Source organism: Nicotiana tabacum, chromosome 9 (assembly GCF_000715075.1).
Source record: "Nicotiana tabacum cultivar K326 chromosome 9, ASM71507v2, whole genome shotgun sequence".
Taxonomy (NCBI): domain Eukaryota; kingdom Viridiplantae; phylum Streptophyta; class Magnoliopsida; order Solanales; family Solanaceae; genus Nicotiana; species Nicotiana tabacum.
The window spans coordinates 6095942-6240120 of NC_134088.1; the positions used below are offsets into that span (position 1 = coordinate 6095942).

The 144179-nt window shown below is 39.0% G+C and overlaps 6 protein-coding genes and 1 pseudogene across 9 annotated transcripts; 5 read left to right on the forward strand and 2 right to left on the reverse strand.

Annotated features, from left to right (window-relative positions):
• The first annotated feature begins 31054 nt into the window (after nucleotides 1-31054).
• LOC107766730 (uncharacterized) lies at nucleotides 31055-51815 on the forward strand. Of its 3 annotated transcripts, XM_016585570.2 has the most exons (18): nucleotides 31081-31268; nucleotides 31534-31591; nucleotides 31774-31872; nucleotides 32524-32624; nucleotides 32858-32945; nucleotides 33055-33405; nucleotides 33514-33756; nucleotides 33844-34062; nucleotides 35514-35614; nucleotides 35868-35955; nucleotides 36050-36400; nucleotides 36509-36751; nucleotides 36840-37017; nucleotides 49928-50009; nucleotides 50240-50327; nucleotides 50437-50787; nucleotides 50896-51138; nucleotides 51226-51815. In XM_016585570.2, the coding sequence occupies exons 4-18, from the start codon at nucleotides 32620-32622 to the stop codon at nucleotides 51616-51618; spliced, it is 3024 nt and encodes a 1007-aa protein (XP_016441056.2). In that variant the 5' UTR covers nucleotides 31081-31268; nucleotides 31534-31591; nucleotides 31774-31872; nucleotides 32524-32619; the 3' UTR covers nucleotides 51619-51815. The 3 variants fall into 3 exon arrangements, with proteins under 3 accessions (XP_016441055.2, XP_016441056.2, XP_016441057.2); XM_016585569.2 differs by lacking the exon at nucleotides 31774-31872 and having other exon boundaries at nucleotides 31055-31268; XM_016585571.2 differs by lacking the exons at nucleotides 31774-31872; nucleotides 32524-32624 and having other exon boundaries at nucleotides 31148-31268.
• A 1972-nt stretch (nucleotides 51816-53787) lies between these two features.
• Nucleotides 53788-65842, forward strand: LOC107766728 (protein MULTIPOLAR SPINDLE 1-like). 2 transcript variants are annotated; one of them, XR_012694698.1, is made up of 12 exons: nucleotides 53788-54026; nucleotides 54142-54199; nucleotides 54711-54857; nucleotides 54966-55025; nucleotides 55317-55402; nucleotides 55510-55564; nucleotides 56150-56263; nucleotides 57643-57835; nucleotides 63100-63170; nucleotides 63430-63644; nucleotides 65285-65337; nucleotides 65501-65842. XR_012694698.1 is itself a non-coding variant. In XM_016585568.2 (11 exons), the coding sequence occupies exons 1-10, from the start codon at nucleotides 53820-53822 to the stop codon at nucleotides 63612-63614; spliced, it is 1176 nt and encodes a 391-aa protein (XP_016441054.1). In that variant the 5' UTR covers nucleotides 53788-53819; the 3' UTR covers nucleotides 63615-63644; nucleotides 65285-65474. The 2 variants fall into 2 exon arrangements, 1 of the variants encoding a protein (XP_016441054.1); XM_016585568.2 differs by lacking the exon at nucleotides 65501-65842 and having other exon boundaries at nucleotides 65285-65474.
• Nucleotides 65843-68483: 2641 nt separating this feature from the next.
• On the reverse strand, nucleotides 68484-69203 carry LOC142163775 (uncharacterized). The gene has a single exon (XM_075220914.1). It carries the CDS (start codon nucleotides 69201-69203, stop codon nucleotides 68484-68486), a length of 720 nt encoding a protein of 239 aa, XP_075077015.1.
• A 5473-nt stretch (nucleotides 69204-74676) lies between these two features.
• LOC107766732 (large ribosomal subunit protein P2-like) lies at nucleotides 74677-75234 on the forward strand. Its single transcript, XM_016585572.2, has one exon. The coding sequence runs from the start codon at nucleotides 74741-74743 to the stop codon at nucleotides 75074-75076; it is 336 nt and encodes a 111-aa protein (XP_016441058.1). The 5' UTR covers nucleotides 74677-74740; the 3' UTR covers nucleotides 75077-75234.
• Nucleotides 75235-79585: 4351 nt separating this feature from the next.
• On the forward strand, nucleotides 79586-87505 carry LOC107766731 (eukaryotic translation initiation factor-like; annotated as a pseudogene).
• On the forward strand, nucleotides 87308-88385 carry LOC142163776 (eukaryotic translation initiation factor-like). Its single transcript, XM_075220915.1, has 4 exons — nucleotides 87308-87348; nucleotides 87427-87514; nucleotides 87624-87941; nucleotides 88245-88385. The coding sequence occupies exons 1-4, from the start codon at nucleotides 87308-87310 to the stop codon at nucleotides 88383-88385; spliced, it is 588 nt and encodes a 195-aa protein (XP_075077016.1).
• Nucleotides 88386-136868: 48483 nt separating this feature from the next.
• LOC107824434 (calmodulin-2-like) lies at nucleotides 136869-137413 on the reverse strand. Its single transcript, XM_016651195.2, has one exon. The coding sequence runs from the start codon at nucleotides 137316-137318 to the stop codon at nucleotides 136869-136871; it is 450 nt and encodes a 149-aa protein (XP_016506681.2). The 5' UTR covers nucleotides 137319-137413.
• Nucleotides 137414-144179: the final 6766 nt, after the last annotated feature.

Here is a 144179-nt window from a genome sequence, read left to right on the forward strand (position 1 = left end):
GTTGTTTCAGGCTCACGATAACCAATATTACCCCCTTGAACCTACCCTCAAAGCACCCGAGCCATATACTTATAATCCTCACTTTGAAATCCCGGTGGAGACTGAAAAGCCGGCTAAGGGCCCGGAGTAGGACGAAGTGCTTCGAAAATTTAAAAGCCTGGAGCAGTCCTTCAGGAATATACATGGGTTAGGCAATCAGGTCAGTGTAGCTTACAAAGATCTATGTCCTTTCCCTGATGTTCAATTACCGACAGGGTTCAAGATGCCAAAGTTTGATCTATACGAGGGGCACAGTGATCCAATGGCACATCTGCGAGGGTTTTGCAGCAAGATGAGAGGAGCAGGTGGTAAAGATGAGCTGCTAATAGCTTACTTTGGTCAAATTCTAAGTGGGTCTGCACTGGAATGGTACACAAGACAAGATCCGAGCAGGTGGTACACCTGAGACGATCTAGCACAAGCATTCGCAGGTCACTTCCAGTACAACCTTGAGATCGTCCCTAACCGTCTCACATTGCTGAAACTTGAGAAGAAGCCGAGAGAGAGCTTTAGAGAATTTGGGTTCCGGTGAATAGAACAGGCAGCAAGAGTTGATCCTCCGATGAGAGAGGGGGAAATGGTGGACTACTTTCTGCAGACTCTAGAGCCAACTTACTTTAGTCACTTGGTGACGTCAGTTGGCAAATCTTTCAACGAGGTGTTGAAAATGGGCGGTATGATTGAAGAGGGACTTAAGTCCAACAAAATCCTGAGCTATTCGGCAATCAAAACAACAACTCAGGCCATTCAGAGCGACACGGGAGGTGCGCTCGGGAAGAAGAAAAGAGAAGAGGTCGCAACAATAGACGCAGGTAATTGGTCCAGATCGAGAGGTCCTTTCCCCCGCTACCAAGCCAGACCCCAACACCCAAATTACCCACACACTCCAAATTACCCCCACAGCCCTACTACCCACCACAAGAAACCACATTTCTCCGTCCATCAAGCCCAGACATATACCCAGCCTCCGGCTCACCCACTGTGGCGCGCGCCGGCTCCCCAAAATACCTATCCACCTCCACAAAACATATATCCACCACCAAGGGCCTACAGGAATCCCGCAGGGCCAGGTTTCCGGGGGAATCAAGCTTTCAGAAATGAAAGGGTGCAGAGACAAAGAACATTCACTGAGTTGGGAGAAACCTATACTGCTTTGTTCCACAAATTAAGGCCGTTAGGTTTGTTGAGTCCTGTTGAGCCCAGATTGCCGAATCCCCTTCCCCAAAATATGGACCACTCGGTAAGCTGTGAGTATTGTTCGGGGGCTCCCGGACATGATACCGAGAAGTGCTGGAAGTTGAAACGTGCAGTGCAAGATCTTATTGACACCAACAAGATCGAGGTTCAGACACCAGAGGCACCCAACATCAATCAGAACCCGTTGCTAGCACACCACGAAACCCACATGATCGAGCTTGTGCACGAAGGAGGGGAGCTAAAGAAACCCTCACAGACGGTGATGATGATCCGTGCCAGTCTAAAAGAAAAGTCGACAGGTGGAGAAGAGGTGGTACAGTTGGAAAAGGTAGACGTCAAGCTAGTAGTGGTGATGGGGAAGAGTTCGCCTATTGTTGCAAAGAATCTAGAGCCGGTCAAAGTAACGGTGCGAGGGGTACTAAGCAAGCCAGCATGCATAGGGTCAGTTGTCATCAGGCCAGTAATGCAGATGCCGATAACCAGCGAGAAAGTCGTGCCATGGAGCTACAGTAAAGCGATGGTAATGTACAAAGGGAAGGAGGTTGTGGAAGAAGTATGTGAGGCCCAGGGCTTAACTCGTTCGGGAAGGTGTTTTGCTCCCGTAGAGTTAAGAAGGTCCAACCCAGCGGTGGTAAAGAAACCAATGACGGAGGAAGAGGCTGAGGAGTTTTTAAAGAAAATGAAGGCACCAGACTACTCCATTGTGGAGCAGTTAAGAAAGACCCCAGTGCAGATTTCGTTACTATCACTGCTGATCCATTCCAGCGATCATTGCCAGGCACTGATGAAAATCCTGAACGAGGCCCATGTTCCGGATAAAATCTCTGTAAATCACTTGGAGAGGATAGTGCACAAAATCTTCGAGGTAAACCGAGTGACGTTTTTTGATGATGAATTGCCAGCAGAGGGTACAGAACATAACAAAGCCCTATACTTGACCGTGAAAGCGAAGACTCGGTAGTCACTCGAGTACTGATTGATAATGGGTCAAGTGCCAATATCTGTCCTTTGGCCATATTGAACAAACTGAAGGTCGATGGTGACAGGATTCACAAGAACAACATCTATGTTCGAGGGTTTGATGGTGGTGGTACAGACACAGTGGGTGACATCATACTTGAATTAACAATTGGTCCAGTCGAGTTCACCATGGAGTTTCAAGTGTTAGACGCGCCAGTGTCATATAATCTTCTGTTGGGGCGACCCTGGATCCACGCCGCCAAAGCAGTGCCTTCTACATTACATCAGATGGTCAAATTCGAATGGGATAGGCAAGAGATCATAGTACATGGGGAAGACAATGCAAGCGCCGTAAGTGATGCCATCGTACCCTTCATAGAGACTGATGATGATAAGGGACCGTGGATTTACCAGGTTTTTGATACGGTTTTAGTGGACAAAGTTCCCGAAGGTGAAAGCATCCCACTTCCCAAAATAGCAGCTGCAACTATCATGGTAGCCTCGGAGATGTTGAAGAATGGGTTTGTGCCAGGCAAAGGATTAAGGGCTGATCTTCAGGGTATTGTTCAGCCAGTTTCTTTGCCCAAAAATCTGGAGACCTTTGGGTTGGGGTTCAAGCCTACAGCGGCGGATGTGAGACGGGCCCGCATGTTGAAGAAAAGAGTTTGGGTCCTTCCCAAGCCAATCCCGCGCCTATCCAGATCATTTTTTAGAGCAGGTATCAGAAAGTTGTCGGTCCCGAAAATTCTTGGACCACTGATTGGGCCATATGGAGATTTGAATGAGGGCTTTGAAAGGCTGTTCGCCGATGTCAACATGATAGAAGCTGGAGAAGGGTCCAGTAGGTTAGATGTACAGTTTGTGGGGCATAGGGAAAATATCAACAATTGGATGGCTACTCCCCTTCCTACCCGGAGGGAGTCTTGGTAGTGGGCTCAGATTTTTCTTTCTTGTCCTTTTTGGATTATTCCAGGGTTGTAATCCAGTTTTGTTTTGTATTCAACAAAAGCGTGAGACTTTGTTATCCCGCATTTTAATAAAGTGAAAGTTTTCTCTCTTTATTTTGTTTTAATTCTGTTTTCTTCTTTTCTCTTTCTGAATAGTTCTCTTTATACTGGTTCTAATGACATGACATGCACAGCGGATCTTCAACCTAGTCTAAAAAATCAATCTGATTCCGAACTAATTGTACAAGAGGTCGATTATGATGATGAATCGGAATACGATGATGATGAAGCCTTTGAAGAGATAAACAGAAAATTAACCCAGTTCGAAGAGAAACCCAAGCCCAATTTGAATGACACTGAAACTGTCGATTTAGGGGATGCAGACGATGTCAGGGAAACCAAAATAAGCATCCACATTGAGCTGAACATCAGGAAGGAACTAATCAAAGCACTCATTGAATTCAAAGATATTTTTGCATGGTCGTACGATGACATGCCAGGCTTAAGCATCGATCTAGTGGTTCACAAATTGCCCACTGACCCGGCGTGCCCTCCCGTCAAGAAGAAATTGAAGAAGTTCAAGACAGATATGAGTGTGAAGATTAAAGAAGAAGTAACCAAGCAGCTGCAGGCAAAGGTTATTCGGGTCACTCGATATCCTGATTGGTTGGCTAATGTGGTGTCAGTGCTGAAGAAAAATGGAAAGATCAGAGTGTGTGTCGATAACCGCAATTTGAATAGGGCAAGCCCCAAGGAAAACTTTCCATTACCCAACATCCATATCTTGATCGATAATTGTGCCGGACGTGAGATCGGGTCTTTTGTAGATTGCTATGCTGGGTATCATCAGATTCTGATGGATGAAGAAGATGCGGAAAAGATGACATTCATTACGCCGTGGGGGATTTATTGCTACCGGGTAATGCCTTTTGGCTTGAAGAACGCTGGGGCAAAGTACATGAGAGCAATGACTATGGTGTTTCATGACATGATACACAAAGAGATTGAGGTGTATGTAGATGATGTGATCATAAAATCTAAGCGTCAGGAAGACCACGTGGCAGACCTAAGGAAGTTTTTCCAAAGACTTCGAAGGTACGACATTAAGCTCAACCCGACCAAATGTGCATTTGGTGTTCCATCTGGAAAGTTGTTGGATTCATCGTCAGTCGGCGAGGCATTGAGTTGGACCCGTCAAAAATCTAACTTGGGTGGCACAGAAGTTTAAACATTATCTGTCATCATATACTACTTATCTCATTTCACGCTTGGATCCACTGAAGTATATTTTCCAGAAGCCTATGCCCACAGGGAGGTTAGCGAAATGGAAAATATTACTCACGGAGTTCGACATCGTCTATGTGACGAGGACGGCCATGAAAGCCCAAGCATTGGCCGATCATTTGGCTGAGAATCCTGTTGATGAAGAATACGAGTCATTGAGGACGTATTTTCCTGATGAAGAAGTGATGCATATAGATGAGTTGGAATTATCTGAGGAACCAGGTTGGAAGCTCTTCTTTGATGGAGCCGCAAATGCGAAAGGAGTTTGAATAGGAGCGGTACTTATTTCTGAAACAGGACATCATTATCCTGTTACGGCACAACTACGTTTCTATTGTACCAATAACATGGCTGAATATGAGGCATGCATTTTGGGCTTACGGTTAGCTGCAGACATGGATGTCCAGGACGTCTTGGTCTTGGGAGACTCAGACCTCCTGGTGCATCAAATCCAGGGTGAATGGGAAACACGGGATTTGAAGCTTATACCATATCGACAATGTTTGCATGATCTGAGCAAGCAATTTCGATCAGTGGAGTTCAAACACATCCCAAGAGTTCACAATGAGGTTGCCGATGCTTTGGCCACTTTAGCATCGATGTTGCACCACCCAGACAAAATTCATGTTGACCCGTTGCATATCTAGGTTCGTGATCAGCATGCTTATTGCAACATGATAGAGGAAGAAATGGATTGCGATCCATGGTTTTATGATGTCAAGGAATACCTCAGGATGGGGATATACCCAGAGCAGGCCACCGGAGATCAAAAGAGAGTCATTCGGAGATTGACAAATGGATTTTTCCTCAGTGGAGGAGTGTTATACAAAAGAACACCAGATTTGGGATTGTTGAGATGTATAGATGCTGGTCAAGCCACGACAGTGATGACAGAGGTACATGCGGGAGTTTGTGGGCCACATATGAGCGGATATGTATTGGCAAAGAAGATTCTTCGAGCAGGGTATTATTGGCTCACTATGGAGCGTGATTTGTATCAATTTCGTGCGAAAATGCCATCAGTGTCAGATACACGGAGATTTGATTCATTCTCCGCCAACAGAATTGCATACAATGTCAGCACCATGAACATTTGTTGCATGGGGCATGGATGTCATTGGACCGATTGAGCCGACAGCTTCCAACAGTCATAGGTCCATTCTGGTCACCATCGATTATTTCACCAAGTGGGTTGAGGCTAAAACTTTCAAGTCGGTAACCAAGAAGGCAGTGGTGGATTTCGTTCATTCCCATATCATCTGTAGATTTGGGATCCCCAAAGTGATCATCACGGACAATGATGTTAATCTTAACAATAGTTTGATGAAAGAAGTATGTCAATAGTTCAAGATTACACACCGTAATTCCACCCCGTATCATCCCAAGGCGAATGACGCGGTTGAGGCAGCCAACAAGAACATAAAGAAGATATTGAGGAAGATGGTAGAAGGGTCCATGCAATGGCATAAAAAGTTGCCATTTGCATTGTTGGGATATCACACTATTGTCCGCACTTCAGTAGGTACAACTCCTTATTTGTTGGTATACGGAACTGAAGCAGTGATACCGGCAGAAGTAGAAATTCCGTCCCTCCGGATTATCGCTGAGGCTGGGATTGATGATGATGAATGGGTCAAAGCCCGATTGGAGCAGTTGAGCTTGATTGATGAAAAGAGATTGGCAGCAGTATGTCATGACCAGTTTTATCAAAAGAGGATGGCAAGAGCATATAATAAGAAGGTGCGTCCCAGGAAATTTGAAGTAGGACAGCAGGTGCTGAAACGAATCTTGCCACATCAGGCCGAAGCAAAGGGCAAGTTCGCCCCGAATTGGCAAGGGTCGTTTATTGTGACCAGAGTGTTATCCAACGGCGCCTTATGTCTGACAGATGTCGAGGGAAGATGCATCGACATGGCTATCAATTCTGACGCAGTCAAGAGATATTATGTGTAATTCCTTTGATTGCAATTGATGTTTGTCTGTTTGTACTTGGCATTTATCGGAGAATGAAATGACGGAGGCAATTCTTTCTTCTATCCAAACACTTTAACCTTTGCTTCCCCCTTTGAGCCTTATTTATTCTTTCATACCCCTCTCTTGGAATTACTCAAGAAAATGAAAAAAATAGAAAGAAAAGGAAGAAAAAATAATAACAAAACAAAAAGAAAAGCCACAAGAAAAAGAAATACAAAGGAATCGAATGAACTACGTTCGACCTGATTTCTCAAAGAGGATACGTAGGCGCCTCACGGCTCGGTCATAGTATAACAAAAATCAAAAAATCCCCCAAACTAGAAAACTGGGGCAGAAGTTACGTTTTAAATTGTGGAAAAAGGTTTGATTCCGAGAGTTGTAATGTTTTACCCATTAAAGTCATTTTGAATCTTTTGATATCCTTTTCCTTTTAACCCCACACAAAAACCCATATTTGATGTCCAAAAAGACCTCCCGATCAGTATCCGAGAGATGCCGAGCAGGCAAATGAAAGCCGAGAATAACACACTGATCCCCGATTGAAAGAGGATTATGAGCCGACGGAATTGATAGCCAAAGGAATCCCCAGTAGAGAGAATCTTATCGGCAACACTCCAATCCCCAGCTGAGAAAGAGAAAATAAAATGAGAGAGTCTTATGGTGAAAACCTTCACATGCACCGTAAGGCGACGAAAGCTGAGAGAAACAAAATGAGAGTCTTATAGTGAAAACCTTCATAGGCACCAGAAGGTGACGGGAGTTGAGAGAAATTATAGAGTTTTATTAGTGAAAACCCCTCGAAGGGCACTATGAGGCGACAAGATAAGATTGGCGGAAAGGATCCGTCGAGGCATCAAGCAATGCAAAAGTGTTGATTTGGCAAAAAGAGTTCGATGCCTGCATATCCCCCAGCGAAATGAGGCCACTAGAAAGATTGATTTATAGAAATAGACTGGGTTGATTAATCCGGAATGCACGACATGATCGTTGGGATCGGTTATATCATTCAGATAAGTCCTTTTCCTTTTCTTCTCCCCAGCATTCGCTCGGAAAGACTTCTTCTTTTTCCATATTTTGAAATCATCATTTTTCATTTCTTTTGTTTTAAGAATTTTTCCTCCAGCAGTTTGTTTTGAGAAAAAAATTTCAGAGCTTACTACCAGTTGCCAAAACGGTGCAAAGCAAAATGCGAATAGGACAGGCCAAAGATAAGGCGACAAAGCGAAAAGAAGTTTGTCGCAAGACCAAATGATGAATGGGTCTAGATTCCAAGAGGACCAAATTTCCAGGGGAAGTTGGAGAAAAACAGAAAAAACAACAGTTGAAAAGTTATGGATCAAATTCCAAGAGGATCCTCAGCAGATTTGTGAGATGTAGGAACAACTCCAATATATTATCGACCAAGTTCCGTGATGGTCGGACAACACAGAGCGGGGAAGGAAGAGAAAAGAAAAACCATCCCCAGCAGGAATATCATCCCCAGCAAATAATATCATCCCCAGCAAGTTTTGTAATAAAACGCAAAGTAGGGAAAGGAAAAAGGGAAAAACCATCCCCAGCAGGAGTGACACGACCACTCATCACGTTTTAAACTAACAAATTTTTCTTTGATTTGAAGCAGAGAAAGGAAATGTTATTGACAGCGGGAAGACATGGCCACAAAGAAGATTATCAAACTGGGGCAGAAAATTTTCTCTCATTGCAAAAATTTTCTTGAAATCAGATACCCACTTGAGGAAGATGGAAGATAACACAAGTTTTGAAGGAAGTGGAATCCCCAGCAGTTTACGGGAGAAGGCAATACACGTTTTAAAGAAAGCAATCTTGGAAGAAGCAAGATAACCCAAGTTTTAAGGGTAGTGGTCTTTGAATCAGTATCATCCCCACCATTGTTAAAAGGAGAAAAGTAACTAGTCTTAAAGAAGGAAGATAATTCCCCAACAGTGTTATCCCCGGCAGGTTTCAGAGAAGTGAAAACACCAATTTGAGGGAAGTAATTGCTAATGAAGTCAGGAGCCCGCCTGTAGAATGGAGGTTGTTAAATTTTAAGTTGGAGTCAGGAGCCCGCCTGTAGAATGGAGGTTGTTAAATTTTAAGTTGATGAAGTCAGGAGCCCGCCTGTAGAACGGAGGTTGTTATAATTTTAAGTCGAAGAAGTCAGGAGCCCGCCTGTAGAATGGAGGTTGTTAAATTTTAAGTTGATGAAGTCAGGAGCCCGCCTGTAGAATGGAGGTTGTTAAATTTTAAGTTGATGAAGTCAGGAGCCCGCCTGTAGAACGGAGGTTGTTATAATTCAAGTGTTGAAGTCAGGAGCCCGCCTGGAGAACAGAGGCATACATTTTAAGTTTCAGAAGTCAGGAGCCCGCCTATAGAACGGAGGTTGTTATAATTTTAAGTCAAAGAAGTCAGGAGCCCGCCTGTAGAATGGAGGTTGTTAAATTTTAAGTTGATGAAGTCAGGAGCCCGCCTGTAGAATGGAGGTTGTTAAATTTTAAGTTGATGAAGTCAGGAGCCTGCCTGTAGAACGGAGGTTGTTATAATTCAAGTGTTGAAGTCAAGAGCCCGCCTGGAGAACAGAGACATACATTTTAAGTTTCAGAAGTCAGGAGCCCGCCTAAAGAACAGAGGTATTAAAATTCAAGTTTTAATTTTCAAATTCTTATCAATATCTGGTAGTATGATGCTCAGCCACCAAACGGGGGCAAGGGATTTTCTTTGTTGTATCTATTTTGCTGAAGTCAGGAGCCTTCCTGGAGAACAGAGGAATACATTTCAAGTTTTGAAGTCAGGAGCCCGCCTGGAGAACAGAGGAGTACAATTCAAGTGTTGAAGTCAAGAGCCCGCCTGGAGAACAGAGGTATCATGATTCAAATTGTAGTTTTCAACTTCTTATTAATATCCGATAATGTGATGCCCAGCCACTATGAGGGCAAGAAAATTTCTTCGTGGTGTTTGTTTTCTTAGAAGTTAGGAGCCTGCCTGGAGAACAGAGGAATACATTTCAAATGTTGAAGTCAGGAGTTTGCCTGGATAACAGAGAGATACATTTCACGTTTTGAAGTGAGGAGCCCGCCTGAAAAATAGAGAAGTCAGGAGCCCGCCTAGAGAACAGAGGAATACCTTTTTAAGTCAAGTAGTCAGTAACCCGCCGGGAGAGCGGAGGAATACAACAAAAATCAAGAGGAATACAACAAAAATCAAGAGAAATACATTCAAGATCAAGAAGTCAGGAGCTCGCCTAGAGAGCAGAGGAAAACGACAATGATCAAGATGGAGACATTTAAAGGATAAGCAATCAGGTACTAGCATAGCGAGAGGGAGATCATTTCAAGAAGTCGGTGCAAAACGGCAACAATGGATTTCACCGGGAGAATACAAGTCAACATGGCAACAAGAGTTGCAAGATCGAGTTTGAAGATGTAGATAGAAATCTTGTAACTCATAGTTGATAGACTTAGTTTTTTTTCTTTTCATTTTGATGTAATAATAGGACCGCGGATCAGAACCTCGACGGAACGGCACCTCGACTGGCTCTCCACCTCGGCATACTCGATCATCTCACTCACTTCTGAACTACACGTGACCTGATTCCTTTATAGTCAAGGATATGTAGGTAGCCCAAATACCAGGGCTCGGTCACATTTCCCTTTTCTCTTAAGTTTTGGTCTCTTTAAATAAGGGTCGGGTCAAAAAACATGTCTTGTCATTCTTTGTCTGAAAACTCTTCACGTTTCCAGTCAAAGAGGGGCAACTGTAGACATGTGATTTTTGACCTTCCCCAAAAATTTTATATTTTTAGCACGTAAATATTTAATTTAGGCCTAATATAGTTATTTCAACTCATTTTAACTCTTTTATTTTATTTTCTTACAAGAAAAATAAAAATTACAAACAAGTATTTTAGTTTATGTACTTTTCATAAAAAATAATTTTAAAAAAATAGTACCTTATTTTTATCTTTGTATAATTACGAAAACACAAAAATAGTTTATATTTAGTTTAATTAATTAGGATTAGCTTTGGTATTGTGCAATATTTCTATCTTATTTTAAAATGGATTATGTAGTATTTCAGATTATGAAAAAAATACAAAAAAAATATATATTGCATCTGCATTTTGGATTTTATTTTACATTTTTAGATTAATTAAGTAAGTTGTTGTTGAAAAAATAGAAAAAAGATCATAAAAAATAGTCATGTTACATTTTACTCTTTAATTTTCAAATTTTGGCAATTTTCTTTTAATTTGGTTTTTAATTAGTTGTAATAATTATTAGGGTTAATTAATTTAATTTTCTAAGATAATTTGGGGATAGAAATTAATTTAGGTTTTATTTAAAAAAATAAAAAAAGAGTCTTACCTAACTAATTAGGAAACTTCTATATTGGTAGGGTAAAACTAACACTAATGAAAATTAAATAATAACACTAACTAGTGGATAATTAAAGAAGTTAAAAGTATAATTTGTAATGGAAGATGCACTAATTTGATGCCTATTTAGAGATTAGAGAGTTGGAAAAAGAGCAGAGGGGAAGTTAAAAGATAGAGAGGAAAAAAAGATGGCTTCTTCTTAACGGAGACAGAGGGTATACACTCGATATACAGTCAGTATGCATTCTATATACACTAGAGATACTCTCGATATACACTGGATATACACGGACAACCAACGAAAAGAGGATCTTCTTACTCCTAAAAATTCTACATCTAGAGCTTAACATCCACCATGAAAGAGACATGAGAGATCATCTTCTCCACCTGAAAAACACCCCATAAAACGCCCCAAATAGTCCACTTCCAAAACTGTTCCGGCGAGTTTCGAGGTCGTCGAAGAACGTAGTTCTGAGGTTTCCGGTTCGAGGTCTCGATTTTGCTTGCGGTTCCTGTTTGACTTTGTCGCTGTTGTTTTGTTTGAATTTGGAATATAAGGTCAGCTCCTATTTTCTAGCACTTTGATAATACTACTGTATCAGTGTTGATCTTCTCAGCTAGTTTGGTTATTGTCGATTTTGCATCCCTGTATTTGTTTGACGTAAAATATTTTATTATCTTTGGTTAGTTGGAAACGTGAGTTTAAGTTGAAGGCCTTTTGATTTATTTGAAGGTTGCTGAAGAAGTACATGATTTCCCTTTGAATTTAAAACTCATTATTTAGAAAGTAAACAACAAAAGCTATGGAAAATGTTAGCTAAAGTTGAAAAGTATTGCTATTTATATCATTGTGTCCTTTAGATGTGTTTTAACAATGTGTTGTATGTAGTTGTCAAATTAGTGCCTTTATTTATTATATTAGCGGTTAACTTTAAAGATGCCTGAATGATGTGCCGTATCGTATATCTACTTGTGAAATGGCCATGTTTCATATTATTAAATCCTATGAATATTCTCACGATATTTTGTCAATAAAGAATTTAATATCTTTTGATCTCTTCTATTTTAGTTTCACCTGAACCTATGTCAAACAATTTTGATATGCTTGTTTTCTGCACATATTGGAGCAAATGTTTACTTTAGCAGTAATGTACCGCAGATGTATCCACAATAGTTCTCCTATTGAAGATGGTTTTCCACAATATATTTTGTTCATAATCCATAGCCCGCATATAATTAATTTTAATCCTTTAGAAATCGAGGCGTGCCATTAGTTGAATTTTCCATGGCCCTCGCAAATTTGAAAGTGCGTAGTTGCTTTAGGCGCGTTATTTTAATAATTTATCTTCCTAAACTCGGGTGCGCATTTAGGTGACCCAAATCTAAATCTCAACAATGTTGGATAAAATACGTCACGGACCGCGGGTGCATTAATGTGACGGGGTTCAAGACGTATTTTAGATGACGTTGAATTTTTCTTAAAAAATTAAATAAAGAAAAGCGGTTTAAGTTAAAATTTGCACATAGGTTTAAACATGTACTAAAATCAGATAATAGGACAATTATAACAGTTGAGCGACCGTGCTAGAATCACGGAACTCGGGAATGCCTAACACCTTCTCCCGGGTTAACAGAATTCCTTACCCGGATTTCTGTGTTCACAGACTGTAATACAGAGTCAATCTTTTCCTCGATTCGGGATTTGAACCGGTGACTTGGGACACCATTAATTATCCCAAGTGGCGACTCTGAATTTTAATTAAAATAATCCCGTTTCGATTGTCACTTAAATTGAAAAAAACTCCCTTTATTATACCCTCCCCGGGGTGTAGGTGAAAAAGGAGGTGTGACAGCTCTGGCGACTCTGCTGGGGAGATTAACCCAGAACCACTGGTTCAGGGTTAGAAATTTGAGCTTGGAATAATTGTTGCGTCTCTTCCTATATGGATTCATTGTACATGTCAAATAGAGAAACGCCTATCAGTGAGTGTGTGAAATGTGTGACCATGGATGGTTACTCAGACTTCACCACAACATTGGGACAATTAACCCTTATAACTCCATTGGGACAATTTTCCAAACACTTTGTGGGCAAGACTATTTCTTCATACACATAGCCCATATGGATACATCAACGCTTCCCCAAAATCACAAATTCGACTACACCCTTACACCCCACAAAAATTAGTGCAATCACCCACAAACCTCCACCTTACCACCACATTATACACACAGCCCCTTCACCAATAAGTCTAAAAATGAATTTCAAAAGCAAACAAGAAGAAAACTAACAAAAATCTACTAAATATTACTACACAATGACTAAAAATCATACAACTATACAAAATACAAAAAGAAAAAATAGGGGTAGGTGAGTTGCATACTTTGATGGAGGAAGGGGCGAGAGGAATGGAGATGGGGGAGTAGTGTGAGTGAAGAAGAAGAATGAGAAGAGAGGGATTTTTTTGGGGGATTTAGGGTTTAGAGAGAATGAGAAATAGGGGTGTGGGGCAGGTGTTTGTGTTGTTTTATTAGGGGGGGTTTAAAAAAAACATACCTGGTGTCCACCGCGGTCGACATCGGTCCTACCGCGGCCGCGGTGGGTGAAATAAAGCGAGGCAGAACGTTAACGTCTCACTGCGGTCCCACCGCGGTCGCGGTGGGTTGGACGATGCGAGGCAGAGTGTTTGCCTCTCATCGCGGTCCTGCCGCAGTTCTACCACGGTCGCGGAGCTACCCATTTTTTTTTAAGGAAGTTACATAATAAAACACTAACAATAACGTTCTTGGGTTGCCTCCCACGCAACGCCTGATTTAATGTTGCGCCACGACGCAGACAAGCGCATTTAAGGCTCGCTCGCCCTCTGAGGTTCCGTCAGGTGGATCTCTGACACTTCCTTTGATTCTTTCGTGCCTATGTATGGCTTCAATCTCTGTCCATTGACTCTAAATGTGTGAGAGTCTTTCTCTGAGGCAATTCAGTGATTCTCGTTGTGCCCGCAGCCTCAATGTCTAGGTTCAGCTGTTTCAGTACCCACCAAGCTTTATGTTCAAGTTCCACTGGCAAGTGGCAAGCCTTCCCGAACACCAACATATATGGTGACATACCAATTGGTGTTTTAAAAGCAGTTCTGTAAGCCCAGAGTGCATCATCTAGCTTTTTTGCCCAATCAGTTCTTATGGCGTTTACAGTCTTGGTCAATACACTCTTTTTTCTCTATTAGACACTTCCACCTGTCCACTAGTCTGCGAGTGATAAGGGGTATCCACCTTGTGGCGTATATCATACTTTGCTAGCAACTTCTCGAAGGCTCGATTACAGAAGTGGGTGCCTCCGTCACTGATAATTGCTCTCGGGGCCCCAAAACAGGTGAATATGTTCTTCTTCAAAAATCCCACCACAACTCTTGCATAATTAGTGGGCAATGCTGCAGTTTCTACCTATTTGGACATGTAATCCACAGCAACAAGTATGTACTTATTGCCAAAGGAGCTGACGAAGGGTCCCATGAAGTCAATCCCCCAGACATCAAACACTTCCACCTCTTGAATCGGGTTCATGGGCATCTCATGGCGACGGGAAATGCTCCCGGTTCGCTGACATTCATTGCAGCCCTTCACCCATTGGTGCGCATATTTAAACACTGTTGGCCAAAAGAACTCGGCCTCTAGCACTTTCGCAGCTGTCCTGACTCCTCCAAAATGCCCTCCATACGATGATGCATGACATGCCTGCAAAACAGAAGATTGTTCTATCTCGGGGATGCACCTCCGGATCATATTGTCAACACATATTCGAAACAGGTAAGGTTCATCCCAATAATACATGCGGCAGTCACGATAAAACTTTTTCTTTTGTACAGAGGAAAGGTCATAGGGAACTATACCGCTTGAAGGTAATTTGCAAAGTCTGCATACCATGGCACTTCCTCAAGGATTGTAGCGAGCAACTGCTCATCTGGAAAGATTTCTAGAATATCCTCAACCTCAACTGAGTTTTCAGCTCCCTCAAGTCGTGATAGATGATCATCGACTTGGTTTTTTGTGCCCTTACAGTCATGGATTTCTAGGTCGAACTCTTGTAGTAATAGTACTCAATGAATCAGGTGCGATTTAGACTCCTTCTTCTCAATCAAGTACCTGAGAGTTGTATGATCAATATATACAATGACCTTAGAGCCAATCAAGTATGATCTGAATTTATCGAAAGTAAACACCACAACCAACATCTCCTTCTCAGTCATAGTGTAATTTAACTGGGCTCCACTCAGCGTTCGATTGTCATAGTAGATTAGATGCATTAGCTTGTCTTTCCGCTGTCCCAACACTGCTTGCATTGCGTAGTCACTGTCATCACACATGAGTTCGAATGGTTGCTCCCAGTCGGGGGCAACAATGATGGGTGTTGTGACTAGCCTCTTTTTCAACTCCTCGAATGCTACCCAGTAATCATCAGAAAACAAGAAAGGGTGATCTTTTTCTAACAACTTACAGAGAGGGTTGGCAATTTTTGAGAAGTCTCTTATGAATCTCCGGTAGAAACCGGCATGCCCGAGAAAGCTCCTGATTGCCTTGACTGAAATTGGAGGTGGCAGCTTTGCTATCACATCAACTTTAGTGCGATCCACCTCAATTCCTTTACTTGACACCCCGTGCCCCAAGACTATGCCCTTTTGTATCATGAAATGACACTTTTTCCAATTAAGAACCATGTTAGTCTCGATACACCGTTTCAGCACACGAGTTAGATTTATAAGGCACTCATCGAATGAGTTCCCCACCACAGAAAAATCATCCATGAATACCTCCATTATGTCCTCTACCATGTCAGAGAATATGGCCATCATAATCGTTTGGAATGTGGCAGGTGCATTGCATAGGCCAAAGGGCATCCTCTGAAAAGCATAAATGCCATATAGGTAAGTGAAAAAAGTCTTCTCTCTGTCCTCTGGTGCAGTGGAGATTTGATTGTACCCTGAGTACCCATCCAGAAAACAGAAGTGTGACCTCTCTGCCAATCTTTCTAACATTTAATCAATGAAGGAAAGTGGGAAGTGGTCTTTCCGGGTGGATAGATTTAACTTTCTGTAGTCCATGCAGATTCTCCAGCCCGTGATGGTTCTTGTTGAAATCAGTTCATTGTTATCATTTTTGATCACCATTATGCCACCCTGCTTAGGCATACATTGCACTAGGTTAACCCAGCTGATGTCAGATATTGGGAAAATGATTCCCGCATCTAACCATTTTATCACTTCTTACTTCTCCACTTCTTTCATGTTTTGGTTCAGCCTTTTTTAATGTTCCCTGGAAGGTTTGTGTCCCTCTTCCAGCAGAATTTTATGCATACAGCAGGCGGGGCTGATCCCCTTAATATCTGTCATGGTCCACCCAATGACAGTCTTACACTCCTTGAGTACCTGCAAGAGTTGTTGTGCTTGCACATCTAACAAACTAGATGAGATAATAACAGGTAATGTGGAGTTAGGTCCAAGGAACTCATACCTGAGATGGGCGGGCAGTGGCTTCAATTCCAGCTTTGGTGGTTCTTCTATGGACGACTTGGATGTAGGAGTTTCTCTATTTTCTAAGTACGAGGGCTCAAATTCAAGAGTTCTATCCCAGAACCCTCTGCCCTCTAACACCAATATCCATTCTGCCAGTTCTTCTCCATTCACCTCATCTAAATTCATCAAACATGCAGCAATAGGATCCTCAATAGTCAACATCTCATCATCAGTTTCTATGATTACATCCACGACATCAATAAGAGAGAAATTGGTGAATTCACTTCGTCACCTCATAGATTTCTGCACATTGAATGTTCTCTCTTCGTCGTTCATTCTCATCTTGAGCTCCCCAGTCTCACAATCAATGAGAGCTCTCCCAGTGGCCAGGAACGACCTTCCCAAAATTATGAAAATTTCTTCATCCACCTTGCAGTCTAAGATCACAAAATCTGCAGGGAACACAAATTTCCCCACCTGAATCGACACATCATCCAAGATACCTGAGGGTCTTTTTACAGTCCTGTCAGCCAGCTGCAACAACATAAAGGTGGGTCTAGCTCTTCCAATCTCCAGCCTCTTATAAATCGCCATGGCATAGGATTTATTCTAGCCCCTAGATCACAAAGTGCCTTAGCAAAAGCAAAATTACCAATGGTGCAGGGAATTGTGAAATTCCCCAGATCAGACAGTTTCTCAGCAATTGGTCTAGCCACCACCGCACTGTAGGTCTGAGTAAGAGTCACTGTGGCCAAGTCTTAGAAATCAAATTTATGGGACATCAAGTCCTTCATCATTTTTGCATACCTAGGCATCTCTTTCAAAGCATCTATCAATGGAATATTTACCTGGATTTGTTTCAGCATCTCCAAATATTTCTTGTATTGCTCCTCTTTTTGGTACTTGTCCAGCCTCTGAGGGAATGGTGCGGGAGGTCTCTTCTTCCAAATGATTTGGGATTGCTTTTTATCAGCTGCCACCTCAACTCCTTGTTCTTGGGATGTCTCAGCTTCTTTCTCAGTCTCAATCTGAATGTTATGTTCTTCTGGACAGGCTAGACTGTCACCTCTGTCAGTTTCGTTGGCTCATCTAGCTCAATGGGCACTGGTATGCATGTCTCATCTTGTCTGCTTTCTTGAGCCCTCTTTTTCTCCACGTCTAAATCTCTGCCATTTCGTAGACTCACTACCATCAACTGCTTCGGGACTTGATCTTTTGGGTTTATTTGAGTGTCTGCAGGTAATGTCCCATGAGGACGATTGTTTAGAGACATCGAAATTTGGCCCATCTGCACTTCAATATTCTTGATAGCTGAATCATGTGCATCTACTCTTTCACCAATTTTTGCATTAGACCCAATAATCTGCTGCATCATTGCCTCAAGTCTAGCAAACCCATCTTCCTGTCGTCCACCATGCTGCTGCTGAGGAGGGTGATACCCCTACTACTGATTTTGATTGTTATATCCTTGTGGCCTTGGGTAGGGTGCGATATTGTTAGGAGGTATCATACCTCCCATGTTCCCATTGTTGAACTGTGGCTGGACTGGCGTGTACGACTGATTTTGCAGGCGCCAATTCTGACCACCCTGTCTTTGGCCTCCATAATTAGACACATAGTTTATGTCTTCAGGGTAGTGATTGTGATCATGTTCCATATTCCACTGATTACCAATTGACTGACTAATGCAAGATGTGCACAAGACCCGATTGGTAGTATCTACAATGTGTACCTGCTGCTTTTGCCCTGACTCTTCCACCTTTTTGGTGAGTATACTCATCTGTGTCAATAAGGTGGCCATATTTTTAGCCATAGAGTTGGATCGATCTAAGGGCACAGAGTGAACCACTGGAGTGATAGGTGCATTCCTGGTTGTCCATCCTGAATTTTTTGCCATCTTGTCAAGCAGACACCGACCTTCTCTCCATGTTTTGCTCAAAAATGCTCCACCAGCTGAAGCATCAACAATGTTCTTCACGCTATCTGACAATCCTATGTAAAATCGTTGCCCCAACATCAGATCTTGAATACCATGGTGCAGACATATAACCAACATCCCTTTAAATCGTTCCCATGTTTCATGCAATGTCTCCATTGGTCTCTGTTTAAAACTCAAGAATTTATCAATTTGTTGAGCAGTCTTGTTGGGTGGGTGGAACTTGTTCAGGAATTACTTCACTAACTCCTCCCAAGTTGTTATGGAATTTATGGGGAGTAAGTTTATCCAGGTCTGGGCAGCTCCTGTCACTGAGAATGGAAACCATAACAGCTTGATTACTTCCGGAGTTACGTTGGATTGCCTTTGGGTTTTGTAGATTGATAGGAAATTCTTCAAGTGCTGTTGAGGATCTTCGACTTGTGAACCCAAAAATAGTCCCTTGTTTTGCAACAAGTGCAGCATGTTATTCGTCATTTGGAATGATTATGGGTTGTGCCCAGTCATAGAGAGCAGCCTCTGGCACAAGAGGTGCCACTGGCGCTATTGGTATAACTGGGTCTTCTTTGTGATCTCCCATGTCTATTTCAAATTGTTCAGTTGTTTGTTGTTGTTTGTTTTTCCGGTTGGCCCGATTCAAAGCCTTGAAAACTCTCTCGGGATCTGATAATGCTTCAAATACTTCACCAGTTCTTGATGAGTTTCTAGGCATGCACCTGTACAACTGAGTCAACAAACATTAAACTTTCAATGTAAAGATTGGGTATAGAGAAAACTGACTACACTAAGAATTTTTGTACTTCTTTCAATTGTAATTGATAAAACCTTTAACTCCCCAACAATGACGCAAGGATTTGATCACGCCCAACTATGCCTTACAAAAAGGACACGCGAACGTTGCAAATATAATCTGATTATTTAGCCTAGAGTCGAACCCACAAGGAATTAACCTATCAATTACTCTCGTTAGACTTACTAAATTCCACGGAATCAACTTCCTAAATGTTTGAATAATAATGGAGGATATTTCTACTAACTACAAATGAATGTAAATAAGCAACTGAAAACTAACTATGATTGAGTTGTAAACAATAAAAATAAGGTTCTAAGGTTATGATTTCCCCTATTGATGGAATCCCTTCCGGTTATGTTTCACATAGATTCACCTAATAATCATCTCTATCAATCATGAGCACTCTTATTACCATAAATCTCTCCCGAGTAATCACGATAATTTACTAAACGCACTCTCCCGAGTTACGCTAGCTGGCTTTATTTATTACAACTCACTTTAGATTACACCCAAGACTTCGTTATCCTAATCCTGTCTTTAAACCCTCACTTATTGATCCCTCATATACTTTGAGAGTGGTGTTGTTCAACAATTACCTAAATATACACTCTCTCTCGAGTTCTGCACACTAAATATGCAGTGCTAATTGAGGATCCTGTCAATTAACTACAACATGCACGAAGTTGAACAAATAGAGATTTAAGCTGGGTAAATTATATTAACATAACAAGAATTTCATCCTTCAATAGGTTCCATCAAACCCTTAGGCTAGGAAATTAGCTACACATGACAAAACAAGATAAAACTACTAAATTATTCATAATGGGTAATTGCAAGAAAATAAAAGGAGATAGAAAAACTCTGATGTTTGGTTGATCTTTTCATACTTGTTCTTGCCTTCAACGTAGTCTAAAAACAAGATTAAACCTGTCTTGGGCGATCTTCTAAAGTTTATAAGGGTTTGGAACAAATTTTCCCCGATTTACACTTTGGTCCCCAAACTTTCTGGCACGTGAACAGTTCACCGCGGTCGCGGCAAGATCGCGGCTCAACCGCGGTGAACGTTGAACATTCTGCCTCGAACACTTGGTCTGCCGCGGATCTACCGCGATCGCGGCGGAATTCACTCAGTCCTTTTTTTTGCCTCTTTGTGCTCAGGTACTTCTTTTTGGTCGTTTTCTTCACATTATTTCCTCCAAAACACTCCGTAATGCTTCCTCACTTAGAATATTCCCTGCGAAGCAAAAGAACATCATTTAGATCATTTTGTTGTCAATTTACATATAAAACAATAATAAAGCATGGTAATATTAAGGTGTAAATATCATCTATATAGCCTAATATCAACACCCCACACTTAAATGATTGCTAGTCCTCTAGCAATCTACCACACTCTATCAAAGTTCCTTCCCTAAGCTCTTCTCTCAATGACTCATACCTTGAACAATTTACCAAAGTTGCACCTAGTAGTGAACAAACTTTGCCTCAAAAGTTGAATCTCTCGTACCATGCAACATTTGCACTTACTCAAACTACTCTATACAAGAGTCAAGACTTACCTTTCCTTTGTGAATCACATGCTCTCACGTCACACAAGAGAGTAGTTCCACATATAATGATATTTAGACCAATTAGGTACTTAGATAGACAAAATTCGTTCACTCTCAAAAAGAACATTCACATGCCACAAAGATGCACCATAGGCTTGCCCATAGTGTAATACTCTACTCATCGAGCCTATCCAGTCTAAGATCAATTAGGACTTCATTTGGTTGTAATGTAGGCTAAGAGATGGGTATGATATATTTGGATATAGTGACTAGCCTCCCTAAGCACTTTTAATACACAACACCATAACATTCCATATCATTCTTATATCAACCATACATTCCCCACAATTCATTTATAACAACCCATTCCTTTAGGTGCAATTGTAACAAACCACCACTTATCGATTACTACATTTACTCTTTTTTTCCTGTGGTTCTTATTCTTTTAATCTTCAAAACTCTGCATCTTTTCTCTACTTCAATGGTTCCACTCAAAAACCACACCACCACCCTACACTTTTGCTTTTGCATAATTTCAATACCATTCAAGTGCTTATGGGAGGTAAAATGGTTCAAACAGAAGGCTATTCAAACAACTGGGTAAGGTTCACAATGTGGTTGCCAAAGAAACAGGTTTATAGGCTCAACGTGGTTAACTAAGATGTAGTACATTCAAGTGGGTTTACATTATCTATATCTAGCTTAACAAAGAAATGCCTATATAACTTCTAAGACTGAATGAAGCTACTATTTCGCTTTGCAAACACACATGGTAAGTCTAGGCATCAAATGTAAAGCATAGAATACAGTATAGCTCACACACACATGGCACATGACTCACTCTAGATTGATTTATCAAGACATTCTCTTTTGAGTGTTCAAGTTAGCTACAAACATACAACTTTTAAGGCATTTTAGCAAGAATCAACCGTTGAAACTAGGCATTACACTCTAGTGTCGATTGTGTTCATGTGTACCAACGCCAAGGGATTCTTTTACTATTTCCGCTCTTAGCCCACCGATGCTAACTAAAACAAAAAAAAACAAAATAAACAAAAACTACCTACACCTGGTTCAAGCTAAACCCTTGGAAAAGAACCGTGACCCAAAGAAAACCAAGGGGGAGTCGGGAACCCCATTGAAAGAGATCTGACGTCGGGACCAGTCACTTACCTATTTTAACTTACCTAATGAGACTATTACTCAAAACACCAAAAATAATTAAAGCAAAATACGAAAAGAAATCAAACAACCAAATTGTTACAAATATATACATACATTGAAGTATCCCCCACCTCACACTTAAAATGTAGACATGTCCTCATGGCATAAAAAATTAAAGAACACTGAGGTAAAGGAACTTCCCTGAAAGATCACTCCTGATCGGAGACGGTGTCTGAGTTCACATTGCAAGCACGACCTAGATCTCCCAGCCAGCCTAAGAATTTCTTCTCCGACTTCACCTGCCGGTCAGACACCGTGTCTACGCGGGCACCCAAATCAGTGACTGAGGTATGCAACCCAGCCATCTCCTGCACCAAAGCTATCATGCGAGTACTTCGGCGGGGCTGTGATGGGCCTGCCTCGTCAACTTTCGGAGGTGGCGGGACCTCAACATCATCATCATCAGATTCATCAATATTCACCACCGGCTCTATCCCAATTCTGATTTTTCTTGCAAGGAACGGGGTTTTCAGTGGCAATTTCCTATCCACCCTAAGGTCTTCAGGGACTCTAGCAAGACGGCACAACCTGGTGACTAGAGAAGGGAAGTAGAAGCCTTTGAGTAACTCAGGTGATCTAATGAGCATCTCGTCATGGAGGAGCCGGGCCACATCAAAATCCCTATGGGCCATGAAACAGTAGATCGTTTCCGCCCGTGGTAGATTAACATCGGTCGTATTGCTGGAGGGCTACAACCGACTATTGATAATTGTTAGCCAACACTTATCCTCCCAATTGAGAGATTGGGAGTTAAGTGTGATCCTATGCTTTATCCATATGTAGTCTCTGTCTGACACACAGATAGTTTCAAGAAGAGTTGCCCATAAGGCACTTGATCGGCTAAAGGTATGATAAGCATTAGCTTCTCCCCTGAACACTGGCAGCCGATACACCCTGCGGATGGCCTCGATGGATGCATTTACCCGGGTATTACGCACAGTAACAACCCCATTCTCATGCTCCGGGCAGTTAGCATAGAACTCCCTGAACATATGAACATTGGCCTCCTCCGGTACCTCGAAGAAGATGTCCAGCTAACACCTCCTCAACTCATTGAAGATATTCGGGCATTCCACCTCCAAGGCTTGTCGGTCAATATGCACCTCATGTAGCAATTTCTTAGCTACCTTGCATTGTACCTATCCTCCGCCGGTTTGGAGACAAACCTGGTATTGTCAAACTGTGGTGTACTGTCTTGACCCTTGGGACAATTTTCCAAACACTTTGTGGGCAAGACTATTTCTTCATACACATAGCCCATATGGATACATCAACGCTTCCCCCAAATCACAAATTCGACTACACCCTTACACCCCACAACAATTAGTGCAATCACCCACAAACCTCCACCTTACCACCACATTATACACACAGCCCCTTCACCAATAAGTCTAAAAACGAATTTCAAAAGCAAACAAGAAGAAAACTAACAAAAATCTACTAAATATTACTACACAATGACTAAAAATCATACAACTATACAAAATACAAAAAGAAAAAATAGGGGTAGGTGAGTTGCATACTTTGATGGAGGAAGGAGAGAGAGGAATGAAGATGGGGGAGTAGTGTGAGTGAAGAAGAAGAATGAGAAGAGAGGGATTTTTTGGGGGGATTTAGGGTTTAGAGAGAAAGAGAGAATGAGAAATAGGGGTGTGGGGCGGGTGTTTGTGTTGTTTTATTAGGGGGGGTTTAAAAAAAACATACCTGGTGTCTACCGCGGTCGACAACGGTCCTACCGCGGCCGCGGTGGGTGAAATAAAGCGAGGCAGAACGTTAACGTCTCACCACGATCCCATTGCGGTCGGGGTGGGTTGGACGATGCGAGGCAGAGTGTTTGCCTCTCATCGCGGTCCTGCCGCGGTTCTACCGCGGTCGCGGAGCTACCCATTTTTTATAAGGAAGTTACATAAGAAAACACTAACAACAACGTTCGTGGGTTGCCTCCCATGCAGTGCCTGATTTAATATTGCGGCACGACGCAGACAAGCGCATTTAAGGCTCGCTCGACCTCTGAGGTTCCGTCAGGTGGATCTCTGACACTTCCTTTGATTCTTTCATGCCTATGTATAGCTTCAATCTCTGCCCATTGACTCTAAATGTGTGACAGTCTTTCTCTGAGGCAATCTCTACAGCCCCTGAAGGGAATACTTCGACCACCCGAAATGGCCCAGACCATCGTGACTTGAGCTTTCCCGGGAATAACCTTAATCTTGAGTTATAGAGCAATACCATGTCCCCGGGTTTTAAATGTCGCTCAACAATGTTCTGGTCATGCAACCACTTCATTCTTTCCTTGTACAACCTTGTGCTCTCAAAAGCAAGATGTCGGAACTCGTCAAGCTCATGCAATTCAGTGATTCTCGTTGTGCCTGCAGCCTCAATGTCTAGGTTCAACTGTTTCAGTGCCCACGAAGCTTTATGTTCAAGTTCCACTGGCAAGTGGCAAGCCTTCCCGAACACCAACATATATGGTGACATACCAATTGGTGTTTTAAAAGCAGTTCTGTAAGCCCAGAGTGCATCATCTAGCTTTTTGCCTAATCAGTTCTTGTGGCGTTTACAGTATTGGTCAATACACTTTTTATTTCTCTATTAGACACTTCCACTTGTCCACTGGTCTGCAGGTGATAAGGGGTATCCACCTTGTGGCGTATATCATACTTTGCTAGCAACTTCTCGAAGGCTCGATTACAGAAGTGGGTGCCTCCGTCACTGATAATTGCTCTCGGGGCCCCAAAACGAGTGAATATGTTCTTCTTCAAAAATCCCACCACAACTCTTGCATCATTAGTGGGCAACGCTGCAGCTTCTACCCATTTGGATACGTAATCCACAGCAACGAGTATGTACTTATTGCCAAAGGTGCTGACGAAGGGTCCCATGAAGTCAATCCCCCAGACATCAAACACTTCTACCTCTTGAATCGGGTTCATGGGCATCTCATGGCGACGGGAAATGCTCCCGGTTCGCTGACATTCATTGTAGCCCTTCACCCATTGGTGCGTATCTTTAAACACTATTGGCTAAAAGAACACGGCCTCTAGCACTTTCGCAGCTGTCCTGACTCTTCCAAAATGCCCTCCATACGTTGATGCATGACATGCCTGCAAAACAGAAGATTGTTCTATCTCGGGGATGCACCTCCGGATCATATTGTCAACACATATTCGAAACAGGTAAGGTTCATCCCAATAATACATGCGGCAGTCACGATAAAACTTTTTCTTTTGTACAGAGGAAAGGTCATAGGGAACTATATCGCTTGTAGGTAGTTTGCAAAGTCTGCATACCATGACACTTCCTCAAGGATTGTAGCGAGCAACTGCTCATCTGAAAAGATTTCCAGAATATCCTCAACCTCAACTGAGTTTTCAGCTCCCTCAAGTCGTGATAGATGATCAGCGACTTGGTTTTCTGTGCCTTTACAGTCACGAATTTCGAGAACTCTTGTAGTAATAGTACCCAACGAATCATGCGCGATTTAGACTCCTTCTTCTCAATCAAGTACCTGAGAGCTGCATGATCAATATATACAATGACCTTAGACCCAATCAGGTATGATCTGAATTTGTCGAAAGCAAACACCACAACCAACATCTCCTTCTCAGTCATAGTGTAATTTAACTAGGCTCCACTCAGCGTTCGACTGCCATAGTAGATTGGATGCATTAGCTTGTCTTTCCGCAGTCCCAACACTGCTCGCACTGCGTAGTCACTGGCATCACATATGAGTTCGAATGGTTGCTCCCAGTCGGGGGCAACAATGATGGGTGTTGTGACTAGCCTCTTTTTCAACTCCTCGAATGCTACCCTACAATCATCAGAAAATAAGAAAGGGTGATCTTTTTCTTACAACTTACAGAGAAGGTTGGCAATTTTTGAGAAGTCTCTTATGAATCTCCGGTAGAAATCGGCATGCCCGAGGAAGCTCTTGATTGCCTTGACTGAAGTTGGAGGTGGTAGCTTTGCTATCACATCAACTTTAGCGCGATCCACCTCAATTCCTTTACTTGACACCCCATGCCCCAAGACTATGCCCTCTTGTATCATGAAATGACACTTTTTCCAATTAAGAACCAGGTTAGTCTCGATACACCGTTTCAGCACACGAGTCAGATTCATAAGGCACTCATCGAATGAGTTCCCCACCACAGAAAAATCATCCATGAATACCTCCATTATGTCCTCTACCATGTCAGTGAATATGACCATCATGCACATATGGAATGTGGCAGGTGCATTGCATAGGCCACGACATCCTCTAAAAAGCATAAATGCCATATAGGCAAGTGAAAGAAGTCTTCTCTCTGTCCTCTGGTGCAATGGAGATTTGGTTGTACCCTGAGTAACCATCCAGAAAACAGAAGTGTGACCTCCTTGTAAATCTGTCTAACATCTGATCAATGAAGGAAAGTGGGAAGTGGTCTTTCCGGGTGGCCAGATTTAACTTTCTGTAGTCCATGCAGATTCTCCAGCCCGTGATGGTTCTTGTTGAAATCAGTTCATTATTATCATTTTTATCACCGTTATGCCACCCTTCTTAGGCACACATTGCACTGGGCTAACCCAACTGCTGTCAGATATTGGGAAAATGATTCCCGCATCTAACCACTTTATCACTTCTTACTTCTCCACTTCTTTCATGTTTGGGTTCAACCTTTTTTGATGTTCCCTGGAAGGTTTGTGTCCCTCTTCCAGCAGAATTTTATACATACAATAGGCGGGGCTGATCCCCTTAATGTCTGCCATGGTCCATCCAATGACAGTCTTACACTCCTTGAGTACCTGCAAGAGTTGTTGTGCCTGCACATCTAACAAACTAGATGAGATAATAACAGGTAATGTGGAGTGAGGTCCAAGGAACTCATACCTGAGATGGGCGGGCAGTGGCTTCAATTCCAGCTTTGGTGGTTCTTCTATGGACGACTTGGATGAATGAGTTTCTCTATTTTCTAAGTGCAAGGGCTCAAATTCAAGAGTTCTATCCTAGAACCCTCTACCCTCTAATGCCAATACTCATTCTGCTAGTTCTTCTCCATTCACCTCATCTAAATTCATCAGACATGCAGCAAGAGGATCCTCAATAGTCAGCATCTCATCATCAGTTTCTACGATTACATCCACGACATCAATAAGAGAGCAATTGGCGAATTCACTTGGTCGCCTCATAGATTTCTACACATTGAATGTTATCTCTTCATCGTTAAATCTCATCTTGAGCTCCCCAGTCTCACAATCAGTGAGAGCTCTCCTAGTGGCCAGGAACGGCCTTCCCAAAATTATGGGAATTTCTTCATCCACCTTGCAGTCTAAGATCACAAAATCTGCAGGCAACACAAATTTCCCCACCTGAATCAACACATCATCCAAGATACCAGAGGGTCTTTTTACAGTCTTGTCAGTCAGCTGCAACAACATAGAGGTGGGTCTAGCTCTTCCAATCCCCAGCCTCTTATAAATCGCCAGGGTATAAGATTTATGCTAGCCCCTAGATCTCAAAGTGCCTTAGCAAAAGCAAAATTACCAATGGTGCAGGGAATTGTGAAACTCCCCAGATAAGACAGTTTCTCAGCAATTGGTCTAGTCACCACCGCACTGTAGGTCTGAGTAAGAGTCACTGTGGCCAAGTCTTGGAAATCGAATTTTCTGGACATCAAGTCCTTCATCATTTTTGCATACCCAGGCATCTCTTTCAAAGTATATATCAATGGAATATTTACCTGGATTTGTTTCAGCATCTCCAAGAATTTCTTGTATTGCTCCTCTTTTTGGTACTTGGCCAGCCTCTGAGGGAATGGTGCGGGAGGTCTCTTCTTCCCAATGATTTGGGATTGCTCTTTATCAGCTGTCACCTCAACGCCTTGTTCCTGGGATGTCTCAACTTCTTTCTCAGTCTCAATCTGAATGTTATGTTCTTCCTGGACAGGCTGGACTGTCACCTCTGTCAGTTTTGTTGGCTCATCTAGCTCAATGGGCACTGGTATGCATGTCTCATCCTATCTGCTTTCTCGAGCCCTATTTTGCTCCACGTCTAAATCTCTGCCATTCCATAGACTCACTGCCATCAGCTGCTTCGGGTCTTGATCTTTTGGGTTTATTTGAGTGTTTGCAGGTAATGTCCCATGAGGACGATTGTTTAGAGACATCGAAATTTGGCCCATCTGCACTTCAATATTCTTGATAGCTGAATCATGTGCATATACTCTTTCACCAATTTTTGCATTAGACCCAATAATCTGCTGCATCATTGCCTCAAGTCTAGCAAACCCATCTTCCTGTCGTCCACCATGCTGCTGTTGAGGAGGGTGATACCCCTACTACTGATTTTGATTGTTATATCCCTGTGGCCTTGGGTAAGGTGCCATATTGTTAGGAGGTCTCATACCTCCCATGTTCCCATTGTTGAACTGTGGCTGGACTGGCCTGTACGACTGATTTTGCTGGCCCCAATTCTGACCACCCTGTCTCTAGCCTCCATAATTAGACACATAGTTCATGTCTTCAGGGTAGTGATGGTGGTCATGTTCTGTATTCCACTGATTACCAATTGGATGACTCATGTAAGATGTGCACAAGCCCCGATTGGTAGTATCTACAATGTGTACCTGCTGCTTCTGCCCTGACTCTTCCATCTTCTTGGTGAGTATACTCCTCTGTGTCAATAAGGTGGCCATATTTTCAGCCATAAAGTTGGATCGATCTAAGGGCACAGAGTGAACCACTGGAGTGATAGGTGCATTCCTGGTTGTCCATCCTGAATTCTGTGCCATCTTGTCGAGCAGACCCTGGCCTTCTCTCCATGTTTTGCTCAAAAATGCTCCACCAGCTGAAGCATCAACAATGTTCTTCACGCTATATGACAATCCCATGTAAAATCATTGCCCTAACATCAGATCTTGAATACCATGGTGCGAATATATAACCAAAATCCCTTTAAATCGTTCCCATGTTTCATGCAATGTCTCCATTGGTCTCTGTTTAAAACTCAAAATTTCATCAATTTGTTGAGCTGTCTTATTGGGTGGGTGGAACTTGTTCAGGAATTGTTTCACTAACTCCTCCCAAGTTGTTATGGAATTTATGGGGAGTGTGTTTAGCTAGGTCTGGGCAGCTCCTATCACTGAGAATGGAAACCATAACAGCTTGATTACTTCCGGAGTTACGTTGGATTGCCTTTGGGTTTTGTAGATTGATAGGAAATTCTTCAAGTGCTGTTGAGGATCTTCGACTTGTGAACCCGAAAATAGTCCCTTGTTTTGCAACAAGTGCAGCATGTTATTCGTGATTTGGAATGATTATGGGTTGTGCCCAGTCATAGAGAGCAGCCTCTGGCACAAGAGGAGCCACTGGCGCTATTGGTACAGTTGGGTCTTCTTCGTGATCTCCCATGTCTGTTTCAAATTGTTCAATTGTTTGTTGTTGTTTGTTTTTCCGGTTGGCCCGATTCAAAGCCTTGAAAACTCTCTCGGGATCTGATAATGCTTCAAATACTTCACCAGTTCTCGATGAGTTTCTAGGCATGCACCTGTACAACCGAGTCAACAAACATTAAACTTTCAATGTAAACATTGTGTATAGAGAAAACTGACTACACTAAGAATTTTTGTACTTCTTTCAATTGTAATTGATAACACCGTCAACTCCCCGACAATGGCACCAAGATTTGATCACGCCCAACTATGCCTTACAAAAAGGACACGCGGATGTTGCAAATATAATCTGAGTATTTAGCCTAGAGTCGAACCCACAAGGAATTAACCTATCAATTACTCTCGTTAGACTTACTAAATTCCTCGGAATCAACTTCCCAAATGTTTGAATAATAATGGAGGATATTTCTACTAACTACAAATGAATGAAAATAAGCAACTGAAAACTAACTATGATTGAGTTGTAAACAATTAAAATAAGGTTCTAAGGTTATGATTTCCCCTATTGATGGAATCCCTTCCGGTTATGTTTCACATAGATTCACCCAATAATCATCTCTATCAATCATGAGCACTCTTATTACCGTAAATCTCTCCCGAGTAATCACGATAATTGACTAAACGCACTCTTCCAAGTTACGTTAGATGACTTTATTTATTACATCTCACTTTAGATTACACCCAAGACTTCGTTATCCCTAATCCCGCTTTTAAACCCTCACTTATTGATCCCTCATATACTTTGGGAGTGTTGTTGTTCAACAATTACTTTAATATGCACTCTCTCCCGAGTTATGCACACTAAATAGGCACAACTAATTGAGGATCGTGTCAATTAACTACAACATGCACGAACTTGAACAAATAGAGATTTAAACTGGGTAAATTATATTAACATAACAAGAAATTTCTCCTTCAATAAGTTCCATCAAACCCCTAGACTAGGAAATTAGCTACCCATGACAAAGCAAGATAAAACTACTAAATTATTCATAATGGGTAATTGCAAGAAAATAAAAGGAGATAGAAAAACTCTGATGTTTGGTTGATCTTCTCATACTTGTTCTTGCCTTCAAAGTAGTCTAAAAACAAGCTTAAAATTGTCTTGGACGAGCTTCTAAAGTTTATAAGGGTTTGGAACAAATTTTCCCCGATTTACACTTTGGTCCCCAAAATTTCTGGCACGTGAACAATTCACCGCGGTTGCGGCAAGACCGCGGCTCAACCACGGTGAATGCTGAACATTCTGCCTCGAACACTTGGTCTGCCGCGGTTCCACCGCGATCGCGGTGGAATTCACTCAGTCCATTGTTTTGCTTCTTTGTGCTCGGGTACTTCTTGATTGGCGTTTTCTTCACATTATTGCCTCCAAAACACTCCGTAGTGCTTCCTCGCTTAGAATATTCCCTGCGAAGCAAAAGAACACCATTTAGAGCATTTTGTTATCAATTTACCTATAAAATAACAATAAAACATGGTAATATTACGATGTAAATATCATCTATATAGCCTAATTTCAAATATACACATTAAATATGGAAATGGGAAAAGAACGAGACATGTTGCCTTTTCATTTTTCCACGTGAATTTGCAGTAAATGACACTTATCCGTTCTAATTTATGTGAACATGTTTGACTGAGCACGGAATTTAAGAAAAAATGAAGACTTTTGAAATTTGTGATTCTAGACAAATCAAAAAGAGGCCAGAGTATTTATATGGTTATAAAGCTTCTCATTAAGGATAGAATTGTAAATTTAAACTCAGTTGTTACCAAATTTAGAAATGAGTCATTTGTTTTGGAACGGATATAAACTAAATAGATCCGCATAAAGTCGAACAAAAGAGAACTTGATGTTTAAGAGTTCGAGGCAGAAGCAAAACCTTTACTTTCCTTTTCTTTATTTATATCTCAGAAATATGCCCAAAAAAGCTGCCGTTTCTTGTGATTGAGATTTTATTTGAGGTTTTTAGCCGAGATTAACTAACACCTACAGGATTATTCTACTATTTGTTGCTAATGAACAAAATGTTCCGCAGTCTATTAAGATCAGCTGTAAAGTTCTTAACCTTAATTCAACCATTTTCTTTCATATTCTGGCTTTTGTATTTCATCTTCGAGTATCTTTTTTGTTGTTCAACTCCCTTTAGTTGGATGTTTTTTTAAATATGTATGTTTTCTTGATGCTTGTAACATGTATTTACTTGATGTTAAGTTCTTGATACCTTTCTTTCTTTGTTGAGATTCAATTGAATTATGATATGTGCTTGCATTATCTTTTTATCGTTAAATTTGATTTGTTTCTGCTTATGTTTACTAGGTGGTTGAATCTGAACTGTTTGGTTAAGATGCAAGTGGAGGTCATGCAAATACCCAATGTGAGTATATATCTGTTAAAAAAGGATATATGTTTCTATTTTCCTTTTGGTCCTCCTCTCACCCTTTAATCCCTCCTGCCTCCCCAAATAAAAGAAACAAAAGATGATTGTTCTATGATTTATGGTACCCTTAATGTGCTTATCCTTTTTGGTTTTAAATTGCGTTGATTGTTTCCTTCTAGGAGGTTAACATTTCCAATGATAATCTTGAAATCAAACAAGATTTTGAATCTGAACTGTTTGGTGAAGATGCCAATTGAGGTTGTGCAGATACCAATAATGTGAGTATCTGTTAAAAAGGTTATAATTTCCCTTTCTGATTTGTGATGACCGGAACATCCCCACCTACAATACACTGTATATCCCCACAAGGAAAAAAATATACAAAATGTAGTGGGGAATCATGAACTCTAGTAATTGAGTTATACAATGTCTTTGCCGTTAGTAACAAGATTTTTGTTGTCTTGATTAGGGGTGCAAACGTACAGGTTGGGTCGGATATGAGCAAGTCAAAACAGATAACTTAAAAAAAAGATAAATTATATGACCCCCGACCCGTATTTGAGACGGATAAAAAACGGGTTTATCCGGCGGATAGTATGGATATCCATATTATCCATGAATTTTTAAACATGGTCACTTATGAGAGAATTCCTTGTCTTCCAAACTTGAGGAACTCCAATTTGAGGCTTTATAAATGTAAAAGTTAACACATTAATTATCAACTAAGTGGATAATATGGTTCTTTATCCATATTCTGCCCGTTTTTAAATGGTTCATTATCCAACCCATTTTTTGATGGATAATATAGGTGGATGACTGTTTTTTTTTAACCATTTTGCCACTTCTAGTCGTGATGTTAAGACAACAAGTGTATGAAAGGAGGCTATCTATCAGCTTGATCTCAAAAACCTATACTTTTTGTGAATCAGGGAGGACCTGCTCCTATACTTGTCAAAGCTGAGCAGCCATGTTCAGCAGCTCGAAAAAGCAATCTTTCTGATAAAGATTGTGTCTTGAAGACTGTTATGGGGTAAATTATTTTCTCTGTGATAATTATCCATTTAATTCAAAACTAATTGCTGTCCATCTTTGCATCTACTGTATGCAAAGATAGAAGACGTTGATATGTATTTAGTCTGTATGTTGGTATGCATGAGGTTTTCTCATGTATGCATGAGGTTCTTGGTTTCAAAAGTTTTGTTATTAGAGCATTATTTGAAGACACAAAGTTTTTTATTGATATTACCAAATATTGATTTGCAGTGTACTCAATGAGCCGACTCTGAAGAAGTTTGATCTCCTAAATAGACAATTGATAATTACAGGGATAACTAGTGCAGACATTCTGAAGGTCTGTCCTCCCGTAACCAGAGGATACATCTGTCTTTGGTGGTTATTTTTCAGTTCAATATTTTTCATGTCGCTCCTGGAGATTTAACATGTTTTTATCTTCACTCCAGGGTGTTGTTACCTTGATATTTGACAAGGCTGTACTGGAACCAACATTTTGCACGATGTATGCCCAACTGTTTTCTGATCTCAATGCAAAGCTGCCACCATTTCCTTCTGATGAGCCTGGTGGCAAAGAGATTACATTCAAGCGTGTTCTATTGAATAATTGTCAGGAGGCATTTGAAGGTGCTGCCAATATGCGAGAAGAGGCGAGGCAAATGACATCCCCGGAGCAGGAGTCAGAATGCAAGGACAAAGAAAGGTTGATAAAATTGCGGACTCTTGGCAATATACGGCTTATTGGAGAGCTTGTGAAGCAAAAGATGGTCCCTGAAAAGGTTGTTCATCACATCGTTCAGGTTGTTAATTTCTTGCCTTTTGCTCAGGTCTATTTGTTTCCATGTTGATTGCTGCCTTTAATACCTTGCACTGTACCAATTTTTGTGTTTGCTGGCTTTGTTCAACAGGAACTATTAGGACAAGATCCCAAAAGTTGTCCGGAAGAAGAGAATGTTGAAGCCATTTGCCAGTTCTTCAACTCCATTGGAAAACAGCTTGATGAGAAACACAAGTCAAGGCGCATCAATGATGTGTACTTTAACCGGTTGAAAGAACTCTCTACAAACCCTCAGTTGGCTCCACGTTTAAGGTGTATGGTTCTTGATGTGCTGGATTTACGTTCCAATAACTGGGTGCTTAGATGGGAAGAGGTGACACATCATTCTATCTTATATTTGTTTCCTGTTCATGTCATAGAATTATCTCACTTAATGTAATATTCTCTCTTTTTTGCACAGGGGAAACCAAAAATCATCACAGAGATTCACACGGAAGCAAAGACCTTGGAGTTGCGTTCTGGTGCCATTGCAAGCATGAGATATTCACGTGGTCCTCTGGGTCCTCAAGGCGGCTTGATTTCAAGCGGCTATCGGCGAGGAACTGGTGGTATGACGCCTGGAATGCTGGGAGTTAGGAAGATGCTGGGTATGCCTGAGATGGATAATGACAACTGGGAGGTTAGATAGATGGAAAAAACTTAATAATGACTAAACTTTTACAGTTAGATATATGAAAAAAACAAACGATCCCCCATATAGTACTAGATGTATCTTTGATGCAAAACTAGAGAAAAATATTGCATAAAATATTGCAAAGCAACATCAACACACCAGTATAATATGGGTGGAAATTTCTGAATTGATATCTAAAACAAACAAACTTTCCTGCATAATTTACTCGATATATATAATTTAATGGATTAGTATAATATACTAGATCAATATATTATACAGATTATACTAAATGTTGATATATATATTATACTGGATCAATATATTATTCTGAGTTCGAGTATATTTAATGAGTATTAGATAGAAAATCTGATAGATATATGGCAAGAAAAAATTATTATATAACTGCAGCAAATCAAGAAACAAAAAAATAGACAGTAATAATATTTTGAATAACAAGAATACCAAACAAATTATTCGGGATTACAATCAGTTTTTCGCATGAGCCAATGCAACCTTATTGTATATAATCAATCATTCTTTTTCCTGTATTTTCTTGCATAAGCATGAACTACTGCGGAATTTGTGCAATTTGTTCTGTTATGCCCATATCTTTTGCAACAACCACATCTTGGTTCCTTCTTGAATTCTGTACAGGAAACATGTCGATTCTTCCGTCTTCTTCCTAGCATTACTTTTGCATCTGGAGGCTTAGTGATTTCTGATTTAGTAGTATGTGGTATAACCCATGTTGTTGAATCACCTACATAATTTACTTGCCCTTCATACGTTTTCAACCAAAAGTCCCTTGAATAATAGGCCGAGCAAAAGGCCGATTTCTTTTGATAAATAGTTTCAATTGCATGTTCACAGGGTATCTCGTCTAGCTGAAATTCAGAACAATCACATGTTCTTTTGTCTAGATCAACAATAATCCCATACCCCCTTCTTTGACATTGAATTTGAGTCGATTAATAGGCAATACTCTAAATGTAAAAGTTGGTTTAGTTTTTTCTTCCAATGTTGCTTCTGCCCAATTTGATAACTCACGGAATATTCCTTCTGCAATTGTCCTTCTTTCATAGAACCAACTTTGCAATTTTCTTGTATGATATCCATCATTGTTAAAAGCGGCAATTCTCTTGCACGTCTCAAAACATTATTCATGGACTCAACAATATTTGTTGTTAGCATATCATATCGTCGTCTTGGACAATGTGAACGAGCCCATCTTGCTGGTGGTTCCTCCATCAAATAGTTGAATGTTTTCTTATCAACAACAGCTATTTGGGACATAAAGTCATCAAATTCTAATTGAATGTATACTCTTGCAGCATTTTGAAACAGTTTTATTACCATTTTGCCACCTCTAGTCTTGATGTTAAGACAACAAGTGTATGAAAGGAGGCTATCTATCAGCTTTGATCTCAGAAACCTATACTTTGTTTGTGAATCAGGGAGAACCTGCTCCTACACTTGACAAAGCCGAGCAGCCGTGTTCAGCAGCTCGAAAAAGCGATCTTTCCGAGAAAGATTGTGTCTTGAAGACTGTTATGGGGTAATTTTTTTTTCTCTGTGATAGTTATCCATTTAATTCAAAGCTAATTGCTGTCCATCTTTGCATCTACCCTATGCAAAGATAGAAGACGTTGATATGTATTTAGTCTGTATGTTAGTATGCGTGAGATTTTCTCATGTATGCATGAGGTTCTTGGTTTCAATTTTTTTATTATTAGAGAATGATAACTCTGTTGCGGCATTATTTGAAGATACAGAGTTTTTCATTGATATTACCAAATATTGATTTGCAGTGTACTGAATGAGCCGACTCTGAAGAAGTTTAATCTCCTAAATAGACAATTGATAATTACAGGGATAACTAGTGCAGACATTCTGAAGGTCTGTCCTCCCCTAACCAGCGGATACATCTGTCTTTGGTGGTTATTTTTCATGTCACTCCTGGAGATTTAACATGTTTTTATCTTCACTCCAGGGTGTTGTTACCTTGATATTTGACAAGGCTGTACTGGAACCAACATTTTGCACGATGTATTCCCAACTGTTTTCTGATCTCAATGCAAAGCTGCCACCATTTCCTTCTGATGAGCCTGGTGGCAAAGAGATTACATTCAAGCGTGTTATATTGAATAATTGTCAGGAGGCATTTGAAGGTGCTGCCAATCTGCGTGAAGAGGCGAGGCAAATGACATCCCTGGAGCAGGAGTCAGAACGCAAGGACAAAGAAAGGTTGATAAAATTGCGGACTCTTGGCAGTATACGGCTTATCGGAGAGCTTGTGAAGCAAAAGATGGTCCCTGAAAAGATTGTTCATCACATCGTTCAGGTTGTTAATTTCTTGCCTTTTGCTCAGGTCTATTTGTTTCCATGCTGATTGCTGCCTTTAATACCTTGCACTCTACCAATTGTTGTCTTTGCTGGTTTTGTTCAACAGGAACTATTAGGACAAGATCCCAAAAGTTGTCCGGAAGAAGAGAATGTTGAAGCCATTTGCCAGTTCTTCAACTCCATTGGAAAACTGCTTGATGAGAAACACAAGTTAAGGCGCATCAACGATGTGTACTTTAACCGGTTGAAAGAACTCTCTACAAACCTTCAGTTGGCTCCACGTTTAAGGTGTATGGTTCTTGATGTGCTGGATTTACGTTCCAATAACTGGGTGCTTAGACGGGAAGAGGTGACACATCATTCTATCTTATATTTGTTTCCTGTTCATGCCATAGAATTATCTCACTTAATGTAATATTCTCTCTTTTTTTGCACAGGGGAAACCAAAAATCATCACAGAGATTCACACGGAAGCAAAGACCTTGAAGTTGCGTTCTGGTGCCACTGCAAGCATGAGAAACTCACGTGGTCCTCAAGGCGGCTTGATTTCTAGCGGCTATCGGCGAGGAACTGGTGGTATGACGCCTGGAATGCCGGGAGTTAGGAAGATGCCGGGTATGCCTGAGATGGATAATGACAACTGGGAGGTTACATAGATGAAAAAAACTTAATAATGACTAAACTTTTACGGTTAGATATATGAAAACAACAAACGACCACCCATATAGTACTAGATGTATCTTTGATGCAAAACTAGAGAAAAATATTGCATAAAATATTGCAAAGCAACATCAACACACCATTATAATATGGGTGGAGATTTCTGAATTGATATCTAAAACAAACAAACTTTCCTGCATAATTTACTCGATATGTATAATTTAATGGATTAGTATAATATATTAGATCAGTATATTATACTGATTATACTAAATGTTGATATATATATTATACTGGATCAATATATTATTCTGAGTTCCAATATATTTAATGAGTATTAGATAGAAAATCTGATAGATATATGGAAAGAAAAAATTATTATGTAACTGCAACAAATCAAGAAACAAAAAAATAGACAGTAATAATATTTTGAATAACAAGAATACCGAACAAATTATTCGGGATTACAATCAGTTTTTCGCATGAGCCCATGCAACCTTATTGTATATAATCAATCATTCTTTTTCCTGTATTTTCTTGCATAAGCATGAACTACTGCGGAATTTGTGCAATTTGTTCTGTTATGCCCATATCTTTTGCAACAACTACATCTTGGTTCCTTCTTGAATTCTGTACAGGAAACATGTCGATTCTTCTGTCTTCTTCCTAGCATTACTTTTGCATCTGGAGGCTTAGTGATTTCTGACTTAGTAGTATGTGGTGTAACCCATGTTGTTGAATCACCTACAGAATTTACTTGCCCTTCATACGTTTTCAACCAAATGTCCCTTGAATAATAGGCCGAGTAAAAGGCCGATTTCTTTTGATAAATAGTTTCAATTGCAGCAATTGCATGTTCACAGGGTATCTCATCTAGCTGAAATTCAGAACAATCACATGTTCTTTTGTCTAGATCAACAATAAATCCCATACCCCCTTCTTTGACATTGAATTTGAGTCGATCAATGGGCAATACTCTAAATGTAAAAGCTGGTTTAATTTTTTCTTCCAATGTTGCTTTTGCCCAATTTGATAACTCACGGAATATTCCTTCTGCAATTGTCCTTCTTTCATAGAACTAGCTTTGCAATTTTTCTTGTATGATATCCATCATTATTAAAAGTGGCAATTCTCTTGCACGTCGCAAAACATTATTCATGGACTCAACAATATTTGTTGTTAGCATATCATATCGTCGTCTTGGACAATGTGAACGAGCCCATCTTCCTGGTGGTTCCTCCATCAAATAGTTGAATGTTTTCTTATCAACAACAGCTATTTGGGACATAAAGTCATCAAATTCTAATTGAATGTGTACTCTTGTAGCACTTTGAAACAGTTTTATTACAGTGTTTCTCACTCTTATTTGCTTTAGATTCTTTTCTAAATAATATATGCAAATACCATGTTAGCACTCGGGGAAAACTTTTGCAATTCCGTTTGCAATGGCCTTGTGTCGATCTGCCAAAAGTATTAAATCTTTACGAATGCCAATTGCTTTTCCAATGATAATCTTGAAATCAAACAAGATTTTGAATATGAACTGTTTGGTGAATATGCCAATTGTGGTTGTGCAGATACCAATAATGTGAGTATCTGTTAAAAAGGTTATAATTTCCTTTTCTGATTTGTGATGACAGGACCATCCCCACCTACAATACACTGTATATCCCCACAAGGAAAAAATAAATATAAAATGTAGTGGGGAATCATGAACTCTAGTAATTGAGTTATACAACGTCTTTGCTGTTAGTAGCAGGGTTTCTGTTGTACCGATCCGCGAGACTCTACTAAACCTGCTCATGACTCGTGAGACCTATGTAACCTAGGCTCTGATACCAACTTGTCACGACCCAATCCCCGAACCCGGTCGTGATGGCGCCTCTCGTGAAGACAAGGCCAGCCAGACCAAAATGGAACACCTCTTTTAAACAGTTAATCATCATAAATAGTAATAACATATAATATAATACTCATAAATTGCGGAATTTAACGGTAATAACCGCAAGAACCATCCCGACACAACCCAAACCGGGGTGTCACAAGTCATGAGCTACTACAGAATCTACTATAGGTCTACAAAGTACGAAATCCGATACAACAGTCTGGAGAAAACATAAATGATAGAGGATAAGAGAGACAAGGGGCTGCATACGTCAACAGCTACCTCGTAACTCCAAATCACTGCCTAGCGTGGACGGAATCAGCGCTCAGGTGCGAAAACTCTGCTATACCTGAATCTGCACACACGGTGCATGGAGTAATGTGAGTACTCCGACTCAGTAAATAATAATTATAAATAATGGCTGAAAGTATGAAAACACGTAAAGGCACAAAGAAATTCCATATTAAGCTGTAAAATCACTTAAAGCAGTAAATCAGTGAAGAATCAAATGATATTCCTTTTTAAAACAAGTAAAATGATATTCCTTTTTAAAACAGGTAATTTAACAGGTTAATAACAAGTAGAAATCCACCCCTCGGGCACAGTATCATTCGCTCAGCAGAGTATCAGCCTCTTGGGCTCACTCTCAGAATAGTAGCAGCCCCTCGGGCTACTTCACCATCACTCATATCAGCCCCTCGGGCATAACATCAATCACTCAGAACAATGGGTACCCGCGCTCACTGTGGGTGTGCAGACTCCGGAGGGGCCCCTTACGGCCTAAGCGCTATATCAAGCCACCTCGTGGCATCATCACTCGGCACTCGGCCTCACATCACTCAAGCCACCTCGTGGCATATAAAGTATCTCAGGCCCTCGGCCTCATATCACTCAGCATATCCTCACATATGGCCCTCGGCCTCACTCAGTCCAAAAATCATCACAAGCCCCTTGGGCATTAGTAAAACAGTAGTTCTCAGCCCAAAACATGATGTAGAAATATCATTTAAGTTTCAAATCTGAGTAAAAGTGGCGCAGTTTGTAAAACAGTAGATATCAACAGGACTGAGTTCAAATAATAAGTCAAGTAGTGAGGAAACAGTGATAAAAATTCCCGAAGGGTTCAAATAGTTGGCACGAAGCCCAAATATGGCAATCAACCCAAATCATGATTATAACAAATGAATTTCAGTCAAATATTCAGTAAAATCATCAATCGGGATGGACCAAGTCACAATCCCCAGTAGTGAAAGACCCCACGCTCATCATCCAGCGCGTATCTTGTCTCAATATAGCACTACGATGTGCAATCCGGGGTTTCAAACCCTCAGAACATCATTTACAACCATTACTCACCTCGAACTGGCTAATTCTCTAGCTCGCGACGCCTTTGCCCCTCAAATTGGCCTCCACGCGCGTCGAATCTATCCAAAATCAAAACGAATACGTCGCAATATGCTAAGGGAACAAAGCCCAAGCGAAAACATTCGAAAAATATAAAAAATCTCGAAATTAGAAAAACCCGAGCCCCAGGCCCACGTCTCGGAATCGGGTAAAATTTACATTTTCAGAATTCTCATACCCTCACGAGTCTAACCATACCAAAATTATCCAATTCCGATACCATTTGGTCCTTCAAATCATCATTTTACGTTTTTGAAAGGTTTCACAATTTTCTTCCCAAATTCCATCTCAAATCACGAATTAAATGATGAATTCAGTGATAGATTCATGTATTCTAGCCAAATCTGAGTTAAAATCACTTACCCCGATGAATTTCTTGAAGAACCTTCGAAAAATCGCCAAAATCCGAGCTCTCTAGGTTAAAATATTAAATAAAACCCAAGACCTCGTATTTATAGGTACCCCTCAGGTTTCAGCTACCGCGGGCCGCACCAAAACGACCGTGACCGTGCCCGCTTTTGTGCGGTCTGCGCGACGCCTACCGCGCCCGCTTTTGTGCGGTCCGCACAGCACTCAACGCGGGCACACTTATTTTTGTGCGGACTGCGTGAGTGAGTTCCGGGGCCTGCAACCCCTGTAGACCTGCTACAACTATGATTTTTGCACTAAAACATCCCGGAACCTATCCGGAACTCCCGGAACTTCAAACCAATTGTACCAACACATCCCATGACATCGTTCAAACTTGCTCAAAACTTCGGAATGCTCACAACAACATCAAATCACCAATTTAACATAGGATTCAAGCCTAAGAACTCCAAAAACTCTTAAATTATGCTTTCGATCAAAAGGTCTATCAAATCTCGTCCGAATGGCCGAAATTTTGCACACACATCCCAAATGACACAATGAAGCTACTGCAACTCTCGGAATTCTATTCTGACCCCTATATCAAAATATCGCCTATCAACCGGAATTTGCCGAAATATCAATTTCGCCAATTCAAGCCTAAATCTTCTCTACAACTCCAAAACTCATTCCGATCGCACTCTTAAGTCACAAATCACCACCCGAAGCTAACCGAACCATGGAAACTCACTTCCGAGCCTTCTAACATATAAGTCAACACCCGGTTGACTTTTCCAACTTAAGCCTTCTTAAAAGAAACTAAGTGTCTCATTTCTTACCAAATCCTCTCCGAACTCAAACTAATCAACTCGATCACATAAAACACGGATAACGAAGCGTAAAGAAGCTGAAATGGAGGAAACAGAGCGGTAACTCATGAGACGACTGGCCGGGTCGTCACATCCTCCCCAACTTAAACAAACGTTCGTCCTCGAACGAGTCAAGAAACATACCTGAAGCCTCAAACAGATGAGGATATCTGCTCCGTATCTCCCGCTCGGTCTCCCAGGTAGCCTCCTCCACGGGCCGACCTCTCCACTGCACTTCACTGAAGTTATATCCTTTGACCTCAACTTCCGAACCTGGCGACCCAAAATAGCTACTGGCTCCACATCAAAGGTCAAATCATCATCCAACTGAACCGTGCTGAAGTCCAAAACATGAGACGGATCCCCAATATACTTCCGGAGCATAGAAACATAAAATACCGGATGCACACTCGACAGGCTAGGTGGCAAAGCAAGCTCATAAGCCACCTCCCCAATCCTCCGAAGCACCTCAAAAGGCCCAATGAATCGAGGACTCAACTTGCCTTTCTTCCCAAACCTCATAACACCCTTCATGGGTGAAACCTTCAGCAAAACTTTCTCACCGACCATGTAGGACACATCTCGAACCTTCCGGTCTGCATAACTCTTCTGACGTGACTGCGCTATACGAAGCCTCTCCTGAATCACCTTCACCTTCTCTAAGGCATCCTGAACCAAATCTGTCCCCAATAGTCTAGCCTCACCGGGCTCGAACCAACCAACCGGAGATCTACACCGCCTCCCGTACAAAGCCTCATATGGAGCCATCTGAATACTCGACTGGTAGCTGTTGTTGTAAGCAAACTCTGCAAGTGGTAGAAACTTATCCCATGAACCTCCAAAGTCAATAACACAAGCACGCAACATGTCCTCCAATATCTGAATAGTACGCTCGAACTGTCCGTCCGTCTGAGGATGAAACATTGTGCTCAACTCTACCTGAGTACCCAACTCTCTCTACACGGCTCTCCAAAACTGCGAAGTAAACTGAGTACCTCTATCTGAGATGATGGAGACCGGAACACCATGCAACCGAACAATCTCCCGGATATAAATCCCTGCCAACCGCTTTGAAGAATAGGTAGTACACACAAGGATGAAGTGCGCAGACTTGGTCAGCTGATCCACAATCACCCAAATAGCATCGAACTTCTTCAAAGTCCGAGGAAGACCACTCACAAAATCCATGGTGACCCTCTCCCACTTCCACTCGGGAATAACCATCTGCTGAAGCAAGCCACCCGGTCTCTGATGCTCATATTTCACCTGCTGACAATTGAGACACCGAGCTACAAATCCCACGATATCTTTCTTCATTCTTCTCCACCAATAGTGCTGCCTCAAATCCTGATACATCTTCGCGGCACCCGGATGAATGGAATATCGCGAGCTATGGGCCTCCTCCAGAATCAACTCTCTAAGCCCATCCACATTGGGCACACAAATCCGGCCCTGCATCCTCAACACACCATCATCACCGATGGTCACATCTCTGGCATCATCATGCTGGACTTTGTCCTTAAGGACAAGCAAATGCGGATCATCATACTGGCGCTCTCTGATACGATCATATAAGGAAGACCGAGAAACCACACATGCCAACACCCGACTGGGCTCCGAAATATCCAATCTCACGAACCGATTGGCCAAGGCCTGAACATCAACTGCAAGGGGTCTCTCCCCAACTGGAATATATGCCAAACTCCCCATACTCACTGCCTTTCGGCTCAATGCATCGGCCACCACATTGGCCTTTCCCGGATGGTACAAAATAGTGATATCATAATCCTTAAGCAACTCCAACCATCTCCGCTGCCTCAAATTAAGATCCTTTTGCTTGAACAAATGCTGAAGACTGCGATGATCAGTGAACACCTCACAAGATACGCCATACAAGTAATGCCTCCAAATCTTCAATGCATGAACTATGGCAGCCAACTCCAAATCATGAACGGGGTAGTTCTTCTCATGGGGCTTCAACTGACGAGAAGCATAAGCAATAACTCTACCCTCCTGCATCAACACACAACCAATCCCAACTCTCGAAGCATCACAATACACAGTATATGAACCTGAAGCTGATGGCAACACCAACACTGGAGCTGTGGTCAAGGCTGTCTTGAGCTTCTGAAAGCTCTCCTCACACTCGTCCGACCATACAAGTGGAGCACCCTTCTGAGTCAACTTGGTCAAGGGCGATGCAATGGATGAAAATCCCGGAACAAACCGGCGATAATAGCCTGCCAACCCAAGAAAGCTACGAATCTCTGTGGCTGAGGACGGTTTGGGCCAACTCTGGACCGCCTTTATCTTCTTCGGATCAACCTGTATACCCTCGCTGGACACCACGTGCCCCAAGAAAGCCACTGAACTGAGCCAAAACTCACACTTGGAGAATTTTGCATAAAGCTTCTCCTCCCTCAATCTCTGCAACACAACCCTCAAATGCTCTGCGTGCTCCTCCTGACTACGCGAGTATACCAGAATATCATCAATGAATACTATAACGAACGAATCAAGATAAGGCCGGAACACGCTGTTCATCAAATGCATGAATGCTGTTGGGGCATTGGTTAGCCCGAAGGACATAACAAGAAACTCATAATGACCATATCTAGTCCTGAAAGCAGTCTTAAGAATATCTGAATCCCTGATCTTCAACTGGTGATAACCCGAACGGAGATCAATTTTGGAGAATACCCTCGCTCCCTGAAGCTGATCAAATAAATCATCAATGCGAGGTAAAGGATACTTGTTCTTAATTGTTACTTTGTTTAATTGCCTATAATCAATGCACATTCTCATCGTGCCATCCTTCTTCTTCACAAATAAAACCGGTGCACCCCAAGGGGACACACTAGGCCGAATGAACCCCTTATCTAGGAGTTCCTGAAGCTGTTCTTTCAATTCTTTCTACTCTGTTGGTGCCATACGATATGACGGAATAGAAATGGGCTGAGTGCCCGGCACCAGGTCAATACCAAAATCAATGTCCCTGTCCGGTGGCATGCCCGGCAGGTCTGCAGGAAACACATCGGGAAAATCCCTCACAGCTGGGACAGAATCGATACTAGGAGTCTCAGCTCCAACATCCCTTACAAATGCTAGATATGAAAGGCAACCCTTCCCAACCATACGCTGGACCTTCAAGAAAGAGATCACTCTACTAGGGATATAATCAGTCATACCACGCCACTCGACCCGCGGTACACCCGGCATAGCCAAAGTGACTGTCTTAGCATGACAGTCTAGAATAACACGACATGGAGATAGCCAATCCATGCCCAAAATGACATCAAAATCCACCATGCTCAATAGCAATAGATCTACTCGGGTCTCCAGACCCCCAATAGTCACCACACATGACCGGTATACACAGTCTACAACAACAGTATCGCCCACTGGGGTAGATACATGAATAGGTAAAGCAAGAAACTCACGGGGCGTACCCAAATAATGAGCAAAGTATGATGACACATAAGAAAAGGTGGAACCGGGATCAAATAATACAAAGGCATCTCTGTGGCAGACTGAAACAATACCTGTAATGACAGCATTCGAAGCAATGGCGTCGGGTCTGCCCGGGAGTGCATAGAAACGGGCCTGACCTCCCCCTCTGGGGCGACCCCTGGCTGCCTGACCTCCACCCCTAGCTGGTTGGGCGGGTGGTGAAGTAACTGGAGCAGAAGTCGAGGGCTGACCCCTCTGCTGGGACGAACTAGCAACACGACGAGGACACTGCCTCCACACATGTCCAAACTCTCCACTCTCAAAACAACTCCCAGGTGCTGGAGAAAGGGACTGAAGGGAACCCCTCGCACCAGAGTGACCAGCTGATGTACTCGACATAGAAGAACCCTGAGTTGACGGGGCACGAGATAAACTCTGGGATGGAAGGGCACTGAGTGATGACTGGCCCCGCTGAGATCCATGATGACCATGACCCGAAGATGCCCCGCGATACTCTGGGCGGGCTGACTGAGCAGGCCTGAAAGAACGGCCTCTACCATGCTGAAACTGGTCCCTCGAAGAAGCACCACTATAACTGCCAGATCCTCGAGGCTTCTTGGCCTCCCTCTCCTCTAGATCCTGCTGGCGAACCGTCTCAATCTCACGAGCGATATCGACCACCTCCTCGAACGTAGCACCCAACACCCTCTCTCGGGTCATAAGAATATGAAGGTGATAGTTAAGGCCATCAACAAATCTCCTGATCCTCTCACGATCTGTCGGAACCATCCAAATGGCATGACGAGCCAACTCAGAAAACCTCGACTCATACTGTGACACAGTCATATCCCCCTGTCGCAACCACTCAAACTGTCTATGCAGCTCCTCTCTGCGGGACTGCGGCACATACTTCTCCAAGAAGAGAGTGGAGAACTGCTGCCAAGTAAGGGGCGTTGCTTCAACCGGCCTACGCCTCTCATACGCCTCCCACCATGTGAAGGCAACCCCAATAAGCTGAAAGGTGGTAAATGCCACACCACTAGTCTCAAGAATCCCTGCTGTACGGAGCATCCGCTGACACTTATCAAGAAAACCCTGGGCATCCTTGCCCTCGGCACCACTGAATGACGGAGGCTGGAGTCTACCAAACCTCTCAAGACGACGCTGCTCATCATCCGACATAACTGGCACAACAAACTCTTGAGCTGGTGCAACCGGCTGAGCTGGAGGTGCCCTCCGTGTCTGTAGTCCCTGCACTACCTGTTCAGGTGTGCGAGCAGCAGGGGTCTGATTGCCTCCCCCGGCCTGTGAAGTAGCTGCTGCTGTAGTGGCTGAAACTGCCTGAGCTAGGCCAGTGCAAACTGATAAGATCTGTGCCAAGGTCTCCTGAAGACCCGGAACCACGATAGGCACAACTGGTGCCTAAACTGGTGCTGTTGGAGCATCCATAGCTGGAGCTTGATCCGGCGCCGGGGCAGCTGGTGGGTCAACAGGTGCTGCCCTCGCTGCTCTGCCTCTGCCACGTCCACGGCCTCTGGTGGCCTCAGTGGGTGGCACTGGTGGTCGTCCACCTCGTCCGGTAGCGCGAGTCCTCGCCATCTGCGAGAGAATCGAATAACAGAAGTTTAGCATCCAGATCAACAAGTTCGCACGACAGAAGTTTCAAGAATTTGAAGTTTTTTCCTAAAGGTTCTGCAGCCTCTCGAGGATAAATACAGATATCTCCGTACCGATCTGCGAGACTCTACTAAACCTGCTCATGACTCGTGAGACCTATGTAACCTAGACTCTGATACCAACTTGTCACGACCCAATCCCCGAACCCGGTCGTGATGGCGCCTCTCGTGAAGACAAGGCCAGCCAGACCAAAATGGAACACCTCTTTTAAACAGTTAATCATCATAAACAGTAATAACATATAATATAATACTCATAAATTGCGGAATTTAACGGTAATAACCGCAAGAACCATCCCGACACAGCCCAAACCGGGGTGTCACAAGTCATGAGCTACTACAGAATCTGCTATAGGTCTACAAAGTACGGAATCCGATACAACAGTCTGGAGAAAACATAAATGATAGAGCATAAGAGAGACAAGGGGCTGCGGACGTCAACAGCTACCTCGTAACTCCAAATCACTGCCTAGCCTGGACGGAATCAGCGCTCAGGTGCGAACTCTGCTATACCTGAATCTGCACACACGATGCAGAGAGTAATGTGAGTACTCCGACTCAGTGAGTAATAATTATAAATAATGGCTGAAAGTATGAAAACACGTAAAGGCACAAAGAAATTCCATATTAAGCTGTAAAATCACTTAAAGCAGTAAATCAGTGAAGAATCAAATGATATTCCTTTTTAAAACAGGTATTTAACAGGTTAATAACAAGTAGAAATCCGCCCCTCGGGCACCGTATCATTCGCTCAGCATAGTATCAGCCCCTCGGGCTCAGTATCAATCACTCAGAACAGTATCAGCCCCTCGGGCTCACTCTCAGAATAGTATCAGCCCCTCGGGCTACCTCACACATCACTCATATCAGCCTCTCGGGCATAGCATCAATCACTCAGAACAATGGGTACCCGCGCTCACTGTGGGTGTGCAGACTCCGGAGGGCCCCTTACGGCCCAAGCGCTATATCAAGCCACCTCGTGGCATCATCACTCGGCACTCGGCCTCACATCACTCAAGCTACCTCGTGGCATATAAAGTATCTCAGGCCCTCGACCTCATATCACTCAGCATATCCTCACATATGGCCCTCGGCCTCACTCAGTCAAAAAATCATCACAAGCCCCTTGGGCATTAGTAAAACAGTAGTTCTTAGCCCAAAACATGTTGTAGAAATGTCATTTAAGTTTCAAATCTGAGTAAAAGTGGCTTAGTTTGTAAAACAGTAGATATCAACAGGACTGAGTTCAATAAGTCAAGTAGTGAGGAAACAGTGATAAAAATTCCCGAAGGGTTCAAATAGTTGGCACGAAGCCTAAATATGGCAATCAGCCCAAATCATGATGATAACAAATGAATTTCAGTCAAATATTCGGTAAAATGATCAATCGGGATGGACCAAGTCACAATCCCCAGTAGTGAAAGACCCCACGCTCATCATCCAACGCGTATCTTGTCTCAATATAGCACTACGATGTGCAATCCGGGGTTTCAAACCCTCAGGACATCATTTACAACCATTACTCACCTCGAACTGGCTAATTCTCTAGCTCGCGACGCCTTTGCCCCTCAAATTGGCCTCCACGCGCGTCGAATCTATCCAAAATCAGAACGAATGCGTCACAATATGCTAAGGGAACAAAGCCCAAGCGAAAACATTCGAAAAATATCAAAAATCTCGAAATTAGCAAAACCCGAGCCCCGGGCTCACATCTCGGAATCGGGTAAAATTTACATTTTCAGAATTCTCATACCCTCACGAGTCTAACCATACCAAAATTATTCAATTCCGATACCATTTGGTCCTTCAAATCATCATTTTACGTTTTCGAAAGGTTTCACAATTTTCTTCCCAAATCCTATCTCAAATCACGAATTAAATGATGAATTCAGTGATAGATTCATGTATTCTAGCCAAATCTGAGTTAAAATCACTTACCCCGATGAATTTCTTGAAAAACCTTCGAAAAATCGCCAAAATCTGAGCTCTCTAGGTTAAAATATTAAATAAAACCCAAGACCTCGTATTTATAGGTACCCCTCAGGTTTCAGCTACCGCGGGTCGCACCAAAACGACCGCGCCCGCGCCCGCTTTTGTGCGGTCCGCACAGCACTCAACGCGGGCGCACTTATTTTTGTGCGGACTGCGTGAGTGAGTTCCGGGGCCTGCAACCCATATAGACCTGCTACAACTATGATTTTTGCACTAAAACATCCCGGAACCTACCTGGAACTCCCGGAACTTCAAACCAATTGTACCAACACATCCCATGACATCGTTCAAACTTGCTTAAAACTTCGGAATGCTCACAACAACATCAAATCACCAATTTAACATAGGATTCAAGCCTAAGAACTCCAAGAACTCTTAAATTATGCTTTCGATCAAAAGGTCTATCAAATCTCGTCCGAATGGACTGAAATTTTGCACACACATCCCAAATGACACAATCAAGCTACTGCAACTCTCGGAATTCTATTCCGACCCCTATATCAAAATCTCGCCTATCAACCGGAATTTGCCGAAATATCAATTTCGCCAATTCAAGCCTAAATTTTCTCTACAACTCCAAAACCCATTTCGATCGCGCTCCTAAGTCACAAATCACCTCCCGAAGCTAACCGAACCATCAGAACTCACTTCCGAGCCTTCTAACACATAAGTCAACACTCGGTTGACTTTTCCAACTTAAGCCTTCTTAAAAGTGACTAAGTGTCTCATTTCTTACCAAATCCTCTCCGAACTCGAACTAATCAACTCGATCACATAAAACACGGATAACGAAGCGTAAAGAAGCTGAAATGGGGGAAACAGAGCGGTAACTCATTAGACGACTGGCCGGGTCGTCACACAACCCGTATTTGAGACGGATAAAAAAGGGTTTATCCGGCGGACAGTATGAATATATATATTATCCATGGATTCTTAAACATGGTCACTTATGAGAGAATTCCTTGTCTTTCAAACTTGAGGAACTCCAATTTGAGGCTTTACAAATGTAAAAGTTAACACATTAATTATCAACTGATAAGTGGATAATATGGTTCTTTATCCATATTCGATCCATTTTTAAATGATTCATTATCCATCCCATTTTTTGATGGATAATATGGTGGGTGACTATTTTCTTTTAACCATTTTGCCACCTCTAGTCTTGATGTTAAGACAACAAGTGTATGAAAGGAGGCTATCTATCAGCTTGATCTCAAAAACCTATACTTTTTGTGAATCAGGGAGGACCTGCTCCTATACTAGTCAAAGCCGAGCAGCGATGTTCAGCAGCTCAAAAAAGCGTGTCTTGAAGACTGTTATGGGGTAGATTATTTCCTCTGTGATAATTATCCATTTAATTCAAAACTAATTGCTGTCCATCTTTGCATCTATTGTATGTTAAGATAGAAGACGTTGATATGTAATTAGTCTGTATGTTAGTATGCGTGAGGTTTTCTCATGTATGCATGAGGTTCTTGGTTTCAAAAGTTTTGTTATTAGAGCATTATTTGAAGACACAGTTTTTATTGATATTACCAAATATTGATTTGCAGTGGACTCAATGAGCCGACTCTGAAGAAGTTTGATCTCCTAAATAGACAATTGATAATTACAGGGATAACTAGTGCAGACATTCTGAAGGTCTGTCCTCCCGTAACCAGAGGATACATCTGTCTTTGGTGGTTATTTTTCAGTTCAATATTTTTCATGTCACTCCTGGAGATTTAACATGTTTTTATCTTCACTCCAGGGTGTTGTTACCTTGATATTTGACAAGGCTGTACTGGAACCAACATTTTGCACGATGTATGCCCAACTGTTTTCTGATCTCAATGCAAAGCTGCCACCATTTCCTTCTGATGAGCCTGGTGGCAAAGAGATTACATTCAAGCGTGTTCTATTGAATAATTGTCAGGAGGCATTTGAAGGTGCTGCCAATCTGCGAGAAGAGGCGAGGCAAATGACATCCCTGGAGCAGGAGTCAGAACGCAAGGACAAAGAAAGGTTGATAAAATTGCGGACTCTTGGCAGTATACAGCTTATCGGAGAGCTTGTGAAGCAAAAGATGGTCCCTGAAAAGATTGTTCATCACATCGTTCAGGTTGTTAATTTCTTGCCTTTTGTTCGGGTCTATTTGTTTCCTTGCTGATTGCTGTCTTTAATACCTTGAACTGTACCAATTTTTGTGTTTGCTGGTTTTGTTCAACAGGAACTATTAGGACAAGATCCCAAAAGTTGTCTGGAAGAAGAGAATGTTGAAGCTATTTGCCAGTTCTTCAACACCATTGGCAAACTGCTTGATGAGAAACAAACGTCAAGGCGCATCAACGATGTATACTTTCACCGGTTGAAGGAACTATCTACAAACCCTCAGTTGGCTTCACGTTTAAGGTGTATGGTTCTTGATGTGCTGGATTTACGTTCCAATAACTGGGTGCCTAGATGGGAAGAGGTGACACATCATTCTATCTTATATTTGTTTCCTGTTCATGTCATAGAATTATCTCACTTAATGTAATATTCTCTCTTTTTTGTACAGGGGAAACCAAAAACCATCACAGAGATTCACACAGAAGCGAAGACCTTGGGGTTGCGTTCTGGTGCCTCTGCAAGTATGAGAAATTCACGTGGTCCTCTGGGTCCTCAAGGTGGCTTGATTTCTGGCGGCTATCGGCGAGGAACTGGTGGTATGACGCCTGGAATGCCGGGAGTTAGGAAGATGCCGGTTATGCCTGGGATGGATAATGACAACTGGGACGTTCCTAGATCATGGTCGATGCCGAGAGGTAATGGACCAATGGTGCAGCCTGGTGGACGTGGTCCGCCACCACTGGTCGTCAAGTCGCCCTCATTGAACCCAAGGCTTCTGCCTCAGGGTAGTGATGGCTTCGTGAGTGCTCAGGGTAGTGGTGCACCTCCTGCTGGAAAGTAGTGTGTTCATAGAAAGATTTTGCCTTTTGAGATTGGTTAATTGTCTTCCATTAGTTATATATTTATTTCCCCTTTTGACTAGTTAAATTAAAAGTTTTGTCAAACTTGTGAGTTCATACTGCAATTTGCTGCATAGGAAGATATACCATTTTTGAAGGAAGATTCGAAATCACAAGTCTGTCATTTGTTGGTGCTTTATATTTTCTGTACATTGCTATGCTCTTTGTTTCTCTCCAGAGTACATTGTGTCCCAAATGGTTTCTTGTGAATAAATTCTATATATATTTCGTCTATATTGGTACGCGTTTTGACATACAAATTGTAATTTTTGAAAAAAGTAATATCTGTATTTAAGTTGAAAAATAATATTTGGAATTTATAATTATGTTTGGACATGCATTTCACTTGAAAAAGTGTTGTACTTTTGTGAGTGAAAATTTATTTCCGAAAATTGCAAAATTTCATGAACAATTATATTTTCGTAAAGAAAAAAGTTGATTTTTTTTTTATGTGTTCCATGGATACCGAATGAGCATGGGCGAAGTTATATGTTATAAAGGGTGGTCAGTTGACCACCCTTCGTCAGAAAATTACACTGCGTATATAGGTAAAATATTAGATTTGAGAGGTATATAACACATATTGAACACTCTTTCTCGGAGAATATTTTTTACTTCTTTCAAGTTTGAACACCCTTGAGTAAATTCCTGGCTTCGCCATTGGAAATAAGTTAAAAAAAATGTAACCTGGTGCTTAAAACATCCGCATATATGTAGGGTCTGGGTAATGGTCGTATGCAGGAATGGGATATAGATATCCTACCTTAATACAAGTATTAGTGGCTTACATGGCAAATTCAGGACACTTAATAAAAGAAAAATTAATTGACACACGGAAAAGAACTTAAAAGTAATTTAAATTTTAGAAATGAGCTTAGACGCACGCAGGGGCGGACCCAAGTGGTGAGAAGTGGGTTCAACTGAACCCGCTTCGTCAAAAAATAATAGTGTATAGAAATTATGGCTAAAGCAAGGTAAATTTGTATAGAAATTATTTTTGATCCCGCTTATACGACTTATATCGCTTATGTTAGTTATAGACTTCTCTGACTGAACCTGCTTGCATAAAATCCTGGGTCCGCCACAGGACACACGAAGAAATATCCTTCTATTTGGAGATATAGCAGTAGTTCTATACATGCCTAAAAATTGCACCTTTGTATAATTGTATTTACTAAGAACATCCTAAAATTGCCGTCCTATTTTACCTTTGCGAGTCAATGAATAGTTAAATGACAATATTTAAGTAAATGTGGAGAATATACACATATGAGCATTATCGTATTATACTACAAGGATTGTTTACGCGGTTAATAATAATACAATAATAACAACAATTCAGTGTAATCCCATTACTGGAGTTACGGTAATGAATATGCAAACTTACCCTAACTATGAATGTTGAATAACTGTTTCCAGTAGACCATCGCTCAAGTAAAACACAATCTTAATAATTATAAAAAAAAATACAGTTGTGAAAAAGCCATGAAGAGACACAGTATCAACAACATAATAAGATAACAAAAACAAAAAAAATAACATGTAATAATAGAAATCTAAGGGTGAGAAGATACGAAAATAATACTAAAGCTACTGACGTGGCAAAGAGAAACACTCGACTACCTATTAGCCTTCTACCTTAAGCCTCGCTCTCCACACTTTACTATCAAATGTCATGTCATCGTTAAGCTAGAATTGTGCCATGTCCTGTCTCTATCACCTCTCCCAATTAATTTTTAGGCCTACCTCTACCTTCCTTTAGACCAACTTTTATAGTCAATAATAATAAATGAATTGTTATGGATGAATAATCAAATATTACTTATTTAAAGTTTTTTTTTATCTTTGTACTACTCATTGAATAACTTATTCCACATGTATCTAGGACAAAGCAATGCATAGATTTATGCATAACTTATATGAATAGAGTATTGTATAATATTCGATAATTAAATATGTAATTCTAACTAAAAGCTTCATTAGTTTCACAAAATTATTTTTTTAGTCCATTTAACTAAACAATGTTTTATTTTATGCTGCATTTATTTTTTTTCTCTATTTATAAAAGGGAGTATAAAAGCTCCAAAGGTTCCATTTTATAACGAGTTTACTCCCGCCATTTCCCACAGTGCGAGAAAGAGAAATGGAGATTGTGAGAGACCAACCGAAGAGCTCCTCAGATGAATCCCTAAAATTGGCGATCGCAATGGCGCTCGTCCGATCAAAGCTTCTCCAAAAACCTCCGGCACCACCACCATCGCAGCCGCCGCCTTCATCCTCCAGTGCCGTTCCTCAACCTGCCGCCGCTCCTCCTCTTTACTCCGATGATGCTCTTAAATGGAAACGAAAAGTTCGATCAATTTCCTTTACTTTTTCGTTTCTTTTACTTTCACTTATCTCGTAAAATTTGCGTGTAACGAATTTGAATTTGAATTAGTTGTAGAATTTTGAATTATTTTTCTTAGGCAAAAGAGCGTAAATTAGAGATTCTCAGACTCAAGGAAGACCTCAAAGTAGCCGAAGGTTAGCCTTTTCATTTCCTTAATATTTTAAACTGAAAAATTCAGCTTACTTGTCATGTTAATGTTTATAATGAAATTTTGACGACCGCGGCAATTTTCTGAGGATCTGTTATGTGTTCGTTTTATTATCAAATGTCGATCTAGCTACTAATTATCTGATTATTTTGCTATATTCCGACCTAATTTTTTTTACTTAATTATGTTTTTCGTTTTGAAATCAATATTGCAATGATAGTAATAGTTTTCTGAGGATATTCTTGCTAAACGTTTTGATTTCAATTTAGCAATGCGTTGTCCGTATAAGTTAATTCATTTTGAACGGCTTATTTTTCGGTATTGGGTCTCAGAATTTTGTGACTTAATTATTTGTTTCGTTTTTAAATCAAAATTGCAATGACAACACGAGTTTCTCTGAGTTTTATTTTGACTTCGCAATGTGTTGTCCGTATAGATAGATTCGTTTTGAATGGCAATTTTTTTCCTTATATTTCTCTCTTTTTCTTTTGAGTAAGATGGTTCGCAGTGTGATATATTTCCGAAAAGTGCATCATGCAAGTGTTATTTCTTTGATAAGTTGGGGTTATTGAGCCCTAAGAGAATTGGAGATGGTCCTGACCAACGTTTCAGTGAAGTGCTGCGGAGAAGATTTCTCAGACAAGGTTCATTTTTAGGATTTTCTGTTGTATTTGTTGGTTTAAAGTTGTCAATTTGGGTTCATTAATGTTGTATACATTAGCTGGATTTATTGAATTGTATGATTTTCTCAGTGAGGATTAAGGAGAGAAAGAGGAGAAGAACAGATGATTCCTTGCTTCATCGAATTTCAGGTGAAAATGCATTTAGGGATGTTCTCATGGATGTAAACAATTGTCTTCACTTTTGATGGTTAACTTGCAAAGCATGACTTTTTGAAAGTTACTTTGAGTTGAGATATATCATACCTCAGTCATGCTGTGATATATCTCATACCTCAGTCATGCTGTGATATATCTCATTTCTTACTTGTGCCATAATTTGATCTCTGTAAAATTCTAGGTCCTGTTTGGCAAATTTTGCTGAAGATGAATTTTCTGCTGTAGATGAGAAGTATGAATTTTGTGTCTTTTCTTAAATGGCAGAACGTGACAATGAAAATAATGTTGACCAACTGAGCGCTTCAGTAGATTTTCTTGTGGAGCTTTGTGATAGTGTTTCTCCTCAAAGTGTATGTGGTTTCAATTAACCTGCTTTTAGCTAATGATACTTTTGTCTTATGTAAAATATGATTTCCATGTCTCATCTCACTTTGCTTTTATATAAAATGTGCTGCAGTTGGAGAAGGGTAACTTTAAGAACTGGTGCCACCAAGCCGTGGACTTTATTCTTGGTAACGACACAATCCTTTCCGTTTCCATTTGCCTTTCTCTGTGGAATTTCTCCTTGGGCTCATCTGGAAATTTTAAACTTGAGTTCCTGATATATATAATTTTTTTAATACACAGGCCATTTCTTTTTTAATTTTAAATTTGACAGGTTTTACTACTATTTTCTATTTTTTAATGTGGAGGAATGTATAGAAGCTGAAATCAAGGGGCTAATTAGTGAATATACTATCTGTTCTGAAACTTAAATGTAAAAAAATGACTGCTACTGAAGGTTCATCCTAAGATTTAAATTTTAAAGGAAAGATTGTTGTAAAAGACTGCATTTTGAGCACTATCTTCATGGTTTGTACAGCATTTAAATAAAGCGTTCTAATCTTTACTAAAAAATGCAAAAGGTTCACAATTTTTCTTCTTTGTCAACACCTTATATGCAAGTAATGAACGGTTTCACTGCATAGAATGCCTAAATTTCTGAACTTTCAGTTTTAATGATAAGCTAGCACCAGATGGGTTCATCAATTACGATCTAGTCCTCTTTCTTTAATGACCTTCAGATTCAGCATTATTTGTATTTTACTACTTTAAAGGTACACTTGCTACAATGTCACCAACTGAAAGGAATGCAGAACCCGTAGAAGGCATTATTAACAGCTTAATCATGCGTTTATTGAGAAGAACGTTCAGCGCTTTGGAAGGAGATGGTAATTATGTGATCTTGTTTTTTATTCGTACTAGTTTTCTTAAGACTATCTTCACCTTTTAGCAGACTAAGAAAGTATATTTTCACCTACATTTGGTAATGATGGAGTCAGCGTCTTCAATTCATTACACTGCTTATATGTTGTACTCTGAAAGCTTGTCAATCCTTGCCTACACGCAAGCTGTAGAAGTAGAAGTATTTCCTTAATTTTAGATTGAGGAAGAGAAAATATATTCTTGATGCAAATGCAGACCTAATAGACTTCATTTCTATGGACTTCCATGAGGTGTAGTAATATCTACAATATTTGAGTACAGAAGGTTATGTGTTAGAGCATGCAGACTTGAAATTTAGACACTCTCAGCAGAAAATATTTCGGAATCTTAATGTGCTAGAGCTATGAAAGAACTGGTAAATCTTATACCATAAATTTTCTGTGTATCCATACTTGGGAAATGACACCATGAAGTTCTTACCTGAGCTCCGTGAGCAGCAGGCATTCAAAAGATTTTGGTAGATATGTCCCACTATATGCATATACAGAACTAAGAAATGGTTTCAGTCATGATACTGAGAATTGGCAGAGTGCAGGTTCTTTGGTTTGATACGTATTTAATGGAAACAAATCAGTTTTCATGTAATAATGGATTTTTGGTTTATCATAATCTGATCTTCCCATTTTATCCAACACCACTGGATTAGGTTTGAGTTTAAGATGTTAAGTTGACTTACAAATTATAAATAGTCGGAATAAAATATTAAAGCAGTGGCCAAATTGTTAAACTAATTTGAATTCTTAAAATTTATGAAAGTTGTATAAAAGATACTACTGGTAGAAAGGTATAGAAAGTTTTTGGACATTTCAAAATAAATAAAGTATCATAAATTCGAATGGAGGGAGTAATATTTGCGATTAAACTATCTGCTTGGTAATGAAATTCACCTTGATCTTTTAGTTCCTGAGAAACTAAAAAATGGTTGTTCTCACAGGAGAGATTATGTAAAATGCTTCTAATTATTTTGGACAGATGCTGAACAATATTTATGAACAATTTAGTTATCTTTGAAGGAACCAACTTTTGTGAAAATGATTTCAAAAAGCTTCATTGGATCTAATTCATATTAGTTCAAAATAGTATGTATCATATCGAATAGTTAGAAGCAAAGACCATTGAAATCAAAAGAGGGACAGACCCTTATGTCCCTGATATCATTGAACTGATTGTTAGTTTAGTTGGATCATGAGTCTGAAGTTCAGAGCAAATTAAAGTGATGATTGTCCTTCTTGGACAGCAGAATTATTAAATTCCTCGATGTAATTTACTTATATTTCCTTCGACAAAGCTTATTAACTCTTGATTCCATAACGATATGTTTCAGAATCTCATCACTTTGACACTGCTGTTCAGTTCTATATTCAACATTTGATGCGTAAGGTCGGAAATGAGGCTTTTGTCGGTCAGCGTCTAATATTTGCGGTTTCTCAAAGAATTTCTGTAGTGGCAGAGAGTTTGCTTTTCATGGATCCATTTGATGATGCCTTTTCAAGTATGCATAACTCTATGTTCATGATGTAAGTGCCACCAGCTTGTATATTGTCTACAAACTAATCTTTATCTGGCCTAATTCTTTTAGTTATGCTTCTGTTTTGTTTTTAAATTTCTTATTGCATATTAGGGGGCCGTAGAAGGGGAAGGGGAAGGGGAAGGGAGAAGGGAGACAGTGGGAGTCAAACCCACCCATGTCGTGCGGGAGATTCCCACTTGTAGCTCTAAGCTGTTAGTCTTATGCTTCTTGTTTGTTAATGCAGTCATCCTTTACTTGTTGATATTTGTTTCTTTGTTGGTGATAGACATACATTATTTTGGACCTTGCTCTTGACTAAACTTCTTTTCCACTATCTTCGATTTCACATTTTCCTCTCTGGTGTGATATCTTATCATATGTTATTTTTGTTTTTATTTCTATTTTCAGTTTGGAGGTTTGCATACACACTACCCTCCCCAGACCCCACTATGTGGGATTATACTGGGTATGTTATTGTTGTTGTAGTTTGGAGGTTTGAAAGGAACAGTGTATTTTTTACATCTGTTTTGGAACAATAATCCATCCAGACTTTCCCCATTTGAAAGAGATGTGGATTTTAAAACACTACGTATTTAGGCTGAGGAGTTGGAATTTGTTCTATTGGATGTGAATTTTCTGCGGGGACCTTGTCATTTTATTCGAGTTGGTTATTTCATTCCTTCTTTTGTCAGTTACAGCTAATATAATGTTTAAATTAGTTAAATTTGTATGTGGTATAATCATCTTTTTCAATTTTTTCTAGTATCCTCTAATGGAGTGATTGCTACTATATTCTTAATGTCATCTTGTCACTTATTTATTGTAAATGGCAGTTTTAGTGCAGGATTACTTGGTATGTGTTTTTGTTTTTGGTGTATAGTTATCATTACTTAAAACACTGTCATGATTAAGTGATCAGAGGTGCCTGGGATCCCACTCATGTCATTCTCTCCTAATTATGGAAGCAGTGCCTGCTTCAGATTCAAAATTAGATGTTTTTTTCAAAAACAAAAATGCATGAACGAAGTACTGCATTCTGCCCAGTCATTGCAAAATCATTTACTCACTCAAAATGGAGATATACATGCACCTCAAGATTTGTCATCGAAATTATGTTTAAGCTTCAGATTTAGAACAAAAGCTTGGGCTCACTAGGGCTGTCAAAATGATGTGGCATACTGTTGTGAATGGGGCAGACCAAAATGATGCACTTGGGCTTGGGAATGGTTTACGCCGGGGTCAAGTGGTTAAACAGCCAACACAACGTTACTGGACTACCTTTGGGACTCGGGTTGAGGTACACGTGTCGAAGAGTTACTGGGCAAGAAGAAATGTAGTTGTTATAATTATCAGTTTGTGCGAGGAGGAGGGCATGCCAATTATGTTGAGGCTTCGGCTGAGTCTGTTCCTCTCACCTCTATCTTCCTAATGTCTGAAACTTCTCATCCCCTTTTGGTTATCCTTTCCTTGTTCCTTTAATTCCTAGTTAATTGTTGTTCTTCAATCCATTAGTATTTCCTTTTACAGTGTAATTTCTTTAAGTGATTATGAAGTACAAGTCTCTATGTCTGTTGTGAATTGGTTTGTTACATTGGTGCTTTCATCCATCGGACTCCAATGGCCATATTAGATCGATTTAACGGCAGCGGCAACCCAGAGAGCTGGCTTTTTCGGTTCGAGCGGTACTTCTCCTACCTTGGCTTCGCCGAGAAGGATTGGTTACCTCTTCCTTCCTTTTACCTCGATGGTGCGACTCTTACTTGGTTCAATTGGTTGTTTCGAAACAAGCAATTTCTCGATTGGAAACATTTCAAGGCAAAATTTGCTCAGCATTTTCGACAACAGATCAATACAGATCCCATGGTGCGTCTAGATAGTTCTTCAATGGTTCATTTTAACTGCGTTAATTATGTCCCTAAAATTTCACAATTAGCTCCGGTGTCTTCTGTTCCTGCTCCGAACCATTTTTTGCAGTCATCTGCATTTGACTCTGCCTATGAAACCGGAAACTCACAAGTGGACCATATGTTCGATAAATTGCCAGAGCAGTATAAGAATGTAGATTCCTTGGCAGTGATTACTGGTAATACTGAGATTGAAACTCCTGAAGACATGGAAACGCCTCAAATTGGTAATGCAGAATCAATAGCGGTAGCCGATTTGGTACAAGAACCTTCTTCCATTACTAAAGATCAGGTGTTAAACGAAATTTCACACACAACAGTGAGCTCCGCCATTCATGATCTTAATGTTATTGCCCATGAGGGAAAAAACTCTGCAACTACAATAGCGAAGGTGTATGACGATGGCTTCTGTGGAGATGTCAGCTAGCAGGCCAAGGTACTTACTGCGGTGTTAGGTGATACAAGAGGATCTACTGCTGAGGAGGGGAAAAATTCACGAGATAATGTAGCTTTATTTACCAAATCTCCTCAAAAGGATTTATCAGGTTTTCTGGTTCCTTTTGTTAGCCAAGGTATTGTGATGTCAAATGCGAGTGCGAGAATTGCTGGACTCGCATATCCATTTGATGGAACTTTATGGCCTCACACTATTTCATGTTTGCTTAATTCTCTTCGTAGGGTTAAACAAAGTAGAGTGCTGTTTTACCTTATATTCAGTGTACACAAAAGCAATTGGGTTGATACAGGGCAGGAGCGCAATCTTCCTAGATTCTTGTTGTCTAAATGCAGGGAGTGTGCTAGCCGCTAGGGAGGACAAACTACAGGAAGTGATCAAGGCATTTGCTGAAGGTTACTCCAAGCAGTATGGTGTCTTTGATCCTGGTCCTTATCTTGATTATGTCCCACCCTATGCTATGGAATTTACTTTTGAAGATGGAAAATATGTGGAAGGAGTCGCTGTCACAATACGAATTGAACTTCCAGGTGAGAAGTTTCCTACTCAAGTACTCTCTGTGCAAGTTGGTATCACTTTGGACGATTGCAATAGACTTGAGACTTATGGTAGCTGTCATATGGGGACATGCACATATTTCCATTTGGAGCCTGATGCCATACTATGGATTATTCCATTTTGTATTTCTTTGGACAATGGGCTTGACACTGGGCAAGATAATTTAGGTTGTGTCTCTATTGCTAATGAACCTTTATATATTACATCAGATGCAAGTGAAATTTTTGAAGGAGTACTACAAGAAGTAGAGGTTTAATAGCAGAGTTCTATGATTATGGGTGTGTAGGTGGAGTTGAACTGGGTATTGAAAGTTGTGTTACTCTCAAAACTTCTTGTGCAGTTTACCAGCTACTGAGGGAGTCTATAGAGAATTCATCGATGTGTCCTTCTGGTGGTGTTACTGCTCATATTGCGGAGCAATTCAATGCACCAGTGGTATATTCTGCTATATGTGCTTACATGAGGTACAACATTCTGGCTTTTTCTCTTGGAAGTGTCACTTTGTTGGGTCGGATAACGAGGTCAACGATGTTTTTCTTAAGGGATTTGCTATACTCTACACCTGTTGTGATGAGTGTAGACAAAGATAGTGGTAACTTTATTGGCAAAAAGATAACAATAACTTTCCATGGGTTATTGGAATATTATGATGTTGCCATAGTTAAGGATCTAATGTTGGTTCTGGCCATGTCCTTCATGGCATTACTCGGTGATATGTACAACAATCTTGAGGCTATGGCTCATGCTCTAGCAGTTCACTATGACTGGCCGAGGAGAAATCTTATAAGTTTGAAGTTCTTGATATTCGATTTTGATACCAAAGCACAAGAAGAGGATGCTACTGGACTCTTTCACCAAATAATGATAGTTGGGGTGTTTCTCACCAATTCTATACTCGACGTGAGGGTCAATGCTTGCTCATTATTGCCTAGCTCCAAGTTAGAGCAGCTGCTATATGGATATTCTATCAATACCCATGTTACATACGACATAGGTACTGGTAACACAATTTGCAGCGTGCCTCTCAAAAGTGGTATTTCAGATTGTGTAGATGAAGTATCTAAGAGAGCCACTGGAATTAGAAATATGACTGCAATAGTCTATGAAGTTTTCTTCTATCTGAAACTTGGAGAATATAGTTGTATTTTTGGTATAAAACTAGTCCTTGATCTACAAATGAGCTGCTCCAAGAGAGTTAGCAATAGCAGAGACCGGGTTGTAGTTCTACAGGAGCTCGAAATTAAAGCACCGGTATTGACTCTACAGTATGGTGCTAATTTCAGCAATTCGAGGGACTCCAAGATTCTTGTTAATTACTGGAAATCAATTTGGTTGTTGATATTGGGACAATTGACCAATTCACAGGCTCCTTACTTCATGAATCCTCTATTGCAAACACTTCCTCATGCTTCCATTTTGAGAAAGCAGTGCATAAGAGTTGACCATAACTACAAAGTTCTGCTCCTTTACAGTTGGTGGCCTCATCTAGGACTTATTTTCTACACACAACATGATGCTCGCAAGCTTTTTATTTCTAGATTGCCAAAGATCTATACCATAGAACACTTGTAGTACTTTCCTCGAGTTACATCATAAAGAGTTGTTGCAACATGAGGAAATGGGTAACTTAAGGATACCTGACAACACCTGCTGGTCTGGTCTCACTCTGTGGCTTGATGTTCATAACTCTTTTTCATTTCTTGAGTCGAACCTTGAGGACGTTGAGGACGGGAGTATTGTTGTGAATGGGGCAGACCAAAATGATGCACTTGGGCTTGGGAATGGTTTACGCCGGGGTCAAGTGGTTAAACAGCCCAACACAACGTTACTGGACTACCTTTGGGACCCGGGTTGAGGTACACGTGTCGAAGAGTTACTGGGCAAGAAGAAATGTAGTTGTTATAATTATCAGTTTGTGCGAGGAGGAGGGCATGCCAATTCTGTTGAGGCTTCGGCTGAGTCTGTTCCTCTCACCTCTATCTTCCTAATGTCTGAAACTTCTCATCCCCTTCTGGTTATCCTTTCCTTGTTCCTTTAATTCCTAGTTAATTGTTGTTCTTCAATCCATTAGTATTTCCTTTTACATTGTAATTTCTTTAAGTGATTATGAAATACAAGTCTCTATTTCTGTTGTGAATTGGTTTGTTACACATACAATTTACTATTTGTTATTTGTTTTTACTGCTTCCAAAATTTGGTTTCTTTTTGCTTTTGAGTTACTTTTCTTTTTTAAAATTTTGATGAATCTTCCTGAAACTGTGAGCCTGTGACAATAAAAGGAGAAAATTTAGTTAAGATGCATAGCTTTCATCTTTTCTAAAATAATTTTTGCATGTTATATGTTCTCAATTGCAGGATTCAGCTTATTGAATTTCTGGTTTCTGATTATTTGCTAACCTGGTCAAACGCTGGAGATTTTGACATAAGTGAGCTTCTTTTAATCACTTAGATACAATAATACATTTGCACTGTTCATAACCTATTTTCCCTCCCTCCCTCGGGTCCAAGGTAGTTCTGCCACTGACCGAGGGAAATTCAAATTGATAGGCTCTCGGTCCTAAACATATTGCATGTCACATGCCCACAAGGATAATTAGTAGGAAATGACCTATCTGGTGAAGTATATTTTTCATACTGTTATGATGAATGGGCCTAAAATATCCATATGTTGTATTTACTCTGTAGGGTTCTTTGAAGAATGGGTTGTATCAATTCTCCACGGAAGAAAAGCATTGCAACTACTGGAGAACAGGAATTCTCTTTATGTACTGTACATAGATCGTGTGATTGGAGTTGTGGCCAAGCAAGTGGGGCAGTTTTCATTTCTGCAGAAGCTAAACCCACAGATTCTTGAGAACTTGTTTAGCTAAGCACTGACCTGTCGCTTTTCCTTTTGAACTGTAAGTAACTTGCTTTCAACACAATTCTTCTTTTCTTGTGGATAGAAATTTCAGCTGTTTGATCGCAAATGGTTTTCTACGTTAAATTCAAGAATTCTTATCTAATTGATTCGCTGAACATCAAAGATCATCCTTTTCAGCTAAATGCTAAATGCTTAGGAGCTTAATTTCACCTTGTAATTCGACCTCAATGTTCTCCATACTTGTACTCAACTTCATGATAACAGAACTTATTTACTATTTTATAATCCTGATTTGTTCCACATGTTTTTCCTCCCCCCGCCTTTCCTGGTTAGCAAAGTAACAACAACATACCCTGTGATCCCACAAGTGGGTTCCGGGTTAGAGAAACATAGTTATTTAAAGTGAAATATGCTCTTTAAATGTGAAAAGATGAAACAGTATGTAAAGAGGAATCTATCTCTTGGACAAAATCCTCATGACATAACACAGCATCATGTGCCGAAAGCCAGAGCAAAATCCCACATATCTTTATACTGAACCTGATTCCAGGTTGAAATATATCCCACAACAAAATCAGTCGGCGCAAGCAAATCTTTGACTTCCCTTGGCATCACTAATTTTCATTAACTTTAAATTGCTCAATTTAATGTTAATCCTCAACATACCAAGTAATTGAGATCTTGCATAAAGGAGGTTGTTGGACGGTTTGACTTTTGGCTCTTTGTAGTTTAATCTAGACTTGTTCTTTTCTCTTTTATGTAATTTTCTTGGTGAAATAGGGGGTGGGAATCTGATTAGTTTACTTATATACCAAGAATTCCTAGTCATGTACAACCTATTGTCTTTCCCAACTTTAGAGCTGTCTCCTGTCCCCACCTTGTTTATCTTTCTAACTACATTTTGAAGAGTTATTACAGAGTCCTTAAATTTTGTTCTCCTTTTATGATGGTTTACTCATACCAAAAAGTTCATTATATTCGAAAGATGCAAAAAAAGTGTACGTATTTTATACACTTCTGCTTTTGCTTGATATATAACTTCCACCTAGCATAATACTTCACTTCTCATCTGTAATATTTTCTACTACATTGTACATCATCTCTCACTCTAAATCTTGCTTAGCAGACATGATTAAAGCCAAATTTGTACTTGTTATCTCATTGTTAGCAACTCTCTTATTGTCCCAATACAACAAAACCTCAGCTTCAAATGACATTTTGCCATCCACTTCCAAACCTGCAACCCAAACTCTGGCGCTGGAGAAGGGGCAAACATGTTGCCCTAAAACTCAAGATTTTAACGTCCAGCTTAAGAAGAGAGCACGATTTGTTCCAGCTACGGCTGTCCCAAACATGGGTGCTCGTCCAAGATCAAGATCATCATCCACTATTGGAAAACAAATATCTTCATTTCAAGTGTATTCACCTCTATTTTATCTCCTTTCACTTAGTTTCTTCTTGTTCTAGTAGCCATGCTAGATCAGAAATATTGTGAAGGCCTACTTGCCCGGACAACCCAATCAAAGAAAAACAAAATAGAAACAAAAAAGAAGCAGTCGATGTTATCTTATTAGGATAATATAACGTTGAGTTCTTTTTTCTTTTAAACTTTTCTGCTACTGTATCTGCGGCATTGAGCTGAATGGATTGTTCAACTATCTTTCTTTTTTGCTTTAGGATAAAGTATGGCTTTATATTCAGGGCATCAAAGGAGTTGTTGCTTTTTACGTGTAAGTTGTAATACTTGGTGCAACTTTTTCTCTTGTATTAGCAAATGGTATTATAAGATGCTGCCCTTGCATTGCCTCTGTTTTTAGGCAAATGCTAGTAAATAATACTCGGTGTATTGGTTTCAAAATTTGAAACGTATCTTTTTTCAATTTTGGCGCACAGACTAAGTTCTTTGGTCCATGTTTTTAACTCTTTGACCGAAGTGGATCCAAGGAGTAGCAAAAAAAAACAGCATCAGAACCTTGCTCAGACTTTTGGAAAATGTCGCCGGGTGCGTGCCAAATTCTCTAAAAATAGTGCATTTTTGGAGGATCCGACACGGGTGCAACAACATTTTGGAGAACTATCAGCATTCCATTAAGTGATGTTAAAATAAATAAATCATGAGCTTGATATAAGTCCAGCCATTTCCAGTTAAATAAAAAAGTCATAAACCATAGTTTGGCACCTTGTTCTGTTAATTTTTAAAGGAAACTAATTTTGAGATCTATCATCCATTGTTATGTAAATCATTTTCAACCGAATATCAACATATTCTTTTCGATGAATTGACTAAAAGTGAATTGGTTGTGGGACAATTGCTCATCTGGACAATTAAAATTTATCTATAATCAACATCAAACATGATGCAAAAAATACTACTTTCGGCAACGATAATGCATCCTTATTTTGAGTCTTTGAGATGTTACACGTAGTGTAATTACACTGAGTCACGGGAAGCGAAGTCGAGATAACCACTGTTGAAGGTCACATTGAGCGAGAATTCAACCAAATCATATGAATTTATTGACTAGGGTTCTTGTTGAAGAAAACTAGAGAGAGAGAAGAGAAGCTCATTTTGTATTCCAGAAGAAAAAATGAATCCGTCGGTTTTGTTTCTAGAGAGTTCCTCTCTTTATTTACATTGGGCCAAAATATCCGGAAAAAATAAAACTACTCTAACCCAAAAATGCAATACAACATAAATATCTGGATATAAAGGTTTGACCATCCTTCTTGTCTATTTGGGCCTTGTGTGTATCAACAAGTATTCCAACACCCCCTCAAGTTGCACTAGGCCACACAATGAAGGGGGAAGTTGACAAACATAAGGCTGAAGATGCGCAGGTGGATGGTGATCCCTAGAGGATCTTCTAAGTTGTGGAACAGGAGGAGGAACAATAGTTGAAGAAGTGGAAGGAAGAGGAGAGTGTGGAGGAGGAGAAGAATCAGTGAATACAGAGGAAGAAGACTCAGGAACAGGTGTTGGAGATGAGGGTAGTGGAAAAGATGAAGATTCTTCAGAAATAGGAAAAAAATTAGGAAGAAGAGGAGAAATAGAGTTAGCACAAGCAAAAGGAAAGACAGATTCATGAAAAACATCATCCCTGGAGATCAAGGTTAGTTTAGTGGTCAAGTTGTAAAGTTTGTAGCCTTTCTTACCTAAAGGGTAACCAATAAAAACACAAGGATCAGCCTTAGGTTGGAACTTGCCTCTATTACATTTGGGGATAGTGTGATAGCAAAGGCAACCAAATGACCTGAGATGTTCATATGTAGGAGGCAGTCCATATAGTAGTTCAAAAGGTGATTTATTGTTTAAAAGTTTGGAAGGAAATCTGTTGATAAGATATGTGGCTGTCAAAACACAGTCACCCCAGAACTTTAAAGGTAATTTGGATTGAAAAAATAAAGCTCTTGAGGTTTCCAGTAAATATCTATGCTTCCTTTCCACCACACCATTTTGTTGTGGTGTGTGAGGGCATGAGGTTTGATGTATGATCCCATGGTCAAGGAAGAATTGAGTAGCTATGTGACTAGAACCCAACTCATAAGCATTGTCACTTCTAAAAGCTTTAATGGTAATATTGAATTGTTTCTTGACCATGGCCACAAAAGCTTTTAGTAAAGGAAAAGCATTGCTCTTGGACCCCATAAGGTGAGTCCAAGTAGCTCTAATAAAATCATCAACTAAAGTAAGAAAATACTTGAAACCATTATAGGTTGGACTATGATAGGGCCCCTAAGTATCTATATGAACAAGTTGGAAGGGAGAGTAAGTTTTAATAGAGCTTTTTGGGAATGAGAGTCTAGATTGCCTAGCTAAGGGTCAAACAGAACAAACAAAAGGCTGGGTAGCAGAAAACTTGCATGGAATAACAAATATATCTTTCATTCTAACAAAAGAAATATGTCCTAATCTGTTATGCTATAAAATCTCCATTTTATTAACAACAGAATGATTTGTACAATGAGAATCAGAAGCTGCAAAAAGTAATGGAGAATGGTATTTACAAATGATAGAAGAAGAGTTATCAGAAGTGGAAGTAGACAAGGCAGAAATAGGTGAACAATCATCTGATCCAAGCTTGTAAAACCCAACTTCCACCTTACCAACTTCCACTGGGCTCTTCAGTGAAGGGCCCTGGAGAAGACAACAACGTTTGGTGAAAAGTAGGTCACAGTCTAAATAAGACACAAGCTGGTAAACAGAGATGAGATTGTAGTGAAAACTAGGAATGTACGAGACATGATGAATAATAAAAGAGAGAAAATATATTGAACCAGTGCAAGTTACTTTAACTTTATAACCATTTGGAAGAGTGACTAGGTAGGGCACAACAAGGGGTTTAATATCAAAGAGGAGATCTTTGTTAGAAGTCATGTGATTAGTGGCCCCAGAATCTGTAATCCAACTGTTATCATTGACCCTAGTTAACATACAAGTACCATAACCAATTCCTACAGATTCAGAAGGAGGAATTATACCAGCAAAATTTGCAGAAGCCATGAGACTGGATTGAGTGCCTTGTTCTGATACATGACTCTGTTGCAACAGGGGCATCAGTTGTATATATTGCTCTTTTGTTAGACCGGGAATCAAAGAGGCAGATTCAGAATAATGCTCAGATGGAGAATTGGAATCAGAATTAGGAACATGTTGAACCTCAACATTAGCATCTACTTTATTCCCTTTAATAAATTTGAAGTTGGAAGGGAAGCCATGAAGCTTGTAGCAATTTTCAATGGTGTGACCAGGATTTTTGCAGTATCTACATAGCATATTAGATTTATTTGGATCAAAATTAATTTTCTAGAAGAACTGACGTGGAGAATTGGCTGGTTTGCTGGTAGGGTTATTGAAATTTGCATTGAAAGAGGCTGCCTAAGCCTGAAACTGAGATGAAGGACTGGTTTGCCTTTGCCTTTCATCTTGGAGAAGAATATTGTAGATACTATCAAGAGAAGGTAGAGGATGCATCATGAGCAGGTTGCTCCTCACACCAACATATACATCATTGAGTCCCATAAGGAACTTATGCACCTTATCCTTCTCCTTTTCTTTTTGAAGATCAGACTTGACAAGACAAGAGCATCTATTTGCATGATTAGTACACACATATCCTAACTCATCCCACAATTTCTTCAACTTGTTAAAATATGAGGTTATATCTAAGGACCCTTGGAAGGTTGAAGCAAGTTCCTTTTTCAACTCAAACACCTTAGTCCCATCAACTGAACCATATCTTTTATTAAGTTGAGACCAAATACTCTCTGCAGTCTCAGAATACTGGACACTCTCAACAATATCAGGTGAAAGTGAACTGGTTAACCAAGAAATAACCATATTATTACACCTATTCCATTGTTGAAGCTGAGGTGAATCCTCAGCAGGTTTAGGGCAACTTCCATAGACAAAAGCTAATTTGTTTCTAGCTGAGAGAAACACGATCATATTTCTACGCCATCCCCCAAATCCACTACCAGTAAAAGGGACAGTAACAAGAGATACCCCAGGAATATCAGATGAAAGTAGATGTAGATGGTTAGTGGGGTCAGGAATGAACACTGATGTATTAACAGGTGTAATACTTGTCTCTACCATGATGAACAACAGAAATAGCCACAAAGAGAATACGATCCAAATTACTAAACAGAAGAATTACACATGCAATCAACGAGCAACCAGAGATGATGCTCAAGAAACGAAGGGAATGTTACCAGGCTTTTTCGCAACCGGAAAAGGTACAACCCTCAATCAAACGAACAAGAAAACCCTAAATCTCGTCGCAAACTTCGTGATTGTTCAAAAAATCTTCTAACAAAAGTAATATGAGTAGAAGAAACCCTTGAAAGGTGAACAACTATGAAAAACCCCAAAATAGCAACAAAAATCCATCAATCATCAGAAAATGCGAAGAACTTTGCGAATACTGTAACTTCGGCAGAAATCGATGAAATTACAATCGATCGAACGAGAAAGAGAAATCAGCAGATACTCTGCTCTGATACCATGAGAAAATTGCGAGAATTCAACTAAATCATATGAATTTGTTGACTAGGGTTCTTGTTGAAGAAAACTAGAGAGAAGAGAAGCTCATTTCGTATTCCAGAAGAAAAAATGAATCTGTCAGTTTTGTTTCTAGAGAGTTCCTCTCTCTTTATTTACATTGGGCTTATTATTTACATTGGGCCAAAATACCCGGAAAAAATAAAACTACTCTAACCCAAAAATGTAATACAACATAAATATTTGGATATCTAAGTTGGGCCATCCTTCTTGTCTATTTGGGCTTTGTGTGTATCAGCAAGTATTCCAACACACATCTCTGCTATAAAGGTATATCATTTAAGTGATGACTAAATTGAAGGTGAGTTTGATTCTTATTGATTACTGGAATATCAATGGTGTATCGTAGAGGAGTGTGGTGGAATAGTAACGATTTATCAATTCTTAATCATATGTGTCAGGTTAGCTTTCTATGGTGAGAATACAATGTGTTTCAAACACTATAATTTGAAAATATTAACCGAATACAAAGTACAATATAGTATTTTCCCCCATTTTGAATGTCAAATAACTTAAAAGAAATGATTTTTTTCATTTTTTTAAAGAAATATAACTTGAGCTATATTAATTAGCCACTTTACAGGCCCACCAAGTTTCATCCATTTCTATCATACAATTTGGTGAAAAAGAAAGGAAAATTACCAGCTATGTCCATTTATAAGTAGCTCATTATAAAAATTGGTCAATTGATAAAATATTACTAATATTAGTCAATTAGCTATTTGTTGCAAAAAAATATCAAATTTTTGCTTTGTTTTGAGTGAGTGTTATTAGAATAGATTGGGCACAACTTAAGGAGCTTGAATCTCAGTTTTAGGATGATTTGGTGAGGTTTTGAGTTGGTTTGAATTGAAAATTCGAAGTAAAAGCTGAACATGAAAAAAAATTGATGTGTATCACACTATGTATCATTTATGTATCACATATGTATCATATTTGTATCAATTGTGTATCACATGTATATCCATATATACCTGTGTGTGAGATACATGTGTGATATATGTTTGATACATGTGTCGCAGAAGACTTTTTTGAACTCGATTTAATTACGAATTTTGATACAAAACCAGTCAAAATCACCTCCAATCTTCCTCAAATTTTATATATTGACTTATCTATATATTTTCAATGAATTTCAACTATACCCATTGAAAAAGTTCCTTTTTTGTTTAGATTTTTGGAATATTGTATAGATTTTTGTATTTCATCACCTTATTTGCTACTCCGTCCATGAAATTTCCTTTTCGTCTTGTATCTAATGTTGCTAATCACGCTTAAAAATATGAAAGGTGATTTTTGCATGTGATTCTTTGATAGAAAGAACCCTATTATTTGGTTTTTCAATTTTTGTAAGCTAATTTTGGTAAGTCTATGACTAATGGCTAGATGTTGGTAAATTGAGATTTATTTGAGACATTTGTGTAAGTTTCCCAAAAAGAAATACAAATATTTTAACTAGCAATTCTTTGGCAGGTATACGACTTGAAACAAAATGAAGCCATTTTGCTAAACATTGACCTCTTCATTCTCTGTGTTATTGCATTTTGTGTTTCTTGTTTCTTAGCTATGTTCATTTAACTAGAGACATTATTATTGCTTGTGGTTCCAGGTTGATCACCGTTTAGTACTATCTATGTAAAATGACACACAATAAAGAGACGAGAAAAACCTTTTTTGAGAATATTATTTGTAGACGCTGAAATGGTATTGAGAAAGAGGAAAGATGGATATAATGTTGTTATGATGTGGTAAATACTCTTCTTTGAGTTTTGAATGGATTACTAAAATATATTGCAAGGGTAAAGCCATAGTTTGCGAGAAGTTTTATTGTGTGCCTCACACAACTGTTTGAATGGATTACTAAAATATATTGCAAGGGTAAAGCCATAGTTTGCGAGAAGTTTTATTGTGTGCCTCACACAACTGATATTAGTTGTGTGAGGCTCCTTTCTGTCTCACAAATTTGTGGATCCTAATCTTACACATCTGGGTCCACAAAAATCTGGGTCCACAAAACTGTGAGACAAAAAAGATGCCTTATACAATGGGAGAAATTTAAAAATAGCCAGATTTACAACTGGTCATTCAAAAATAACCTAGTTTCAAAAGTAATCGAAATTTAGCCACTTTTCATGTAAAGATAAATCTGAGCGAAAACACTGTTCAAAACCCGAAAAATACGCCCGTATATTATACTGGAGTTCCAACATAAGTATGCTTGAACTCCAGCATATTATACGAGAGTTCCAGGATAACTATGCTGGAACTCCAGCATAATATGTTGGAGTTTCAGCATAAGTACACTAGAACTCCAGCATAATATACTGGAGTTCCAGCAAGTATAAATGTCCAGTATAATATACTGGAGTTTGGAGCATCGGTGCTCCAGTCTCCCGTATATTATACAGGAGTCAACAAAGTATACCGGTCCAGCATAATATGCTGAAGTTCGTACATAGATGCACCGAACTCCCGTATATTATGCGGAACCGGTCTCTGTTACAGCAAAATAGTGGCTATTTTTTATTGACTTCGTAAACGGTGACTATTTTTGAATGACTAATCCGAAAACTGGCTATACCGTGCTATTTTAACTTATACAACTAATGTCAGTTCTAAGAGACATAAAATAAAATTTCCCATACTTTACCATATCATAAGAGTAAAATCATGTCGCAACTTTCCCACTTGCATATTTCATTTTATTGTATTTTTTCCGGTTCTTTTTATTTAATTGATTACAAGGAAAAATATCTCTTAGTAAATGTTGGACAAATAAAATAACATAAGTACATAACGTGTGAATGCAAATTTATGGAAGAGATGTGACAAGTATAATCACTATTAATCTCTTTTTGTCTTCTCCAATCAAAAATTGTGTAAACTTTTTCACTTCCTTTTTTGTTTCTGCAATACTCAGTCTCTTATTTTACTCGGATACCAAGCATTGCAAAAATTGTATTGAAGCAAGAAACATTTATTTTTAGATCAACTTATTAGATCAGGTTCTGTTATTTTAACTTTTTAGTATTATTTTATTTATCTAATTTTTTTATTTCTATTACCTAGGTATATATTGTCATTTTAATAGTAGAATTTAAATATGTCAATGAAAAGTATGAACCTGGTTATTCAAAACTTCAAAAAAAAGAGAAGAGTTGAATCTTTGAGAAAAAACATATATGAAAGAGTTTTTTTTCAGGAAAAAATTCCCAGGAATAAAGAAATCTTATATATTTGTTCCATATATTTAGCTTAAACTCCAACGTAAAAGTTCATGTTGTACTTGTTAAAGACCAATTTAGCAAAGATCAAATACATATTTCTCATTAAACGACTAGGAATGGCGATGGGGCGGGACGGGTGCGGGGCGCAGTGGCCAGTGGCGAAGCTAGAAATTTTTCTAAGGGTATTCAAATTTGAAAAAAGTGAAAAACATTTCCGGACAAAGGGTGTTCAATATATGTTGTATACCTCTAAAACGTAATATTTTACCTACATACACAATACAATTTTTCGGCGAAGGGTGGTCAGTTGACCACCCTTGTGATCATGTGGCTTCGCCACTGGCAGTGGCGAAACCAGAAATGTTTTTAAGGATGTTCAAACTTGAAAGGAAAAAAAAATTCCGACAAAGGGTGTTCAATATAGGTTTTATATATCTAAAATCAATATTTTACTTATATACACAGTGTAATTTTTTGTAATTTTTCGGCGAAGAGTGGTCAGTTGACCACCCTTTGCTAAAGGTGGCTTCGCCCATGGCGGGGCGGGGCGGGGCAGGTTTAAATTTATGTGGGTGTGGTGCGGGTTGAAGCTTATGCGGGGCAGGTTGCGGGTTCTTTTTATCCTGGAAGTTAATTTCACTGTTTAATCACTATCTTCAAATACATATTGAACCATATTCTGTAGGAAAATCATAACGTTGCTTTTTTTTTTTTTTTTTGCTAGAACACATTTACCTGATTATGTGTTTGATTCTAGATTTCTAGTAATATTTTTTAATTAGGAGTAATAACATTCTTGAAAGTTCAGCAGCTTATAAATTATATTAACCATTTGTTACTATTAGTTCATAGTTTATCAAAACTAAACGTAATAATTTATTGAAATCATAATCTTATTTCAATATTATAATACCTTATTTATAACTACAACTGTCCGTTTATCTATTCGGGATGTTGTATATTTTATCCATTCAAATGTGCTAATATTTTGCAGATCATGAAGTTTAGTTGTCAAATTTTGAAAGTTTTATTTTATAAATTAATCAATAAGTGAAATTTTATAGATATCATAAAAAATTTAGTCCTAAACTGTTATAAATAGCATAACTTTTGGTACAACATGTTAAGTGAAAAATAGATAACTGGGTCATTAAAATATGTTACTAATCAGTAGAAATGAAAAAGGATAATAGAAACAACAAAAAAATTCACTATACGGGGAGGGCCGGGTTAAAAACAAAAAATTTACTATGCGGGACGTGGCAGGGCGGATTGAGTCATTGCAGATTTAAGTTGAACCCGCCCGCAACCGCCCCGCCCAGCCCTATTACCATCCCTTCAAACGACTGAATGTGTCATCAATGAAAGATCTCTGCATACAATTAATACTTTTAACCTATATTTATATGTTCTGTCCTTTTATTTTCCATGAAATAACTTTGGTACTAAAAATGACCAAATAATTAATTTATACCTTGACAACCAAATACTGGCAAACCGGTTTGAACAAATAAAGCTAGTACTACTATTTTCCTTATTTTCTATTCTCCTCTAATTAATTTTTACGTGTATATATATGATGGAATAATGATTAATTTTTATAAAATTTTTTGCGTTAATTTGGTAAAAAAGTAGCAATTTCTTATTACGTGTCCTAGAATGAATTAAAAAAAAAGAAAGGAAAACCTCTCTCCTAACCTAGTTATAATTGGATTTTATTTTTGTTATTAATACTCCGATCCTTACGTTATTACGTGTATATAAAGAAACTACAATAACCTACACTTCATATTTTCCAAACTCAAAACCCTAGAAAATCATTCTTTTCTTCTCAGAGAAAAAAAGATGAAGGTTATCGCCGCCTACTTGTTGGCCGCATTGGGCGGAAACGCCAGCCCTACGGCGGAGGATTTGAAGGCAATTCTCTCTTCCGTTGGTGCAGAAGCTGATAATGAAAAAATTGAACTGTTATTATCTCAAGTTAAAGGAAAAGATCTCACTGAACTTATTGCTGCTGGTAGAGAGATGATTGCTTCGGTGCCTTCCGGTGGTGGTGGTGTTGTGGTTGTCGCTAGTGGCGGCGGCGGCGGTGGTGCAGTGGTGGAAGAGAAGGTGGAGGAAAAGAAAGTGGAAGAGAAAGAAGAGTCTGAGGAGGACTTTGGTTTTGATCTCTTTGGTTAGATGAATTGATATATTGTTGGTGAATTTGATCCTTTGTTTATTTTTGGATTAGAATTTGAATTTTAGTATGATTTTCTTTTCTATAAGTAGTAATTATGATTTGATGTTATGTTTAGGTTTACAATCTGTTTATGTTGGATGTTTCTTTTAAATAAAAATTTGACTATTTTTCAATTTGTGTGTGTCGTCTTTGGTTATGCTATTCTTTTTTATGTATCGTTTCAATTTTATAAGTCATATTGGACATGGTGGCGCTAGCCTTTCTGTTGCGGGTTTGGTTCAACTCAGTAGCTCTTTGGTCAAAATCCTATATTTGTCTTAAGAAATCCATTGAATTATATATAAATTACTATTAATTTAGTACTCACTGTCTTAAAAGGGCTAATTCCAAACTCATAAACTTCAAATTTTGACTTCGCCTCTGAACCGTTTTCTTCTGTTTTTATTTTTACTGCGTGTGTGTGTTTTTTATGGGTTGTCTTATGTGATTATCTCATGCTTTTCTTCTCTTTTAATCGAAAAGATATGAGTAATTCTATATTACTCCATAATATAAAAGCACCTTCGCATAGTAGTACTAATTATTTTAATATCTTCTTTGTTTGAGAGTAGAAGGGGAGTCTTAGCGTAATCGTGAAAATAGCCTCTTGCAAAAATATAGGGTAAGACTGATTATAATAGACCCTTGTAGTCCGGCCCTTTCCTGGACCCCGCGCATAGCAGGAGCTCTTTCCTGGACCCCTACATAGCAGGAGCTCTTTCCTGGACCCCTACATAGCAGGAGCTCTTTCCTGGACCCCTACATAGCAGGAGTTTAGCGCACCGGGTTGCTCTTTGCCTTTGTTTGAGACTCACTTTAATATGATAATGCAAGCTATTCCTGTTTATCTTACTTCTGTTTTACCTTTTCTTTGTTTCGTTTTTGGTGTGTATTTTGATAATGTCACAGTTTAAAACTTAAAAAACAGATTAAAAAGAAAAGATTTTGAGTATTCATGATATCAATTCCATTGGCAAGAACAAAGTATTTACATGTTTTCAGTTACTTCATTCAAGTACCATGTATATGTTACTTCAGCTCATACTATATGTAATCTACAATAGGTTTACCAAACAAAAAATTGATTTTGAGGTGTAACTAGGGTTTTGGCAAATGGGCAGGATAAGCTGAATTTATGCGGGATTAGAATCAAAATTAGGGTGGGTTTAACTTTTTTCTATAATAGTAATTTTAATTTGTTTTTATGTTTAGATTTGATACCTGTTTATGTTGGAATTCTTTTTATTATAAAAGTTTTGGACTATTTTTCGATTTGCACGTGCCATCCTTGTGCCATCCTTGTTTATGGTCATTTTAATCTTTTCTATATCGTTCCAATTCTAATGTCATGTTGGATGTACATTTTTTCTTCCGGTTTCATTTTTATTGTGTGTTTTTTTAAAGCTTTGGTTTGTGTTTTGTGATTATATCATACTTTTCTTTTAATCAAAACGATAAAATATAAAAAATTACTCTATATATATAAGGCATGATATACTTTCTATTCCTTTGCATACTAATTATAGTGTCTCCTTAATTAGAAGTCTCGATTAACACGAGGAATGAAAAAAAATGCTTCCGCTTTAATATTAATGATTAATCCGGTGTGAATCCGGATTAGTCTGAGCGACAAAACATATACCGAATATCAGGTGGAAAAAAAATTACTATTGAATATGACAAGTCAATCATGCAAGTAGCACCACTCTAGTTCTTACTGTTTAGAGTTTCAAGTTACTCTACTTTCGGTTTTATCTCAAATTAGTTTTCAATCATGACATAAAATACAGACTATTCTTGCCCATCAAAATGAAGATTACATTCAAATAAATACGGACTGTGGGTGGTACTACTGTATTATTACTAACTTCCTCTCCATGTTTTCTCTACGTCATTTGTAAGCTACTCCCTCCGGTTCACAATAAGTGACCAATTTATTTTATGAACAATCATTAAGAAAATACTAAGTTCTATACAAAAATACCTAGTATGACTAAACTAAAACTTTTTAGGAATATGTACATAAGAGTAATTTTGTAAAAGCAAATTGAATTTTTTCTTGATTATATAAATGGACACTTATTTTGGACCAAAATAAAAAAGCAAATTTTTCATTTTGATACCTAAACTTTACTAATCACCTATTGAGCACCCAACCTTTCCTCGAATTGTGCCTTTGCCTATAAGAATTTTGACACAAGAGCTAATGCATAGACTTGGACGCCTAAACTTTTCAGAATTTCGTTTGCAAATTTATATATAAATATAATTGTGGGAATAGACAAGGTGATTTGGCACCTCTATTTGGCCAAGAATTCTATTTATCTTTTTTCTCCTTTTTTTTGCCTTTTCCTAGTTATAAAATGTCAAAAAGTATATCTAATCATTTCTTTTCCACTTCCCATATTAAAGTCTTTACAAGAAGTAATTACTTATTAGTTATTGTGCATTATAGTGAAGAACTGTTATTTCTTCAACTATTTTAAATCATATTAGAAAATTTACGTTACACGTTACCACGTCTAAAAACGTTTCATAGTCTGCTCTTCTTCTTTGTAAATGCAGCCTTCCTGAATTCCATATATTCCCTTCTTTTGGGTTCCTCTTCTGCGTGCAATTGTATTTTCCTTTTGTTCAACATTTCTTCTGTCTTTGAAACTATTCTTTTTAACCGGTGAAGATACCCAATGGAGCAGAACAAATTAAATAAGAAAGCTTTGAGAAAAAGAATGAGAACTTCTATGTTCTAGACAAAGATGTTTGATAAGAGTAATTTAGTTGGTAAATCAGATATATGTTTAGTTGCTAATTAACTGCTCTTCTCCCTCTTGTCCTACAACGACTTCTCAGCTTCTTTTTCTCTAATGGAAAGAAAAAGTGTGTTTCTGCTTTTATGTATATCCCTTTCGTCATTGACCAACAAGTAAAATTACCGGGATGAACTTTTAAACTTCTTTGAATTTTGCATTAATTTATCATATATATAGTATAACTTTTTCTCTTCCTTGGTATCCAGATCCCAAACCAAATGAGATTTTTTTTGCCTTATTTTGTTTATTGAATTTTGTATCAAATAGTTGTCGTCTATCATTCTTTAATTTCTTAGGATGTAGCAGTAGTTTATTTTCAATATCGTGGATGGAGTACTTTGGATTCTTTATTTTTGTCATATGCCTCCAATGTTCCTAGCTTTATTAAAAATTTGTCCCCTTTTTCTCCAATAATTTTTAATAGTGTAACACACAATTTTGTTGATATTTTGAACGTAAACGAGTAATACATAACAACGGCTGATATATAATTAATGAGAATATTTTCAAGTAATTACTTGTAAATATTATCAATATTGTGTGATTTATCACGAAATACATGTTATTTTCATACATATAAATTTTTATACAAACATTTCAGGAGTATTGATTAGATACTAGAGAAAAAAGTAAAATTTTGAGGATTTTGCAAATGTTTTGGACAAAAAATGGGGGTTGTTTCACTAGGGAAGAAGGAGAGAAAGAATTGGATTATATATCTCCTTCTAAAAGAATCCCCCTCTCAATTTGAAGGGACTGATCGGATGCATATTGCTAGAAGTTATTTAGAGTAACAAGCGCATTTTTAAGCTTTTGTAGAAAATAAAGGGTATTTCATAGAATAACAAAGCAGAAATTATAGGATATTATATGAACATTATCGTTTGATTCCAAGAATAAGAAGGTGAAAAACTATAAATTTTGGTACTCTAGAGAAACTAAAATAAACCAAAGATAAAATTTAAAAAAAAAATAACATTCTACTATATATAATAATACCTTTATGAATCAGTTCTTTATAGTGATGATAATAATTGTTAGACCAGAACTGCCTCTCCAACCATATACTCCATAAATGATGACTTTTTCTTTGAGATAATGCTATAGAATATTATTAAAGAGAGGAGAATTGAAAGAAAAGCGAAAAGAAAAAAAGGTAAAGAAGAGAACAACAACCTAAGTTTCATGCTTACAAATAGATCACACGAGGAACTTTCAAAAAATTTATATGCAATATAATTGTGGGATGCACAGGTCAAACACATGTTAGACAAAGACACTTATTATGTCTAAAAGCAATAATAGTTCAAATTTTGTTGAAACTTCTTTTCAATTTTTTAAAAACCAGAAAGCTCATTAATTTTGATTAAATATGTACTAGCTTGTATCAGATTTACGTATGCACGGATATATGTGGTTCTTATAGAATCATACCCTTAAATGACTTTAAAAATATTTTATGTTTGTGACTTAATAAAATTTAAGGAATTAATATTTGTATGCATATTAAGAACTTATTTTTACATCTTCTATCTCAATTAAATTTATAAAAATAAATCCTTTTCAAATTTATTAATATTGTCTTATACTACCAAGCGAAAGCGCGGATAAGTTTACTAGTTTTGTATATAATTCCACTAATGGTTTTACCCATCAATTATGCACAGAAGGTGTTTGATGTTAAACAAAAGGCGGAAAGCACAAACCAACTGATTCTGCCGTTTCATTTCTCCATTTATTATTAAAAGCATATACACATTAAATATGAAAATGGGAAAAGAACGAGACTTGTTGCCTTTTCATTTTTCCAGGTGAATTTGCTACTTGCTGTTTAAGAATTCGAGGCAGAAGCAAAGTATTTCCATTTCTTTATTATATCTCAGAAATATACTCAAAAGGTAGCTGCTGTTTCTTGTGATTGAGATTTATTTGAGTCTTTTTGCTGAGAAACACCTAGTATAGGATTCTACCATGTTGCTATTGAACTAATTATTCTGCAGTCTATTAAGATCAGCTGTCAAATTCTTAACCTTAATTCCACCATTCTCTTGTACATTCCAGCTTTTGCATTTCATCTTCAACTATCTTTTTGATGATCAACTCTCTTTACTTGGACGTTTTTTTAAATATGTATGTGTTCTTGATGCTTGTAACGTTTACTACTTGATAATGCCTAGCCAGGATTTCAAGTTTATGGGTTCAGAATTCTAATCGTTTTAAGTTACTAGGTTCTAAATTAATTAATAATTTATACATATTCAATGGATTTTATAAGATAAATATAGGGTTCGAACCAAAGGTATTGAGTTCGGCCGCCCCAACTCGTTTTTATTGAGATTGAATTTAAAAACTAATTTTTGCAAGATATGTTTCTTGACTCTTCTTTTATCAATGTAGACTGGAGATCAGCTGCTGTAACTGAGGGACAATATTCTTAAACTCAAACAAGAAGTTGAAGCTGAACTATTTGATGAAGATTCTAATAAAGATTGTGCAGATACCAATGTGCGTATCTCAATAAAAAAGTTGTATTTTCCCTTTCTAATATTTGTTATGACAGCAACACCCTCACCTACAACATACTCTACACCCGCACAAGGAAAAAGAAAGGGAATGTTGTTATTTTAGTTATTTATTGAAGCAATAACGGCCAAGAACAACTTAGCTCACAGTTTGCAAGAACTCAAATGTCTCCCGACCAAGGGGTAATTCTTAATTTAAAGCTTACGTGTTATTCTTCCCCATTATATTCATTTGCTTCTGTACCCATCGTCGGAAAATTATACTGTTTAGCTCGGTAAGTTTTTTTAAAATATGTATATGTACTATATAATGACACCGCTTGACTTGTGGTGAGTTTATTTTTTTATATTTTGATTCCCCTTAATGAAAATCCTGGTTCCGCCACTGTATGCAATGATTTTGCATGTTATCAGGCTATACAATTTGCTAGATAGATATTGAGTTTAATTTCTACATATCTTCAGCGTAAAAGGTTCTGCACACAAGTATTGAATATACAATAGGTTAAAAGTACATGTCGATAGCTTTTACATTATTAGTGTGTACATATGGGTGAAGTCTACAGTGGAAGAGTATTAACAGGAATCTCAATAGTCCTAGTAATCCGCTCTAATGTAACTCATGTTAATAGGTGGGCACAAATGAAGAACCAAAAGATGATTAGGGGTGGGCATAGTTTGGGCAAACCCGAAACCCAAACCAAAATCCGATTTTTTGGATTTGTAGTTTGGATTTTGTATTACGGATTGGATGATGGATTTGGTACTTCGTATTTTTGAATATTCGAAAATCTGAAATTTTTATACTTTATATTTAGTCCATTATCCATATGCCAATAGTAATAAGTCGAATACCTTGCCCATTAGATACTATCTAATATATTCAATGTTAATTGCTAAGTTAATGTCAGAATACTTTCTATTTGGACAGTTTTAGTGTTGCTACTTCTTATCAGCTGTATTAATGTCTCTGTTGCATTTCGATAATAATGATTTCATTACTTGAATACTTTATTTGAAAGATTATCGTGAGAATGAGATACTTTTCAGGCAATTTAACATGAGTACTTCATTTAGATATTCATTTTTGTAATAAGAAGAAACATCTCAACTTATAAGTTCGAAACCGAAAATCCAAAATATCCAAACTGATTAATCCGAAATTGAACTTAAAAAATTTGATCCAATCCGAGCTTATTTGGATTGGATTTGGATTGTCATTTCTTCAATTCGAAATCTAAAATTGAAACCAAAATTTTCATATCCAATCCGAACTGCCCACCCGCCCGCTCGCCCTTAAAGATGATTGCTTTATGACTTGTTGTATCCTTAATGTGCCTATCCTTTTTGTTTTTTCATTGGGTTGATTGTTTCCCTCTAGGTGGTTAACATTTCCGACGATAATCTTGAAATAGTTGAATCTGAACTGTTTGGTGAAGTTGCCAATCGAGATCATGCAGATGCCAATGTGAGTACTGTTAAAAAGGTTATATTTCCCTTTCTGATTTGTGTTGACAGGAACACCCCCACCTAACACAAGGAAAAAGATAGGGAATGGTGTTCTTCTCCATTTTTAACAAACAATGTTTCTTATTTGAACTGTTAGTTTCTTGCAGTATGCACTTTCTATAACCACAAGTTGTGTCATTTATGTTTCTATCGGTGTAGATCCAGTCTCAGACTCTTTATTCTGAGCCAGACATCTGTGAAATCAGAGAAATTGGTGGCCAATGTGACTCTAGACATCAGGAAGCAAATGAATATAATGCGCAAGAACAACTTAGCTCACAGTCTGCAACAACTCAAATGTCTACCAACCAAGGGTTCTTCTTAATCTAATTGAGAATGTCATTGCAATTAGTATGCATATAGAATTAGGTGTAAGGGATGCAATAATGTTGCCTACTTGTTTAACTATTTAATTACAGATGAAAATTTGAAAATATAGTAAATAAAGCGATAACTGCCTAAATAGAGAAGCTTTGCTGCTGTAACTCATCACAAAAATGGTAGAGCACTCATGATATGTATTCCATTGGCACGAAAAAAGTATTCCATTGGCATGAAAAAATAAGTACTATGTGACATATTTGTTGTTACATTATTCAAGTGTCAGCCTAATTGAGCTTCTATCTGTAATTCATTTTTGTTTCCCATCTATGCTTATTAAATAGAGGTACATGTGTCCGAATTTTGATTTTAGAGGTGTAACACTTGCAGCAAATAAACACAGAAAACCTAAACAATTGAGGTTAATGTAGATGTGTTTGATTTATTCTAATGGTGCCATCAGTTGAAAATGGTCCAACTCATCCTGTGAATGAAATGTCTTTCTTTCTTTCTTTCTTGTGTGTGTGTGTGTGTATTTATGGACATATGTGACTGAAGCGTAAATCTTATAACGAGTGATAGCTCATTATTAACTAAATTAGAACTAAATGTGTGTGTGTGTGTTTATATATATTTCTCTCTTATGTTTTCTAGGTGGTTAATGTTTCCGGGTATATTCTTGAAATGAAACAAGAAGTTGAGTCTGAACTGTTTGGTGAAGATGCCAATCGAGGTCATGCATATACCGATGTGAGTATCTGTTAAGCATGATATGCTTTTTCTTAATAATGCCTTTCAATTTTCATTGTTGAGATTTAATTTAAGAACTTGCTGTGTGATGTGCATCTTGACAATCCTTTTGCCATCGTAGACTACTGGAGACTATCGTTATGAGGGCCGAGAATGCATTAGGTATACTCGAGATCAACTATTGAACTTGAGAAAGGTAATAGTCATATTTTGCTTCCTCTGTTGCATCTAATATGTCATTTATTCTATTAACCCGCTTCAATATAGTGCATATTATTGGGTGTTCAAATTGGCCATTTCAAGCAACTTCAGATCGACTACATGAATCCTCGCTTTCCATGTGTTGTCCATTTAAGATTGTCTCAGTCAATATGGAATGAGGAAAAAAAATAAATAAGGATCGTGTTAACTCCCTCCCCTAGCCAAAAAAACGATGATTACTTTAAGAATAATGGTGCCATTAATTTTTTTTCTTCCTTTATTGTTTTTTATTTGGTTGACTGTTTCCCTCCAGGTGGTTAATATTTCTGGAGATATTTTAAAATTCAAACAAGAAGTTCAATCTGAACTGTTTGGTGAAGATGCCCGTCGAGGTCATGCAGATACCTATGTGAGTATTAATGCCTTTCTATTTTCATTATTGATATTTAATTTAAGAACTTCCTGTATATTATGTGTCTGAACTATCCTTTTATCATTGCAGACTACTGGAGACTCTCGTTTTGACGGCCGTGTAAGCTTTAGGTATAAGCTGCTGAAACGGAGAAAGGTAGTAGTCATATCATTTCCTTCCTCTTTTCCATTTTTTAAGTCATTTGTTCTAGTATTCTGCTCTAATGTAGTGCATACTTTTGGATGTTCAAATTTGCCATTTTTTCTTTAAACACCCCCCGGAGGCGCTGTCACTCAGGAGAAAACGACAGTTATGTTTTAATTTCAAGAAATTGCAGATCGACTATGTGTATTCTCACTTTCCATGTGTTGTCCATTTAAGCCTGCCTTGGCCACTAAGGAATGAGTGAAAAACAAGGATCATGTTAACTTCCCCCTCCCCTCGGAAAAAAACCGATGATTACTTCATCATTTATGGTGCCATTAATTTGTTTTGCCTTTATGGTTTTTCATTTGATCGATTGTTTCCCTCTAGGTGCGCAAGAACTCCAAAGATGTTCTTAAATTCAAGCAAGAAGTTGAATCTGAACTATTTGGTGAAGTTGTCGATCGAGGTTCTGCAGATGCCGATGTGAGTATCGGGTGAAAAAGTTATACTTTTCCTTTCTGATTTGATGACAGGAAAACCCCCACCTACAAGTCTACAACACAGTGCATACTCACACAAGGAAAAAGACAGGAAATGCTGTTGTTCTCCATTTTTCCATTTAACAAAAAAGTATTTCTTATTTAATCTGTTAGTTTCTTGCAGTATGCACTGAGTGTAGCCAGAAGTTGTCTCATTTATTTTTCTGTAGGTGCTGATCCAGTCTCAGATTCGTTATTCAGAGCCAGATACCCCTGAGAACAGAGAACTTGGTGGCCAATTCAACTCTAGACATCAGGAAGCAAATGAATATAACTGGCAAGAACAATTTAGCCCACAGTTTGCAAGAACTCAAATATCGCCCAACCAACGGGTACTTCTAAATCTAATACGTTTTTTGCTACTATCTTGTCCAAAATGTAGTTATTTATTAAGATTTTCAGCGATTGAGTTATACAATGTCCTTATAGTTAGTATGAATATAGAATTAGGTGTAAAGGATGCAGTAATATTGCCTACGCATTTAATTATTCAATTATTGATAATATTTTGAAAATGTTTAATATGACCATCGAAGTCAGTCTTTTCTTCACATCAAATGAGTTTTAAGGCTAAGTTTCCCATTAATATAAAAATTTTCCGGAAAAATATACGGACTGTCCACGCAAATCGAGAAAGGCTAAACGGAGCTATTCGAGGTCTCGGAACACAGAAATGAAGGGTAAAACTATAAATGACCTATCCGATCATCATATGTATAAAGGCTGTAGTCATAATGCCTACTTGTTTAATTATTCAATTGTTGATAATAATTTGAAAATATTTAATATGACAAGTGAAGTATGTCCTTTTCTTCACATCTCTTTTTTTGTCTTTTAGTCATGGCAACGGCTTTTCTGTTGTCTTGAGTTTAAGATGACAATTGTGTCTGATATGCAGCTATCTGTCAGTTCTTGATCCCAGAAACCTCTATTTTTGTTTGTGAATCAGGGAGGACCTTCTCCTGCACTAATCAAAGCTGAGCTGCCATGTTCAGTACCTCAAATAAGCAATCTTTTTGGCAAATATCATGTCTTGAATACTGCGACGGGGTAGAATTTTTTCTCTTTGATGTTTATGCATTTTTCAATATTTCTGGTAGTTTCTTATTCTTAGATTTCTATTGCTGCCGATTGTTTCTTTTGCCCCGGTTATCTTATTATCTTGTTGTTGTTACTGCTTCTTTCTCCATGCCTTCTCCATTATTATATTTCTGTTCAACAATGATGTGACTGTGTTTTTCCCTAGCTGAGAGTCTTGATTTCAAAAGTTTTATTATCAGATAATTCTAATATTGCAGCATTATTTGAAGATACGTATTTTATCGAACTCATTGAGACTAACTGATAGTATTAACTTGCAGTATACTCCACAATCCGACTCTGAAAAAGTTTGATCTCCTCAAAAATCAATTGGTTGATTCAAGGATAACTAGCGTGTACATTCTAAAGGTCTGTCCTCCCATGACCAGGACACCTCTCTCTCTTTGCTTGTGTTTTTGTTCACTTCAAAGTTTCCCTATTTTGCGTAGGAAATTTAACGTGTCTTGTCTTTACTCCAGGGTGTTATATCCTTGATATTTGACGAGGCTGTATTGGAACCAACATTTTGCCCGATGTACGCCCAACTCTGTTCTGATCTCAACGGAAATCTGCCACCATTTCCTTCTGTTGAATCCGGTGGCAAAGAGATTATGTTCAAGCGTGTTATATGGAATAAATGTCAGGAGGCATTTGAAGTTGTAGACAAGCTGCGTGAGGAGGTGAGGCAAATGACTGCACCTGAGCAGGATTCAGAAGGCAAAGACAAAGAAAGGTTGATCAAATTGCTCACTCTTGGCAATACACGGCTTATCGGAGAGCTTTTGAAGCAAAAGTTGGTTCCTGAAAAGATTGCTCTTGACATTCTTCAGGTTGTTTATTGTTTGCCTGTTCCTCAGGTCTGCTTGCTCCGTGTTGTCTTTATTGCCTTGCACTCTACCAATGATTGTCTTGTCTGGTTTTGTTAACAGGAACTATTATGGTACGATCACAAAAGTTGTCTAGCAGAACAGAACGTTGAAGCCATTTGTCTGTTCTTCAACAACATTGGCAAGTTGCTTGATGAGAACAAAAAATCAAGGCACATCAACGATATCTACGTTAACTTGTTGAGGAAACTATCAACAAACCCTCAGTTGACTCCAAGGCTGAGGTTTATGGTTAGTGATGTACTGGATTTACGTGCCAATAACTGGGTCCCTAGGCGGGAAGAGGTGACACATCATTCGATCATGTATTTGTTGTCTGTTCATGTCCTGAAATAATGTAATGTTCTTTCCTTCTTGCACAGATGAAAGCAAAAACCATCACAGAGAAGTCCTTGGGGTTGCGTCCTGCCACTGTGAGCATTAAAAGTTCTCCTGGTGCTCAAGGGAGTTTGAGGCCTGGTGGTTTCTTATCAATCGGCCAGGCACGGGTGGTCTGATGCCTGGAATGCCAGGAAGTAGGAAGATGCCTGGTAATGCCTGGGACAGACAACTGGGAAGTTCCTAGATCCTGATGCTGAGAGGTAATGGACTAATGGAGCTTGGTGGACGTGGTCAGAGCCAGTTTCAGGATTTGAAGTTTTTGGGTTCCTACGACGATCTCAAATTAGTACTACAATAGTAACTGGATTATACTGGTTATGTTGTAATAGTAACTAGATTCTCAGTTAAATATTTATAGCTATTTAGTATATTTGTTTAATATATATTTAGCGTCTTGGCAAAAATTTCTGAGCTCACGTGTACCTATAACTGTTTCTCTAGATCCACCCCTATATGTGGTCAGCCATCATTGGTTTGCAAGTCGCCCCATTGAATCCAAGACGACTTCCTCGGGGCAGTTGTGTGTTCTAAGAAGGATTTTGCCTTTGAAAATGAATGATTTATTAAATTCCCTCTCTAGTGAGCCTTACCACTTGAATCTAGATTATTTGGGGTCTCAAAACGAGTACCAAATGTCGAGTGCAGGGATGTATCTAGGTGGGAATAATACTGGGTATGTTGTTGTTGTTGTTATTTGAAGATATGGAATGATCTAACTCATTGATACTAACTACAGTAATATTTATTGCAGTATACTCAACAACCCGACTCTGAAAAGGTTTGATCTCCTAAAAAGTCAATTGATAATTATAGGGATAACTAGTGCAGCCATTCTAAAGGTCTGTCCTCCCGTACCAAGAGAATACATCTCTCTTTGATGGTTATTTTTCAGTTCAATATTTTCCATGTTGGTCCTGGAGATTTAACATGTTTTTATCTTCACTCCAGGCTGTTGTTACCTTGATATTTGACAAGGCTGTACTAGAACCAACATTTTGCCTGATGTATATCCAACTGTTTTTTGATCTCAATAAAAAGCTGCCTCCATTTCCTTCTGATGAATCTGGTTGCAGAGAGATTACGCTCAAGTATGTTCTATTGAATAATTGTCAGAAGACATTTGAAGGTGCTGACAATCTGCAAGAAGAGGCGAGGCAAATGACAGCACCGGAGCAGGAGTCAGAACGCAAGGACAAAGAAAAGTTGATCAAACTGCGAACTCTTGGCAATATACAGCTTATTGGAGAGATTTTTAAGCTTAGGATGGTCAGAAAAAATATTATTCATGGCATTGTTAAGGTTTTCCCTTATTGTTACCATTTGATGCTACTTTTTCTTTTTTGGCCTCTCTTTTTCTCCCCTTTTTCCTTATTCTCGTTGTCTCCCTCTTCTTTCTTTCCTCTTCTTCTTCTTCTTCTTGAGCTGAGGTACGGCTTGCGTACACACTAGCTTCCCTAGACCCCACTTGTGGGATTATACCGAGTATGTTGTTGTTGTTGCTTTTGCAACAATAGACTCAATAATGTCAAGAACTCTACCAATGATTGTCTTTGCTGGTTCTGTTAACAGGAAATGTTAATATACAATCACAAATGTTGTCTGGCAGAAGAGAATGTTGAACCAGTTGCCAGTTACTCATCAACATTGGCAAGCTGCTTGATAAGAGCCAAGATTCAAGGGAGAACATCGATGTTTACTTTGACTGTTTGAAGAAACTGTCGACAAATCCTCGGTTGGCTCCACGACTGAGGGTTATGGTTTGCGATGTGCTGGATTTACGTGCCAATAACTGGGTTCCTAAGCCGATTTTAGTTCTGTAATAGCTTGACGAGCTAAACCAAACTTGCCATTTTCCTTTGAGCCAGCATAAACAAACTTATCAGAAGCTCGTTCTGTTTTTATTTTATGTTTAGATCATGGACATTAATGTTGGATGTCAAAGCGCATAGATGTTTTTTTCTACATTTACATTCAAGAGCGAAGTAAATCATAACTTATGTGTTCGTTCGTTTGAATTCAGTAGCTTTGGCTAGAATTTTGCGAATATCTTGAACATATCCATTATATATATGGTTTTTTGCTACTACCTTGTCCAAAATGTGGTGGTGGATCAGGAACTTCAGTAATTGAGTTATACTATGTCTTTGCAGTTAGTATGAAAACAGAATTAGGTATAAAGGGATGCAATATTGCCCACTTGTTTATTGATTCAATTATTGATGATAAATTGATAATATTTACTATCTCTCGTTCTTCTCTATTCACTGCTTTATTGCCTTTCTGTTAGATGTCTAGATATCTCTATCATTTAAGACAACACTCCAAAACTTCCATTTGATGTGTCGTCACTTGCCCTTGAGACTGCTTTTCGTGTACTATTATTGCAGAGTTACCTATTTAGTCTGGATGTTAGCATGCATGAGCTTCTCTGTCTCTCTCTCTCTCTCATTCACCGTTTCATTTTCTCTTTTTTTTTTTTTTTGTTTTTTTTTTTAGCATTTTAGAGCCGTAATACAGAAATTCAGGAACAATTGTCACCGCCTCACCATGATCGTTCCTCATTTTTTGGCATTTTAGAATCTTAAAATCGGCGTTCCGGCCGATTTAGATTTTCATGTGCTATAGCCTGTGCCATTTGCATGGGTCTAGGCGACCAGACCCAACCGCCTAAAATTGTGTCGGCCCAAAAAAAAATGACATAAGTAACAATAGCCACCGCCTCACCATGACCATTCCTCATTTTTTGCCTCATCATAGCAGTTTCACATCTTTTGGTCCCTGATTTTCGTATGCTATAACACACGTCATCTGCATGCGACCAGACCCAGATCGCCAAAAAATATAGCGACCCATAAAAAATGACCTAAGGAACAGTAGTCATCGCCTCGCCATGACCGTCCCTCATTTTTAGCGTTTAGGGCCATAAAATTGGGATCTCGCCCAATTCTCAGATTTTCGTGTGCTATAGCCCACGCCATCTGCATGGGCTAGGGTGACCGGACCTGGATCGCCTAAAGTTTTTGTTGGCCTATCGAAAAAGACACAAGGAACAATAGTCATCGCCTCACCATGACTGTTCCTCGTTTTATGGCGTGTTAAGGCCATAAAATTAGAATTTCGCCCAATTCTCAAATTTTCGTGTGCTATAGTCCACACCATCTGCATGGGCTCGGGCGACCGGACCTGGATCGCCTAAATTTTTTGCTGGCATATCGAAATCGACACAAGGAACAATAGTTATCGCCTCACCATGACCATTCCTCGTTTATGGCATTTTAAGGCCATAAAATTGGAATTCCGCCCGATTCCCAGATTTCCATGTACTATAGCCCATGCCATTTGCATGGATCCGGGCGACCAGACCCGGATCGCTTAAAATTTTGCCGGCCAATAAAAAACGACCAAAGGAACAATAGGCATTGCATCACCATAATTGTTTCTTCTTTTTAGCATTTTAGTGCCATAAAAGAGGAGTTTCGCCCGATTCCCAGATTTTCGTGTTTTATAGTCCATGTCATTTGTATAGGTTCGACCGACCGGACCCGGATAGTCTAAAATTTTTTCGGCTCATAAAAAACGACCTAAGGAACAATAGTCATTACCTCACCATGACCGTTCCTTATTTAGGCATTTTAGGGGCATAAAACAGAAATTTCTCTCGATTCCCAGATTTTTGTGTAATATAGCCCATATTCATAGGTCTTGGCGACTGGACTCGTATCGCCTAAATTTTGCCGTCCCATAAATATTGACCCAATGAATAATAGTCATCGCCTCGCCATGATCATTCATTCTTTTTGGTGTTTTAGGACCATAAAAATGGAATATCGCCTGATTCTTAGATTTTCGTATGCTATAACTTGTGCCATCCGCATGGATCCAGGCGCCCGTTTTCGAATCGCCTAATATTTTGCCGGCCCATAAAAACGACCTAAGAAACAATAGATATCCTCTCACTATGATCATTCCTCATTTTTTGGCGTTTTATGGTCATAAAACTGGAATTCCGCTCGATTCTAAGATTTTTGTGTGTTATAACCCACACTATCTGTATGGGTCCGGGAGACCCGAACCTGATTGCCTAAAATTTTGACGGCCTATCAAAAATGACCCAAGGAACAATAATCATCGCCTTGCCATGGCCGTTCCTCATTTTTTGGCATTTTAGATCCATAAAACTGGAATTTCCCCCGATTCTCATATATTCGTGTGCTATAGCCCACACCATCTATATGGGTCCAAGCGACCAGACGAGGATCACCTAAAAGACCTAAGGAACAATAGTTATCGCCTCACCATAAGAGTTCCTCATTTTTTGAGTTTTAAGGCTGTAAAAGTAGAATTTCCCTCGATTCTTAGATTTTCATGTGCTACAGTCCACGCTATCTGCATGAGTCTAGGCAGCCGGACCCCGATTGCCTAAAATTTTGCCTTCCAATCAAATATAACATGTGCAATAATAGTCATCGCCTCGCGATGACCGTTCCTCATTTTTTGGCATTTTAGAGCCATAAAACTCTAATTTCGCCCGATTCTCAAATTTTCATGTGCAATAACCCCCACACCATCTGCTTGGGTCCGAGCGATAGGATCCGGATTCCATAAAAATTTTCTAGTCCATCAAAAACGACCTAAAGAACAATAGTCAATGCTTCTCCATGATCTTTCCTCATTTTTTGGCATTTTAGGGCCATAAAACTGAAATTTTGCCCGATTCCAAGATTTTCGTGTGCTATAGCCCATGCCATTTGCATGAGTCTGGGTGAAGAACCAGATTGCCTTAAATTTTGTCGGCCCATAAAAAAGGACCTAAGGAAAAATCGTTATTGCCTCGCCATGACCGTTCCTTTTTTTAGCGTTTTAGGGCCACAAAATCGAAATTCTGTCCGATTTCTAGATTTTCGTGTCCATAACCCACTCCATATATATGGGATCGGACGACCAGACCCTAGTCATGGCCTCTCAATGACCGTTCCTTGTATTTTTGGCTTTTTAGGGCCATAAAAATAAAATTTCACCTGATTCCTAGATTTTCGTGTGGTATAGCCCACACCATCTTCATGGGTTCGGGCGATCAAACTGAATCGGCTAAAACTTTTCCGACCTATATAAAATGACCTAAGGAACAATAATCATCGCCTCACCACGACCGTTCTTCGTTTTTGGCATTTTAGGGACATAAAACTGAAATTCTGCCGGATTCTCAGATTTTCGTATGCAATAGCCCACAACATCTGCATGAGTCTGAGCGACCAGACCCGAATTCTCTAAAACTTTGATGGTCCATCAAGCATCCTAAGGAACAATAGTCATCACATATCCATGACCTTTACTCATTTTTTGGCATTGTAGGGTCATAAATTTGGAATTTCTCCCAATTCCTAGATTTTCGTGTTCTATAGCCCACGTCATCTTTATAGGTAAGGGCGACTGGACCCGATCATCTTGCAATGAATGTTCCTCATATTTTGGTATTTTAGGGCCATAAAATTGGAATTCTGCCCGATTTCTAGATTTTTGTGTGTTATGGCCCATGCTATCTGCATGTGTACGAGCGACCGGACCCGAATCGTCCAAAATTTTTTCGGCCCATGAAAAATGACCTAAAGAACAATAATCATCACCTTGCCATGACCATTCCTTGTTTTAGGAGTGTTTGAGCCATAAAACTGGAATTGTGCTCGATTTCCCAATTTTCGTGTACTATACCCCATGTTATCTGCATGGGTCCGGTTCGGTCGCCTAAAATTTTGCTGGCCCATAAAATATGACCTAGGAAAAAATATTCATCGTTTTCTATACGCTATGCCATCTTCACGGGTCTGATTCCAAGATTTTTGCATTTTTGACAACCCACGTCATCCGCATGGATCCAGGCGGCCGGAATCGGATAACTTAAATAAAAAATGATCTAAGGAACAATATTCATTGCCTCTCCATGATCGTTCTTCGTTTTTGACATATTATATTAAGGCCATAAAACTAGAATTCTACCTGATTTCCCGATTTTCATGTACTATAGCCCACGACATCTGCATGGGCGATCGAACCCTGATCGCCTAAGATTTTCCCAGACCATAAAAAATGACCTAAGAAAGTAAAGTCATCCCCTCTACATGACCGTTTCTCGTTTTTAGCATTTTAGGGCCATAAAAGTGGAATTCAGTCCGATTCCCAGATTTTTGTATACCATTATGCACACGATCTGCATGGGTCTGGGCGATCGTCCTATATCGCCTAAAATTTTTCCGACCCATCATTAATGACCTAAGGAATAACAATCATCACCTCACCATGATTGTTCCTCATTTTCGGCATTTTAGGGCCATAAAAATAAAATTCCACTCGATTCCCAGATTTTCGTGTGTTATAGACCACTCCATCTGCATGGATCCAGGTGACCGCCCCGGATCGCCCAAAATTTTGTTGGCCCATCAAAAATGACCAAAGGAATAATAATCATCGTCTCGTCGTGACTGTTCTTCATTTTTGGCACTTTAGAGCCATAAAACTAGAATTTTGCCAAATTCCCAGATTTTCTCAAGCTTGGGCGAACGGCCTGGGATCGCCTAAAATATAGCCGGCCCATCAATAATGACCTAAGGAACAATATTCATCGCCTCGCCATTATCTTTCCTCGTTTTAGGCGTTTAGGGCCATAAAACTTGAATTCTGCTCGATTTTCAGATTTTCGTATGCTGCTATCTGCATAGGTCTGGTGACTGGACCTCAATTGCCAAAATTTTTTCCGACCCATCAAAAACAACCTAAAGAACAGTAGTCATCATCTCACCATGGTTGTTTCTCTTTTTTGACATTTTAGGGCCATAAAACAGGAATTCTACCTGATTTACCCTATTTTCATGTGTTATAGCCCATGCATCTGCATGGGTCCTGTCGCCTAAAATTTTGCCAGCCCATAAAATACAGCCTGAGGAATAGTAGCCATCGCCTCGCCATGTCCATTCTTTATTTTCTAACATTTAAGGGTCATAAAAGTGGAATTTCGCACAGTTTCCGAATTTTCGTGTGCTATAGCCCATGCAATCTGTATGGGTCCCTACGACCGGACCCTGATCGTCTAGACTTTTGTCAGGCCATCAAAAATAACCTAAGGAGCAATAGTCATCGCGTCGCCATGACTGATCCTCATTTTTTGGCAATTAGAGCCATCAAATAAGAATTTCGCCAGATTCCTAGATTTTTATATGTTATAGCCCAAGCCATCTGCATGGGTCCAGGCGATCGGATCTCGATCATCTAAACTTTTTTCAGTCCAAAAACGACCTAAAGAACAATAGTCATCACCTCGCCATGACCGTTCCTTGTTTTTCAATGTTTTAGGACCATAAAACTGTAATTCCACCTGATTCTCAGATTTTCATATGCTATAGCCCATGCCATCTGCATGGGTCCGGGCCACCGAACTCGGGTCACCTAAAATTTTGATGGATCATAAAAAATGACCTAAGGAACAATAATCATCGACTCTCCATGATCGTTCCTCATTTTTTGGCGTTTTAAGGCCGTAAAACTTAAATTCTGCCATATTTCCAAATTTCTGTATCTTATATACTCCACACCATTTGCATGGGTCCGGGCGACCTGACCTGGATCGCCTATAGTTTTGTCGTCCTATCAAAAATAACTTAAGGAATAATAGACATCGCCTTGCTATGACTGATCCTTATTTTTTGGCGCTTTAGGGCCATAAAATTATAATTCCTTTCGATTCTCAAATTTTTGTGTGTAATACCCACGCCATCTGCATGAATTCGGCAGTCAGACCCGGGTTGCATAAATTTTTCCGACCCATCAAAAATAACCTAAGGAACAATAGTCATTGTCTCGCCATGACCTTTCTTATTTTTTGACATTTTAGGAAAATAAATCTGTAATTCTACCAAATTCCTAGATTTTCGAATGATATAGCCCACTCCATTTTCATTGGGTCCGGGCGACTTGACCTGGTGTGAGCACGTGATTTTTGCCTCACGAAAACAACTCCAAAATAAATCAAAAATAAATAAAACAAATCTCTTTTAGTGTGCAATTTTTAGAATTTGTGTGGTGTTTGTTAATTATTTGTGTTGTCCGTAATTGTTTTCTTTGTTATAATTAAACAAAATTAAAATAAAAATACATGTCAAATGCATATCTAGGATTTAATTATGCATTTAATAATTGATTTAAAAATAAAATCACAAAAAATATGCATTTGTTCTATTTTAAATGTTCCACTGTGTGATTAATGTTTTGTCTATGTGTTAATAGTTGTTAAAAAGTAATTAATATTTTTGTAAGTTTAAAATTGTTTTATAATTAAAATTGGGAATTTAAATTAGGAAATTGAAAATGGGTTCTGAATATTAAAAATCGGGCCTGGACTGAAATCCAGGCCCAAACAAAAAAAAATTCAACCCTCCACAGCCCAATCCCAACACTCCCATGTCCGGTCCAATTCAAACGAACCAAACGACAACGTTTGGTCGTATTTCATCAAGGGCCGTTGGATCAAATCCATCCAACGACTGAGATCTTACAACCCTTACCCATAACCCTTACCCGACCCACTGCCCCGATCCAATTCTTTCCCTCAACTTAAACCAAACGACGTCGTTTGGTTAAGTGAGCTGATCCTGACCGTGTATCTTACTTGATCGGATGGTCAATATTCATCCACCCCATCCCTATATAAGTCCAAACCCCTACCCCGGCCCCCTAACTAAACACCCCCTCTCCACTGTTCATCATCCTCTACAAATCACACCCCTAACCCTAGCCGGCCTCATTCCCCATTGCTTGAAACCCGGCGGCAACAACACCGCCGGTCACCACCTTAACACCCCTGAACCCCCTGACCATCCTCTATCCGAATCTGTTAGCCACTTGGCTCGAATCCTCCTAAAGGTTCTCGAATCTTCATTTGAAGATTCGAGCTAAACTCAGATCCAAACCAACCACCCCCAAATTAACACCGTAGCTTCCCCCAACTACCCTAGCTATGAATCTGGTGTTTGTTTGGTTCGAATCATCTCAGAGTGCTTCGAATCTTCTTTTGAAGGTTCGAACCAAACATGAACTCACTCAGATTCGTTCCAAACTAACACCAAATGACCCCTAGGAATCCCTCACCCTTGTGTCATCTTTGGTTTCTTTCGAATCTGCCCAGAAGTGTTCGAATTTAAGATCCAAGAATTAGAAACCCTAAAAATTTCAATTTTTTGGGTTCTGCCCCAAATTAAATAAAATGTTGGGGTCTAATCGACCTTAGTCGAAGTATTTTCAGTTGAGAATACTTCGACTAAGGTCTGTTTGATTTCAAAAGTCCAAATCCAAGTTGACCCTGTGTCCGTATGAAATTGAAGATTCAGAGGTATTTTCCTATTTCTTTTGTTTCCTACATATGTTGTTGCCTATTTTAGTTGTCTGTGTAATTTTTCATATTTTTATTTGTTTAAATTCTGTAATTCTGTCTCATACCCGCTTACTTGATTAAAGTGTGAATTGTTCTGTTGGTTATGTTTGTTTACAATGTGTGTAATCGACTCGATTAAGTTCGTCGATTAGTTATATTATAGAATTCTGTTTCTGAAAATGCTGTTTGAAATAATCTGTTTATCGGTTGTTTGTTGACAATTGTTGTAAATAATCAGTTTGACTAATACTCGTTAATTAAATCATCTTTGTTTGCAATTCAATAAAATGCTGTTGATTTCTGAGCATTAAGTTTCAGGCAGTGTCAATATACTGACAATGCCCCTGCACTTATGCTAAATTCAATTTCAATTCAGATTTTGTTCTGTTAAGTTCTGTGTATTGTTAATATGTTTGTGTACAAGTTCAGTGTTCAATCTGAATTTAGTTTTGTCCATTAGCTATTAGACATTGGGTGTTGGATCAATTAGCTATCATTGAAAAGACAGAATGTTTGTTTGATTTAGGAATTGGTTATTAGCTGCTAAACAGTTTAATTCAGATAAATCTGTTAAGGTTTAGGCAGTCTTTGGTCTGGGGCAGTAATAACAGTAATATTAAGGGATTTTCAGGGGTATTTCTGGAATGAAACAGTGAGGGTAATATGATAATAATAGTGTGCTGATAGTGGAGTGTTAATGGCTTTTAATTTAATGAAATAATGGGAAACAAAGGGTAATGGGAATGCTAGAAATCAGGAAAAGTTCACTTAATGGGATTTAAAGTAGTAAAAGCAGAATTTTAGTGGGATTTTCTGATTTTTAAAAGAAAGAAGGGGGTCCAGACAGTAGGCTGCAAAAAGAGAGGCAGGCATGTATAAGATAGAGGGGATTGGGACTGATTTAGGGAGAGATTTTGAATACACAGAAGAGAGACATTAAGAGAAAAAAGAGAGAAAAAAAATCTGGAGGAATACACAGAACCATATAGGAGAAAATCTGGACAGAAATTAAGAGAGGAAAACTGAACAGAAAAATAAGAAATAGGAATCTGAAACAGATAGAAGAAAGAAACTGAAATCTGAAATGTTATTTTTCTAGAATCTATCCGTTGTTTGTTTGTGGATATTGTTCGGTTTAAATCTGAAATTTTTCTCAAATTTTTGCCACTGTTCATCTGGGTTAACGGGTCTTGTTCAGACCTGCTGTGTTATTGGTATATTCTGTCGGTATTTTGTTGCTGCTATTACTGCTGAAATTTACTCCTTCTACCTTCATTTCCAGGTACATATCTTTTAAACTCATGTTGTGAAAAGCTTCAACATGACAAATAAATGAAGCTTGGGAATTATAATTCTGTTTTCCATTCGTCTAAGTTCATTATTTTAAATTTCAGTTTTGTTTCATACTGATTAATATAGTAATATGCTTTATATAATAACTATTAGTTGATCATTTCTCTTTTGAAATTCATATGAGCGTAGTAATAATGTTGCCTATTTCGAAATCTCATTAAAAGCATAGTTATGATTGGATTGCCAAGATAGGAAAATATGGCATAAAGATTGGCCATTAAATAAGCCTTGTGACATTGTTAGTTGAATAAAGAATAGTATGAAAATATCAAAAACCATATTGCTAGTTTATTCTAATATCTGATTTAGTTGTGTATTGAATGATGTAAGTTGTACGTTCATATATGGCATGATAACAGGTATATATAGAACCATAAGTGGAAGGTGATTTGATATAGCTCTTTACGATGTTAGAGTGTTATGAATGTTTCAGACGTACAATTATGTTGCATGTAAGGCAAATTTTATTAAATCGATTTGTATAATAATTCCCTTTCTTATCAACTTGATGCCTATCTACCATCGTAAACAAATTAACCAAACGATTACCACTTTGGATTAAAAACAAATAATGTAGAAGGTGATTAGGTTTATAGATTATAACATTTTTTTTAAAAATATAAAAATAGCATTCGCCTCAAATAGAATAATGAAAATTCTTCGAAAATATCATTTCCTTTCTTACATCAACTCTTTCCCAATGTTTATACGTAATTCACATGTTGTTTATTTGAGTAGGCAAATATTGTATTCACTATAAATGGTAGTATTAATCACGTTGTTCATTTTTACTCCTTAAATTCGAATGGCTTGGAGGAATATAATTTATACGCGAAAAAATATAATTTGCGGTCAACACTCAATAATTGTGAATTCTTTTCAAAGAATTTAAGGGCATCTCAAATAGAGATTTCTCATGATTTTTCACATAAAAATAATATGGATGTAATAAATAATTTGTAAACAAATTTATATTACCATCAAGAATATATTTGTGATTAGGGATACGTTCGCGTAACCTGATTATATTTCTAAAAGCAATTCGAATTATGCGTTCGCGCAACTTTGAGAGAATATTTAATAAAAGGGATTTCTCCGAGGATGTTAAAATAATTTCATATAACCCGAGATGTGCAGTTCACTGTTTAAATATAAGGGTGACGATGTTCTTAATTTTATTTTAAATTTCGAACGTATGATATTTTAATAAAAAAAATATTGTCAATCTTATTGTGTACACGTATGCGTGACACGATTCTTTACGTTTATAAAAAATAGACAAGGCGAATATACGTACGCGTGATTCGTTTCAAGAAAATCTTTAATTTGTAAACAATCTAAACGAAAGCGGTAATAAAATCAGGTAATAAGAAAAAGGGTATTTAGTAAATCAAGATAATTAAGCCAAGAATAAGAGCAGTTAAGCGACCGTGCTAGAACCACGGAATTCAGAAATGCCTAACACCTTCTTCCGGATTAACAGAATTCCTTACTCAGGATTTCTAGTTAGCAGAATAACAAACAGAGTCATATTCTCCTCGATTCAGGGATTAAAACTGGTGACTTGGGACGCCTTAAAATTCCCAGGTGGCGACTCTGAAACAAATAAACAAATCCCGTTTCGACTGTCCTTTAATTGGAGAAAACTCCCTACGCACCCCCGCGGGCGCGGAAAAAGGAGGTGTGACAGCTCTGGCGACTCTGCTGGGGACAAAAGTGAAAATTGTAACCCAGAACCACTGGTTCAGGGTTTAAGAATTCGAGCTTAAAATAACTGTTATAGTTGGCTTTATTTATTATCTGATTTTTACATGATATATGCCCAATATGCTAAATGATATTTTTACTGCTTTAATATTATTCGAATTGTGCATATACAATTGCTACGAAACCCCCTCCTTTCTGAGTCTTCTAAATTTATGGTGCACACGTGCGCGTGGCCCACCTTTCTGTTAAAGTCATACCAAATAAGACGAAGTTGGGACAAGTAACTAGGCCGGGTAGACTTTCGTGCTCCTGGTACGTTGCCCCTACTTCGGCTCAAACTGTCCGTTTGGGTGAGCCAGGTTTAGAACAATATGCCTCAGGTTTTTCACCTAGAATAACTCAGCCATGTACCGGATCCCTAGTAGGAATGTCTATTTGCAACATGTACATTTGGCCTTGGAGACTCAACACAGGGGTTGGGTCTGTCTAGGACAGGTGAACCCGAAATAAAAAGACCATCCTGATGCATCCTACTTGTTACCTGTGCATTCATTTGCCTCGGATTTGCTTGTTGACCAGCTTAATCAAAATCATTGTGAGGACCGAAGAATAAAATGGGTTGTTTTAAGAAATTCCCAAAAATAGTTTTAAATCTTGAAATAAAAAGTGTTTAATAAATAAAAATTGAAAATGATTTTTTTTAGTATATATTTTCAAAATGAGTCTTGATTTTATTAAAATTAAATTTCAGATACAAAATGAGCACCACACAAAACCCCTCATCCACAAATACAGATGAGTTTCTATTCAGCTTCAAATGTGGTGGTATGAGTTAGGCGAAGATGGTCAAAAATGGGTCGTCAAGCATTTGGGAAATCTCACGGATATTATGAAAGTTAAACCACGTGATGATCTGATTGCGACGTTAGTAACATTTTGGGACCCTGTTCACAATGTCTTTCGTTTATCTGATTTCGAGCTTACTCCTACATTAGAGGAGATAGCTGGATATGCTGGTTTTGACGGATGTCTAAGAAATCAAAACATGATATTCACAAAGGCTCCCTCGGTACATCGATTCTTCGGTCTTCTGAACATCAGTAATCAAATCAGGAAAAGTAATGTCATCAACGGATGTTGTTCTTTCAACTTCTTCTATTCAAGGTTCGGAAAGCCAGATGGATTTGAAATTCATGAGAAAGGCCTTACTAACAAGCAAAACAAAGTCACCTGGCATATTCATCGTCGCTTCGCCTTCATGGTGGCTTTTCTAGGAATCATGGTCTTCCCAAACAAAGAGCGAACAATTGATATTCGCACGGCAAAGGTTGTACAGGTCCTCACCACCAAGGAAAATCACACTCTTGTCCCGATCATTCTCTCAGACATTTATCGGGCGTTAACTTTATGTAAATCAGGAGCAAAAGTCTTCGAAAGATGCAAAATTTTGTTGCAAATGTGGGTGATTGAACATCTCCAACATCAGCCCAAGATCATATAGTATGGGCCAAACAATGATAATTTCATCGAAAGTTATGAGGAAAGAATAAAAGATTATAAGTCCCCAGAAGGGATAGAAGCATGGGTATCTCATCTAAGGGCTTTAATGGCAAATCAAATTGAGTGGACTTTGGGATGGCTCCCGATGAGGGAAGTGATACACATGTCAACCTCAAGTAGTTATTTGCTACTATTGGGATTGAGAAGCATCCAGCCATATGCGCCACTAAGAGTTCTAAGACAACTAGGGAGATACCAAGTAGTTCCTGATGATGAAGATTTGAGTATGCAAGTAATCGAATTACACCCGGAAGCCACTATTCCCGAGGCTCTAATTCAGCAGATATGGAATGGATGTCGATACTTGAAAAGTGATACTCAAGTCCCAGACACTACAAGGGGTGAGATAAATCCTGGATATGCAAGGTGGTTTGAGAAACGGTCTCGCGTGGATGATGTACCAGAACCCGAGTTAAGAAGGCCAACAAAAAGACCCCATGTTCAAAACTTTAATGATAAAATCCAAGAGCGGTTGATTTGGGGAGAAAAGGAAAAAGGGTACAAAGCAACTATCCATGCCCTAAAGGAAAATCTGAGGAGCCTCAGTCTGGAGAAAGATTTGCAAGCACAAGAAGCCGAAGGCGAGAAGAAGAGTTTAGCTTGTGAGAATGAAAATCTTCACGCTCGATTTCAAAAAATGAAAAGAGCTTCTGAAACACCAATGAGGAGTTGGAAGGATCAAAAAACCATCGCCAATCTTTTTGAAAGAATGCAAGATTATGATTCCATTCTTGCAGAAAACGAAAGGGCGTTGAGCAAAGCTAAAGAAAGAATCCAACAATTAAACGAAGAAGCCAGATCTAATAAGGAACGCCAAGTAAGGCAATCCGAAGAAGACATGGAACAATTCAAAAAGGAAAAAGACCATTGGATACGTTCAGAAGACCAACTTCGTGCACAACTAGAAGAGGCAAGAAGATACAACAGAGAACATCAACAAGCAGACATCGACAGAGAAAGAGCGCAGGCAAGATTAGAGCAGGCCAGACTCCGAGCTCTATTAGAGTCACCTCTAGATCGTGAACACCGTGTCAGAGATATAGCCACCACTCGCCAGCAGCAATTGCAGAACCAAGACCAACGTCTCCAAGATTTCAGGGCACAAATCCACGACCTGGCAGTCTACACCTCTCAAAGTTATGTAAACTGCCAAGGAATGGATTATGAAAGGTTTACAGAGCATGCACCCTTTTTTGCCCGTCATCTAGCAATGGAGTTGGAAAGTATGTATCGTACGCTGGGAGGTCATCCAGGTCAAGCCCCACATTGAGCAGATAATCCAATGATTGATAATAAAAGTGGAAAGTGGGGCATGTTGTGAGATGTTAAGAGTTGTATCTTTTATTTTGATTTGAGTGTGTGTGTTTCAAACCATTTTCTTATAAAGGTTTTCAAATGTAATGTCTGTTCCATCTTTGTATAATGAATAAAAGTGTTTGCCTTATGTCCGAACTACGCAAGGTCTGATTCATGCGGGGGCATGATACGTAGGCAATCTCTATAAGATTCGACCACAACACAATACAAAATGTATATAAGAAAATAAAATAAGAGTGAACAACAACAAAAGACCAAGAAAATCTGGGATGACGCAAGCAGCCGAGAAAATGCATAATAGAAATGGGTTATTTGTCTAGGAGCATTGCATCTCAACGTGTAATTATATATGTGTTAAACTCTCAAAACTAACAAGTTTGCTCATTTCCAGAATTCAAGCAGTTAGTTTCTCTAAAGAGTATACTGGCATATTATCATTATCACACGAGATCAAAAGGACCAATACCCGAAAGTATGTCTATCCCAGATGTTGACACAGGTATTGAGCTAGAGGAGATGGATGTTGGGAAAATGAAAGAAGAGATGTTTAAACTCAAGCAGCAAATGGCTGAGATGTACCGGGCCTGGTCTACAGGGCAGTCACCCCCATCTTACCCAACTAACCCTGCTCTATCAATGGCCCAAATTCAGGATAATCTTACCACTGAATTGTCCCCAAATTTCCCCATCTACCAACACTACCGAGGCACCACCTCTCAGACACCGCAGTCTCCCCCTCCTAAACCAGTTCCATACTTTCCTCCACCTGTAACTCCTGTCTTTGTGACACCTCCCACAGCTACACTCCACAAATCTCCTAGTGAGCCTACATTCCAGGCCCAGGACAACCAATATTACCCCCCGGAACCCACCCTCAAAGCCTCCGAAATCCATTTAACTACTCCTCGTTTTTACCTCCCGACCGAAATTGACAAGCCAGCCAAAAATGCTGAACAAGAAGAGATGTTCAGGAAGGTCAAAAGCCTAGAACAATCGTTCCGAGACATGCGAGGGTTAGGTGGACAAGTCAGTGTGGCATACAAGGATTTGTGCTTGTTCCCAAATGTACAATTACCAGTTGGCTTCAAGATGCCTAAATTTGACCTATACAATGGGCACGGCGACCCAGTATCCCACTTAAGGGGTTTCTGCAGCAAGATGCGAGAAGCTGGGGGAAAGGACGAATTATTGATGGCTTACTTCAGTCAAAGTTTAAGCGGATCAGCTTTGGAGTGGTATACACGCCAGGACCATGGGAGATGGTACACCTGGGATGACCTAGCACAGGCATTTGCATACCATTTCCAATACAATCTGGAAATCATCCCAGATCGACTATCTTTGACAAAATTTGAGAAAAAACACAATGAAAGTTTCAGAGAGTATGGCTTCCGGTGGAGAGAACAGGCAGCAAGAGTAGATCCTCCTATGAAGGAGAGTGAAATGGTAGACTACTTCCTTCAAGCCTTGGAACCAACTTACTATGCCCATTTGGTTTCAGCGGTAGGTAAATCATTCAACGAAGTAGTAAAGATGGGAGGTATGGTGGAAGAAGGCCTCAAGACAAATAAAATCATGAGCTATTCGGCCATCAAAGAGACTACTCAAGCTATTCAAGGCGGGGTAGGAGGAATCGGAAGAAAGAAAAGAGAAGAAGCAGCGGTAGTTGATTCAGGAACTTGGTCGGGATCCAGAGGATCACTTCCTTACTATAATCAACATCGATCTCACCAATCAACTCACCACCACAATTCATCTCAACACTACTATCACCCTTCAGAACCTCATTTTTCCATCAACCATACACAAGCATACAATCATCCACCGGCACACGCTAACTGACGTGCTCCTGTCATACCAGGTACTTACCCACGAGCCTATCCCGGACCAGGTTTCAGGCCTAGGCCAGCATTCAGGGGAGAAAGGGAACAGAAAAAGAAAACCTACACTCCATTGGGAGAGTCCTACACTAGTCTGTTCCACAGGTTGAGATAGCTGGACATGCTAAGACCGATACAATCCAAGCTACCCAATCCTCCTCCAAAGAATCTGGACTACACCATTAGCTGTGAGTATTGTTCCGGTACACCAGGCCATGATACGGAAAAATGCTGGCATTTAAAAAATGCAATACAAGAGCTGATTGATACTAATAAAATCGAGGTTCAAACCCCCGAAGCTCCCAATATCAACAGAAATCCAATGCCAGCCCATCAGGAGGCCAATATGATAGAAATCGTACAAGCTGATGGGGAAACAAAGAAGCCATCACAAACTGTCATGATGATCAGGTCTCATGAAGCCAAGCCAGATAAGCAGTTAACAGAGGAGAAGCCGGTACCTAAGTAGAACAGAAATGGTGATGAACCATCTGTGGTAGTCGAGAAGGGGTCTTCGAGCAAAGTTGCCACAAAGCAAGAAAAGTTGAAAGTGATAGTACCAGGGGTTGCCAGCAAACCCATTGTAGTCGTGGAAGGAGCCCGTATAGATCGGGTTATTATCAAACCTGTAACCCAGCTATCAGTGGTCAACAACAAGGCCATTCCATGGAACTATGAACGAGTGACAGTAATGTACAAGGGAAAGGAAGTCAAGGAAGAAGTCTGTGAGGTGCAAGGCTTGACTCGCTCGGGAAGATGTTTTACTCCCGAAGAGTTAAGAAAAACTAAAAATAATCCAACACCAATAAAGAAAGCTGTGACGGAAGAAGAAGCGGAAGAATTCTTAAGAAAAATGAAGCTCCATGACTATTCTGTTGTGGATCAACTGAAGAAGACGCCCGCTCAAATTTCATTATTGTCATTACTGATCCATTCAGAGGAGCACCGTCTTGCTTTGATGAAAATCCTAAATGAGGCTCACGTTCCCGATAAAATCTCTGTAAATCATTTGGGAAGAATAGCCAACAGAATCTTTGAGGCGAACAGAATTACATTTTCTGATGATGAATTGCCTGTGGAAGGGACTGAGCACAACAGAGCTCTTTACCTCACCGTGAAATGTGAAAAATCCGTAGTAACCCGGGTATTGGTTGACAACGGGTCAAGTGCAAACATCTGCCCTCTCTCCACTTTAAGCAAATTGAAAATCAAAGAGGAGAGGATCCAAAAGAATAGTATTTGCGTACGGGGGTTTGACAGTGGAAGCAGAGATTCATTTGGCGACATAGTGTTGGAACTGACAATAGGGCCGGTTGAATTCACGATGGAGTTTCAAGTACTGGACATAACTGTTTCTTATAATCTGTTGTTGGGTCGACCATGGATCCATGCTGCTAAAGCAGTCCCGTCAACACTACACCAGGCGGTCAAGTTTGAATGGGATCATCAAGAAATAGTTGTGCATGGGGAAGAAAGTTTAAATGCTCACAGCAGTGCCATTGTACCGGTCGAGGGAATAGAAAATGACCAGGGACCATGGGTATACCAAGTGTCCGATACAGTGTCGGTAGAGAAAATTCCAGAGGGGAAGTACATTCCAAATCCAAAGATAACCTCTGCATCAGTCATGGTAGCCTATGAAATGTTAAAAAATGATTTTATACCCGACAAAGGTCTGGGTTCATCTTTGCAAGGAATCATACAACCAGTATCTCTCCCCTAGAACTGGGGAACATTTGGTTTGGGATTCATACCCACTGTCAACGACGTGAGAAAGGCCAGAAAGCTGAAACAAAAAGCATGGGTTCTTCCAAAACCAGTCCCACATCTATCAAAGTCTTTTGTCAAGACCGGTGCTAAAAATCGCCCGATAACAACAATTCCTAAATCTCTGGTCAATCCTGAGGAGGAATTAATTGAAAGATTCGAGAAATTGTTTGACGATGTGAATATGGTGGAAAGCGGGGAAGGTTGTAGAAACGCAGAAGTTCAATTCGTTGGACCAGAAACAAAGCTTAATAATTGGAAAGCCACTCCTCTCCCCATTCGAAAGGAGTCTTGGTAGTTTATTTTTGATTTTCCTTCAGTTTGTTTGGGTTACCTCAGGGTTGTAATCCCAATGCTTATCTTACAGTTTGTTTGAAGTGTGCAAACCTTGTTATCTTTCATCATCCAATAAAATACAGTTTCCTTTTTCATTATCATTCCTGATAGTTTTCTTTTCCTTTTCTTCTTTTTCTGTACAGTTCTTTTTACGCTGGCTCTAGTGATATGGCATGCATGAGGAATCCTCAGCCCAGTCTTAAAAATCAATCTGGTTCTGAAATAATAATTCAAGAAATATATTGTGATTATGAATCAGAATATGATGAAGATGAGGCTTTTGAAGAGATTAGTAAAGAGTTAATTCACTTTGAAGAAAAGACCAAACCTAACCTGAGTGATACCAAGGACATCAATATAGGGGACACGAATAATATCCGGGAAACTAAAATAAGTGTCCATCTCGAACCAAGGATCCGAGAAGAGTTAATTAAAGCACTCATAGAATTCAAAGATGTTTTTGCATGGTCATATGATGACATGCCGGGCTTGAGCACTGATTTAGTGGTTCACAAATTGCCCACCGATCCAATGGTGCCTCCTGTCAAGCAGAGGCTGAGAAAATTCAAGCCTGATATGAGTGTGAGAATTAAAGAAGAAATCACCAAACAGTTGGAAGCAAAGGTCATTCGAGTCACTCGATATCCGGTTTGGTTAGCTAATATCGTTCCTGTACCAAAGAAAGACGGCAAAATTAGAGTATGCGTCGACTACCGCAATCTCAACAAAGCAAGTCCAAAGGATAATTTCCCATTACCCAATATCCATATTTTGATCAATAATTGCGCCAAGCATGAGATAGGATCTTTCGTGGATTGTTATGCCGGGTATCATCAAATTCTAATGGATGAAGAAGATGCAGAAAAGACGGCATTCATCATACCATGGGGAACTTATTGCTACCGAGTAATGCCATTCGGTTTAAAAAACGCCGGGGCAACTTACATGAGAGCAATGACCACAATGTTTCATGATATGATACACAAGGAGATTGAAGTATACGTGGATGATGTGATCATAAAATCAAAGCATCAGGCCGACCACGTTGGGGATTTGAGGAAATTCTTCTTAAGACTTCGCAGGTACAACCTCAAGCTTAACCCTGCCAAATGCTCATTTGGAGTTCCATCTGGAAAGTTGCTGGGATTCATAGTCAGTCAGCGAGGCATCGAGCTAGACCCATCAAAAATCAAATCCATCCAAGAATTTCCACCTCCAAGGAACAAAACTGAAGTAATGAGTTTGTTAGGGAGGTTGAATTACATCAGCATGTTTATTGCTCAGCTCACGACAACCTGTGAGCCTATTTTCAAATTGTTGAAAAAGGATGTTGCGGTCAAATGGACCGATGAGTGTCAAGAAGTGTTTGATAAGATAAAAAGATACTTGTCGAACCCACCCGTGCTGGTCCCACCGGAGCCAGGAAGACCTCTGATTCTTTACTTGACGGTCTTGGAAAATTCATTTGGTTGTGTATTGGGGCAACATGACCTCACCGGCAGAAAAGAACAGGCCATCTACTACCTTAGCAAGAAATTCACATCTTATGAGGTTAAGTATACTCATCTGGAAAAGACATGTTGCGACCTAATGTGGGTAGCTCAGAAGTTGAAACACTATTTGTCGTCCTACACTACTTACCTCATTTCGCGTTTGGATCCGTTGAAATATATTTTTCAAAAGCCTATGCCAACGGGAAGACTTGTAAAGTGGCAGATATTACTCACAGAATTTGACATCATCTATGTGACTCGGACTGGAATGAAAGCCCAAGCACTGGCCGATCATTTAGCTGAAAACCCGGTCGACGAGGAGTACGAGCCATTGAAAACCTATTTTCCCGATGACGAAATAATGCATATCGATGAGATGGAGCAAATTGAAAAACCTGGCTGGAAACTTTTCTTTGATGGGGCCGCTAACATGAAAGGAGTCGGGATAGGAGCTGTAATCATTTATGAAACAGGGCATCACTATCCTGTTACGGCTCAACTACGATTTTATTGCACCAATAATATGGCTGAATATGAAGCTTGTATTTTGGGGTTAAGGCTAGCCGCAGACATGGGTATCCAGGAAATCTTAGTCATGGGAGATTCGGATCTTCTGGTACATCAAATTCAAGGAGAATGGGAAACCCGAGACTTGAAGCTCATACCATACCGACAATGTCTACATGATCTTTGTCAGCGTTTTCTATCAGTGGAGTTTCGGCATATTCCAAGGATCCATAATGAGGTTGTCGATGCATTGGCTACCCTAGCATCAATGTTGCACCATCCGAACAAAGCTTATGTGGATCCATTACATATTCAAGTCCACGATCAGCACGCTTACTGCAATATGGTTGAAGAGGAATTTGACGGTGAACCGTGGTTCCACGACATCAAAGAGTATATCAGGATGAGGATATATCCAGCACAAGCCACAGGGGATCAAAAGAGAACCATTAGGCGATTGGCAAATGGATTCTTCTTAAGCGAAGGAGTTTTGTATAGAAAAACACCAGACCTCGGATTGTTAAGATGCATAGATGCCCGACAAGCTACGGCTGTCATGTCTGAAGTACATTCGGGAGTTTGCGGACCCCACATGAACGGATATGTGTTGGCAAAGAAAATCCTCCGAGCTGGTTACTATTGGCTTACCATGGAGCGAGATTGTATCAGTTTTGTGCGCAAGTGTCATCAATGCCAGATACACGGAGATTTGATTCATTCTCCACCATCCGAGTTGCACACAATGTCGGCACCATGGCCCTTCGTCGCCTGGGGCATGGATGTGATTGGACCAATTGAGCCGGCAGCATCCAATGGGCACAGGTTCATTCTGGTAGCCATTGATTATTTTACCAAATGGGTTGAGGCCAAAACATTCAAATCAGTGACCAAGAAAGCTGTGGTCGATTTTGTCCATTCAAATATCATATGTCGATTCGGAATCCCAAAGGTGATCATCACAGATAACGGTGCTAATCTTAACAGTAACTTAATGAAGGAAGTATGTCAACAGTTTAAGATTACACATCGCAACTCTACCCCATATCGGCTCAAGGCAAATGGAGCAGTCGAGGCAGCCAACAAAAACATAAAGAAAATACTTCGGAAAATGGTAGAAGGTTCAAGGCAATGGCACGAAAAATTACCATTTGCGTTGTTGGGATATCGCACTACTGTTCGCACTTCAGTAGGAGCAACTCCTTATTTGTTGGTATATGGCACTGAGGCAGTAATTCCTGCAGAAGTTGAAATTCCTTCCCTTCGGATCATCGCCGAGGCAAAGATTGATGATGATGAATGGGTCAAAACCCGTCTGGAACAGTTAAACTTGATTGATGAAAAACGATTGGCCGCAGTATGTCATGTCCAATTGTATCAAAGAAGAATAGCAAGAGCATACAACAAAAAGGTGCGTCCCCGGAAGTTTGAAGTGGGTCAACATGTGCTGAAACGTATTCTTCCACATCAGGTTGAGGAAAAAGGCAAATTTGCCCCGAATTGGCAAAGACCATTCATTGTGACCAGAGTATTATCGAATGGTGCACTATGTTTAACAGATATCGAAGAAAAATGCATAGACATGGCTATCAATTCTGATGCGGTAAAGAGATATTATGCGTAACTTTTAAAATGTTTGTATTCGGCATTATTTCGAAGATTGGAATGACAAAGACAATTTATTCCGCTATCCAAACACTATACCCTTTGCTTCCCCTTTGAGCCACATTTGTTTCTTTCCTGCCCTCCCTTGGAATCAATGAAAATCAAATATGAACAAGATAAAAAAAAATCACTATTATTGTAGTGAACTACGTTTGACCTGATTCCTCAAAGAAGGATACGTAGGCGCCTCACGGCTCGGTCATAGGGTGCACGATATGCATAATGTGCACAAAAAGAAACATCAAGAGACCCCAATCAAGAAACTGGGGCAGGAATTGTATTGGAAATAAGAAAAAGATTCCAAGAGTTGTAATTTTAAACCCATATCAAAACTATTTAACTTTTTGATACCTTTCCATTTCCAACCACATACCAAAAAGACCTTTCGATCAATCTTAGAAAAATGCTGAGTCAAGCAAATGAAGATGGTTCATAGCACGCTGGTCCAAACAAGAAAAGAAAGTAAAAATGAGAGAGTCTTATAGGTGAAAACCCACACGGGCACCGAAAGACGACGGAAGATGAGAGAAAGTAAAATGAGAGAGTCTTATTGGTGAAAACCTTCGCAGGCACCATAAGGCGAAAAGGAATTAAGAAATGAACAAATAAAGAAGGTTTATCGGTGAAAACTCTTTAAGATATTGCAAGTCAAACAGGTCTGTAAAATGAAAAGATGAAGTTGGGTTATGGAAATTTTGGGAAAACAAAATGAGTCAATTGAAAGGAGATTGATTAAAAGACTGGGTTGATTAATCCAAAATGCATACCATGATCATTGGCGCCAGTGACTCCAATCAGATAAGTCCTTTATTCCTTATCCAGCAATCATCCAAATTTGGATTTTTCTTTTCATTTTAGATTGTCGAAATCGTCATGTTTTCGTCACTAATAATCTTACTCTTCTAAAAGCTTTTGAGATGAGTTTTATTCCAAACAAATAAGAAGGAATGTCAAGGTATACTACCAAAATTCAAGGTTGCATAGGACAAAAATACGGCCATGATGGGCAGGAGGTAATAAAAAATAATAAGATATGGGTGTAAGAAAAGTGGAATCAAAAGCGGATCAGCAATATCAGGAGAGACATATGATTACGGTTAAAAATGTTTGAAGGAAAACATACAGTTGGGGATCCTATAGTTAAGGATAAATTACGAGGACATAACAGTCTTTTCAACCATTCCAAGGCAATAAAACAAGACGAAGAGAAGCTCCACCGTCGGCAAGAATGCCCCAGTTAACCACCCTGTTTTAAACTAACGAAGTTTTCTTTGATTTGAAACAGGGGCAAAAACAACATTTGTGTCAAGAAACACCCGGTGAAGAATTTAAGAAGAAGTCAGGTGTCCACCTGAAGAATGAGGATGAAGAATTGAAAAAGAAATCAGGCGTCCACCTGGAGAATGAGGATGAAGAAGTAAAGAAGAAATCAGGCGTCCACCTGGAGAATAAGGATGAAGAATTGAAGAAGAAGTCAGGCGTCCACCTGGAGAATGAGGATGAAGAATTGAAGAAGAAATCAGGCGTCCACCTGGAGAATAAGGATGAAGAATTGAAGAGGAAGTCAGGCGTCCACCTGGAGAATGAGGATGAAGAATTTAAGAAGAAATCAGCCGTCCACCTGGAGAATGAGGATGAAGAAGTAAAGAAGAAATCAGGCGTCCACCTGGAGAATAAGGATGAAGAATTGAAGAAGAAGTCAGGCGTCCACCTGGAGAATGAGGATGAAGAATTTAAGAAGAAATCAGGCGTCCACCTGGAGAATGAGGATGAAGAATTTAAGAAGAAATCAGGCGTCCACCTGGAGAATGAGGATGAAGAATTTTAGAAGAAATCAGGCGTCCACCTGGAGAATGAGGATGAAAATTTAAGAAGAAATCAGGCGTCCACCTGGAGAATGAGGATGAAGAATTAAGAAGAAATCAGGCGTCCACCTGGAGAATGAGGATGAAAATTTAAGAAGAAATCAGGCGTCCACCTGGAGAATGAGGATGAAGAATTTAAGAAGAAGTCAGGCGTCCACCTGGAGAATGAGGATAAAGAATTTTAGAAGAAATCAGGCGTCCACCTGGAGAATGAGGATGAAAATTTAAAGAAGAAATCAGGCGTCCACCTGGAGAATGAGGATGAAGAATTTAAGAAGAAGTCAGACGTCCACCTGGAGAATGAGGATGAAGAATTTAAGAAGAAGTCAGGCGTCCACCTGGAGAATGAGGATGAAGAATTTAAGAAGAAGTCAGGCGTCCACCTGGAGAATGAGGATGAAAAATTGAAGAAGAAATCAGGCGTCCACCTGGAGAATGAGGATGAAGAATTGAAGAAGAAATCAGGCGTCCACCTGGAGAATGAGGATGAAAAATTGAAGAAGAAATCAGGCGTCCACCTGGAGAATGAGGATAAAGAATTGAAGAAGAAATCAAGCGTCCACCTGGAGAATGAGGATGAAGAATTTAAGAAGAAGTCAGGCGTCCACCTGGAGAACAAGGACAAAGGAAGAAGGAAAAAGGAAACAGCAGTCAGGCGCCCACCTGGAGAGCAAGGGAATACAATTGAAGTATTGAAATCAAAGGCTCGCTCATATAAGAAAGGAGCACACTTAGAGTCAATAAAGCAGAGGAGTCCAACAAAATCCCCAACAGGAAACACAAGAGTCCCAAACAGAAAAAGGAAATACGGGACACAATGAAAGGAAATGCAGAATAAGCAAAATGCCCAAGAGTCGCCAAGATATCAAGACAACAAGAAACGCAAGGGCATGATCTAGATAAGATTTTATAATTCATGTACCATAGTCTAGTTTAGCTTTTTGTTTTACCTTTGAAGCAAGGTGTAATAAGGAGGTCAGCAAGCAGTAAAAGCAGCACAAAACAGCAGTAACATCACAGTCTCACGGTAGTCCCAGCTATCCAAAACTTCCCGAACTACATTGACCTGATTCCTTTATAGCCAAGGATATGTAGGAAACCTTTGAAGCAGGGGTTCGGTCAAATCTTTCAAAAAATGCTTCCCACGGAGTATTTGAACGGGCAAAAAAATTGCTCGTATCCGCTCACTTTATCTTTGCACGAAAACTCTTCGAGTTTCCATGCAAAGAGGGGCAGCTGTGAGCACGTGATTTTTGCCTCACGAAAACAACTCCAAAATAAATCAAAAATAAATAAAACAAATCTCTTTTAGTGTGCAATTTTTAGAATTTGTGTGGTGTTTGTTAATTATTTGTGTTGTCCGTAAATGTTTTCTTTGTTATAATTAAACAAAATAAAAATAAAAATACATGTCTCATGCATATCTAGGATTTAATTATGCATTTAATAATTGATTTAAAAATAAAATCACAAAAAATATGCATTTGTTCTATTTTAAATGTTCCACTGTGTGATTAATGTTTTGTCTATGTGTTAATAGTTGTTAAAAAGTAATTAATATTTTTGTAAATTTAAATTAGGAAATTGAAAATGGGTTCTGAATATTAAAAATCGGGCCTAGACTGAAATCCAGGCCCAAACAAAAAAATATTCAACCCTCCACAGCCCAATCCCAACACTCCCATGTCCGGTCCAATTCAAACGAACCAAACGACAACGTTTGGTCGTATTTCATCAAGGGCCGTTGGATCAAATCCATCCAACAGCTGAGATCTTACAACCCTTACCCATAACCCTTACCCGACCCACTGCCCCGATCCAATCCTTTCCCTCAACTTAAACCAAACGACGTCATTTGGTTAAGTGAGCTGATCCTGACCGTGTATCTTACTTGATCGGATGGTCAATATTCATCCACCCCATCCCTATATAAGTCCAAACCCCTACCCCGGCCCCCTAACTAAACACCCCCCTCTCCACTGTTCATCATCCTCTCCAAATCACACCCCTAACCCTAGCCGCCCTCATTCCCCATTGCCTGAAACCCGGCGGCAACAACGCCGCCGGTCACCACCTTAACACCCCTGAACCCCCTGACCATCCTCTATCCGAATCTGTTAGCCACTTGGCTCGAATCCTCCTAAAGGTTCTCGAATCTTCATTTGAAGATTCGAGCTAAACTCAGATCCAAACCAACCACCCCCAAATTAACACCGTAGCTTCCCCCAACTTCCCTAGCTATGGATCTGGTGTTTGTTTGGTTCGAATCATCTCAGAGTGCTTCGAATCTTCTTTTGAAGGTTCGAATCAAACATGAACTCACTCAGATTCATTCCAAACTAACACCAAATGACCCCTAGGCATCCCTCACCCTTGTGTCATCTTTGGTTTCTTTCGAATCTGCCCAGAAGTGTTCGAATTTAAGATCCAAGAATCAGAAACTCTAAAAATTTCAATTTTTTGGGTTCTGCCCCAAATTAAATAAAATGTTGGGGTCTAATCGACCTTAGTCGAAGTATTTTCAGTTGAGAATACTTCGACTAAGGTCTGTTTGATTTCAAAAGTCCAAATCCAAGTTGACCCTGTGTCCGTATGAAATTGAAGATTCAGAGGTATTTTCCTATTTCTTTTGTTTCCTACATATGTTGTTGCCTATTTTAGTTGTCTGTGTAATTTTTCATATTTTTGTTTGTTTAAATTCTGTAATTCTGTCTCATACCCGCTTACTTGATCAAAGTGTGAATTGTTCTGTTGGTTATGTTTGTTTTCAATGTGTGTAATCGACTCGATTAAGTTCGTCGATTAGTTATATTATAGAATTCTATTTCTGAAAATGCTGTTTGAAATAATCTGTTTATCGGTTTTTTGTTGACAATTGTTGTAAATAATCAGTTTGACTAATACTCGTTAATTGAATCATCTTTGTTTGCAATTCAATAAGATGCTGTTGATTTCTGAGCATTAAGTTTCAGACAGTGTCAATATACTGACAATGCCCCTGCACTTATGCTAAATTCAATTTCAATTCAGATTTTATTCTGTTAAGTTCTGTGTATTGTTAATATGTTCGTATACAAGTTCAGTGTTCAATCTGAATTTAGTTTTGTCCATTAGCTATTAGACATTGGGTGTTGGATCAATTAGCTATCATTGAAAAGACAGAATGTTTGTTTGATTTAGGAATTGGTTATTAGCTGCTAAACAGTTTAATTCAGATAAATCTGTTAAGGTTTAGGCAGTCTTTGGTCTGGGGCAGTAATAACAGTAATATTAAGGGATTTTCAGGGGTATTTCTGGAATGAAACAGTGAGGGTAATATGATAATAATAGTGTGCTGATAGTGGAGTGTTAATGGCTGTTAATTTAATGAAATAATGGGAAACAAAGGGTAATGGGAATGCTGGAAATTAGGAAAAGTTCACTTAATGAGATTTAAAGTAGTAAAAGCAGAATTTTAGTGGGATTTTCTGATTTTTAAAAGAAAGAAGGGGGTCCAGACAGTAGGCTGCAAAAAGAGAGGCAGACCTGTATAAGATAGAGGGGGTTGGGACTGATTTAGGGAGAGATTTTGAATACACAGAAGAGAGACATTAAGAGAAAAAAGAGAGAAAAAAAATCTGGAGGAATACACAGAACCATATAGGAGAAAATCTGGACAGAAATTAAGAGAGGAAAACTGAACAGAAAAATAAGAAATAGGAATCTGAAACAGATAGAAGAAAGAAACTGAAATCTGAAATGTTATTTTTCTAGAATCTATCCGTTGTTTGTTTGTGGATATTGTTCGGTTTAAATCTGAAATTTTTCTCAAATTTTTGCCACTGTTCATCTGGGTTAACGGGTCTTGTTCAGACCTGCTGTGTTATTGGTATATTCTGCCGGTATTTTGTTGCTGCTATTACTGCTGAAATTTACTCCTTCTACCTTCATTTCCAGGTACATATCTTTTAAACTCATGTTGTGAAAAGCTTCAACATGACAAATAAATGAAGCTTGGGAATTATAATTCTGTTTTCCATTCGTCTAAGTTCATTATTTTAAATTTCAGTTTTGTTTCATACTGATTAATATAGTAATATGCTTTATATAATAACTATTAGTTGATCATTTCTCTTTTGAAATTCATATGAGCGTAGTAATAATGTTGCCTATTTCGAAATCTCATTAAAAGCATAGTTATGATTGGATTGCCAAGATAGGAAAATATGGCATAAAGATTGGCCATTAAATAAGCCTTGTGACATTGTTAGTTGAATAAAGAATAGTATGAAAATATCAAAAACCATATTGCTAGTTTATTCTAATATCTGATTTAGTTGTGTATTGAATGATGTAAGTTGTACGTTCATATATGGCATGATAACAGGTATATATAGAACCATAAGTGGAAGGTGATTTGATATAGCTCTTTACGATGTTAGAGTGTTATGAATGTTTCAGACGTACAATTATGTTGCATGTAAGGCAAATTTTATTAAATCGATTTGTATAATAATTCCCTTTCTTATCAACTTGATGCCTATCTACCATCGTAAACAAATTAACCAAACGATTACCACTTTGGATTAAAAACAAATAATGTAGAAGGTGATTAGGTTTATAGATTATAACATTTTTTTTAAAAATATAAAAATAGCATTCGCCTCAAATAGAATAATGAAAATTCTTCGAAAATATCATTTCCTTTCTTACATCAACTCTTTCCCAATGTTTATACGTAATTCACATGTTGTTTATTTGAGTAGGCAAATATTGTATTCACTATAAATGGTAGTATTAATCACGTTGTTCATTTTTACTCCTTAAATTCGAATGGCTTGGAGGAATATAATTTATACGCGAAAAAATATAATTTGCGGTCAACACTCAATAATTGTGAATTCTTTTCAAAGAATTTAAGGGCATCTCAAATAGGGATTTCTCATGATTTTTCACATAAAAATAATATGGATGTAATAAATAATTTGTAAACAAATTTATATTACCATCAAGAATATATTTGTGATTAGGGATATGTTTGCGTAACCTGATTATATTTCTAAAAGCAATTCGGATTATGCGTTCGCGCAACTTCGAGCGAATATTTAATAAAAGGGATTTCTCCGAGGATGTTAAAATAATTTCATATAACCCGAGATGTGCAGTTCACTGTTTAAATATAAGGGTGACAATGTTCTTAATTTTATTTTAAATTTCGAACGTATGATATTTTAATAAAAAAAAATATTGTCAATCTTATTGTGTACACGTATGCGTGACACGATTCTTTACGTTTATAAAAAATAGACAAGGCGAATATACGTACGCGTGATTCGTTTCAAGAAAATCTTTAATTTGTAAACAATCTAAACGAAAGCGGTAATAAAATCAGGTAATAAGAAAAAGGGTATTTAGTAAATCAAGATAATTAAGCCAAGAATAAGAACAGTTAAGCGACCGTGCTAGAACCACGGAATTCGGAAATGCCTAACACCTTCTTCCGGATTAACAGAATTCCTTACTCAGGATTTCTGGTTAGCAGAATAACAAACAGAGTCATATTCTCCTCGATTCAGGGATTAAAACCGGTGACTTGGGACGCCTTAAAATTCCTAGGTGGCGACTCTGAAACAAATAAACAAATCCCGTTTCGACTGTCCTTTAATTGGAGAAAACTCCTTTGCACCCTCGCGGGAGCGGAAAAAGGAGGTGTGACAGTTCTTGCCACTTTACTTATTTTTTCAACTAAATTTATGTCTCAACTATTCATGATCGTTCCTCATTTTATGGCATTTAAGGGCCATAAAACTAGAATTCTATTCAATTCCTAGGTTTCATGGGCGATAACCGACACAATCACCATGGGTCAGGGAGACCGGACCCGGATCGCCTAAAATATTATCTGCCCATAAAAAATAACCTAATAAGCAATAGTCATCACCTCTCTATGAAGGTTCCTCATTTATTTTGGCATTTTAGGGCCACAAAAATGGAATTTCGCACGGTTCCAAGTTTTTTGTGTGCTATAGCTCATGCCATCTGCTTGGGTCCGAGCGACCATACTCGGATCGCCAAAAATTTGGTGGCCCATCAAAAACGTCATAAGGAACAATTGTCATTGCCTCACCATCACCGTTTATCATTGTTTGCCATTTTAGGGTCATAAAACTAGAATTTTGTTCGATTCCCAGATTTTCGTGTGCTATAGTCCATGCAATCTGCATGGATCTGGGGATTCGGGCATCTGTACCCAGATCGCATAAAAATTTTCTAACCCATCAAAAAATACCTAAGGAACAATAGTCATTGCCTAGCTATGATCGTTCCTCTTTTTAGGCTTTTGAGGGCCATAAAACTTGAATTTCACCTGATTCTTAGATTTTCGTGAGCTTTAGCCCACACTATCTGCATGAGTCTGGGCGACCAGACCCCGATCACTTAAAATTTTTCTGTCCCATAAAAACTACCTAAGTAACAATAATCCTCGCCTCGCCATGACCGTTCCTTATTTTTTGGCGTTTTAGGGCAATAAAATTGGAATTTGCCCGATTTCACAATTTTTGTGTGCTATAGTCCATGCTATTTGCATAGGTCCAGGCAACCGGACCCCGATCACCTAAAATTTTCTCAGCCCATAAAAAACGACCTAAGGAACATCATCGCCTTGCCATGACTGTTCCTTATTTTTTGGCGTGTTAGGACTATAAAACTGGAATTATGCAAGATTCCAAATTTTTTTGTGTGCTATAACCCATGCTATCTTCATGGGTCCAGGCGACCGGACTTGGATTGCCTAAAATTTTATCGTCACATCAAAAAGGACCTAAAGAACAATAGTCATTGTCTCGCCATGATCGATCCTCGTTTTTTGGCATTTTAGGGCCATAAAATTGGAATTCCACATGATTCTCAGATATTCTTTTGCTATAGTCCATGCCATCAGCATAAGACCGGGCGGCCAGACCCGGACTGCATAAAATTTTGTCAGACCAACAAATATGACCTAAGGAATAATAGTCGTAGCCTCGCCATGAGCGTTCCTCCCTTTTTGGCATTTTAGGGCCATTAAACTGTTATTCGCTCAATTCCTAGATTTTCGTGTGCTTGCCATGACCGTTCCTCATTTGATGGTGTATTAGGACCATAAAATTGGAATTTCACCCGATTTCCAGATGTTCGGGTGATATAGCCCAAACCATTTGTTCGGGTGCTAAAACCCAAATTTTCGTGTGATAAGCCCACGCCAGCTGCATGTACTCGACGACCGGACCCGTATTGCCTAAAATTTTATTGGCCTACCTAAAACAACCTAAGGAACAATAGTCATCAACTTACCATGACGGTTTCTTATTTTTTGGCATTTTAGGGCTATAAAACTGAAATTTTGTCCGGTTCCAAAATTTTAGTGTGCTATAGCCCACACCTCTGCATGGATTTGGGCGACTGGATCCGGATTGCCTAAAATTTTGTCGTCCTATAAAAATGACGTAAAAAATAATATTCATTGCCTTTCCATAACTATTCCTCATTTTTTGGTGTTTTAGGGCTATAATACATAAATTTCCCCTCATTCTCAAATTTTTCTGTAATATATCCTAGGCCATTTGCGTGAGTCAGGAGATCGGACCCAGATCGCCTAAAATTTTGTCGGCCCATCCTCACCACGACTGTTCCTTTTTTTTGGCAGTTCAGGGCCATAAAACTTAAATTCCGTCTGGTTCCCTGATTTTCGTGTGCTAGCCCACGCCATCTGCATGGGTCCAGGCGACCGGACCAAGATGTCCTAAAATTTTGACAGGCCATAAAAAATGACCAAAGGAATAGTCGTCATCGCCTCGCCATGACTGTTTCTCATTTTTTGTTGTGTTAGGGCCATTAAATTGTAATTCCATCAGATTCCTAGATTTTCGTGTGTTATAGCCCATGCCATTTGCATGTGTCTGGGCGATCGAACCCGTATCGCCTAAATTTTTCCATCCCATAAAAAATGACCTATGGAATAATAGTCATAGCATCGCCATGATTGTTCATCATTTTTTGTGTGTTTTATGACTATAAAATTGGAAATTCGTCTGATTCCCAAATTTACATATGTTATAGCCCACATTATTTACATAGGTCTGGGTGGCCGGATTCTTATCGCCTAAAATTTTGCAGGCCAATAAAAAATGACCTAATTTACAATAGTCATCACCTCTCCATTACCGTTCCTCGTTTTAGGTGTTTTAGGGTCATAAAATGTAAATTCCGCCTGATTCCCAGATTTTTATGTGCTATGGCCCACACCATCTGCATGGGTCAGATCAACCGAACCCGGATAGCCTAAAAGTTTTGTGGCCCATCAAAAGACAACCTAAGTAATAATAGTCATCACCTCGCCATGATTGTTTCTCGTTTTTTGGCGTTTTAGGGCAATAAAACAAGAATTATGCCCGATTTATAGATTTTCGTGTGATATAGCCCACACCATCTACATGAGTTTGGGCCATCGGACCTGGGTCACCTAAAATTTTGTCGGTCCATCCTCGCCAGGACTGCTCCTCATATTTTGGCGTTCTAGGTTCATAAAACTAGAATTCCGCCCTATTCCTAGATTTTCTTACGCTATAGACTGCACCGTATGCAATGTTATAGGCCATCTGACTAGGATGGCCTAAAATTTTTCCAGACCATCAAAGATTCTCAAAGGAACAATATTCATTACCTCGCCATGACCGTTGCTCATGTTTTTGCCATTTTAGGGCCATAAAGTTATAATTTCGTCCGATTCCTAGATTTTTATATGCTATACCCATGCCATCTATATGGGTCCGGGCGACCGGACCCGAATCACCTAAATTTTGTAGGCCCATAAAAATGACCTAAGGAACAATAATCATCGCTTCGCCATGACCGTTCCTCATTTTTTGGCGTTTTAGGGGCATAAAACAGGAATTCAAAACGATTTCAAGATTTTCATGTGCTATAGTCCACCCTATCCGGATCGCCTAACATTTTGCCGGCCCAGAAAAATGACTTAAGGAACAATAGTTATGGCCTCGCCATTAGTGTTCTTCATTTTTTGGCATTTTAGGGCCATGAAACTGGAATTCTGTCTGATTCCCATAATGTCGTGTGCTATAGTCCACGACATCTGTATGGGTCCAGGAGAGTAGATCCGACTTGCCTAAAATTTTGCCGGTCCATTGGAAACGACCTAAGGAACAATAGTCATCGCCTCGCCATGATTATTCCTTGTTTATTGGCATTTTAGGGCCATAAAATTGGAAATCATCTCGATTTTCATATTTTCGTGTGCTATAGTCCACTCCATCTGCATGGGTCTGGCTAGTACATTTCATATTATAGCATATTTTAGATTATAAATTCAAATATCGGATTTTATAAAATGTAATCTGAATCTAATCTAAATTAAATTGGATCGGATCGAATTTTAAAGTTTGGATCGGGTAAATATTTTGGACTTTTAGATCGAATTGTATGCCTTATTAAAACTACTAAAAATATAATCAACTACTATGACTTTTAAGGCGACTTCTATTCACCCTTCTATTAAATTTAAAGGCAACAAATGTCTTTCATAGCAATAACAAAATAAAAGTTTCATAGCAAAATAAAATAAACTGAGATTCCAAACAAATGTCTAATAAGGGAGAGACATCGTTGTCCATTGATAGGAAAGAGAGAATGAGAATAAGAGACACTTGTCCGTTGATAGGAAAGAGAGAATGAGAATAAGAGACACAAAGGTAAGACATAAGAGAAACAGATAAAGCCATTTATAGGAAGGAAAGACTAAGAATGAAATACATAAAAGTAAGACTTGAGAGAAGTGGCTAGAGCAATCTGAAGAGAGGTTAGAGAGAAAGAGACTATGGTATAAACTAAGAAAAGAAGAGTCTAAAAAAGGGGGATGAAATGCGAAGACTTAACCCTAAAATATAAGTCAATATTAAAACATGTCCGTATAATTCGTATTTCGGGTCGAATTGGATTAAAATTATGCAAATCCGAATTCAATTCGAATATCATAACTTTTTAAAAAACTCAACCCATATCTGATCCGAATATCCAAAATTCAAAACGAAAAAATCTAAATAAAGTGGATCGATTTGGATTCTCAAATATCCGATCCAAATGCACAGCCCTTGTCACGATCTAAAATCCGACTAGTCGTGATGGCACCTAATTTCACTCGCTAGGGAAGCCAAATAACAACAATCTAATTTAATTAATATTTATCTAACTCTAATATACTCCCCAAGGACTGGTAGTATAAATCACGAGCTTCTAAGATTAGAGTTTACAAAGCAGGTATGAAATAAATACATCAACTGTTTGAAATATACATGAACAGATTAAAAATTCTAAAGCTACCCAGAACAAGAGGCAGCTGAGTTTGGATCGCAAGTACATCTTCAATGCTAGCTCCCGCCATGCACAACAACATCAACATCCGAGATCTGCACGCAATGTGTAGAAGTGTAGTATGAGTACAACCGACCCCATGTACTCAATAAGTAACAAACCTAACCTTAGGTTGAAAGTAGTGACGAACTGGAACAAAGTCGGGTCCAACATCCAACAGCCAACAACAGTTCATAGCAACGCAAAACAAGTAATAAAAGAAGCAACTCATAGATAAAATGCTCAGCTTTATCATAATTCCCGAAAATAGTTATGCTTTTTCAAGTATATCAGTGATAACCCAAATCCTTTATCGTAATCGTCGTAAAATATGAGATAGTTTGAAAATTGTAAATTTTCGAAAAATCCTACCCACAATAATTAAGATGTTTCATTTTCTTTCCAGATAGCAAGTGGAAATTACCTCTCTATGCCCACATATCAATGTGTGTAAAAAGTCATGAATGGCGTGATGCCGTACAACATGAGCAAAAATACATCTCAATGCCTATATGTCATGTGTGCATTTACTCACACTCTCAGAGTACTCAATCTCACTATCTCACACTTTTCACTCATCATGCTCAACCACTCGGTACTGTGTATGGCCCATATGACCCAGGAAAGATCCATCCAGGAATATATACATCACTGACCATCAGTCACCAGTGCCGAGGAAGGCCAATCTAGCCCTACAGAGAAGATCCATATCTAAGTATATAAATGCTTCGGACAAGATCCATATTCTGGGAAGATCCATCCCTCAATATAATTGCTTCGGGCAAGATCCATGGATAGGGAAGATCCGTCCCTCAATATAAATGCTCCGGGCAAGATCCATGCCCAAGGAAGATCTATCCCTCGCGCTCACGATGTGGGGTGCAGACTCCGAAAGGGGCTCCTTCAACACAAGCTCTACCATAAATCAGTATAACTACTGCGTCCTTCAACCCAAACATCACTCATAATCAGGATCTCGGCCTCACTTAGTTATCAATCTCTCTAATCTCACTCACGGGCTCACAACGTCATGAAACTATCCCGACAACAATGATATGATGTATTAATAAATAACAACTGAGATCGAGATATGATATGAATGCATGAATATGACTGAGTACGAAATATCAATAAAATCCGTGAGATGACAACAAGAAACGACCAATGTGGGTCCCAATAATATCGACATAAAGCCTAAACATGATATCTAGCATGATTGACAGCTAAATTACTTTATCACATGGTGAAAATACAGATATCAACAAAATAGGACTACTATACAGTGCCATGGAAACAACAGAGTCACAATTCATAGGGCGCACGCCCACACGCCCGTCACCTAGCATGTGTGTCACCTCAATACCAATCATATAACACGTAATTTGGGGTTTCATATCCTCAGTATTAAGGTAGAAGAGTTACTTATCTCAAATGGCAAAATTCTTTTACTCTGCTTTTCTCTTGCCTCACGAATCGACCTCCGAACGCCTCGAATCTAGCCACAATTAATTCGATTCAATCAATACAAGTTATAGGAATTTATTCCATAAGGAAATACTAATTTTCCACAAAAATCCAAAATTTACCTTCAAAATTGCCTGTGTGGCCCACGTCTCGGAACCTGATAAAAGTTACAGAATATGAACACCCATCCAACCACGAGCATAACATCACCAAAATTACTCAAATCCGACCACAACTCGGCCTTCAAATCCTCAATTAAAGTCTATGAAATTTTCTACCGTTCTCAACCCAAAACATTAATTTGTTGATAAAAACAACAGTAGATTCATGTAATTTAACCAAAACCGAGTTAAAATTACTTACCCTAATACATATGGTAATTCCCAATTCAATTCGTTCATCAATAGATATCAAGTCTATTGAAATCATTATAAACTCAAGACATATGTATTTATATCAATTCCTCACTATTCATCTTCTTCTTTACCCAAATATGGCATTCTCAAGACCCACCCTTAGGGTTCATACAATATCCCATTACAACTTCAAATAAAACTCATAAATATGCTATCCATACTCCAATATGACATTTATGAAGCTCAAGTGAAGGGATTACCTCTTGGTGGCAGAATCTCACTTTTCCTCTTTTTGGTGTTCTTGAAGATTCAACTTATTTCCTATGGATTTGATTCATAATTATGTTAGTGTTATCACTAAATGATGTTATATAATCATCTGTGTGCCAAAATAATTTACCTTGAAGTGTATCTATGGTAGAAGAGCTCCTCCTTCTCTCTAGAATCCATTCAAAGTTGAAGAAATAACCCATTATCTCTCTAAACCCACATTTTCAGCCCCTTAAAATGACCCTTGAAGCTACTGGATTTGCCTACGTAATGGTGCGTAGGCTACACTGCTATGCTGCGTAGGCTACACAAGACTTGCGTAGCTGTTCTACTACCCTTTAGTAAAAAGTTCATAACTTCTTGTAGGAATATCCAAATGATTATCGGTTTGAAGCATTAGAAACTAGACTCAAAGATCTTTCATTTGATAGGTTATGAATCATATATATATATATATATATATATATATATATATATATATATATATATATATGCTCGTCCAAAGTTTGGTCTTGTGCGTACTCATTTGAAACTTTAGTCTATCATGTAATTTTCAACTTGACTTGGACTTAGGCCTCTCCTTAGACTCCAAATAACTTATAATATGCCTCATACACTTATTATCATATCCAATTGATATCCATCATATTAATAATCCTCGTCTGTAGATAAAATAATATAATTAGCACACACCATTTTTCTTAATAGTGCTTAAGTACTTCAAAATTTTCCCGGGTGCTACATTATCCCCCACTTAGGATCATTCGTCCTTGAATGAGAAGTAGAATCCGCCCCAAACACATAACATAACTTAAATCTTTTCTCACACACCTCAAGCTCCTAAAAGTTTGACTAACTCCCAAATTTTTCAAAAATTTCGGTAGAATTTCCTTTGTAATTGAGCCTATCCCCCTGCTAGAGAATCACCAAAACCACCATAACAATACATCCATATCTTAACAAAGCATCATAATATATATCAACAATACTGATCTCAACATTAGAGGTATTACATCTTCAAAAAGTGGTATTTGAGCATGAGCTGCACATATTTAATTCATAACACCTAAAAAGTACCTTTCGAATCACCATCATTTGCTATACAATCAAGCGAAAATATTTTCTTTACACAATACTTTTGGCCCTCAAGACAGCCTCCTCGACTTACTAACTTTGCCATAACACATTCACGGAAGCAATCTCAACTCCCAGACTTATCTAATAAGGATGACAAATAGATACCCCTCATAAGCCAATTATCCATTAACTTTACCTTCAATAGTTTACACCGGAATGATACACAAAGGATTTTCAACTACCTTCCTAGACATAGATACATGAAAACATAGAATACATGGAGGACAATAATAGGGAGACATCATACATAGTTTGGCATATTCCCTTCAGGAATTCATAACGCCTAATGTGACTACACATACTTTACCCTTATTAGAAATTCACATAACATCCTCATGGAAAAATATATTGAGAAAAAACCCGTTCATTTTCTTCAGCTCTAAATCTCTATGCCGTACACCCGAACTAAACCATTGGCAACCTCCACAATTTACTCTAAGATGTTCTAGTATAAAAATGATAATAAAATTTCCTATCCAATATATTTGATCACGGGGTGATGCTTCTTCTTTGATATGTTTAAACCTTCAAATCATTACCTCACTTTATCACACATGCATACCCGAGGGTGATCCCACGTCACCCTATACAATATAGTCCTGACGACACCACATAACTAAAAATTACTAATTTAGCCTTAGCCCATAAACCTTGGAATCCAATTTCCAACATCTAATTTTTTTTTCAAGACCCCAATTTCACATCTACACACGGTATAAATTTGAGCAAGTTGTATTAAGCTTTAACCGTAACCCCAGATATAATCATACAATATACTACACAACTCGCATACTCGCATCACCATTCCCGACTACAGTAATTACTCAAATAACCAAGTACTATTATTAAACTCCACATTCCATAGAACCTCGTTCCTAAACCTTTGTACACTGCCAATAATGAAATAAACATACATGAACTCACAACCACTTACCAAATCAACTTATCATAGAGCTTTCCCTTGTTTAATTATTTAAGCTGAATTCTAAATTATTCTTCCAACACACTGTAATCAAACCTAATAGTATCCATTCTAGATTCAATGACCTTATATCACCAAACACAATTATTTTAGTTGTTCCGGTGTAATCCCAACTTTCCGGCATAGAACATTATTTTAAACCAACTTATCAAATTCTGTGAGAAGACCATGTGTGTGTGCACGCACACAATTTTCTCATTATATTTGTGTAGATATGCTCGTCCAAAGTTTGATCTTACGTGTGCTCATTTGAAACTTTAGTCTATCATGTAATTTTCAACTTGACTTGGACTTAGGCCTCTCCTTAGACCCCAAATCACTTATAATATGCCTTATACACTTATTATCATATCCAATTGATATCCATCATATTAATAGTCCTCGTCTACAGATAAAATAGTATAATTAACACACATCAACTATCTTAGTAGCGCTTAAGTTCTTCAAAATATTTCGGGGTGTTAAGGCCCTAGTCCGGACGATCGGACCCGGATCACCTAAAATTTTTTGTTCCATAAAAAACGACCTAAGAAACAATAGTCACCGCCTGACAAAGACCGTTCCTCGTTGCTTTGGAATTTTAGGGCCATAAAACTGAAATTCTGCATGATTCCTAAGTTTTCATGTGTTATAGCCCACACCATCTGCATGGGTCCGGGAGACCGGACTTGGATTGACCTAAATTTTGTTGGCCCATAAAAAATGATCTAAGGAACAAAAAAATTGCCTCTTTATGACCATTTCTTCTTTTTGGCATTTTAGAGGCATAAAACAAGAATTCCGCCCAATTCCTAGTATTTTGTGTGCTATGGGCCATTCCATCTACAACCGGATCGCCAAAATATTTGTTGGCCCATACAAAACTACCTAAAGAACAATAGTCATCTTCTCTCCATGACCGCTCCTCATATTTTGTTGGCATTTTATGGCCATAAAACTTGAATTCTGCCCAATCGCCATTTGCATGGGTCTGAGCAGACAAACCCCAATCAGCTAAAATTCTGTCGGCCCATCAAGACATCCTGAGGAACAATAGTATTTGCCTTGCTGTGACCGTTCCTCGTTTTATTTGCATTTTAGGGCCATAAAACTAGAATACCGCCCGATTCTCAGATTTGTGCTATAGCCCACATCATCTGCATGGGTCTAGGCGACCGAACCCGGATCACCTAAAGTTTTATCGGCCAATCAAAAATGACCTAAGGAACAATAGTCATCGCTTTGCTTGAGCGTTCCTCATTTTTTTGGGGTCCTAAGGCCATAAAATTGGAATTCTACCTAAAATATTTTTGGCCCATCAAAAAGGACATAGTCATCGCCTCGCCATTAACGTTCTTTGTTTATTGGCATTTTACGGCCATAAACCTGGAATTCTACCTGACTCCCAAATTTTTGTGTACTGCTGTGGCTTACGCCATCTGCATGGGTTGGCCTATAAAAAATATCCTAAGGAGCATTAGTCATTAGCTCGCCATGACCTTTTGTCCTTTTTGGCATTGTAGGACCATAAAAATAGAATTCCGCCTCATTCCAGTATTTTAGTGTGCTTTATCCCACATCATTTGAATGGGTCCAAGCAACTTACAGAAAAATAGTCACCGCCTCGCCATGATCCTTTATAGTTTTTTGGAGTTTTAGGATCATAAAATTAGAATTCCACCCGATATTCAGATTTTCGTGTGCTATAGCCCACGCCATCTAAAATTTTACCAATCCATCAAAAACTACCTAAGGAACAATAGTTATAGCCTCGCCACAATTGTTCCTCGTTTTTGGGCGTCTTAGGGCCGTAAAATTGGAATTTTGCCTAATTCTTAGATTTTCATATGTTATAGCCCACACCATCTGCATGTGTCTGGGCGACCAAACCCGGATCGACTAAAATTTTGTCGGCCCATCAAAAATGACATAAGGAACAATAATCATAACCTCGCCATGACTGTTTCTCGTATTTTGGCATTTTACGGACAAAAAACTTGAATTCTGCCCAATTCTCTGATTTTTGTATGCTATAACCCACGCCATCTGCATGGGTTAGGGCGACCGTACTCAAATCGCCTAAAATTTTTTGGGACCATAAAAATGACCTAATGAAAATACCCATTGCCTCGCCATGACCTTTCCTCATTTTTTGGCATTTTTGGGCCATAAAACTGGAATTCTACATGATTCTCAGATTTTCGTATGATATGGCCCACATCATCTGCATGGGTCCGGGCGACTGAAACCGGATAGGCGAAACTTTTGCCGCCAAATCAAAAAAGACCTAAGGAACAATAGTTTATCGCTTTGCCATGACCTCCTCATTTTTGGCATTGTAAGGTTATAAAACTGTAATTTTGCCTCATTTCCAGATTTTTGTGTGTTATAACCCACACCATTTTAATGAGTTCGGTCGACCTACGAAAAAATAGTCATCGCATCTCCATGATCGTTCCTCATTTTTGGCATTTTAGGGCAATAAAATTAGTATTCCACCCGATTTTTAGATTATCGTGTGCTATAGCTCACACCATCTACATGGATCCAGGCAACCGAACCCCGATAGACTAAAAGGTTTTAGCCCAACAAATATGACATAAGGAACGTTAGTCATTGCCTCGTGACCATTACTTATTTTTGGCATTTTAAGACCATAAAACTGGAATTGCTCCTAATTCCCAGATTTTCCTCGCTATAGCCTATGCCAACTTCATGGGTTCGGGCGAGTGGACCCAAAACTCCTAAAAGTTTGCCATCGCATAAACAAAAACCATAGGAACAATAGTCATTGCGTCACCAAGACCGTTCCTCATTTTTTTGGGTATTTAAGGGTCATGAAACTAGAATTCCATCTGATTCTCAAATTTTAGTGTACTATAGCTCACACCATCTGAACGGGTCTAGAGACCACACCTAGATCGCCTAGAATTTTATCGGCCCTTCAGAAACATCCTAAGGAAATGTAATCATCACCTCGCCATGACCGTTTTTTTGTGTTTTAGGGTTATAAAACTGAAATTTCGCTCCATTCCAAGATTTTCATGTGCTATAGCCCACGCCATCTGTATTGTCCTAGGCGACTGGATACAGATCGCCTAAAATTTAGTCGGCCCATCAAAAATGACCTACATAATAATAATCATCACCTCGCCATGATCGTTCCTCATTTCCTGGGAATTTTGAGGTCAAAAAATTGGAATTCCGTTTGATTCCTATATTTTCGTGTATTATAGCCTATGCCATCTACATGAGTTGGGGCGATCGGACCCAGATCACCTAAAATTTTGCAGCCCCAAAACAAATGACCTAAGGAATAATAGTAATTTTCTCATCATGATCGTTCCTCATTTTTTGGCGTTTTAGGGCCATAAAATTGAAAATCCGCCCGATTTCCAAATTTTCCAGCTTACGACATTTGAATGGGTCAGTCGACCGGACATGAATCACCCTAAATTTTGTCTGCCTATCAAAATCGACCTAAGGAATATCAACGCCTCGCCATGACCGTTCTTCATTTTCTGGTATTTTAGGACCATAAAACTAAAATTCTACCTAATTCCCAGATTTTTATGTGTTATAGCCCGTACCATCTGCATGGGTCCAGGTGACCAGACCCGGATCACCTAAAATTTTTCTGACCATAAAAATGACCTAAGGAAAAAATAGTCATCACCTTGTCATGACTGTTCCTAATTTTTTGACATTTTTGGGCCACAAAACAGGAATTCCACCTTATTACTAGATTGTCGTGGCCATCTGCATGGGTCTAAGCGACCAGAATTGGATCTCATTAAATTTTTCCGGTCCAACAAAAACATCTTAAGGAATAGTAATCAACACCTCGCCATAATCATTCCTCTTCTTTGGTGTTTTAGGGCCATAAAACTAGAATTCCGCTTGATTCCCAAATTCGTGTGCTATAGCCCACACCATCTGCATGGGTCCAGGCGACCAGACCTTGATGCCTAAAATTTGAGCTGCCCAACAAAAATGATCTAGGGAGCAATAATCATCACCTCGTCATGACCATTCCTTGTTTTTTGATATCTTGGGGCCATAAAATTAGAATTTCGCCCGATTCCCAGATTTTCTTGTGCATAGCCCTCGTCATCTGCATGGGTCTGGAGACCAAACCTAGATTGCCTAAAATTTTGTCGACCCATGAAAAATAACTTAAGGAACAAAAGTCATCTCCTCTCCATGACCGTTCCTTGTTTTTGGCATTTTAGGGCTATAAAACTTGAACTATGCCTGATTCCTAGATTTTCATGTACTATAGCCCATACCATCTGCATGGGTCCGGGAAACCAAACCCCGATCACTTAAAATTTTCTCGGTCCATAAAAAATGACGTAAGAAACAATAGTCATCGCCTCGCCATGGCTTTTCCTCCTTTTTGCATCGTAGGGCCATATAAACCGGAATTCGCTCATTTTCTAGATTTTCGCGTGTTATAGTCCACTCCATTTGTATGGGCCTAGGCAAATGGATCCGGATTGCCTAAATTTTGGTCAATAAAAAAAGACCTAAGGAACAATAGTCATCGCCTCGCCTAGGTCGTTCCTCATTTTTTTTCCCTTTTAGGATCATAAAATTGGAATTCCGCCCGATTCCTAGATTATCATGTGTCATCCCACGGCATCTCCATGTGTCCTGAAAAAGGGACCTGGATCGCCTGAAATTTTGCCGGCCCATCAAAAATAACCTAAGGAACAATAGTTATTGCCTCGCCAAGAACTTTCCTTGTTTTTTGGTGCTTTAGGACCATAAAACTAGAATTCCGCCTATTTCCCAAATAATCGTGTGCTATAACCCACACCATCTACATGGGTCTAGGAAATTAGACCCGGATCGCCTAAAATATTATCGGTCCATAAAAATGACCTAAGGAATAATATTCATCGCCCCTTGATAGTTCCTCATTTTTTGGCATTTTAAGACCATAAAACTAGATTTTTGCCCGATTTTTAGATTTTTGTGTGCTATAGCCTACGCCATCTGCATAGGTCCGGCCGACCAGAGACGGATCACCTAAAATTTTGTCGGCCCATTAAAAATGACCTAAGAAACAATAGGAATCGCCTCGCCGTGACCTTTCCGTTTTTGGCGTTTTAGGGCCATAAAACTAGAATTTTGCCGATTCCTAGATTTTTATGTGCTATAGCCTACGCCATTCCCATGAGTCTGGGTGACCAGACCCGGATCACCTAAAGCTTTTTCGGCCCATAAAAATGACCTAATTAACAATACTAATCGCCTCATCATGATCGTTCCTCAATTTTTTTGCATTTTAGGGCCCTAAAACTAGAATTCTGCCCAATTTCCAGATTTTCGTGTGCTATATCCCCTGTCATTTGCATGGATCCTGGTCGACGAACCCGGATAGCCTATAATTTTGCTTGCCCATAAAAAATGACCTAAGGAACAATAGACATCTCCTCACCATGACCACTCATTATTTTGACATTTTAGGGCCAAAACAATAATGTCGACCGATTCTCAAATTTTTGTGTGCTATAACTCACACCATTTCCATGAGTCGTGTGACCGGAACCGGTTGGACTAAAATTTGCCGGCCCTCTAAAATGACATAAGAAACAATAGTCATCGCCCCACCATGATCGTTCCTCGTATTTTTGGTTATTTAAGGCCATAAAGCTAGAATTCTGTTTGATTCTCAAATTTTGTATGCTATATCCCATGCCATCTCCGTAGGTCCGGGAAACCGGATTCGGATCGATTAAAATTTTACCGTTCTATAAAAAACAACCTAAGGAACAAAAGTCAGTGCCTCGACATCATTGTTACTCAGTTTTTGGCATTTTAGGTCCATAAAATAGGAATTCTGCCCGATTTCTAGATTTTCATTTGCTATAGCCCACGCCATTTGCATGGGTTTGGGCGATCAAACCCAAATTGATGGCTTTTTAGGGCCATAAAACTAGAATTTTACTTGATTCCATGATTTTCATGTGCTATAGCCCATGCCATCTGCATGGGTCCGGGTGACTGGACACGGATCGCCTAAAATTTTGTCGTCCAATTAAAAATGACCTAATGAACAATAGTCATCGCCTCACCGTGATAACTCCTCATTTTTTGGCATTTAGGGCCAAAAATTGGAATTCTGTATGATTTTGAGATTTTCGTATGCTATAGCGCATGCCATTTGCAGGGGTTCGGGCGACCGGACACGGATCGCATAAAACTTTGCCGACCCATCAAAAACGTCCTAAGTAACAATGTTCATCGTCTCGTCATGATCGTCCTTCATTGTTTTTGAATTTTAGGGCCATAAAACTGGAATTGCACCGAATTTCCAGACTTTTATGTGTTATAGACCACGCCATCTGCATGGGTCCGGGCGACCGGACCCGAATCGCCCAATATTTTGTCGGCCCATAAACAATGACCTAAGGAAGAATAGTAAACGCCTCACCATGATTGTTCCTCATTTTTTCTTGTTTTAAGTCCCATAAAATAGGAATTTTGCTCGATTCCCAGATTTTCGGGTGCATAGCCCATGCCATCTATATGGATCCGGGTGACCGGACCCGGATTGCCTAAAATTTAGTCAGCCATCAAAATCAACTTAAGGAACAATATTCATAACCTTTCCATGACCGTTTCTCATATTTTGGCTTTTTAGAGGCATAAAACTAGAATTTCTCCTGATTCCCAAATTTTCGTATGCTATAGCCCACGCTATCCGCATGAGTACAAGCAACCGGACGCCAATCGCCTAAAATTTTACTGACACATCAAAAACAACCTAAGGAACAATAGTCATCGCCTCGCCATGATCGTCACTTATTTTTTGGCATTTTTGGGCCATAAAGTTATAATTTTGCTCGTTCCAGATTTTTGTGTGCTTTAGCCCATGCTATTTGCTTGGGTCCGGGCAACTAGACCCGGATCGCCTAAAATTTTTCCAGCCAATCCAAAATGACATAAGGAACAATAGTCATCGCCTCGCCATGACCGTTCGTCATTTTGTCTTGTTTTTGGCCATAAAACATGAATTTTGCACGATTCTTATATTTTCATGTGCTATATATAGTCCATGCCATCTGCATGAGTCCGGACGACCAATCCGGATCGCCTAAAACTTAGTCAGCCCAGAAAAAAATGACCTAAGAAACAATAGTCATCGCCTTGCCATGACCGTTCCTCATTTTTGGCTTTTTAGGGCCATAAAACTATAATTTCGCCTGATTTCCTAATTTTCTTGTGTTATAACCCCCGACATCTTTATGAGTCGGGATGGTCAGACCAAGATCGCCCAAAAATTTTTCGGCCCATAAAAATAACCTAAGGAACAATAGTTATTGCCTTGCCATGAATGTTTCTCCTTTTTTTTGGCGTTGTAGGTCGTAAATCTTAAATTTTGCCCGATTCTCAAATTTTTGTGTGCAATTGCCCATGCTTTCTGCAAGGGTTTGGGCGAATGGACCCGCATGATCTAAAATTTTGCCACACCATTAGAAATGACCTAAAGAACAATAAACATCGCCTCACCATGAACGTTCCCCATTTTTTTTGCGTTTTAGGACCATAAAGCGGGAATTCCGCCTAAATGAATGTCACGACCCTAAACCCAGACCCGGTCGTGATGTCGCCTCTCGTGAAGACAAGGCCAGCCGACGCACTCCCAATTCATTTTAAGCAATTAAAAATCATACAAATTAAGTCTTTAACATAATAATAATCCCAAAATAAGGTGAAACAGTACAATTGTGGAATAGACATAGCCCGACATCGGGGTGTCACCAGTCATGAGCATCTACTAACCTATTTGAAACAGAAAGAGTCTACATAGTCTATTATAGAACTAAAACAGGAGAAAATAAGATAGAGGGTGAAATACTGGGTTGCGAACCGAGCAGCTACCTAGTAAATCTCTGAATCTGCTGGAAGCTCTCAACCCTCTGTCACACCTCCTTTTTCGCCCGCGCCGCCTCAAAGGGGTGCGGAAGGGAGTTTTTCCAATTAAAGGACAATCGAAACGGGATTTATTATTTAAGAATCAGAGTCGCCACTTGGGAGATTTATGGTGTCCCAAGTCACCGGTTTTAATCCCGAATCGAGGAAAATATTGACTCTGTTTAAAAGTCTGCGCGCCAGAAATCCGGATAAGGAATTCTGTTAACCAAGGAGAAGGTTTTAGGCATTCCCGAGTTCCGTGGTTCTAGCACGGTCGCTCAACTGTCATATTCGGCTTGATTATCTGATATCATACATGTTGAACATATGTGCGAATTTTAACTTTTAACCACTTTTATCATTATTATTATTTTTATCGAGAATTGCAACATCGTGAAAATATATCTCGAACCACGTCACAGTCAATGCACCCGTGGTCGTCGACACACTTCGACTCCGTTGAGATTTGGATTTGGGTCACATAAATGTGCACCCGAGTTTAGGAAAATAACATTATTAAATAAGCGCCTAAAGACTAACACGTTGTGATTATTTTGGGTAGGGCCGTAGAATTTTCTAAACGGCCCGTCCCGGAATCTAAGTATTTTAAAACAAATAATTATTGAGGGCCCCGCAATTTTGTATTTATTTTGGCGAAGCACGCCTCATTTATTTTAAGGATATCCTAAAGTGACTACATTTATATTAAATTCGTCTCTAAAATAAAATAGAAAAAATCTTAATTAATTACATGCTTTTTAAAAAAAGCGTAACATATTAAATGCTAGATTAAGACAAATGTTAACGGAAAGGAATATTACTAAAATTGAAATTATAAATAAAATACGGAATCGACAAATAATATATTCAAAAGAAACTAATTATCCTATAACTAAATTAAACTCGCATTGTTAGATGACTTGAACCGTTGGAATAAATTATTTACAACTATTTGAAACTAGAATCAATCTTAATTACTAATGCATATTCGAAAGTTTATTAAATTTAAACATTAACTCGTCTTGTTTGAACTCAAATCATGCCATAATGCCTAATTCGCGAAATTAATTTAAATTCATGCTTTAACTAAATTTAGCTACATGTTCATGATTAACCTAATGTTGACAATATTAAAACCTTCATAGCTAGTGAACTTAATCAGTTTTGCCAAGCCGATTCACTAAAGACCAACTTATGTTATTTTCCTCTTATTCCAATTATTAAACAGTTTGACAGTAATGAGCTTGCTTAAATATATACTGCGTAATAATCAAGTTAATGCAAAGTATTATTTAATACATCACTACAAGATGCCTAGTTATGCAGAGCGACAGAAATTTACAGAATAATAATACATGAAATAGCCTAAACACAATTAGTAAAAGAAACAAAGAAAAAGCCAAATTAAAACTTCAAAGTTCCATTCTTCATATGTAGTCATGCTTTCACATTTCAGCTTACAATATGCCAAAGTTACAGTTGTGTACCTGGTATTGCCAATACAAGAAAAAAGAAGGTCAGCAAAGTAGTAATGTAACACAGCAACAGCCCGCAACCAGTAACAAACAGCAACGAGAAATCAGTGACAGATTTTAAAATCAAACAAAATCCAGCAATAACCAGTGAAGTAGTAGCAAATAACCAGCCAAACTCAAGAACAAATCAGATGAAAATCTAGAAACACCAACAACAATCAACGGGCAGAAACAAAGTGAATCTTTTTTAGATTGAAAGACCAGTTAATGTTTAACCCTTAAATTCTGACCCCTCTGTATATCCAGTGTATGCAGCATGTATATCGGGTGTATACTACTCTCTCTTTCGAATTTCCTTCCAAATTTTTCCTCAATATTCAGCCAATTTTTTCTTATTTTTCTTCTTCTCTCTCGAATTCCCCCTTCCAATTCAGAAAACCTCCCCCCATTTATTTACAAACTTAAAGCATTTTAAACTAAAATCCCACTATCTTCTACCCATCACCCTTTAACTTCCCACTACCTAATGTTTTGTCCCCCACTATATTAACAATATATTAATTCCCACTAACACATATCTTTCCCTTATTTAAATCACTTATTGCCCCACTACCGCATGTTTTGTCCCCCACTATATTAAACAATGTATTAATTCTCCACCATTATGTCTTGTCCCCCACTACGTATTATTTTAATATTATTTAAACATTATTTAATGCTTAGTGGACAGAGCACTCATTAATTAATTTTAAGACTCCTTTAAAATCCCGAAAATGCCCTTGAAAATACTGCAATTTACCATTCTACCCCTGAAAATACTGCAATTTACCATTCTACCCCCATCAGCTGTAACCAATTCACCTAATCAATCTAACCAAAATACAGCAGCTATAACCAATTTCTAATAAAATTTCGTCAACAAATTTAAGCTAGAAACTCAATATTTTTGACTGAACAATATTTTTAACAACAAACATACTCTCAGATTCAATAACAGTAACAAATTGAACATAACAAACAAGTAGATTCAAATCTCTAAACTCAATAATCAATTGGACTTCAAATTAAATCTAACAACATTACCACCAACAATTTCTATATTAAACTAAACAAGAACATAAAACCAACTGAAGAAATAATCAAAAATGATAAACAACAAACAAGAAAAGAATCAAACATATACTGATTTCAAATCTGAGAATATCAAACAAAATACGGACACAAATGAAACTTAAACCAACTAACCGGAAATGAACAACGACGAACTCGAACGGAAACAAATCTGCCCCATTTCCAGCTTCTTCTTTTTTTGTAATTTATTACTTCTAAGAATTAAGTCGAGTTGATCAGTTCTCACCTGACCATCATGACTTTGACGAACTCCTCATAGTTGATCTGGCCATCACCATCCACATCAGCTTCACTAATCATCTCATAAACTTCTTCATCAGTAAGCTTCTCGCCTAGGTTTGTCATGACATGGCGCAGCTCAGCTGCAGAAATAAATCCGTTCTGATCCTTGTCGAACACTCTGAAAGCTTCCTTGAGCTCCTCCTCAGAATCAGTGTCTTTCATCTTGCGAGCCATCAGGTTAAGGAACTTCGAGAAATCAATGGTTCCATTTCCATCAGCATCTACTTCATTGATCATGTCTTGAAGCTCAACCTTAGTTGGATTTTGTCCCAACGACCGCATCACTGTCCCAAGCTCCTTAGTGGTGATGCAACCATCTCCATCCTTATCGAAAAGGCTGAAAGCTTCTTTGAATTCAGAGATCTGATCATCTGTGAGCTGATCTGCCATTTCTTCTTCTTTTAGGATTTCAAAGGGAAGTTTGCAAAGTGGAAAATGAGAGAAAAATGGGACAAAGATGATTGAGAAGAAAAATGAATAAGTGCGTGTGTGTGTGTTGAGGTGAAGCAGCAGCAGTGGCTGCTGGAGCTCGACGGGAGGGCAGCAACAATGGTGGTTTGGGTGGTGTTCATGGCTGGACAATGGTTAACGCTTCTGCATGGTGGACGATCTCGACGATGAGATGGAGCCGCTGCTGGTGGACGATGAGGCAGTGTGACTGGTTGATGCAGCAGCGCTGGAGGGGTCGTTTGGAGGGTGGTCGCCGGAGGTGAGGTGAATCAGATGCAGAAGGGAAGCCATGGGAGTCGGTTGGTTTCGAGAGGGACATGGTCGTGGGCTGCTGGACGTGGAGGAGCTAGCTGCTCTGACGAAGACGAAGGCGAAGCAGAAAAAAGGCAGCCATAGGAGCTTGAGGTGGAGGACATTGATGAAGAAGATGAAGGAGCAACAGGTGAAGCTTGGGGGTCGACACAGCTCGTCAATGACGGACAGGGGGGTCGACTGGTTTTTGGACTGGTTTGTTTGGACGAAGAAGATGAAGAGAGGGGGGGTCGTATGGTTAGATGGGGGTGTGTTTAGGGTTTTTTAGGTAACAAAACAAAAAATGAGAGCAAGAGTGAGGGGGGCTCGTGTGGTCAGATGGGGGGGGGGCGGTTGGGCTTGGGTCAAGGGTTTTGGGTTGGGTAGAGGTGTTTTGGGCCTAGGTTTAAAATTGAAGAAGAGGCCCAATTCCGATTTTCTTTATATTTTTTGCTCTCTTTTCTTTTAATTTCTAATTAATAAAACTAAAATTCTAAATTAAGTTATAAACTAAATTAACTTATCAAAAATACTAATTAATTCCTAGCAACAATTATCATACATAATTAAACATCAATTAAAACAAAATTGCACAATTTGACATTGAATGCTAAAAATGCAAACGATGCATATTTTTGTAATTTTCATCCTTGTAAAACAAACTTAATTACTTCTAATTTTAGAATTATATCCTAAATGCAACTGCGGCATATTTTGTATTTTTTATTAATTTACAAATAAACATGCATGGAAAAATACAAATAATTATCCAAAAATCCTCAAAATTGCACACAAATGGAAAATTGTTTAATTTTTAAGTTTTGGGAGTAATTCTCATATAGGGCAAAAATCACGTGCTTACAGCTGCCCCTCTTTGTCCGAAAACACGAAGAGTTTTTCGTGCAAAGATAAAGTGAGCGATTTTTGCCCATCCGAGTACTCCGTGTGAAGCATTTTTTGAACAAGATTTAACCGAACCTTTGCTTCAAAGGTTTCCTACATATCCCTGGCTAAAAGGGAATCAGGTTAATGTAGTTCGGGAAGTTTTGGTAGCTGGAACTACCATGGGACTGCAATGTTACTGTTGTTGCATGTTGTTATTACTGCTTGCCGACCTCCTTATTACACCATGCTGAAAGAAAACAAGAAAGCTAGACTAGACCATAGTCTATAAATTACAAAATCTTATCTTGATCATGCTCTTGTGTCTCTTGTTGCTTTGATGTCTTGGCGACTCCTCTGGCATTTCTTTACTTCTGATTTGTCTTGTATTCTCCCTTGACTGCCGATCTTGAACTTCTTATGTCCTTCTCGGGAGCAGGAGAAAGATTCATCGGACTAAGATTTGATATCTTAGGAGAAAATTTCATCGGACTAAAATTTCTATCTTAGGAGAAAAATTCATCGGACTAAGATTTCTATCTTAGGAGAAAAATTCATCGGACTAAGATTTGATCGGGAGGGAAATCCATCAGACTAGGACTTTTTATCCTAAGAGGAAAATATAAAGATCAAAGATTTGAGAAACTTACCTTTGTAACTTGTGCTGCTTTGTTCCTGTTTCAACTCTCAAACAAAGAAAAATTTATCAGTTTTAAAATGGTGGCCGATTTGTGGCCTTGCTAGGGATGACTTCCTCCTTTAAAAGCTGGTGTTGTCTTCCCACGAGCCTGATAGGGATAATGATGTTGGGGAATTACTTACTTGCTTACTGGGGATAATACCACTGGGGAGTCTCCTTTCTTCCCCTCCTTCAATTTTTTTTTATTTTCTCTCAACACTGTTGGGGATAAAAATGTTATCTTCTTGGGATAACGTTGTTGAGGATAACGCTTCTGGGGAATTTTATCCCTTTAAATCGATGCTTCATTCTTCTGGAAGTTGCTGGGGATGATAATGGCTTTTGCTTTTTCTAAACACCAGTTTCATCTCTTTGTTCTGTCCGCTGGGGATACAACTCTTTTTATTAAAACTCGTTATTTTCTTTCTTTCAACACTACTGGGGATAACACCGGTTCAAAACCCACTTCCCTTAAGACTGGTATTATCTTTCTTCCTCCCCATATGGATACATGACTTCCAGAAAATTTTCAAAATGAAAAGAAAATTTTCTGCCCCAGTTTGATAATCTTTTTTATGGCATGCATTTCCACCATCAATGTCATTTCCTTTAAGATTCGACTGTGGTGGTTGGTTGTGATACTCCTACTGGGGATGGCTTTTCCCTCTCTCCTTCCCTGCTCTGCATTCCAAAAAACTTGCTGGGGATGATATTATTTGCTGGGGATGATCCCTTTCTGCTGGAGATATCCCTCTTCTTTTGTGGCATAGCTCGGTAACTGGCATTTCCCCGACCTTTTAGTCTCATATGAATTTCCCAAATCATGCTCATTTCTCTCCGTGTTGTTCTTTCTTGATTTGTCCATGGGCCTTGGCCTTGAGGTTTATAACCTTTGATTTCGGCGAGGATATCCCTCTTGACACGCGTCAATCCTTTTGTCAATTCCCTCTTGCTGGGGATATCTTTCTTGACACTGGCCTCGCGCGTGTTCCTTACTGACTATATCACTTGGATGTACTAGTTAGATCTCGTCTTGCATAATTGGAAAGCTGATGGTAGATTTTGAAGTCATTTCTCATTTGTTATGACCAAACAGACTCTACTGGGGAATTTTTTTCTATGAAAGGAGAAAGATAAAAAGGAACAGAATAAAAGACAAAGGAAAGAGATGACTCTCTAATGAGGAAACTATAAAATAAAAACCTATCAAATGCGGATACCAACTCTAATGGTCATGACATGCACATATGGCCTGTCCTCCGTCGTTAATCACCTTTCATAACCTTCGTCTGGTGATTTCCATCTGATTCTCATTCTTTATTCGACTCGTAGTGCCTGAAGGGTTTTCACTGTCAAGCCTCTCTCATTTTGGTTTTTCTCTCAGCTTTCATCGCCTTATGGTGCCCGTGAAGATTTTCACCGATAAGACTCTCTCATGTGTATTACTTTCCAGCTGTGGATTGGGGTGTTACCGCTAGACTCTCTCATATTTCTTTTCTGCTGGGATCAGAGTCTTTTCTGCTGGAGATCAGAGTGTTCACCGGTAAGACTCTCTTATTTGTCTAACTTGTCATTTTTTGAAGACTGATTAGAAGGTCTTTTTTTGGACTATAATGTAGGATTTTGGATAGGGCTAGAAAGAAAGGGTATTAGCGGCTCAAAAACGAATCAATTTTGGTTCAAAATTTACAACCTTCGGAACCAGATTTCTTTACATCAAACACAACTTCTACCCCAGTTTATTGCTTGGGGATTTTTATTTTTGTTATACTATGTTACACTATGCACACTATGCACACTATGACCGAGCCGTGAGGCGCCTACGTATCCTCTTTGAGGAATCAGGTCAAACGTAGTTCCCAATTCCTTTGTTTTCTTCTGACTTTCTTTTGTTTTTGTTATCATTTTTTTTCTCTTTTGTTGTTGTTTTTGTTGCTTTCTTTTCTTTTTTTTTTCTTTTTCTTTTTTTTCTTCCACGTTTGTGTTTCTAACCTTTTCTACTGATTCCGAACGAGGGGTATGAAAGAAAATAAATAAGGCTCAAAAGGGGTAACGAAGGATAAAGTGTTTAGGTAGCAGAACAAAATGCCTTCGTCATTCCAATCTTCAAAACATGCCAAGTGCAAACAACACAATTAAACAAAGATTTGTAGCCTTTTCTGATGGTGCTGGACTTGACAATTATATTCACACATTTGCTTTTTCATTTGTCATCTTTAAAGCACCGTTGGGCAACACTCTCACTCTCATTATCATGAACGACCCTCATGTCAATTTGGCGACTTGCCTTTAACGGTTTTCTTTATGTTTTACTTGCCCCAGTTCCACATGACTCGAGCTCCGAATAATCTCAAACCGTCCTTATTTCCTTTAAATGTTCCGATCACCTCTCCATGGTGTATGATTAACTTTTAAGATTAAGCCCAAACTGTGTGCACATGTCATGTCACTAGAATCGGCGCTGAACAAGGACAAAACAAAAGGATAAAAGAACTAAACAAAGAAGATGACTGGAAATAATAAAAGATCGGATTTTGCATTAGACTAACGGTGAAATGGTTTGAATCAAAACAAACAAAAACAAACCAGAATAAAATCCTGAAACAACCTGGACAAAACTAAACAAACCGCTATGACAAAATGGAAAGATAAGAAAGTTTCACACAAGACAATATCCGGATTACAACCCTAAGAATAATTCGGACAACGAAAATGACAACAAAATAAGCCACCAAAAGCTTCTCTCTTTCTAACCAAGGAACGGAGCGTCCTCCCACTTATCAAAATTGGCATTTTAGCCACTGCGCTTCGCATCAATATTGCCAAGACCATTACCAACTTCAATATCATCAACCTTAGTCAATAAGTTCCCAATAGGATTCGAGTGCTCCCTGTCATCAGGCATCTTCCCCACAAAGTGTTCATCATGATGTGCAGGTAAAGGATTCTACGCGATATTCTGGGTGTCACTATCTTGGATCACAATAAGATTTTCCTGGATCATCCTTTCTATTCCTCTTTTCAAATCCCGACAACTTTCAACATTGTGCCCCTGGGCATTGGAATGGTATTCACACCTTTAGAAGGGTCAAAGCTTCTTGCACGTGGGTCCACATGATTTGGAGGAATAGATGCAATCATGTCATGATGCTTTAACCTCTCAAACAAGCTTTCATAGGACTCTCCTATTGGTGTAAGATTATCTTTCAACCTTCGTTCCCCTTTATACCTCTGGCTTAGATGTGGGTTATAGGGCACCTGAAAGTTATGTGGAGGCTTCTGGAGATTTTGTGATGCTCGTGCTCGCCTTCTGGGGTGTTTTGGTGGCTGGGCAACATACTGAGGTGGAACAACAGAGTGTTGTGGGTTATGAGGTGGATAATAATGCACAGGGGATTCATGGAAAACTTGAGGAGGCTGCTCATACCTTCGAGATGTTCTCCTGGGACCTCTTCTTGACCCTGATGTCATCATGATTTCTTCAATCTTCTTATTTGTGTCGCTAAAATTATCAGACTCAACCCGGACAATGTGAGTTGCGGCTTTAAAAACTACTTGACTTATAATTTTGCCTGTCTTAAGACCATTCTCTATCATTTCTCCCATTTTGATTGCTTCCGAGAAGGATTTGCCGACTGCGGACATCATGTTTTGAAAGTAATCTGGATCTTGCGCTTGAAGGAAGACAGTTATTAGCTCGTGGTCATCCATGGGTGGCTTAACTCGAGCTGCTTGCTCTCTCCATTTAATGGCATATTCCCTAAAACTTTCACTTGGTTTCTTCTTCAGGTTTGAAAGGGAAATGCGGTCTGGGGCAATGTCGATGCTGTATTGGAACTGTTTGACAAAGGCCTGTGCCATGTCATCCCAGACATACTAGCGAGACGTGTCTTGATCCATAAACCATTCGGAGGCTACTCCCGTAAGGCTTTCCACAAAATAAGCCATCAACAATTCTTCATTTCTTCCCGCACCTCTCAGTTGATTGCAATACCTTTTTAGGTGGGCTATGGGATCTCCATGTCCATCGTACTTTTCAAATTTGGGAGTCTTGAAACCAGGCGGCAAGTGGACATCAGAGAACATACATAGATCTTTGAAGGCAACACTCTTTTGACCTGCCGACCCTTGCATGTTTGTTAACCATTGTTCTAAGCTTTTCACTCTTTGGGTCATTTCTTCCTGTACCATCTTTCGGGCAGGCTTCTCAATCTTTGCAGGAAGATCAAACGAGTACGAGTGGTACTCAGGAGAGTGGTACTGCTCTTGTTGTGTCGCAAATTGTGACTCATGACGAGGCTGTCCTTGACCACTGGCCCATGCTTGACACACTTTGGTCATTTGCTGTTTCAGTATTCTATTTTTCTCCGGCACAGCAGACTCTTGTTGAACCCTCTGACCCTGAGTCTCTTGAGCACTTGTAACAACTTCGATGTCAATTATCATTTTCCTTGGATCTTGTGTTTCCATCTTACCACAAACCGACCACCTCAACTTTCTTCACAATGCAAAACAAAACATGTTAGAATGGACTCAGTCGGTCCTTATTACTAACAACATCTTTTTCCTTTTTTTTCCGATTTTTCTTTTTCTTTTTTTTCTTTATTTGTTTTTTTTATGTGGTCGAATCTTATGGAGATTGCCTACGTATCATGACTCGCATGAATCAGACCTTGCGTAGTTCGGACCAAAAAAGATAAACAACAATAAAATATTTTATTATTTTTTTTTTGAATTTTCAATTTTCATAATAAAACAAACATGATTACAATGGTTTAAAAGCTGACCATACTAACAGATTTTGACGAAAAGACGAACTACAGACTTGAAAATCAAAACATACCACACCTTAATCAAAAGAATTACAAACTCAAAAACAAATGGCCAGATTCCTTTCCCTATTTGCTAATTTTAACCAAATGGTTGTTTTTACAAACGTGGCCCCTTCC

What these genes read in the sequence shown, in the direction of transcription:
- LOC142163775 (XM_075220914.1), bottom strand. Translation starts at nt 69,203, where the DNA reads ATGGTAGAGACAAGTATTACACCTGTTAATACATCAGTGTTCATTCCT.
- LOC107766728 (XM_016585568.2), top strand. Translation starts at nt 53,820, where the DNA reads ATGGAGATTGTGAGAGACCAACCGAAGAGCTCCTCAGATGAATCCCTA. An exon ending in CTCTTAAATGGAAACGAAAA is followed by an intron (nt 54,027 to 54,141) that starts GTTCGATCAATT and finishes TATTTTTCTTAG; the next exon opens with GCAAAAGAGCGTAAATTAGA. An exon ending in AGACCTCAAAGTAGCCGAAG is followed by an intron (nt 54,200 to 54,710) that starts GTTAGCCTTTTC and finishes CTTTTGAGTAAG; the next exon opens with ATGGTTCGCAGTGTGATATA.
- LOC107824434 (XM_016651195.2), bottom strand. Translation starts at nt 137,318, where the DNA reads ATGGCAGATCAGCTCACAGATGATCAGATCTCTGAATTCAAAGAAGCT.
- LOC107766732 (XM_016585572.2), top strand. Translation starts at nt 74,741, where the DNA reads ATGAAGGTTATCGCCGCCTACTTGTTGGCCGCATTGGGCGGAAACGCC.
- LOC107766730 (XM_016585569.2), top strand. Translation starts at nt 31,562, where the DNA reads ATGCAAGTGGAGGTCATGCAAATACCCAAT. An exon ending in GGGTGCTTAGACGGGAAGAG is followed by an intron (nt 36,752 to 36,839) that starts GTGACACATCAT and finishes TTTTTTGCACAG; the next exon opens with GGGAAACCAAAAATCATCAC. An exon ending in CTAGTGCAGACATTCTGAAG is followed by an intron (nt 50,328 to 50,436) that starts GTCTGTCCTCCC and finishes TCTTCACTCCAG; the next exon opens with GGTGTTGTTACCTTGATATT.
- LOC142163776 (XM_075220915.1), top strand. Translation starts at nt 87,308, where the DNA reads ATGTCGAGTGCAGGGATGTATCTAGGTGGGAATAATACTGG. An exon ending in CTAGGTGGGAATAATACTGG is followed by an intron (nt 87,349 to 87,426) that starts GTATGTTGTTGT and finishes TATTTATTGCAG; the next exon opens with TATACTCAACAACCCGACTC. An exon ending in AGATTTTTAAGCTTAGGATG is followed by an intron (nt 87,942 to 88,244) that starts GTCAGAAAAAAT and finishes TTCTGTTAACAG; the next exon opens with GAAATGTTAATATACAATCA.